The sequence below is a fragment of the Chlorocebus sabaeus genome, chromosome 28 (genome assembly GCF_047675955.1).
Source record: "Chlorocebus sabaeus isolate Y175 chromosome 28, mChlSab1.0.hap1, whole genome shotgun sequence".
In the NCBI taxonomy this organism is placed as follows: Eukaryota; Metazoa; Chordata; class Mammalia; order Primates; family Cercopithecidae; genus Chlorocebus; species Chlorocebus sabaeus.
Window position 1 is genome coordinate 8,695,810 of NC_132931.1, and position 139,415 is coordinate 8,835,224.

The following is a 139,415-nucleotide window of genomic DNA, read 5'->3' on the forward strand; positions in this document are numbered from 1 at the left end:
AACCTCTACTCCTGAGCTCAGGTTATCCACCCACCTTACGGGAGTGAGCCACCATGCTCAGCCTCATCAATAATAATTTAATTGTACATTTAAAAATAACTGAAAGTGCCAGGCACGGTGGCTCACATTTGTAATCCCAGCATTTTGGGGCAAGGCGGGTAAATCACTTGAGGTCAGGAGTTCGCGACCAGCCTGGCCAACATGGTGAAGCTCTGTCTCTTCTAAAGGCACAAAAATTAGCCGGGCGCAATGGTGGCGCCTGTAATCCCAGCTACTCAGGAGGCTGAGGCAGGAGAATTGCTTGAACCGGGAGGTGGAGGTTGCAGTGAGCCGAGATCGCACCACCGCAGGAGAATTGCTTGAACCGGGAGGTGGAGGTTGCAGTGAGCTGAGATCGCACCACCGCACTTCAGCCTGGGCTAACAGAGCAAGATTCCATCTCAAAAAAAAAAAAAGTCCAGGCGCCGTGGCTCACGCCTGTAATCCCAGCACTTTGGGAGACCGAGATGGGCGGATCACGAGGTCAGGAGATCGAGACCATCCTGGCCAACACAGTGAAACCCCGTCTCTACTAAAAATACAAAAAAATTAGTTGGGTGTGGTGGCGGGCACCTGTAGTCCCAGCTACTCAGGAGGTTGAGGCAGGAGAATGGCGTGGACCCAGGAGGCAGAGCTTGCAGTGAGCCGAGATTGCACCACTGCACTCCAGCCTGGAGACTCCGTCTCAACAACAACAAAAAGCTAAAGGCTAGAACTGGATTGTTTGTAACATAAAGGATAAATGCTTCAGGTGGGCCGGGCGCGGTGGCTCACGCCTGTAATCTCAGCACTTTGGGAGGCTGAGGCAGGCGGATCACCTGAGGTCAGGAGTTCAAGACCAGCCTGACTAACATGGTGAAACCCCATCTATACTAAAAATACAAAAAATTAGCCAGCGTGGTGGCAGGCGCCTGTAGTCCCAGCTACTTGGGAGGCTGAGGCAGGAGAATGGCGTGAACCTGGAAGGCAAAGCTTGCAGTGACCCGTGACTGTGCCATTGCACTCAAGCCTGGGGGACAGAGTGAGACTCCATCTCAACAAACAAACAAACAAACAAAATGCTTGAGGTGGATCTCTCATTTACTTTGATGTGATAATTACACATTGAAGCCTGTATCAAAATATCCTACATACCTCATAAATATATACACTTACTATGTACCCACAAAATGTAAAAATAAAACAAAATTGTTAATGTAAATGGTCTCAGTATGTCAATTAAAAGAGATTGGGGCCAAACGCCGTGGCTCACGCTTGTAATCCCAGCACTTTGGGAGGCCAAGGCAGGTGGATCACCTGAGGTCAGAAGTTTGAGACCAGCATGGCCAGCGTGGTGGAACTCTGTCTCTACTAAAAATACAAAAGCTAATTGGGCATGGTGGTGAGTGCCTGTAATCCCAGCTACTCAGGAGGTTGAGGCAGGAGAATCACTTGAACCCGGGAGGCGGAGGTTGCAGTGAGCCAGGATCACACCACTGCACTCGAACTTGGGTGACAGAGTGAGACCTTGTCTCCAGAAAATATAAATAAATAAATAAATAAATGAGTTTGGAAGAGTGTATTAAAAACAGGACCCAACTATATTCTGTCCACAAGAAATTCACTTCAAATGTAACAATATAGGTAGGTTAACTGGAAAAAGAAATAGTATGCAAACATTAATCCAAGGAAAGTGGGAGTAGCTATATTAGTATAAGATAAAGTAAGCTTTAGAGCAAAGAAAATTATCAGAAACAGAGAGGGACATAATGTAATGATTGCAAAGCCAATCTACCAAGAAAACATAGCAATCTTTGTGTGTTTACATCAAACAATAGAGCTGAAAATATGTGAAGCAAAAATTGACATAACTGAAAAGACACATAGAAAAAAAAAACAATTAGAGCTGGAGACTTCAATGCTCTTTTCTTTTTCTCTTGTTTTGTTTTTATTTTTGAGATGGAGTTTTGCTCTTGTCGCCCAGGCTGGAGTGCAACGGCCTGATCTTGGCTCACTGCAACCTCCGCCTCCCGGGTTCCAGCGATTCTCCTGCCTCAGCCTCCCAAGTAGCTGGGATTACAGGCACGTGCCACCACATCCAGCTAAGTTTGTAGTTTTAGTAGAGACAGGGTTGCACCATGTTGGTCAGGCTGGTCTCAAACTTCCGACCTCAGGTGATCCACCTGCCTCAGCCTCACAAAGTGCTGGGATTACAGGTGTCGGCCACCGCGCCCGGCCCAACACTTTTTTTTCAACAGTTGATAGAACAACTAGACAGAATAATGCAAAGGTATAGAACTCAATACCATCAACCAATAGGATCTAGTCGACCTTTATAGAACATTCCACCCAACAACAGCAGAATACACATTCTTTTCAAGAGCCCATGGAACATATACCAAGATAGACCACATCTTGGGCCAAAAAACAAATTTTAACAAATGTAAAATAATTGAAATCAGGCCGGGCGCGGTGGCTCAAGCCTGTAATCCCAGCACTTTGGGAGGTCGAGACGGGCGGATCACGAGGTCAGGAGATCGAGACCATCCTGGCTAACCCGGTGAAACCCCGTCTCTACTAAAAAATACAAACTAGCCAGGTGAGGTGGCAGGCGCCTGTAGTCCCAGCTACTCGGGAGGCTGAGGCAGGAGAATGGTGTAAACCCGGGAGGCGGAGCTCACAGTGAGCTGAGATCCGGCCACTGCACTCCAGCCTGGGCGACAGAGCGAGACTCTGTCTCAAAAAAAAAAAAGAATTGAAATCATATACAGTGTGTTCTGTCACATACTGGAATCAAACTAGAACTGAATAACAGAAAAATAACAGGAAGATCTGCAAACTCTTGTGAACCAAACAACATACTTCTAAATAATCCATGGTTTCCTCTTGTGTATTTTCAAAAAATACACTTAAGTAAATAAAAATTAAAATACAACATATCCAAATGGTGGCTCACACATAAAGCCATGCTGATAAGGAAATTTATAGCACTAAATGCATACATCAGAAAAGAGGGAAAGTCCCAAATCAATAATCTAATCTGTCACGTCAAGAACATAGAAAAAACGCCAGGTGTGGTGATGCATGCCTGTAGTCCCAGTTACTTGGGAGGCTGAGGCAGAAGTTCAAGGAAAAAGTTGCCTGAGCCCTTGGCCGGGCTCAATGACTCACGCCTATAATCCATTGCCAACATGATGAAACCCTCATCTCTACCAAAAATACAAAAAAATTAGCCGGGCATGGTGGCGCATGCCTGTAATCCCAGCTACTTAGGAGGCTGAGGCAGGAGAATCACTCAATCCTGGGAGGTGGAGGTTGCAGTGAGCCAAGATCACACCACTGTACTCCAGCCTGGGTAACAAGAGTAAAACTCTGTCAAGAAGAAGAAAAGGAGAAGGAGAAGCAGAAGGAGAAGGAGAAGAGGAGGGGAGGAGGGGAGGAGGAGGAGGAGGAAGAGGAAGAAGAAGTGGTTGCCTGAGCCCAGAAGTCCAAGGCTGTAATAAGCTATGATCACACCTTTGTACTCAAGCCTGGGTGAGAGACCAGGACAAGACTCTATAAAAAATCAAAATACAGAATAGAAGAACCTAGAAAAGAAGAGCCAAATAAATACAAAGCCAGTAGAAGGAAGGAAATATAAAGGTAAGAGCAAAACCTAGTGAAATTGAAAACAGAAATTTTTTAAATAGAAAAATATAAATGAAACAAAAAATAAATCTGAAAAAGTCAGCAAAATTGACAAACTCATAGCAAGACCAACAAAAAAAGAAGACACAATTTATCAATAGAACTAAAACACAGGGCCAGGTGTGGTGGCTCAAGCTTGTAATCCCAGCACTTTGGGAGGCTGAGGCAGGCGGATCACCTGAGGTCAGGAGTTCAAGACCAGCCTGACTAACATGGTGAAACCCCATCTATACTAAAAATACAAAAATTAGCCGGGCATAGTGGCAGGCACCTGTAATCCCAGCTACTTGGGAGGCTGAGGCAGGAGAATTGCTTGAACCTGGAAGGCAGAGGTTGCAGTGAGCTGAGATCATGCCATTGCACTCCAGCCTGGGTGACAGAGCAAAACTCGATCTCAAAAAAATAAAAATTAAAAAAAAAAAGAGTCTGAGCATGGTGGCTCACACCTGTAATCCCAGCACCTTGGGAGGCCAAGGAGGGTGGATCACAAGGTCAGGAGATTGAGACCATCCTGGCTAACATGGTGAAACCCTGTCTCTACTAAAAATACAAAAAATTAACCAGGAGTGGTGGGCACCTGTAGTCCCAGCTACTCGGGAGGCTGAGGCAGGAGAATGGTGTGAACCTGGGAACGGGAGCTTGCAGTGAGCCAAGATTGAGCCACTGCACTCCAGCCTGGGCAACAGAGCAAGACTCCATCTCAAAAAAATAAAAGAGAAATGAAACATGGACTATTACGACAGATCCTACAGACACATAAAGGCTAATAAGAGAACACTACGAACAACTCTATGAATCAGGGAACATATAAATTCAACAGCTTAGTTAAAATAGCCCAGTTCCCCCAAAAAACATAAACTACAACAACCCACCCATTATGAAATAGATAATTTGAATGGCCTTATATCTACTGAGGAAATTAAATTTGCAATTTTAAAACTCTCAGAAAAGAATCAACAGGCCAAATTTTCTTTGGAAAATGCTACCAAACGTTTAAAGAAGAATTAATACCATTTGATATAGTTAGGATGCTTGTCCCCACTCAAAACTCATGTTGAGATGTAATCCCCAATGTTGGAGGTGGGGCCTGGTGGGAGGTGTTTGGATCATGGAGATGGATTCCTCATGAATACCTTGGGTAATGAATGAGTTACTGCTCTGGGTTCACATCAGACCAGGTCATTTAAAAGTGTGTGGCAGCTGGGCACCGTGGCTCACACCTGTAATCCCAGCACTTTGGGAGGTCGAGGTGGGTGGATCACTTGAGGTCAGAAGTTCCAGACCAGCTTGGGCAACATGGAGAAACCCTGTCTCTACTTATAATACAAAAATTAGCTGGGTGTGGTGGTGCACATGCCTGTAATTCCAGCTACTCATGAGGTGAGGCAGGAGAATCGCTTGAACCCAGGAGGTAGAGGTTGCAGTGAGCTGATATCATGCCATCGAACTCCAGCCTGGGCAACAAGAGTGAAACTCAAAAAAAATAGTGTGTGACATTCTCCTGCACTCTCTCTCTTTTTCCTGCTTTTGCCATGGGACGTGCTTGCTCCCTCTTGTGCCTTTGCTGTGATTGGAAGCTTCCTGAGGCCTCCCCAAAAGTCAAGCAGATGTCGGCACTATGCTTCCTCTAAAGCCTGCTGAACCATGAGACGATTCAACCTCTTTTCTTATAAATTACCCAGTCTCAGGTATATCTTTATAGCAATGCAAGAATGGCCTAATACACCATTTCTATGCAGTCCCTTCCAGAACACAGAAGAAAGGAGAACATTTCCCAGTTCATTTTATTTAGTATTACCCTGATATCAAAATTAGACAAAGACCGTACAAAAAAAGAAAAAAAAACCTTCAGACTAATAGTCTCTCTCATGAATATAGACTCAGAAATCCTTAACAAAATGTTTTCAAAAAGAATTCAGCAATACACAAAAAGAAGTGCACACCATGACCAAGTGAGTTTACTCCAGGCACACAAGCCTGGCTCAATATCCAAAAGTCAATGTAATTAACAAGCTAAAGAAGAAAAATCACATCATTTCAATTGACATAGAAAAGCATTTGACAAATTTCAACCCCATTCGTTATTTTTCGTTTAATCCCTCCAAAACATAAGAGTAGAGGCCAGGCATGGTAGATTACGCCTATAATCCCAGCACTTTGGGAGGCTGAGACGGGTGGATCACTGGAGGCCAGGAGTTCAAGACCAGCCTGGCCGACATAGTGAAACCCTGTCTCTACTACAAATAGAAAAAATTAGCAGGGCGTGGTGGCACGTGCCTGTAATCCCAGCTACTCAGGAGGCTGAGGCATGAGAATCACTTGAACCTGGGAGGCGGATGTTGCAATGAGCCAAGATCACACCACTGCACTCCAGCCTGGGAAACAAGGGCAAGACTCTGTCTCAAAAAAAAAAAAAAAGCATAATCACCAACACCTAGCCCTGTTTGACAATTTCTTAAAAAGCTAAACATGCAACTGCCATCTAAATCAGAAATTACACTCCTGGACATTAATTACATAAAAATGAAGACTTGCGTTCACACAAGAACCTGCACATGAGGCCAAGCGTGGTGGCAGATGTCTGTAATCCCAGTACTTTGGGAGACCGAGGCGGGTGGATTGCCTGAGCTCAGGAGTTCGAGATCAGCCTGGGCAACACGGTGAAACCTCATCTCCACTAAAACACAAAAAATTATCCAGGCATGGTCACAGTCGCCCGTAGTCCCAGTTACTCGGGAGGCTGAGGCAGGAGAATCACTTGAATCCAGAAGGCGGAGGTTGCAGTGAGCCAAGATTGCACCATTGCACTCCAGCCCGGGCAACAGAAGGAGACCCTGTCTCCACCACCCCACCCCCCAAAAAAAGACAAACTATACACGAATGTTGATAGAATGTTGCTCCAAACTAGAGACAGGGTCCCAAATATCCTTCAACTAAAATGTAAACATCCATACCATGAAATACTGTTCAGCCATAAAAAGGAATGAACTTTTTCTTTCTAGGGACAGGGTCTCGCTCTGTTGTCCAGACTCGAGTGCAGTGGCGCCATCATAGATCACTGCAGCCTCAACTGCCTGGGCTCAAGTGATCTTCCTGCCTCAGCCTCCCAATTAGCTGGGATTATAGGCGTGAGCCACCATGCTGGCTCATTTTTTCTATTTTTAGTAGAGACGGGGTTTCACCATGTTGGCCAGGTTGGTCTCGAACTCCTAGGCTCAAGCAATCCTCCCTCCTCAGCCTCCCAGAGTGCTGGGATTACAGGCATGAGCCACCACGCCCATCTAAGGAATGAACTACTGATACCCCTAACAACCTGGATGAATCTCCTGAGAATTTACTGAGTGAACAAAGCCACTCCCAGAAAGTTAGATACTGTACGATTCCTGAAATGACAAGAGTATAGAAATGGAGAAAAGATTAGTGGCTGCGGGGGCAGGGAGGGGTTGAGTTAGGAGGGAAGTAGGTATGGCTGTAAAAGAGGAACAGGAGGGATCCTTATGGAGAAGGAAAATTCTATATCTTACTACTGTCAATATCCTGGCTGGTGATATCGTACTATAATTTTCCAAGATGTTATCATTGGGAAAAACTAGGTAAAGTTTACAGGATCTGTTTTTTTTTTTTTTTTTTTGAGACGGAGTCTCGGCTCTGTGCCCCAGGCTGGAGTGCAGTGGCGCTCTCTCGGCTCACTGCAAGCTCCGCCTCCCGGGTTCCCGCCATTCTCCTGCCTCAGCCTCCCGAGTAGCTGGGACTACAGGCGCCCGCCACCGCGCCCGGCTAGTTTTTTGTATTTTTTTTTTAGTAGAGATGGGGTTTCACCATGTTAGTCAGGATGGTCTCGATCTCCTGACCTCGTGATCCGCCTGTCTCGGCCTCCCAAAGTGCTGGGATTACAGGCTTGAGTCACCGCGCCCGGCCCAGGATCTGTTTTTTTTTTCTTTTTCTTTTTCTTTTTTTTTTTTTTAACAATTGCATGTGAATTTACAAATCTCTCAAAATTAAGAATTTAATGAAAACACAATAGAAAATAGGTGTGTTTTATCTCAGTCCAGAACTTTTTTTTTTTTTTTTTTTTAAAGCAAAAGAGACCAGGTGCAGTGGTTCATGCCTATAATCCCAACACTTTGGGAGGCAGGGTGGGCAGGAGTTCAAGACCAGCCTGGCCACCATGACGAAATCCCGTCTCTACTAGAAATACCAAAATTAGGCAGGTGTGGTGGTACGCGCCTGTAGTCCCAGCTACTCGGGAGGCTAAGGCAGGAGAATCTCTTGAACCCGGGAGGCAGAGGTTGCAGTGAGCCGAGATCATGCCACTACACTCCAGCCTGGGCGACAGAGACTCCATCTTAAAAAAAAAAAAAAAAAGTGAGAGAAAGGAAGGAAGGAAGAAGGAAGGAAGGAAGGAAGGAAGGAAGGAAGGAAGGAAGGAAGGAAGGAAGGAAGGAAGGAAGGAAGGAAGGAAGGAAGGAAGGAAAACAAAAGAAAAAAGAAAAAAAAAGAGAGAGAGAGAATAGGTGTGGAATGCCAGTAGTAAGTTAAGTATGCGTACCCCACCTAGAGGCATTCTATTTCAGATTTGAGAAAAACTTTGCACCGGCCAAACAAAATTATTTGCAGATAAAATTCTGCCCCTGGGCTGCAGTTTGCAACCTCTGGCCGAGACCTGAGAACATAGCTCAGCGCTGAGAGCAAATGAAACTGACAAGAAGGTTTAAAACATATATTTAGTTGTTGTTTTTGTTTTGTCTTGTTTGTTTTGTTTTGTTTTGTTTAGGGGGATCTCACTCCGTCACCTATCCTGGAGCACAGTGGCGAGATCTCAGTTCACTACAACCTCTGCCTCCCAGATTCAAGTGATCCTCCTGCCTTAGCCTTCCAAGTAGGTGGAACTACAGGTGTGAGCCACCACAGCTAGCTAATTTTTGTAGTTATAGTAGAGATGGGGTTTCACCATTTTGGCCAGGCTGGGCTCAAACTCTTGACCTCAGGTAATCTGCCCTCCTTGGCCTCCCAAAGTGCTGGAATTACAGGTGTGAGTCACCGAGCCCGGCCTAAAACATATTTGATGACATGCATTATCGTTACTGTTCATTTCTTATCCCTACACACCCAGACACACCACACACAAATACTGCACACCCACCGATACACACATAGGCACACAATCAGCCACAAATGTCATGCTCAGTTACCTGCATTTGGTCACATGCCACACACACATCTACAGTCATGCACACTCCTATGCACACACTGACACACATACAGCACCACCACACTGACACCCACACTCTGTGGCCAGATAAGGGGTGATGTTTCTTCAGTGTCTCAGTGACCACAGTACGCATGCACCAATTTCCAGTGCACACGCTCTCCGTGGGCTTTGCACAGTGAGTCCCCCAGCCAGAGCAATGGAGGATCCAAAGCCCCACAGACACTAGGCTCCTCTCCTCCATGGTTCTGCACACAATTTCATCTCTCTTTTTTCTCTCTCTTTTTTTTAGACGGAATTTCTCTCTTGTTGCCAGGCTGGAGTGCAGTGATGCAATCTCGGCTCACTGCAGCCTCCGCATTCTGGGTTCAAGCAATTCTCCTGCCTTAGCCTCCAGAGCAGCTGGGATTACAGGTGCCCGCCACCACACCCAGCTAAGTTTTTGTATTTTTAGTGGAGTCGGGGTTTCGCCATCTTGGTCAGGCTGGTCTTAAACTCCTGACCTCAGGGGATCCGCCCACCTCAGCCTCCCAAAGTGCTGGGATTACAGGTGTGAGCCACCGCGCCTGGGCAATCCTCATATCTTCTGATGCTAGAGATTGCAGGATCCTGACCCTCGTAGATATTGCCATCTAGGGAAAGGAGAGGGACAGGCTGGTACAGGAGGAAGAGAATGCGGTAGTTGCAGTAGGGGAGAGGCATGGTGCACTGGGGACTTTCCTGGGGGATGGACACCAGATGGGACAGAGAGAACAGGCTAATCTCCAAGCTGCGGGTGCTGTTCTCTCAATTCCTCTTTTTCTAGCCCTTTGCTCCTCGAAATCTCTCTTCCACACGCACATCCTTCTGTGCAAACACACCTCGTCACCTCCACCAGCTCCTGATCAGCCTCCTACAGGAAGCCCTCCTGGACCAAAGCAGATGCAGAGCTCCCCTTCCCTGTGGACACTCAGCACTTACTGCAGGGCTCCACTCCTGGAGCGGCTATCCCACTGCTGGGTCACGCTGTTGCTTCTGGACAGGAGGTTCAGGAGTGGAGGAGGGGCGTCCATTATGCCTGGAGACTCCAGGCCTCACTCCCGCTCCACTCCTTTATACCACTTCCCATTAAAAAGCAGCCGTGAACTGTGGCCCATGCCTGTAATCCCAGCACTTTGGGAAGCCAAGGCGGGCAGATCTTCTGAGGTCAGGAGTTCAAGACCAGCCTGGCCAACATGGTGAAACCTCGTCTCTGCTAAAAATACAAAAAATTAGCTGGGCGTGGTGGTGGCCGCCTGTAATCCCTGCTACTTGGGAGGCTGAGGCAGGAGAATCGCTTGAACCTGGGAGGCAAAGGTTGCAGTGAACTGACATGGCACCATTGCACTCCAGCCTGGGCAACAAGAGCGAAACTCCATCTCAAAAAAAAAAAAAGCACCTGCAGGCTGGGCATGGTGGCTCACACCTATAATCCCAGCACTTTGGGAGGCCAACCCTGGAGGATCTCTTGAGTCCAGGAGTTCAAGACCAGCCTGGGCAACATAGCAAGATCTCCATATCCACAAAATATAAAAATAATTAGCTAGGCATGGTGGCACTCACCTGGATTCCTAGCTATTCGAGAGGCTGAGGTGAGAGGATTGCCTGAGCCCAGGAGGTTGAACCTGCAGTGATGAGCTATGATCATGCCACTGTATTCCAGCCTGGGCAACAGAGCAAGACCATGTCTCAGGGGGAAAAAAAAAAAAAAGACGACGACGAGGAAGAGGAAGAGGAAGAAGAAATGAGGAGGAGGAGGAGGAGAGACACCTGCATTGTACTCTCTGGGCACCCAGACACTCAGGTGACACACTCAGACACACACTGCAGGCCTGAACACCACACTGGTTTTTATTTTAACAGATTTATTGAAATATCATTTCCATACCATACAACTCACTAATTCAAATGGTAATCCGTTTGAAAAGTGGGCCCATCAGGTGGTGTGGCTGGGCTTAGACTGGGGGCTGAGGCACAGAGTGACCCCCACTGCACTGCCAGTTGTGCCTGGATTGGGTACGCAAGCTCTACTCCTGCTGGCTTTGAGGCTGGTGAAAGTCACATCACCTCTCTTAGCCTCAGTTTCCTCCTTTATCAAATGAGGGAAATGGTGTCTGCACGACTCACTTCCAGGGTTATGGTGAGAATAGAGGAGATGGTTAAGTGTGCCATAAAGCAGAAAACAAGTTGGCAGGGTGTGCACAGTGGCTCCCGCCTGTAATTCCAGCACTTTGGGAGGCCCAGGCGGGTGGATCACTTGAGGTCAGGAGTTCGAGAGGAGCCTGACCAATATGGTGAAACCCCATCTCTACTAAAAATACAAAAATTAGCTCGGCGTGGTGGCGTGCTCCTATAGTCCCAGTTACTTGGGAGTCTGAGACAGGAGAATTGCTTGAACCCAGGAAGCAGAAGTTGCAGTGAGCAGAGGTCATGCCACTGCATTCCAGCCTGGGGGACAGAGCGAGACTCCATCTCAAAAAAAAAAAAAAAAAAAAAAAAAAAATTGTACAAGTCAATGATTTTTAGTATATTCACAGAGTTATACAAACATCATTACCACAATCAATTGTAAAACGTTTTCACCACCCCGAAAGAGAAACTCTGTCCCTATTTTCTCCCGACATCCTCACCCCAGCCCCTGACAACCACTGCTATACTCTTTGTCTCGGTAGATTTCCCTATTCGGGTTTTTTTTTTTTTTTTTTTTTTGACAGAATCCGTCTTCATTGCCAGGCTAGAGTGCAGTGGCGCGATGTCAGCTCACCGCAACTTCCACCTCCTGGGTTCAAGTGATTCTCCCACCTCAGCCTCCCGAGTAGCTGGGACTACAGGCAAATGCCACCACGCCTGGCTAATTTTTGTATTTTTAGTAGAGACAGGGTTTCACCATGTTGACCAGGATGCTTTCAATCTCTTGACCTCATGATCTGCCCGCCTCGGCCTCCCAAAGTGCTGGGATTACAGGCGTGAGCCACCACGCCTGACGGAATATTTTTTAATAAATGGAATCAGGGCCAGGCGTGGTGGCTCACGCCTGTAATCCCAGCAGTTTGAGAGACTGAGGTGGGTGGATTACCTGAGGTCAGGAGTTCGAGACCAGCCTGGCCAATATGGTGAAACCCCATCTCTACTAAAAATACAGAAATTAGCTGGGCATAGTGGCACATGTCTGTAATCCCAGCTACTCAGGAGGCTGAGGCAGGATAACTGCTTGAGTCCAGGAGGAGGAGGTTGCAGTGAGCCGAGATCATGCCACTGCACTCTAGCCTGGCCAACAGAGCAAGACTCTGTCTCAAAAAATTTAAAAATAAATAAATTAATAAGTAAATGCAATCATACAATAGATGGTCCTGCCTCTTTCACTTACTGTAATGTTTTCAAGGTTCATTCATGTTGCAACATGTATCCATACTTTATTCCTTTTTAATGACTGCATAATATTCTGTTGTGTGGATAGACCACATGTTATTTACCCATTCATCAGTTGATGAACATTTAGCATGTTTCCAATTTTTGGCTATTATGCATAATGTTGCTACAAATATTCAGGTACAAGTTTTTTTTGTCTGACCTGCTCATATGCTTTTGTATCTCTTGGGTACTTGGGTATTCCTAGAGGGAAACTGCTGAGTCTTATGGTAACACGAGTCCGCAATGTAATCTTTCAAGGGATCACCAGATTGTTTTTTACAGCAGTTGCCCCACTTACATTCCCACCAGCAATATATCAGGGTGTCAATTTCTCCACATCCTCACCAACATTTGTTATTGATTACTGCCTCCCTAGTGGGTGCAAAGTGGTATCTCTTTGCGGCTTTGATTTGCATTTCCCTAATGACTAACGATGTTGAGCATCTTTTCATGTATTTACTGGACTTTTTTTTTTTTTTTTTGACACAGTGTCACTGTCTTGCCCAGATTGGAGTGCGGTAACACAATGATAGCTCACTGCAGCCTCAAAACTCCTGGGCTCAAGCAATTCTCCCACCTCAGCCTGCCTCCCAAGCAGCTGGGACTACAGGTGTGCACCACCAACCCTGGCTAATTTTTTTTTTTTTTTTTTTTTAAGTAGAGACAAGTTATGTTGCTATGGGCTATGTTGCCCAGACTGGTCTTAAACTCCTGGCCTCAAGCGATCCTCCTGCCTCGGCCTCACAAAGTGCCGAGATCACAGCCGTGAGATACCGCCCCCGGTCACACTCATTGGCCATTTTTATATCTTCTGTCTCTATTCTAAATGTCCGCTCAGTTTCTTTGGCCATTTTTTAATTGGTTTATTTGTCTTTTTATTATTGAGTTGTAGGAATCATGGTAGATATTGAGCAAAAAGCTGATTGGAGCTGTGTTTGCCCAGAGGCAAAGTCTTATTTGCAAAGTCCCTGAAGTTTGGCCCCGGGCACAAAGCTCTGTCCTGCTGGCCTCATCTCAGTGCAGCCCTGCCCAGCAGGTCCACCTCCCCCAGGCTCAGGGACAAGCCCCAAACCCAAGCAACTCAGGACCACTCTCCTCTCACAGATGAGGAAACTGAGGCTCAAGGTGGTAAAAGGACTGGCTTAAGCTCTGGTGACCCAGGAGAGCAAAGCCAGACTCAAGTTCAGATCTATCCTTTCTCTGCACAATTTCTCTGCACGTGTACATGCACTGCCTGGCTGCTTTCTGCTTTTATAGCACACTTAACATCACCTCTATTCTCACCATAACCCTGGAAGTGAGTCATGCAGACACCATTTCCCTCATTTTATAGAGGAGGAAACTGAGGCTAAGAGAGGCGACATGACGTTCACCAGCCTCAAGGCCAGGAGGAGTAGGGGTCATGGTACCCAATCCAGGCACAACTGGCAGTGCAGTGGGGACCACTCTGGGCCTCAGCCCCAGGTCTAAGCCCAGTCACATCACCTGGAGGGTCCACTTTGCCTCTGGCCCAGAGCCACCCCCACTCACCAGGAAACCGTAGCAGCCAGTAGTCCACTGGAAGACCTGGGCTACATGAACTTCCTCTAGAACAGCTCCACCCAGCACCAGCTGGGCCCTCTGGACTGGCACTCCCAGATCTGCCCAGGCCCTGCCCAACAGGCCCAGCCCAAGACCTTTGCTCCTGAAAGAAGTAGGACCCTGGTTTCCATGAGCCCCTGATACTGTTTCTTACTCTTCTTCTTTTTTTTATTTTTTTGAGATGGAGCCTCACCCTGTCACCCAGGCTGGAGTGCAGTGGTGCGATCTCAGCTCACTGCAACCACCGCCTCCCAAGTTCAAGCGATTCTCCTGCCTCAGCCTCCAGAGTAGCTGGTACTACAGGCATGTACCACCACGCCCGACTAATTTCTGGTTTTTTTGGGGGGTTTTTTTGTTTTTTTTGTTTTTTTGAGACGGAGTCTCACTCTGGCACGCAGGCTGGAGTGCAGTGGCATGATCTCGGCTCACTGCAAGCTCCGCCTCCTGGGTTCACACCATTCTCCTGCCTCAGCCTCCCGAGTAGCTGGGAATACAGGCGCCCGCCACCATATCCGGCTAATTTTTTTTGTATTTTTAGTAGTGACGGGGTTTCACCATGTTGGCCAGGCTGGTCTTGAACTCCTGACCTCAGGTGATCCCCCCCACCTCGGCCTCCCAAAGTGCTGGGATTACAGACATGAGCCACCACACCCAGCCATGTTTCTTGCTCTTCTATCACTCCAAGGCTTGGACGTTTACAGAAGAGGGCACAGGCTGCACACCTGTGATTTGAGATATGGAGGCAACCCCGAAAAACCCCAAGGCCCAGCTCAGTGGGTCTCTCTTCTCTCTGGAAGAGCCCTTGACTCCTACAAGATGACCAAGCCCCCTTGGCTCAGCACAGTAGCACCCCTTTATCAGTCATTTATGCCAGTAGGAAAGCCTGGGTAGGTAACGTTGTAGGAACATGAGAAAGTCTTCCCTTCACTCAAGTCACTCAATCGACTCTCTCTTCAGTACCCAACGCCATTCTAGGCAATGGGAATGCAGCAGTGAATAAAACCAGCAAAATTCTTGCCTTTTCTGGGACACTATAGATGTCCCAATGGAGTTGACATACTGGAACAGAAAGAAACAATTTAAAAACAGGCTGGGCGCAGTGGTTCACACCTGTAATCCCAGCACTTTGGGAGGCCGAGGCAGGCAGATCATGAGGTCAGGAGTTCGAGACCACCTGGCCAATATGGTGAAACCTTGTCTCTTCTAAAAATACAAAAATTAGCTGGGCGTGGTGGCACATGCCCATAGTCTCAGCTACTCAGGAGGCTGAGGCAGAAGAATTGCTTGAACCCAGGAGGTGGAGGTTGCAGGGAGCTGAGATCGCACTCCAGCCTGCACTCCAGCCTGGTTGACAGAGCGAGATTCTGTCTAAAAAAAAAAAAAAAAAAAGGCTGGGTGTGGTGGCTCACACCTGTAATCCTAGCACTTCGGGATGCCAAGGTGGGGGGATCGCTTGAGACCAGGAGTTCAAGGCCCGCCTGGGCAACACAGTGAGACCCCATCTCTACAAAAAAATGAAACAATTAGGTGGGCTTGGTGGTGTGTGCCTGTAGTCCCAGATACTTGGGAGGCTAAAGCTGGAAGATTGCTTAAGCCCAAGAATTCAAGACTGCAGTGAGCTATGATAGAACCACTGTACCCCAGCCTAGGTGACAGAGCAAGACACTGTCTCTAAAATAAATATATGAATAAGTCATTGAACGTTCCCAACACAAAAAAATAAAAGTTTGAGATGACGAATATGCCAATTACCCTGATCTGATTACTATACATTCTATGTATTAAAACATCACTATGTGTGCCACATGTATGTACAATCATTGCCAATTTAAAATTTTTTTAAGTACAATGAAACGTAAATAAGAAAAATATAGAATATTGTCCGATAGTGTTAAATGCTAAGCAGAATATAAAGTATTAAAGGGGCTGGGCGCAGTGGCTCATGCCTGTAATCCCAGCACTTTGGGAGGCCGAGGTGGGCGGATCACAAGGTCAGGAGATCGAGACCACGGTGAAACCCCGTCTCTACTAAAAATACAAAAAATTAGCCGGGCGCGGTGGCGGGCGCCTGTAGTCCCAGCAAATTGGGAGGCTGAGGCAAGAGAATGGCCTGAACCCGGGAGGCGGAGCTTGCAGTGAGCCAAGATCCGCCACTGCACTCCAGCCTGGGTGACAGCACCAGACTCTGTCTCAAAAAAAAAAAAAAAGTATTAAAGGGAGACAGGCCATTGTGGGGTAAGAAACTGCTATTTATTTTATTTTATTTTATTTTATTTTATTATTTATTTTATTTATTTTATTTTATTTTATTTCAAGACAGAGTCTGGCTGTGTTGCCCAGGCAGAATGCAGGGGTGTGATCTCAGCTCACTGCAACCTCCACCTCCTGGGTTCAAGCGATTCTCTTGCCTCAGCCTCCCGAGTAGCTGGGATTACAGGCGTATACCACCACACCTGGCTAATTTTTGTATTTTTAGTAGAGACAGGGTTTCGCCATGTTGGCCAGGCTGGCCTCGAACTCCTGACCTCAAGTGATCCACCCGTCTCAGCCTCCCAAAGTGCTGGGATTACAGGCTTGAGCCACCGCGCCCCAATTTTAAATAGGGTGGTCAGGGAAAGACTCACTGAGAGCAAAACCTGAAGGCAGTTAGGAGTAAGCCATGTGGATGTCTGCAGGCATGTTCCATGTACAGGGGGCAGCAAGTGCAGGAACCCTGAGGCAGGGGCATGTGGTATGCAAGAGCTGCCCTGAGGGGAAGAGAGGGGATGGGGTTAGGAACAGCCCAGGCTGAATCTCCAAGGCCAAGTCTGAAGGGCTCTGAGCTTGGTGAAGAAGGGGGAACGATTGTCCAGGTGTGTGAGCCAGGGCTTTAAGGGTAGTGTTTCTGACTTCCCAACTTTTTTTTTTTTTTTTTTTTTTTTTTTTTTAAAGACAGGGTCTGCTCTGATGCCCAGGCTGGAGTGCGGTGGTGCGATCACAGCTCACTGCAGCCTCGAACTCCTGGGCTCAAGTAATCCTCCTGCCTGAGCCTCCGGAGTAGTAGCTGGGACTACAGGCACACGTCATCACACCTGGCTAGTTTTTAAATTTTTTGTAGAGACGGAGTGAGCCACCACTGTACTCTGTCCGGTCTGACTTCCCACTTTTGCCGAGATCGAATCTTTCACCACCATTTCATTAAGGTGTACCTCAGCCCTGACTAGGGCTCAAAGGGAGGGAGGACAAGGCTCGGAAAGGGGAGAGGATTCAATGGGAGGAGGGGGGACTCCTGGGAGGGGAGAGCAGCTTAGCTAAAGTCATGCAGGCTCACGGCCAGCGATGGGAACTGGAGGGAGAGCTGGAGAGGAATTTGAGCTTAGTTAGGCTTAAAGGCACCTTTTGGGTACCTTTGCAGGCAGTCCCTGGCTTCTGGGCCCAGCACCTCCTGGGCTGGACAACCCCACCGCCCGGACTCAGGCCGAGCCTGTGCGACGTGTGTGCCGGACGAGCAGAGCAGCAGGTGCGCGGCTCCTGCAAACAGCCGCGGCCACGCCCACCGTGGCCCTCCCCGCCCCGCTGTTCCGGGGTGATTGGCAGCGCCCCCATCCCCACGCGGCCAGTGCCAAAAGAGCCCAAAGTGGTGAGGAGGGAGAAGCCCTGTCAAATTCTTTGGGATTTGCACCCCAAGCCCCTGACGCATCTCATCCTCGTTTTTACCCTGGCGAATTCATTCCCGAGCAGAGAGGGACAAGGACCGAGGGCCGAGGGCCGGGGGCGGTGGCAGGTCCCGCCCTTCCTTGGCAACTCCCCTACCTCGGCGTTGTGGCCTGCGCGGGGCCAAGTCCTTCCTCCCAGGACGCTCGGTGAAGGTGGGAGGCAGGGGCCACGTCACTGTCCCCAGGCCCTGGAGAGCGCTGCTCCGCCCCTCCCGCCCCCAACGGAGCGCTGGGCACTTAGCTAAGACGCACCGGCCCCAGCCCAGGGCCAGCCCAGTCGCCGCCGCCCGCCCACAAAGCCACAGGCAGGTGCAGGCGCAGCCGCGGCGCTAGTGTGTGGAGCCCAGCCGTTAGCGCGCGCCGTCGGTGAGTCCGTCCGTCCGTCCGTCTGTCCGTCGGGGCGCCGCAGCTCCCGCCAGGCCCAGCGGCCCCGGCCCCTAGTCTCCCCGCACCCAGAGCCACCCAGTGAAGCAGGCTTTGCCGCGGCAGCCATGTCCATGGGCCTGGAGATCACGGGCACCGCGCTGGCCGTGCTGGGCTGGCTGGGCACCATCGTGTGCTGCGCGCTGCCCATGTGGCGCGTGACGGCCTTCATCGGCAGCAACATCATCACGTCGCAGACCATCTGGGAGGGCCTGTGGATGAACTGCGTGGTGCAGAGCACCGGCCAGATGCAGTGCAAGGTGTACGACTCGCTGTTGGCGCTGCCGCAGGACCTGCAGGCGGCCCGCGCCCTCATCATAGTGGCCATCCTGCTGGCCGCCTTCGGGCTGCTAGTGGCGTTGGTGGGCGCCCAGTGCACCAACTGCGTGCAGGACGACACGGCCAAGGCCAAGATCACTATCGTGGCGGGCGTGCTGTTCCTTCTGGCCGCCCTGCTCACCCTCGTGCCGGTGTCCTGGTCGGCCAACACCATTATCCGGGAATTCTACAACCCCGTGGTGCCTGAGGCGCAGAAGCGCGAGATGGGCACGAGCCTGTACGTGGGCTGGGCGGCCGCGGCGCTGCAGCTGCTGGGGGGCGCGCTGCTCTGTTGCTCGTGCCCCCCGCGCGAGAAGAAGTACATGCCCACCAAGGTCGTCTACTCCGCGCCGCGCTCCACCGGCCCGGGAGCCAGCATGGGCACAGCCTACGACCGCAAGGACTATGTCTAAGGGACAGACGCAGGGAGACCCCCCACCTTCACCACCGCGAGCTGGAGCGCGCACCAGGCCATCCAGCATGCAGCCTTGCCTCGGAGGCCAGCCCACTCCCAGATGCCAGGAAGCTCCCTCCCGCGCAGGACTGGGAGGGGGCGGCTCGAGAACTCTTCCCCAGCAGCCACCAATTTTCGGGCCAGGGAGTCGACTTCCGGGCCCAGGGACCAACCTGCATGGACTGTGAAACCTCACCATTCTGGAGCAGGGGGCCTGGGTGCCCGCCAATACTTGACCGCCCCGTCGAGCCCCATCGGGCCGCTGCCCCCATGCTCGCGCTGGGCAGGGACCGGCAGCCATGAAAGGGGGCACTTGATATTTTTCAATAAAAGCCTTTCGTTTTGCACTCGCTGGAGCCTCCTTGTTCCGAGCGCCCCCACCTCCCTGCAGAGCGCCCCCTCGGGGCGGCCTTGGCTGGATCTCGCTCTCCCAGACGGAGCTTAGAGGGAAGGTGGGGGGTTGTAAACTGAGCTCGGTGATCACGGAGTGGTCACTCGCCCGCTCCCGGGGGATTCGCAAGGCAGCCTGTGCGGCCAAAGCCAAGGTCCAATCTAGGAAGCAGGCATGCGCACTTCCCGCCCCTAGGTCTGTGCTGGGAGCCGACAATACCCCACTTATTCATGGCTCGGGATGGGAGGGGGAAGGTGGCAGAGATGTGCCCGTGGGTCTGTGCTGGGAGCCGACAATACCCCACACATTGGGAATCTCCCGTGCGCCTTGTGAAAGAGTGCATTCCGTACTGCCATTTCCTACTGGAAAAAAGAAAACAAAAAGACCTATTGTTTGGATAAAACACGCTACCAAAAGTAAAATCGGGCCAAATCTTCTCACCTGGGGGAGAGATGAGAAAGGGGCCCTATCTCCTTCCTAGGAACCTCAAGGGAGGGAAAGAGAGAGGACTTAGAAGGCGCATCTCAGAGGGGCTTGAGGCCGGTGCTCGCTGGCTCACTCCCAGAGGACGAGGTGGGAGGCTCGCTTGAGCCCAGGAGTTCGAGACCAACCTGGGCTGCATAGCAAGACCCCATCTCTACCAAAAAAAAAATATATATATACATATATATATATATATGTGTGTGTATATATATATGGCTGGGTATGATGGCATACACCTGTGGTCCCAGCTATTCAGGAGGCTGAAGCAGGAGGATGGTCGAGGCTACCTGAGCTATGATTGTGCCACTGCACTCCAGCTGGAGCCAACAGAGTGAAACCCTGTCTCAAAAACACAACGACAAAACACACACACACACACACACCCCAGAGGTGTGGTTGAGGTAAACAGTGTGGAGAGGCACTGGTGCCTTGGAGAAAACACAGGAGATTCAGGCAGCAAAAGGGGCCTAAGCCCAGGCAGGGCGACTTGGTGGGGGCGAGATTCAAATGACTGGATGGAACACAACCGGAGACAGGAAGTATCAATGAAGCCCAGGAGTCCAGCAGAGGCCAAGTCGTGGAGAGTCCTGTATGTGGGATTACGAACTTTGAAACGTACTCTGGGTGTAAGGAGTCATGAAAGGGGAAGTACCTGGTCACATACTTTTAACCTCTCCAGCAGCCCCTGCGGAACTGCGACTCAAGGAGAACGATAAAGGAGGGGAACCACCTAACAGGATATGCCGCCATCTTGGAGTGAAATGATGGTGGTCAGAAATTAGGCAGGGGCAGGGAGTGGGGACAGAACCTGAAGGGTGTTGTTAAAGTGGGCAGGACCCGGGAGCCATTTGGTTATGCAGGGTGAGAGAGGTGAGAATCTAGCAAAGAAGACTGGAATCTGGGAGTTTCCACCTTAGGTCACTGATCGGATAGTGGTACATTTACCAAAATAGAAGACCAAGTTTCTCAGGGAAGATGATGGGTTCCATTTTGAGTGTATAGAGTTTGGTGAGGCCGGGACGTGGTGGCTCAGGCCTGTAATCCCAGCACTTCGGGAGGCCAAGGCTGGAGGGTAACTGGAGCCTAGGAGTCTGAGACCAGCCTGGGTAGCATAGTGAGACCGCATTTCTACAAAAAATTTAAAAATTAGCTAGATGTGGTGGTGCATGCCTGTAATCCCAGCTACATGGGAGGTTGAGGTGAGAGGTTTACTTGAGACCAGGAGATTCAGGCTGCAGCGAGTCAAGACTGCACCACTGCAATCCAGCCTGGGCGACAGAGTGAGATCTTGTCTCAAAAAAAAATAAAAATAAAAATAAATAAATAAATAAATAAATAAAAATAAATGTAGAGTTTGGCAAGCCTGGAGAACGTCCTGGCAGAGACGTCCAGGAAGTAGGATGACGTCTAGAGATCTCGTAAACCTGGAAGTCGTTAGCATAGGGATGGCAACCGAAACCAGGGTAGGGGAAGAAGTCAGTCTAGAAACTCACAGAACAAAAAGAGTTTCAAGGAGGTGGGCGTGGGCAACAGTGTCTGAGGCTGCAGGAGTGGTCAGGCAAGATGAGACCTGAGGAATAGCCGCGGAATTCACAGTAGCCAGGTGGTCATTGGTGGCCTTAGCGAGAGGCATGGAAACGGAAACACTAGATGGAAAAGGGAGTGGGAGGCGAGAGTTGAAACGGGGAGCTGTAGACAATGTGTGCAAGAGATTTGCATAGAAAAGGAATTGTGGCTGGGAGCAGTGGCTCACGCTTGTAACCCCAGCACTTTGGGAGACCGAGGCTAGGCCACGTTCGGGGGTAGCTTGAGCCCAGGAGTTTAAGACAAGCCTGGCCAACATAGTGAAACCCCAGCTCTACTAAAAATACAAAAATTAACCAGGCGTGGTGGTGGGCACTGTAGTCCCAGCACTTTGGGAGGCTTACTTGAGGTCAGGAGTTCGAGACCAGCCTGGCCAACATGGTGAAACGCTGTCTCTACCAAAAAGATTAAAAATTAGCCAGATGTAGTGGCACATCCCTGTAATCCCAGCTACTTGGGAGGCTGAAGCAGGAAAATCACTTGAACCCAGGAGGAAGAGGTTGCAGTGAGCTGAGATCGCACCACTGCGCTCTAACCTGGGAAACAGAGAGAGACTCTGTCTAAAAAAAGAAAAGAAAAAAGAAAAAAGGCCGGGCACAATGGCTCATCCCTGTAATCCCATCACTTGGGAGGCTGAGGCGGGTGGATCACAAGGTTGAGATCAAGACCAACCTGGCCAACATGGTGAAACCCCATCTTTACTAAAAATACACAAAAATTAGCCGGGTGTGGTGGTGGACGCCTGTAGTCACAGCTACTCAGGAGGTTGAGGCAGGAGAATCACTTGAACCCAGGAGGTGGAGGTTGCAGTGAGCCGAGATTGTGTCACTGCACTCCAGGCTGGCGATAAAGCAAGACTCCCTCTCAAGAAAAAAAAAAAAAAAGTAGGGGGGAATTGTGGCCGGGGGCAGTGGTTCATGCTTGTAATCCCCGCACTTTGGGAGGCCGAGGCAGGAGGATCACCAGATGTCAGGAGTTCAAGACCAGGCTGTTCAACATGATGAACCAGTTGCAATGAGCTGAGAGCTCACCACTGCACTCTAGCCTGGGCAGCAGAGCGAAACTCTGTCTCAAAAAAAAAAAAAAAAAAAAAGATAAATAAATATTTTTAAAAACGTTTTTGGCTGCAGCAAAGCTAAAGCAAAAAGGGCAAAAGATCCCTGTGGCAGCTAGCTGGGACTACAGGCACACACCACCATGTCCAGCTAATTTTTTTTTTTTTTTTTTTTTTTTTTTTTAATGAGACAGTCTTGCTCTTGTCACCCAGGCTGGAGTACAATGGTGCCATCTTGATCTGGGCTCACTGCAACCTCCACCTCCTGGGTTCAAGCAATCCTCCTGCCTCAGCCTCCTGAGTAGCTGGGATTACATATGCCCACCACCATGCCCGGCTGATTTTATTATTTTTTGTATTTTTAGTAAAGGGGGTTTCACCATGTTGGCCAGGCTAGTCTCAAACTCCTGACCTCAGGTGATCTGCCTGCCTCAGCCTCCCAAAGTGCTGGGATTACAGTCATGAGCCACTGTGCCTGGCCAATTTTTGTATTTTTTATAGAAATGGGGTCTCACCATGTCGCCCAGGCCACTTTCAAATCCCTGGCCTCAAGTGATCCTCCTGTTTCGGCCTCTGAAAGTACTGGAATAACAGGCATGAGCCACCGCACACAGCCTAGATTTCATGACAGAACATTCCACTTAACTCCAGAAATTTCCCCTCCAAGTAAGAAACACCAATGTGTAGTCACCCCGATGATCCAAGGAAGAGGAAGTGGGTTACTATTAATAGCAAGTGAGGCTGGGTGTGGTGGCTCATGCCTGTAATCCCAATACTTTGAGATGTCAATGCAGGTGGATCACCTGAGGTCAGGAGTTCAAGACCAGCCTGGCCAACATGGTGAAATGCCGTCTCTACTAAAAATACAAAAAATTGGCCGGGCACAGTGGCTCACGCCTATAATCCCAGCACTTTGGGAGGCCAAAGCAGGCGGATCACGAGTTCAAGAGATCAAGACCATCCTAGCTAACACAGTGCAACCCCGTCTCCACTAAAAATAGAAAAAATTAGCCGGGTGTGGTGGCAGGCGCCTGTAGTCCCAGCTACTCAGGAGGCTGAGGCAGGAGAATGGCATGAACCCGGGAGGTGGAACTTGCAGTGAGCCAAGATCGCGCCACTGCACTCTAGCCTGGGCGACAGAGCGAGACTCCATCTCAAATAAATAAATAAATAAATAAATACAAAAAATTAGCCGGGTGTGGTGGCTGGCACCTACTCAGCTACTCCAGAAACTGAGGCAGGAGAATCACTTGAACCCAGGAGGCAGAGATGGCAGCCAGCACTTTGGGAGAGGCCAAGGTGGGCAGATCATGAGGTTGGGAGATTGAGACCATCCTGGCTAACATCGTGAAACGGCATCTCTACTAAAAATACAAGAACAAAAAATTAGCCAGGAGTGGTGGCGGGCACCTGTAGTCCCAGCTACTTGGGAGGCTGAGGCAGGTGAATGGTGTGAACCCGGCAGACGGAGTTTGCAGTGAGCTGAGATCACACCACTGCACCCCAGCCTGAGTGACAGAGTAAGACTCTGTTAAAAAAAAAAAAAAAAGTACCTTCACTTTATGATAGTAAGTGTAGCTTTGCTTGGTCGGTCTCTGTAAGATTCTAAGAAAGGACTGGGTGTTTGGATTACTCTCTCCTCAGCAGATTTCCCTTTGGGAACTGCTCTTCTAGTCTCTGGAGGGAGTCAGGGAGAGTGAAACTGATTATGCAGGCACCAGGAATGATTGATGGAGATGGGTCCTGGAGAGAGTTTGAGAAAGGGGATGAAGGCAGCCTGGGCAACATAGTAAGACCCCAACCCTATAAAAAAATTAAAAATTACCGGGGCATGGTGGTGCATGCTTGTAGTCCCAGCTACTAGGGAGGCTGAGCCTGGAGGATTGCTTGAGCCAAGGAGTTTGAGGCTGCAGTGAGCAATGATGGTACCACTGCACTTCAGCCTGGGTGACACAGCAAGACAAAGAAGGGAAAGGGGAGTGGAGGGGAGGGGTGGGAAGGGGAGGGGAGGGGAAGGCCGGGTATGTTGGCTCATGCCTGTAATCCCAGCACTTTGGGAGGCCGAGGCAGGCAGAATCACCTGAGGTCAGGAATTCGAGACCAGCCTGGCCAACATGGTGAAATCCCATCCTACTAAAAATATAAAACTTAACCGGGCGTGGTGGTGGGCGCCTGTAATCCCAGGTCCTTGGGAGGCTGAGGCAGGAGAATTGCTTGAACCTGGGAGGCGGAGGTTGCAGTGAGCCGAGACCACGCCATTGTACTCCAGCCTGGCAGCAAGAGCAAAATTCTGTCTCAAAAAAAAAAAAGAGAAAGAGAGAAGGATGGGAGAGAGAGAGAGGAGAGAGAAGGGGACAGGAGGGGGGGAAGTTGGGGGAGAGAGAAGAGAGTGAAAGTGAGAGAGAGGAAGGAAGGGAAAAAAGAGAAAAAGAAAGATGGGGAGGGAGAGAAAGAGAGAAAAAAGAGAGAAAGAGGAAGGGAGAAAGGGAGGGAGGGAGAAAGGAAGGGAGAAAGAGAGGGAGGGAGAAAGGAAAGGAGAAAGGAAGGGAGAAAGGGAGGGAGGAAGAAAGGAAGGGAGAAAAGGAGGGAGGGAGAAAGGAAGGGAGAAAGGGAGGGAGGGAGAAAGGAAGGGAGGAAGGGAGGGAGAAAGGAAGGGAGAAAGGGAGGGAGGAAAAGAGAGAGAAAGAAAGAAAGGAAAGAAAGAAAGGGAGGGAGGAAGAGACAAGAAAAAAGAGAAGGAAAAAATAAAGAAAGAGAGAGAGACAGAAAAAGAAAGAAAAAGAAAGAAAGAAAGAAAAGAAAAGAAAGAAAGAAAAAGAAAGAAAGAAAGAGAGAGAGAGAAAGAAGAGAGAAAGAGTAGAAGGGAGGGAAAGAGAAGGGGAAGAAAGAGAGGGAGGGAGGGAATGAGGGTGAAAGGATGAGGCTGGAAAAGGGGTAGGGTTAGGGGGCTTAAAGAGAAGGGGGCTTAGAGATGGGAGGGGGCTCAGTGAAGGGGCTGGGCTTAGTGAGAAGGAAGGATTCAAGAAGGAGGTCACCTTAGACAATGAAGGGGCTTAGGGATAGGAGATGAAGGGGAGGGAACCGAGAGGAGGTTTCTCTGGGCCTGTCTGGGATGGGATTTGCAGGCACGGGCAGAGGACCAAGGGGTTGCATCTGCCTGCACCCCCAGCAGTCCCTGACCAAGAGAGCCGGGAAGCCGCGGAGGCAGGGGCAGGGTTATTCATTTACCATCAGCTTCAAGAGGGCAGCCTGGACGCCATCCCTCCCAGCTGCACTATGAGGCCCAAGTATCAACTGCCTCCTTAGCCCACCCCAGCATCCCCAAGCCAGGGGAGCCCGCTGCCAGACCCTGGGGTGGTGCCACATGAGAGATGGCCACGTGTGGGAGATGGCTAGGTCGTGGGAAAGTCCCTAGGTTTCTTCAAACTGCACACCCCGGGGAGTCCCCTGCCAGGCCGTGGGGTGTGCCACACGAGAGACGGCTGAGAAGCTCCCTGGGTTTCTTCAAACTCACAGCCCTGGAGCCGTCTCACCCATCTCCCACAGAGGTGCCGCAGGCTGCCCGCTCTTGCCACACCTGTTCCAGCTCTTCCTCCTGCCAGACCAAAAGCCAACTGCTTTATCAAACAAACACAGCATTTATTGTGGCTCCCTCAAGGTCTATGGCTGGCCTGGAAGAACAGATAGTACCTTCCTTCCCCCTCCCATACCAGGATTGCCCGAAAGGTCACCCATGCTGAGACAAGAACACGCCGCAGAGCCAGGAGACAGCTACAGCACGGACGCCCAGTACCCACTGCGGGGCCTTGACCAAGTCACTTGCTGCCTCTAGCTCATAACTATAAAAGAAGGGGTATTGGCAGTGGCTCACGGTTGTAACCCTGGCACTTTGGGAGGATCACTTGAGGCCAGGAGTTCAAGACTAGACCGGGCAACAAAGCAACACCCTGTCTCTATAAAAAATGCAAAAATTAGCCAGGTGCGGTGGTGCACACCTGTAGTCCCAGCTACTCAGGAGGGTGAGGTAGGAGGATTGCTTGAGCCCAGGAGGTCAAGACCACAGTGAGCCATGATCGCGCCATTGCACCCCAGCTTGGGTGACAGAGCAAGACCCTATCTCCAAAATCAAAAAAAAAAAAAAAAAAAAAGGAGGTGGTGCTGGGCACGATGGCTCAGCCCTGTAATCCCAGCACTTTGGGAGGTCGAGATGGGCCTGAGGTCTGGAGTTCGAGACCAGCCTGACCAACATAGTGAAACTCTGTTTCTACTAAAAATACAAAAATTAGCCGGGCAAAAATTACACGCGCCTACAATTCCAGCTACTTGGGAGGTTGAGGCAGGAGGATCGCTTGAACCCGGCAGGCAGAGATTGCAGAGAGCCAAGCTGACGCCACTGCACTCCAGCCTGGGTAATAGAGCGAGACTCAGTCTCAAAAAGAAAAATAAATAAATAAAATAACCAGTCCCTAAACTGTCAACCTTCTCTTTATGTCAGGATGCATCCACCTCTCTTCTCCACTCGCACTGCCGCGACTCCAGCCAGGACACCACCCTCTTTCTGTAACCCCCTGGAGAGGGTCTCTGGGCTCCCTCCTTACACTTCCAACACAGCTATGCCCCTTTCCAAGACATCAGTCACAGCGCAATCCTGAGTCTGACCACGTCACCCCCCTACTTAAAATCCTTCAGGCCCTCTACCCCCAGATAGCCCTCCAGATCCCACTCAGACTTCATGCCATGCCTTAGGAGCCCCTGTGAGCACAGGCCATGCTCGCCTGTTCCCACCCGTGTTGCCCAAACTGCCCTTCCACATCCCAGCCACCAAGTCCAACCCCACTTGACATCCTTTCTCTCCTCAAAAACCCTGCACTCTCCCCCTGCACTCTCCCCCTGCACTCTCCCCCCTGCACTCTCCCCCCCTGCACTCTCCCCCCTGCACTCTCCCCCTGCACTCTGCCCCCTGCACTCTCCCCCTGCACTCTCCCCCCTGCACTCTCCCCCCTGCACTCTCCCCCTGCACTCTCCCCCCTGCACTCTCCCCCTGCACTCTCCCCCCTGCACTCTCCCCCCTGCACTCTCCCCCCTGCACTCTCCCCCTGCACTCTCTGGACCATAGGCTTCAGCACAAGTTCTCCCTTCTTTGTCTCTAGAAAAAAAATACAGTCTCGCACTGTCGCCCAGGCTCGAGTGCAGTGGCACAATCTCAGCTCACTGCAACCTCTGCCTCCCGGGTTCAAGCGATTTTCCAGCCTCAGCCTCCTGAGTAGCTGCGATTACAGGTGCATGCCACCACACCTGGCAAATTTTTGTATTTTTTTACTAGAGACGGGGGTTTCACCATGTTGGCCAGGCTGGACTCGAACTCCTGACCTCAGATGATCTGCCCACTTCAGCCTCCGAAAGTGCTGGGATTACAGGCGTGAGCCACCATGCCCGGCCCTCTCTTCTTTTTTTTGAGACAGAGTCTCGCTCTGTCCCCCAGGCTGGAGTGCAGTGGTGCAATCTCAGCTCACTGCAACCTCTGCCTCCCAGGTTCAAGCGATTCTCCAGCCTCAGCCTCCTGAGTAGCTGGGATTACAGGCACGTGCCACTGGGTCTGGCTAAATTTTGCATTTTTAGTAGAAGTGGGGTTTCACCATATTGGCCAAGCTGGTCTCAAACTCCTGATCTCAGGTGATCCTCCCGCCTCGGCCTCCCAAAGTGCTGGGATTACAGGCATAAACCATTGCGGCCGGCCACAAGTTCTCTCTTCTTGGCAGTTTATCCTACCTCACCCCACTCTACTTGCCAAGCTTAGAGATCACTTTATAGACTGGGCCTGGTGGTTCATGCCTGTAATACAAGCACTTTGTGGGGCCAAGGTGGGAGGATCACTTGAGACCAGCCGGGGCAACATAGCGAGACCCCCATCTCTACAAAAAATGTTAAAAATTAACTGAGCATGGTGGCAGGTGCCTATAGTCCTAGCTACTTGGGAGGGTGAGGTGAGAGGATCGCTTGAGCATATAAGGTCACGGCTGCAGTGAGCTATAATTGTGCCACTGCTCTCTAGCCAGGCCAGAGAGTGAGATTGCTAAAAAAAAAAAAAAAAAAAAAAAGAGGGTCATTCAGCCGGGTACGGTGGCTCACGCCTGTAATCCCAGCACTTTGGAAGGCCAAGGCAGGTGAATCACTTGAGGCCAGGAGTTCGAGACCAGCCTGTCCGACATGGTGAAACCCTATCTCTACTAAAAATACAAAATATTAGCCAGGCATAGTGGCATGAGCCTGTAATCTCAGCTACTCGGGAGGCTGAGGAGGAGAATCGCTTGAACCTGGGAGGCGGAGGTTGCAGTGAGCCGAGATTGCACCACTGCACTGCCTGAGTGACAGAGTGAGACTCGGTCTCAAAAAAGAAAAAAAAAAAAAAAGAGGTCATTTCACATCTCAGTTGAGAAAGGTTCCCTGACTCCTGTGCATGTCGCATCTAGGACCATACGATGCCATTTGTTACACTGGTCCAGAATCACCTCTTCGCTTATCTTTCCTCTACCCCCAGACCATCAGCTCTGTCAGGGAGAGGCCCCAAGCATCTTGTCATCCTCAGTATGCCCTGAGCCTAGCAGAATGCCCTGCTCAGAGCTGATGTTCTGTAAAGGGAAGACAAGGCCCACTCCCATCATGCAGTTTGGAAAAGAAACTAATTATGTCTTACATGCAATCAAGGAATAGCAGATTGGTTCCAGAAGAGTTCAAAGGTCATAGAGGGGTGTAACAGTCTAAAAAGACTTCATAGACTAAGCCTAGAGTAAGTAGGGATTTTTTATTTTGGTTTTGATTTTTTGGTTGTTTTTTGTTGTGGTTGTTTTTCTTTGAGATGGAGTCTCGCTCTCTGGCCCAGGCTAGAATGCAGTGGTGCAATCTTGACTCACTGCAACCTTCGCCTCCCGGGTTCAAGGAATTCTCCTGCCTCAGCCTCTCAAGTAGCTGGGATTACAGGCGCCCACTCCCATGCCCAGCTAATTTTGGAGTTTTTTCGTTTGTTTGTTTTTGTTTTTTTAAGACGGAGTTTACCTCTTGTCGCCCAGGCTGGAGTGCAATGGCACGATCTCGGTTCACTGCAACCTCCACCTCCCGGATTCAAGCAGTTCTGCTGCCTCAGCCTCCCAAGAAGCTAAGATTGCAGGCGTCCACCAGCATGCCTGACTAATTTTTGCAATTTTAGTAGAGACGGTGTTTTGCCATGTTGGCCAGGCCAGTCTCGGACTCCTGACCTCAGGTGATCCTCCCGCCTCGGCCTCCCAAAGTGCTGGGATTACAGGTGTGAGCCACCATCCCTAGCCAAATGTTTTGTATTTTCAGTAGAGACAGTGTATCATCATGTTGGCCCGTCTGCTCTCAAACTCCTATCCTCAAGGGATCTGCCCACCTCGGCCTCCCAAAGTGCTGGGATTACAGGCGTGAGCCACCACACCCGGCCGGTTTTTAGTTTGATCAGGCTTTTTTATTAACTTTTATTTTAGGTTTGGGGATACATATGAAGGTTTGTTACATAGGTAAACACGTGTCACAGGGGTTTCTTGAACAGATTATTTCATCACCCAAGTATTAAGCCCAGTACCCAATAGTTGTCTTTTCTGCTCCTCTCCCTCCTCCCACCCTCACCCTCAAGTAGACCCCGGTGTCTGTTGTTTCCCTCTTTGTGTTCTTAAGTTCTTATCATTTAGCTCCCACTTACAAGCAGGAACATATGCTATTTGGTTTTCTGTTCCTGTGTTACTTTGCTAAGGATAATAGCCTCAAGCTCCATCCACATTCCTGAAAAAGACATGATCTCATTCTTTTTTATGCATAAGCTGCATAGTACTCCATGGTGTATATGTACCACATTTTCTTTATTCAGTCTATCACCAGTGGGCATTTAAGTTGATTCCACACCTTTGCTATTGTGAATAGTGCTTCAGTGTTAGGGTTTTTTGTTTTGTTTTGTTTTGTTTTTTAATTAAGTTTATTTTTTTAAATAGAGACAGGGTTTTGTCATATTGCCCAGGCTGGTCTGGAACTCCTGGTCTCAAGTGATCCGCCCACCTCAGACTCCCAAAATGCTGGAATTGCAAGTGTGAGCCACCATGCCCAATCTATAAGTAAGTTTCTAAGTCTTAAGTAAGTTTGAGATGGGCAGAGCTGACAGGGGAAGTCTTCCCAGGCAGGATTCACTGATGGGCAAGAGCAAGGAGGTGGGCAGAAAAATGTTGTACGCAAGAGTGACCAGAGGCCAACCTGGTTGAAGCAGGAAATTCATATACAGAAACAGTAAGAGGCCAGGCGCGGTGGCTCACGCCTGTAATCCCAGAACTTTGAGAGGTCGAGGCGGGAGTATCACCTGATGTCAGGAGCGCAAGACCAGCCTGGTCAACATGGTAAAACACTGTCTCTACTAAAAATACAAAACTTAGCCAGGCATGGTGGCGCAAGCCTGTAATCCCAGCTACTCAGAAGGCTGAGGAACAATAATTGTTTGAACTTGGAAGGTAGAGGTTGCAGTGAGCTAAGATCGCGCCACTGCGCTCCAGCCTGGGTGACAGAGTGAGACTTTGTCTCAAAAAAAAAAAAACACCAAAGTTGGAGGACTCATACTTTCTGCTTTCAAAACTTACTACAAAGTTACAGTAATCAAAACAGTGGTACTGGCATGAAGACAGACATATAGACCAATGGAATAGAATTAAAAGCTCAGAAATAAACGCTCATGTATGAGGTCAAATAATTTTCAATAAGGATACCAAAACCATTCGGTGAGGAAAGGGCAATCTTTTCACAGATAATGCTGGGAAAACTGGATATTCACATGCAAAAAAAATGAAGTTGGCACTCTGGGAGGCCGAGGCGGGCGGATCACGAGGTCAGGATATCAAGACCATCCTGGGTAACACGGTGAAACCCTGTCTCTACTAAAAAATACAAAAAATTAGCCGGCGTGGTGGCAGGCACCTGTAGTCCCAGCTACTTAGGAGGCTGAGGCAGGAGAATGGTGTGAACCCGGGAGACGGAGCTTGCAGTGAGCAGAAATAGTGCCACTGCACTCCAGCCTGGGCAACAGAGCGAGACTCCGTCTCAAAAAAAAAAAACAAAAAAAACAATGAAGTTGGATCCTTACTTAACACCATATAAAACAATTTACTCAAAATGGATGAAAGACCTAAATATAAGATCTAAAACTATAAAACTTAGATGGCTAATAAACCAAGTTTATGGGATATTATAAATCCTTTGTTGTCATTTCAACAGTGTTCAACAGGATCTTCACCAGGAGTAGTTTCTGTCTCAAGAAACCACTTTCTGGCCAGGCGTGGTGGCTCACAGCTGTAATCCCAGCACTTTGGGAGGCCGAGGTGGGCGGATCACGAGGTCAGCAGTTCCAGACCAGCCTGGCCAACATGGTAAAACCCCGTCTCTACTAAAAATACAAAAATTAGTTGGGTCTGGTGGGGGGCTCCTGTAATCCCAGCTACTCAGGAAGCTGAGGCAGGAGAATCACTGGGCGACAGAGCGAGACTCCGTCTCAAAAAAAAAATCACTTTCTTTGCTCATCATAAGAAGCAACCCCTTGCCAGGCACAGTGGCTCACGCCTGTAATCCCAGCACTTTGGGAGTCCAAGGCAGGCGGATCACTTAAGACCAAGAGTTCGAAACCAGGCTGGCCAACAAGGCGAAGCCCCCTCTCTAAAAAATATACAAAAAGTAGCAGGGTGTGGTGGTACACGGCTGTGATCCCAGCTACTCAGGAGGCTGAGGCATGAGGATCTCTTGAACCCAGGAGGCGGAGGTTGCAGTGAGCCAAGATCGCACCACTGCACTCCAGCACGTGACAGAGCGAGACTCTGTTTCAAAAAAAACAAAACGTAACAAAGAATTTGTCATCTGTTGAAGTTTGATCATGAGATTTTAGCAATTCAGTCCCATCTTCACACTCTGCTTCTAATCCTAGTTCTTTTGTTATTTCCACCACATCTGCAATTCCTTCCTCCACTGAAGTCTTGAACCCCTCAAAGTTATCCATGACAGTGGAATTCACTCCTAAACTCCTGCTAATGTGGGTATTTTCACCTCCTCCCAAGAACCCTGAATGTTCTTAATGGCATCCAGAATGGCGAATTCTTTCCAGAAGGTTTTCAATTTACCTTGCCCAGATCCATCAGAGGAATCATTGTCTATGGTAGCTACAGCCTCACAAAATGCATTTCTTAAATAATAAGACTTAAAAGTCTAAATTACTCCTTGATCCATGAACAGCAGAATGGATGTTTTGTTAGCAGGCATGAAAACAACATCAATCTCTTTGTACATCTTCAGCAGAGCTCTTGGGTGACCAGGTACATTGTCAGTGAACAATAATATTTTGAACAGAATCTTTTTTTTTCTGAGCAGGAGGTGTCAACAGTGGGCTTCAAATATTCAGCAAACCATCTCGTAAACAGATGTGCAGTCATCTAAGCTCCTTTGTTTCATTTCTAGAGCACAGGCAGAGTAGATTTAATGTAATTCCTTTTTTTTTTTTTTGAGACAGTTTTGTTCTTGTTGCCCAGGCTGGAGTGCAATGGCGCGATCTCGGCTCACTGCAACCTCTGCCTCCCAGGTTCAAGCGATTCTCCTGTCTCAGCCTCTCAAGTAGCTAGGATTATAGGTGCCTGCCACCATACCTGGCTAATTTTTGTATTTTTAGTAGAGACGGGGTTTTTATCATATTGGTCTGGCTGGTCTGGAACTCCTGACCTTAGGTGATCTGCCCATCTCAGCCTCCCAAAGTGCTGTGATTACAGCTGTAAGCCACCACACCCGGCCAATTTAATGTACTTCTTAAGGGCCCTGGGATTTTCAGAATGGCAAAGGAGCACTGGCTTTAACTTCAAGTCACCAGCTGCATTACCCCAAGCAAGAGTCAGCCTGTCCTTTGAAACTGTGAAGCCAGGCATTAACTTCTCTCTAGCTATGAAAATCTTAGATAAACCAGACACAGTGTTGGCTCATGCCTATAATCCTAGTACTTTGTTTTCTTGTTTGTTTGTTCAAGACGAAGTTTCACTCTTGTTGCCCAGGCTGAAGTGCAGTGGCACAATCTTGGCTCACTGTAACCTCTGCCTCCCAGGCTCAAGCGATTCTCCTGCCTCAGCCTCCTGAGTAGCTGGGATTTCAGGTACCCCCCACCATGCCCAACTAAGTTTTGTATTTTTAGTAGAGACAGGGGTTCACCATGTTAGCCAGGCTGGTCTTGAACTCCTGATCTCAAGTGATTCACCGGCCTCAGCCTCCCAAAGTGCTGGGATTATAGGCATAAGCCAAGGTGCCTGTCAACCCTTCTGGTCTTAAAGCTTGAAACTTACATTTACTTTATCTGAGTTCCTTCTTCAGGAAATGACTGTCAGCCCTCTCAAAATGTATCAAATAACTGAAACTCACCAGATCATGGCATCTAGACAATGAAATGCTAGGCCCCTCATTCATCATGATTGCTTCCTTACCCCTCCTGAGTTCCTGTTTTCCTATACATGGCTACATTTGTTCCCTGCTATATAAGACCCTAACCTCAGTCGGTCAGGGAGATAGATTTGAAACCAATCCCCCATGTCAGCCACAGCACCGGATTCAAGCCTTCTTCCAAGGCAGTAATTGTCTCAGTGATTGGCTTTCTGTGCGGCAAGCAGCAGGACCTAGCCTGAACTCCTGGTGTTTTCGTAACAAGAACAGTGCTTGGCATTTATTAAGCATTCCATAAGTGGCAACTGTTCTAATATCTCAGGGGCACCTCAAACATATAGAGCACTGTGTAGGGAAAAGAAAAAGAGATGACTCAGACTGTTACTGTGGCTATGTAGAAAAGGAAGACATAAGAAACTCCATTTTGATCTGTACTAAGAAAATTGTTTTGCCTTGAGATGCTGTTAATCTGTAACTTTAGCCCCAACCCTGTGCTCACAGAAACATGTGCTGTGTGGAATCAAGGTTTAAGGGATCTAGGGCTGTGCAGGATGTGTGCCTTGTTAATAATATGTTTACAGGCAGTATGCTTGGTAGAAGTCATCACCATTCTCCATTCTCGATTAACCAGGGGCACAATAAACTGCAGAAAGCCGCAGGGACTTCTGCCTAAGAAAGCCTGGGTATTGTCCAAGGTTTTCCCCCACTGAGACAGCCTGAGATACGGCCTTGTGGGAAGGGAAAGACCTGACCAGCCCCCAGCCTGACACCCGTAAAGGGTCCGTGCTGAGGATTAGTAAAAGAGGAAGGCCTCCATCTCCTGCATGTCCCTGGAAACGGAATGTCTCTGTGTAAAATCTGATCGTACATTCATTCTATTCTGAGATAGGAGAAAACTACCCTGTGGCTGGAGGCAAGATACGCTGGTGGCAATGCTGCTCTGTTATTCTTTACTCCACTGAGATGTTTGGGTGGAGAGAAGCATAAATCTGGCCTAAGTACACATCCAGGCACAGGACCTTCCCTTGAACTTATTTGTGACACAGATTCCTTTGCTCACATGTTTTCCTGATGACCTTCTCCCCACTCTCACCCTGTTCTCCTGCCGCATTCGCCTTGCCGAGACAGTGGAAATAGTAATCAATAAATACTGATGGAACTCAGAGACCGGTGCCGGTGCGGGTCCTCCATATGCTGAGCGCTGGTCCCCTGGGCCCACTGTTCTTTCTCTATAGTTTGTCTCTGTGTCTTATTTCTTTTCTCAGTCTTTCGTCCTACCTGACAAGAAATACCCACAGGTGTGGAGGGGCTGGCCCCCTACAGCATTGGGGTGAAAGCTAAGATAAATTACAGAAAATAATTTCATTGCGGCCGGGCGTGGTGGCTCACGCCTGCAATCCCAGCACTTTGGGAGGCCGAGGCAGGCAGATCACAGGGTCAGGAGATCGAAACCATCCTGGCTAACGTGGTGAAAGCCCGCCTCTACTACAAATACAAAAAATTAGCTGGGCATGGTGGCGGGCGCTTATAGTCCCAGCTACTCGGGAGGCTAAGGCAGGAGAATGGCGTGAACCTGGGAGGCGGAACTTGCAGTGAGCCGAGATCGTGCCATTGCACTCCAGCCTGAGCGACAGAGCGAGACTCTGTCTCAAAAATAAATAAATAAATAATAACAATAATAATTTCATTGCGCATCTAAGTTTGTTACTGACATTCGGTAACTGCTAGAATGTCCCAAGTGGACACTCTAGAGTCTCCTTACTTGCACCCTATAGAGTGGAAAAAAACAAACAAAAACCCACCTTCCCTATCTCAGTAAATAGCACAACTACTCACCACCCACATGTTCAATCCAGAAGCCTGGGAGTTGTCCTTGGTTTCTTCCTCTCCCTCACCACTATCTTCCTCCCTACCCATCCTATTCCTCATCAAATCCTGTTGATTCTAACTCCAAAATACATCCCAAATCTATCTTTCCTTCCCTATTTCCACAGCCACCTTCCAGTCATGTGACCATCATGTCTCAGTTGAATGTCTGCAATAGCTTCCTAACTGATTTTGCCGCTTCTCCTCCACTTCCCCTCTAATCTGCCTCACAGCTTCTTTTTTTTTTTTTTTTTTTTTGAGACGGAGTCTCGCTCATCACCCAGGCTGGAGTGCAGTGGCGTGATCTCAGCTCACTGCAAGCTCCGCCTCCCAGGTTCATGCCATTCTCCTGCCTCAGCCTCCCGAGTAGCTGGGACTACAGGCACCCGTCACCACGCCCGGCTAATTTTTTGTATTTTTATACAGATGGGGTTTCACCGGCTTCATACCTTCTTCTACACAGCCAGACAGTCTTTTAAAAATGTAAATTGGGCCAGACATGGTGACTCATGCCAGTAATCCCAGCACTTTGGGAGTCCGAGGCATGCAGATCACATGAGATCAGGAGTTCAAGACCAGCCTGGCCAAGATGGTGAAACCCCGTCTCTACTAAAAATACAAAAATTAGCCAGGCGCCTGTAATCCCAGCTACTCGGGAGACTGAGGCAGAGAACTGCCTGAACCCGGGAGGCGGAGGTTGCAGTGAGCTGAGATGGCGCCACTGTACTCCAGCCTGGGAGACAGAGCAAGGCTCCGTCTAAAAAAAAAAAAAAAAAAAAAAAAAAATGTAAATCGGCTGGGCATGGTGGCTCACACCTATTATCCCAGCACTTTGAGAGGCAGAGGTGGGTGGATCACTTGAGGTCAGGAGTTTGAGACCAGCCTGGCCAACATGGTGAAATCTCGTCTCTACAAAAAATTAGCCAGGCGTGGTGGCTCACACCTGTAGTCCCGGGAGACTGAGGCAGGAGAATCATTTGAACCCAGGAGGTGGCGGTTGAGTGGGTTGAAATTGCACCATGGCACTCCAGCCTGGGTGACAAGAGCAAAACTCCATCTCAAAAATAAAAATAAATAAAAATGTAAATCACAGTGGTGCACACCTGTAGTCCCATCTAGTCCAGAGGCTGAGGAGGGAAGATCGCTTGAGCCCAGGAGTTGAAGGCCAGACTGGGCAACATAGTGAGACCCCCATCTCTAAAACTAAAATAAATGTGTAAAATTAGCCAATGTGGTGGTACACACCCGTAGTCCCAGCTACTCAGGAGGCTAAGGCAGGAGAATCACTCGAGCCAGGAAGTTTAAGGCTATAATGAGCTATGATTGTTTCCCTGTGCTTCACACTCCAGCCTGGATATGACAGTGTAAAACTCTGTCTCTTAAAAAAGAAAAAAAAAAAAAGAGGCTGAGTTCAGTGGCTCACACCTGTAAACACTTTGGGAGGTTGAGGTGGGAGGATCACTTGAGCTCAGAAGTTTGAGATCAACCTGGGTAATGTGGTGAAACCCCGTCTCTACCACAAATACAAAAATTAGGCTGGGGGTGGCAGCACACACCTGTAATCCCAGCTATTTGGGAGGCTGAGGCAGGAGAATTACTTGAGCTCAGGAGGCGGAGACTGCAGTGAGTCGAGATCGCACCACTGCATTCCAGCCTGGGTGACAGAGCAAGACTCCTGTATTGCTGCCTCCTCTTGGACTTGTCCATTTTGGCCCCCTCCAGACATTTCCCTTCCTGGTCATCAGCATGATCTTTTAACAACATAAAATATGCTTCTATGTTAATCTATTTGTTCTTTTGTACATTTTCCTGTTTTTCTGGGCTCTGTGTTCTGGGGTCTCAAACAAGCAAACAAAAAAAACTAGCCAGGTGTGGTGGATGCGCCTGTGGGTCCAGCTACTTGGGAGGCTGAGGTGGGAGGATCTCTTGGGTCCAGGAGGCAGAGGCTGCAGTGAGCCGAGATCCTGCCACTGCACTCCAGCCTGGGCAACAGAGCCAGACCCTGTCTCAAAAAAAAAAAAAAAAAAAAGAAAAGGTAAGTCAGTTGGTTGTGGACCAATATGTATGGCATTCTAGCAGTTACCGAATGTCAATAACAAACTTAAACGTGCAATGACATTATTTTCTGTAATTCATCTTAGAGTCCATCCTCAATGTCTATTCTGCAGAGGCAGCTGGAAACAATTTTTTTTTTTTTTTTGAGATGGAGTCTCGCTCCATCACCAAGGCTAGAGTGCAGTGACTCAATCTCGGCTCGCTGCAACCTCCACCGCTCAGGTTCAAGCAATTCTCCTGCCTTAGCCTCCCAAGTAGCTGGGATTATAGGTGTGTGCCACCACGCTGGCTAATTTTTGTATTTTTAGTAGAGACAGGGTTTCCTCATGTTGGGCAGGCTGGTCTCAAACTCCTGACCTCAAGTGATCCACCTGCCTCAGGCTCCCAAAATGGGATTTCTCAGCCTCCCAAAGCTGAGATTACAAACGTGACCATCACACTCGGCCTGGAAACAAATTTAACCTCAGTCCTCCTGAGACTGGGCCACAATTCCCGGATACTCAACAGGGCCAGATTTGCTTAGAGAGGAGGGAGGCTGCAGGGAGTTGTATAGCATCCAGCCCTCAAGCAACAATGACAAGACATCTATCATCCTGTGTCAGCGGCCCCTTCAGTCCTGCAGGCTGCACTGTGTCTGCTCTGAACCCGGGCAACACGGGAATATTTTGCAGGCTGCTGATGGTCCTGCCTGCCTGGCAGGCTCATGAGCCATTCTTTTCTGGGGACCCTGCCAAGAAGCAGGTGGCAGACCTTCCTTCCATTCTTGGCCAAGATACTGTCTCTGCTAAGGCATTCCCTTCCCTTAAGGGCTTCAGCTTTTGAAACACATAAACCAGCTTTTCCACTCTTAGGTCCAGTCTTATGCATCCCCTGAGGCAATGAGCCCAGAACACAGAAAAATAGGAAAATGTACAAAAGAAGAAAATAGATGAACATAGAAGCATATTTTATGTTGTTAAAAGATCATGCTGATGACCAGGGAGGGAACTGTCTGGAGAAGCCAAAATGGACAAGTCCAGGAGGAGGCAGCAAGGCAGAGGAGAGAGGGGGTCCTAGAGATGGAGGGTGCTGGATGGAAATCAGAGCTTGGCCAGGCCCGGTGGCTCAGGACTGTAATCCTAGCACTTTGGGAGGCTGAGGCTGGAGGATCACTTGAGCCCAGGAGTTTGAGACCAGCCTAGGATACATGGCGAAACCCCATCTCTACCAAAAATACAAAAATTAGTCGGGCAAGGTGGCACAAGGTAGCAAGGTCCCAGCTATCGGGGAGACTGTGGTGGAAGGATCACCTGCGCCCAGGAAGTTGAGGTTGCAGTGGCTAATACTGCACCGCTGCACTCCAGCCTCGACAACAGAGTGAGATTCTGTCTCAAAAAATAATAACACAATAAAAATGGGCAACAGAGTGAGACCCTGTCTCAAAAAGTAGTAATAAAATTAAAATAAAATTAAAAATTAGGCCGGGTGTGGTGGCTCACGCCTGTAATCCCAGCACTTTGGGAAGCAGAGGCAAGCAGATTACCTGAGGTCAGGAGTTCGAGACCAGCCTGGCCAACACGGTGAAACCCCAGCTCTACTAAAAATACTAAAATTAGCCGGGTGTGGTGGCACACGCCTGTAACCCCAGTTACTTGGGAGGCTGAGGCATGAGAGAATCACTTGAACCCGGGAGGTAGAGGTTGCTGTGAGCCGCGATTTTGCCACTGCACTCCAGCCTGGACAATAGAGTGAGATTCTGTCTCTAAATAAATAAATAAATAAATAAATAAATAAATTTTAAAAAGCAATCACAGCTATTTAGGGGATCAAAATAAACAGAACCAGTGGGGCGCAGTGGCTCACACCTGTAATCCCAGCACTTTGGGAGGCTGAGGTGGGTGGATCATGTGGTCAAGAGATGGAGACCATCCTGGCCAACATAGTGAAACCCCATCTCTACTAAAAATACAAAAAAATTAGCTGGGTGTGGTGGCACATGCCTGTGGTCCCAGCTACTCAGGAGGCTGAGACAGGAGAATCACCTGAACCTGGGAGGCAGAGGTTGCAGTGAGCTGAGATCACGCCACTGCACTCCAGCCTGGCAATAGAGCAAGCCTATGTCTCAAAAAAAAAAAAAAAAAAAAAAAAAAAAATCAACAGAACCAGATAAAGGATTAGATGCGGAAATGTCCATCAATTATAGACTGGCTTAAGAAAATGTGGCACATACACACCATGGACTACTATGCAGCCATAAAAAAGGATGAGTTCATGTCCTTTGTGGGGACATGGATGAAGCTGGAAACCATCATTCTGAGCAAACTATCACAAGGACAGAAAACCAAACACCGCATGTTCTCACTCATAGGTGGGAATTGAACAGTGAGATCACTTGGACACAGGAAGGGGAACATCACACACTGGGCCCATGGGGTGGGGGAGGGGGGAGGGATAGCATTAGGAGACATCCTAATGTAAATGACGAGTTAATGGGTGCAGCACACCAACAAGGCACATGTATACATATGTAACAAACCTGTACGTTGTGCACATGTACCCTAGAACTTAAAGTATAAGAAAACAAAAAAAGGATTAGATTGGTGAAACAGAAGACAGAAGAGAGGAAGCCTCAAGAACTACTCCTGGCCGGGCGCGGTGGCTCAAGCCTGTAATCCTAGCACTTTGGGAGGCCGAGACGGGCGGATCACGAGGTCAGGAGATCGAGACCATCCTGGCTAACATGGTGAAACCCCGTCTCTACTAAAAAATACAAAAAACTAGCCGGGCGCGGTGGCGGGCGCCTGTAGTCCCAGCTACTCGGGAGGCTGAGGCAGGAGAATGGCATAAACCCGGGAGGCGGAGCTTGCAGTGAGCTGAGATCGGCCACTGCACTCCAGCCTGGGCGACAGAGCGAGACTCCGTCTCAAAAAAAAAAAAAAAAAAAAAAAGAACTACTCCTAGCCAAATGTGGTGGTACATGTCTGTAGTCCCAGCTACTCAGGAGGCTGAGGTGAGAGGATTGCTTGAGCCCAGGAATTGGAGGCTGCAGTGAGCTACAATCGTGCCACTACTCCAGCCTGGGCAAAAGAGCAAGATTCCATCTCTAAAATGAAAAAAAAAAAAAAAAAAAAAAGTGGTGGCCAGGTGCGGTGGCTCATGCCTGTAATCCCAACATTTTGGGAGGCTGAGGCGGGCAGATCACTTGAGGTCAGGAGTTCGAGACCGGCCTGACCAACATAGAGAAACCCCATCTCTACTAAAAATAAAAAATTAGCCAGGCGTGGTGGCACACACCTGCAATCCCAGTACTTTGAGAGACTGCGGCTGAAGGACTGCGTGGGCCCAGGAGTTTGAGACCAGCCTGGGCAACAAAGCAAGACTCTGTCTCTAGAAAAAAAGATTTAAAAATAGCCAAATGTAGTGGCACACACCTCTACAGAAAAAAAAAAAAAAAAATTAGCAGGGCATGGTGGCGCACACTAATAATCCTAGCAACTCGGGAGGCTGAGGTGGGAGGCTCGCTTGAGCCCAGAAGTTAGAGGCTACAGTGAACTCTGATTGTGCCACTGCACTCCAGCCTGGGTGACAGAGAGAGACTGTAAAAATTACATTAAAAATTAAATTAGGCTGGTGTAGTGGCTCACACCTGTAATCCCAACACTTTGGGAGACTGAAGCAGGTGGATCATCTGAGGTCAGGAGTTTGAGACCAGCCTGGCCAACATGGTGAAACCCCGCTGTCTCTACTAAAAATACACAAATTAGCTGGGTGTGTTGGTGCGCGCCTGTAATCCCAGCTACTCGGAAGGCTGAGGCAGAAAAATCACTTGAACTTGAGAGGCAGAGATTGCAGTGAGCTGAGATTGTGCCACTGCATTCCAGCCGGGGCAACAAAGTGAGATTCCGTCTCAAAAAAATAAAGACACCAGGCCCAGGCGCGGTGGCTTACTCCTGTAATCCCAGCACTTTGGAAGGCCAAGGCAGTCGGATCACGAGGTCAGGAGTTCCAGACCAGGCTGGCCAACATAGTGAAATTCCATCTCTACGAAAAATACAAAAATTAGCCAGCCATGGTGGCGCATGCCTGTAGTCCCAGCTACTTGGGAGGCTGAGGCAGGGGAATTGCTTGAACCCAGGAGGCAGAAGTTGCAGTGAGCTGAGATTGTGCCATTGCACTGCAGCTTGGGCGACAGAGTGAGACTTTGTCTCAAAATAAAGAAAGAAAGGCTGGGTGCAGTGGCTCACACCTGTAATCCCAGCACTTCGGGAGACCAAGGTGGGTGGATCACAAGGTCAGCAGATAGAAACCATCCTGGCCAACATGGTGAAACCCCATCTGTACTAAAAATAAAAAAAAAATTAGCCGGGCGTGGTGGCGGGCACCTGTACTCCCAGCTACTCTGGAGGCTGAGGTGGGAGAATGGTGTGAACCCAGGAGGCGGAGCTTGCAGTGAGCCGAGATCACGCCACTGCATTCCAGGCTGGGGGACAGAGCGAGACTCTGTCTCATAAAATAATAAATAAATAAATAAATAAATAAATACACCAAAATGCAGACAGAGGACACTAAGCTGTATCCTGCAGGCAAGTGGGGTAGAGGTTGCTGGGTGTCAAAATACACAGACTTTCTTACCATCCTCCATTATATTCCAAATGGGAAGGTGTCCTCACCCTGCCACTTTAAGAATCACGCCTGTAGGCCAGGTGTGGTGCCTCACGCCTGTAATCCCAGCACTTTGGGAGGCCAAGGCGCATGGATCACAAGGTCAGGAGATCAAGACCATCCTGGCTAACACAGTGAAACCCCGTCTCTACTAAACAAAATACAAAAAATTAGCCAAGAGTGGTGGCGAGCGTCTGTAGTCCCAGCTACTCGGGAGGCTGAGGCAGGAGAATGGCGTGAACCCAGGAGGCGGAGCTTGCAGTGAGCCAAGATCGTGCCACTGCACTCCAGCCTGGGCAACAGAGCGAGACTCCGTCTCAAAAAAAAAAAAAAAAAAGAATCACGCCTGTAATCCCAGCACTTAGGGAGGCCAAGGCGGGAGGATCATTTGAGCCCAGGAATTTGAGACCAGCCTGGGCAACAATAGCCAGACCCTGTCTCAATAAAAAAGAAAAAAAGAATCTGTTCCTGGGAGACACTGGGTCTTCCGCAGAGTCAGGAGGCAGAAAAAAATAGTTGACAATCAGCAAGGCACGATGGCTCATGCCTGTAATCCCAACACTTTGGAAGGACGAGGTGGACAGGTCATTTGAGGTCAGGAGTTTGACACCAGTCTGGCCAACATGGTGAAACCCTGTCTCTACTAAAAATACAAAAATTAGCCGGGCGTGGTGGTGTGTGCCGGTAATCCTAGCTACTCTGAAGGCTAAGGCAGGAGAATCGCTTGAACCCGGGAGGTGGAGGTTGCAGTGAGCCAGGATAGCGCCATTGCACTCCAGCCTGGGTGACAGAGCGAGACTCCATCTCAAAAAAAAAACACAAAAACTGCCAACTGTTACTGTCAGCAGGGCCTGTTGGAGGTTAGGGAGCAGAAGGAGGAGTGACTGGAAGTATGAGAATCTGTGGGGCTGGTGGGAATCTATGCACAATCTGTGGGAAGGCTTAGTGGGGAGCAGGTGCGGGTGAGGCAGGGAGGTAGCAGAGAGAGCTCGTGGAGATGTTCTGGACACCAGAGCCCTGGCCTGATCCTGTGCCATCCCCACCTTCTCTGGATGGCTGGGGCCAACCTAACCTGCTCCGAAAAAAATAAATACTCAGACACAATCCTTTGTTGTGAGATTGATTAATTTGTTGTTTTGTTCACAGCTGTCTACGAAGGTGCTTGGTGCGCAGTGAGAGGCTCTGATGGATCTGGGCTTGTCGAAGCAAGGCAGGAAGGAGCCAGTGTTCTCAAAGTGTTGGGTGAGTCGTAGGGGAGGCGCACCCGGCAACAGACCCGCAGGGATTACCATTCCCACGTGGGAAAGATTGCTGTGCAGATTAAACAAGATAATGTATATGAAAATCCCGGCTGCTTAATACATCGACTCAGGTTCAAAATCTGGGAGGAGAGAAGCTGGGCTGATGTGGGGGTTGAGACGGGAGGAGGTTTTGAGGGGAGTCACATAGGGGCCCACTGGGTACAGCCCCACGGGAAAGCTCCAGGGGTCTTCCGGGAAACCCCAACTGGTGCCAGCACAGCTGACACTCCTGCCCCACCTGGCCCGGCCAGCAGGAATTTGCCCCATGACCTCCTCTGGCACGCTGCTGTCACCATGGCGACCGGCCACAAAACAAGCAGCCCGATTGTCCCTGCTCAGCGGGGCAGGTGAAACCCTGGCCACGTGACCGATACTGGGCCAGGTGCGGTTAAGGGACACCCGCCACCTCCCCTCCTTAACCCATTCAATGCCACCGCCACCTAGGCGCAGTGTCCCGGCCGCCTCAGGCCGCGCCCCTTCGGCCCTTGGTCCCCACAGCCTGAAGGGTGGTGACGAAATACACGGAGCACTGCGTTAAGAGTCAGTGAAGGAGGCCGGGCGCGGTGGCTCAAGCCTGTAATCCCAGCACTTTGGGAGGCCGAGACGGGTGGATCACGAGGTCAGGAGATCGAGACCATCCTGGCTAATACGGCAAAACCCCGTCTCTACTAAAAATACAAAAAAACTAGCTGGGTGAGTTGGCGGGCGCCTGTAATCCCAGCTACTCGGGAGGCTGAGGCAGGAGAATGGCGTGAACCCAGGAGGCGGAGCTTGCAGTGAGCTGAGATCTGGCCACTGCACTCCAGCCTGGGCGACAGAGCGAGACTCCGTCTCAAAAAAAAAAAAAAAAAAAAAAAAAAGAGTCAGTGAAGGAAAGAATCCGGGCCGTGCCCTGGCTGAGTGACTTGGAGCTGGGTTACTTCGCCATCCAAACCTCTCTTTCCTCATCAGCAAAATAAGGACGGCACCCTCCCACTTCACAGGAAGGCTGGGAACACGGATGGGGCGGTGTAGACTCGACCTCCAAAGAGCGATAGTCCATTTCACCTCCCACCTTCACCTCCGCAGGTCAGGGGCTCCGGAAGGCCTCCCCTCTGGCCTCCCCCAGAAGGAGGCCTTCGCCAACCGACAGCAAGCTTCTTGGCCAGGTAGCAACGACGCCTGCCCTGAGCCCACCTCTTTCTCTGGAACGTTCAAGTGGAAACATCAAACCAACTGGTTTTTCTGCTTGCCTTCACCAGCCACCTGATCAGGGCTGGGGCCCTGGACTCTGAGTAAATATCTCAAGGCTGCTTCAGCCCCTAGATATGGGGTTCTTGCGCCAGGCTGAGATGACCTTGTGGATTGTGGGGTGTGTGGCAGGGAGCAGTTTGCAAGCACCTTTGAGGCCAGGCACAGTGGCTCACTCCTGTAATCCCACACTTTGGGAGGTCGAGGCGGGAGGATCACCTGAGGTCAGGAGTTCAAGACCAGCCTGCCCAACACAGTGAAACCCAGTCTCTGCTAAAAATACAAAAATTAGCTGCGCATGGTGGCGCACACATGCAATCCCAGCTACTTGGGAGGCTGAGAAAGAGAATCACTTGAACCCGGGAGGTGGAGGTTGCAGTGCGCTGAGATTGTCCCACTACACTCCAGCCTGGGCAACAGAGAGAGACTCTGTCTCAAAACAAACAAACAAACAAAAAGCACCTTTGAAATACTATTGTTCTGAATCTTCAACTCTCATGCCCTTCATCCACCAGCTCTAGACAAACACCCTCCAAGGACCCCTCCTAGGCCTGGGACCAGCCCCCATCCAGGGCTCAGATGTCCTCATCACTCCCCTAATTACTATGTGAGAAACAAATGATCGCACCACCTGGTATGCTTAGAGTCCCTGGTGACCTCAGCCCTCCTCAGATTAGAACCAAACACCTAAGAGTCCCATTAGGCAGGAGATGGAGCTTTACAGAGTTAGGACACATCCTCAGCTCAGCCAACATGGTGAAACCCCATCTCTACCAAAACCAGTAAAAATCAGCCGGGTGTGGTGGTGCACGCCTGTAGTCCCAGCTACTCAGGAGGCTGAGGCATGAGAATTGCTTGAACCCAGAAGGCGGAGGTTGCAGTGAGCCGGGTTCCAGCCTGGGCGACAGAGCCAGACCCTGTCTCAAAGAAAAAAAAAAAAAAAAAGTAATGGCCGGGCGCAGTGGCTCATGCCTGTAATCTCAGCACTTTGGGAGGCTGAGGTGGGTGGATCACCTGAGGTCGGGAGTTTGAGACCAGCCTGACCAACGTGGAGAAACCCAGTCTCTACTAAAAATACAAAATTAGCCAGGCATAGTGGCGCATGCCTGTAATCCTAGCTACTTGTAATCCTGAGGCAGGAGAATCACTTGAACCCAGGAGGTGGAGGTTGCAGTGAGCCGAGATCACACCACCGCACTCCAGCCTGGGCAACAAGAGCGAACCTCCGTCTCAAATAATAATAATTATTATTAATTAATTAATTAATTATGTAAAAAAGAGTTAGGACTCATCCTGTGGGTCCTGGACCGCCCTAAGGAGGTGGGGGAGGGGCCAGTATAAGACTAGCTGGCCCAGGTGTCATCTCCAGGAGAGCCACTAACCCAGCCACCTGCGAACTTTCACATAAGCATTTCCCAGCGCCCTGAAACTCTTGATGACTATTACCACTTTGCACCACATGAACAAGACATGGCTCCTGCTGTGGACGCACACAGGGAGGCCGCCTCTATAATACTACACAGTAGCCTCCGAGAAATGCTTCGAGAACGTTCGATCAAAGAGATTAGTTTTAACTCAGAAAATCTGGGAAGGCTTGAGGAGGCAGCAGTTATACAAGGCCTTAAAAGGCCTATAGCTGGCCAGGTGCAGTGGCTCAAGCCTGTAATCCCAGCACTTTGGGAGGCCGAGACGGGCGGATCACGAGGTCAGAGATCGAGACCATCCTGGCTAACACCGTCTCTACTAAAAATACAAAAAAATTAGCTGGGCGTGGTGGCGGGCGCCTGTAGTCCCAGCTACTCAGGAGGCTGAGGCAGGAGAATGGCCTGAACGTGGGAGGCAGAGCTTGCAGTGAGCCGAGATCCAACCACTGCACTCCAGCCTGGGCGACAGAGTGAGACTCCATCTCAAAAAAAAAAAAAAACAACAAAAAAAAAACATAAAAGCTTATAGCCGAGGCCAGGCATGGTGGCGCACACCTGTAGTTCCATCTGCTCAGGGGGCTGAGGCAGGCGGATCACTTGAGTCTAGGAGTTCCAGACCAGCCTGAAACTGTCCCCTTGCTATGCCTAGAACATAGCAAGACCCTATCTCTACAAAACAGAAAAAAATTAGCCAGACATGATGCTGCACATCTGTGGTCCCAGATATTCAGGAGGCTGAGGCAGGAAGATTGCTTGGGCCCGGGAGGAAGAGGTTGCAGTGAGCCATGATTGTGCCACTGTACTCCAGCCTGGGGTGACGTAGTGAAACCCTGTCTCAGAAAAAATAAAATAAAAGCCATATACCTGAGATGGGAGGGTTGCTTGAGGCTAGGAGCTGGAGACCAGCTTGAGCAAGATAGCAAGACCCTTCTTTAAAAAAAATTTTGTTGGGCCAGGTATGGTGGCTCATGCCTGTAATCTCAGCACTTTGAGCTCAGGAGTTTGAGACCAGCCTGGGCAACATAACAAGACCCTGGTTCTATTTAAAAAAAATTTTTTTTTTTTTTTTTTTTTTTGAGATAGAGTCTCGCTCTGTTACTGAGCCTGGAATGCAGTGGCAAGATCTTGGCTCACTGCAACCTCCATCTCCCAAGTTCACACGATTCTCCTGCCTTAGCCTCCCAAGTAGCTGGGACTTACAGGGCCCTGCCACCAGGCCCGGCAATTTTTTTTTTTTTGAAACGGAGTCTGTCTCCATTCCCAAGGCTGGTGTGCAGTGGCGCAATTTTGGCCCACTGCAACCTCCGCCTCCTGAGTTCAAGCGATTTTCCTGCCTTAGCCTCCCAAGTAGCTGAGATTACAGGCACCTGCCACCATGTCCAGCTAATTTTTGTATTTTTACTAGAGACGGGGTTTCGCCATGTTGGCTAGGGTGGTCTTGAAGTCCTGGCCTCAGGTGATCCACCTGCCTCAGCCTCCCAAAGCGCTGGGATTACAGGCGTGAGCCACCACGCCCGGCCTAAAAAAAATTTTTTAACCATGATTCTGAAAGAAAGAAAGAAAAAAAAAGTTAAAATTAGTCTGCGCCTGTAATCCCAGATTCTCGGGAGGAAAAGGCCGGAGGATCGTTTGAGCCCAGGAGGTCGAGGCTGCAGTGAGCTACGGTCGCGTCAGTGCACTCCGGCCTGGGCGAGGGTAAGACCCCCCACCAAAAAAAAAAGTATAGGACGCGGGCAACTGGCTATCTGGAAGACAGACAGCACCCCAGCAGGAGGAGGTGGGGTGTGGAGAAGACCTTGAAAGGCAGGGTGCCTGATAGGGGAGTATGAGAACGGAGAGTACGGGCGGAAAAGCAGGCGGGATCAGACTGAGAGGCTCCCCCAAATGTAAAGGGGACAGAGGGGCTTGGGGGAGAGCTCTAGAGTGCCCCCGAGCTCCTTCTAGATCGACGACTCCAGGTTGGATGGGTGCCTGTGCTCCGCCCAGCCTGCCCGGGCCCCCAGCAGTGGAGCACGGCGCCACCACACTGGCGCTCCGCCGCCCAGAGCCACACTGGCGCCGCTCGCCCCCGCCGGCGGCACAGAAACGATGGCAGCCACCCAGGCCAGTGAGCGACGACAGGTGCGGGGCGGGAACCGAGGCCCAAGCTGCAGCACAGAACCGAGCACGCGCAGAGCGGCGCAGACCGAATTCCCAGACCTTAGGGCGGGAGGGTTCCGACTCCCCGCGCGGATTCTATGCTGGGCGGGGCTTCGCGAGGGGCGGGGCAAGCACTTTGGGTGGCCCCGCCCAGGGCGTGGCCAGGTGCGGCGCTCAGGGCGATCGGCGCAAGGCCTGCGGGGATTACGTAATGGCGTAAGGGGCGGGGATGGAGGCGGGGCCGGACCGTTCTCGGGGATTACGTAAGGAAACGTGACCGAGGGCGGAGAATCCGCGATGGGGGCGGGGAGAGGGCGTGGCTCAAGTCGGAACTGGGCGGGGCTCAAGACGGAACTGGGCGGGGCTCCGAGCGAGAGCGGAAGAAGGAGCGTGGGTAGGCCGTAGCTTGCGAGGTGCGAGCCGGACAACGGCTTGCAAGCATGCTCCGCTGTACCCGAGCCTGGAGGCTCCCCCTTGAGGGGCTCGGCCTGCACAGTCGTAGCTTCGCGAGGGTGCCTGTCGCACCCAGCAGCAGCGGCGGCCGAGGGGAGGCCGAGCCGAGGTCAGTCAGGGGCACCGGGCGGGAGGCGCCCTGTCCTCCTTTTCCTGCCGGGCCCCGACGGCCCCATATCCTCCCCTTGGGCCCGTCGCCTCCCAGGCCTCTCCCCCAAAGCCCTTTCCCCTACCCCTTTCCCCGCCTCCGCCGGTTCAGACCCTGACCCGGATCCTTCCCCTGCCAGGCCGCTTCCGCTTTCCTACAGCCTTCTGGACGGGGAGGCAGCCCTCCCGGCCGTCATTTTTCTGCACGGGCTCTTCGGCTGCAAAACTAACTTCAACTCCATCGCCAAGGCCTTCTCCCAGCAGACAGGACGTAGGGTGCGCTTCCGAGTGGGCGGGGCCTGGGAGGAGGCGGGGCTGGGGCGTCCCGCTTCTCGGGGTCCCGCTCCTCACGCTGAGCATGGACCCTGAACGGCAACCCTGTTTGTTCCCTTACGTTGCCATCTTCATTAATTCATGTTGTAGATCTCCATCGGCGCTGGCCAATGACTAGGCGCCTGCACCCTTTCCATGAAGGGGCCTGCTTGTTTCCTAGGGATGACCTGGAGCTCACCACCTCTTATGGCAGCCCGTTCTTCTGTGCTCCTACTGTTGGAAATTCCTGGAGTCTCGTTCCTGGCATTCTCCGGGATTACCCCCCAGCCTGGCCAGCCCTTCAGAGACGTGGTCACAACCCTGGGGCCTGCTCTTCTCTGGCAGAGTGGCCCCAGGTTCTTCATCTGGGCCTTCTAGGTCTGGAAACTGGGCCCTCCCACCATCTGGGCCCATCCCCTCTGCAGGGTGTATCCCCAGGCTCTCCACACCCTTGACCTGCTGTCCCTACAAGGCCTTTGGCTGTCTACCCTAGAATGGGGATACCAGCGCAGCTCTGTCTCAACCCACTCCCCAGGTGCTGACGGTGGATGCTCGTAACCACGGTAACAGCCCCCACAGCCCAGACATGAGCTACGAGATCATGAGCCAGGACCTGCAGGACCTCCTGCCCCAGCTGGGCCTGGTTCCCTGTGTCGTCGTTGGTCACAGCATGGGAGGGAGGACAGCCATGCTGCTGGCACTACAGAGGGTGAGCCGCTCCTGTCTGGGACCTCCTCCCATTCAGTATATACCCTGAGTGCTCCGCAGGCAACCTGGGACTCAAATGATCCTTGGATGACCACATTCAGGCTCCAGGAGCCGTACCTGAGACTCACTGTGTCTGCCTAAGACTGGTCCCAATTCGGTTCTCTCCCACAGCCAGAGCTGGTGGAACGTCTGATTGCTGTAGATATCAGCCCAGTGGAAGGCACAGGTTCCTCCCACTTTCCTGCCTATGTGGCAGCCATGAGGACCGTCAATATCCCAGATGGGCTGCCCCGCTCCCGTGCCCGGAAACTGGCAGATGAACAGCTCAGTTCTGTTGTCCAGGTGATACACCCAAGCCCCCCGGATGCTGTTGTAGACCGGGACCTGTCAAGGGACGAGTGGTACCCCCAGTCCGCACAAGGAACCCCCCCAACTGCTGCACCTCCACAGAACCTGGCCGTACGGCAGTACCTGCTCACCAACCTGGTAGAGGTAGACGGGCGCCTGGCGTGGAGGTTGAACTTGGATGCCCTGGCCCAGCACCTAGACAAGCTCTTGACTTTCCCACAGAGGCAGGAGTCCTACCTCGGACCAACACTCTTTCTCCTCGGTGGAAACTCCCAATTTGTGCAGTAAGCCAGCTTGGGTAGTGGGAGGGGCATGCTTTACTCGCCCAGGCCCTAGCCTGGGGACCCTACCAGGGAAGGCCTTGGGTGTGGAAGGGGGGTGGCTGAGAGGCCAGAAATACCACTGGGCATGTGGACTTATGCAGCTCTCTCCGTTTCTCCCCACTCTGCTTACACTTGTCTCTTTCACTCCTCCTTATCCCACTTTCACCCATTTTCGATGGCCGTCACTGCGATGCACAGTCCCAGCCACCACCCTGAGATTATGCGGCTCTTCCCTCGGGCCCAGATACAGACGGTGCCGAACGCTGGCCACTGGATCCACGCTGAACGCCCACAGGACTTCATAGATGCCATCCGAGGCTTCCTGGTCTAAGAGTTGCTGGCAAGAAGGGGGCTGGGCGCAGTGGCTCATGCCTGTAATTCCAGCACTTTGGGAGGCTGAGGTGGGAGGATCACTTGACACCAGGAGTTCGAGAGTAGCCTGGCCAACATGGTGAAACCCCATCTCTACTAAAAGTACAAAAATTAGCCTGACGTGGTGTTGCACGCCTGTAATCCCACCTACTCAGGAGGCTGAGGCAGGAGAATCACTTGAACCCAGGAGGCGGAGGTTGTAGTGAGCCGAGATCACACCACTGCACTCCAGCCTGGGCAACAGAGCAAGACTACATCTCAAAAAAGACAAAACAAAACAAACAAGAGGCACAAAACCCCAGGCTTCTAGTCCCTGCAGCCTGCTCCACATTTGGGCACAGGAGGACTCAGACGGGCACTGAGTGGGCATGAGGTTTTACAGGGGTGGTCAGACCTCAGGCTTTAATGAATAAAGACATTACTCTCCAAGTCCTGGGCTGAGGTCTGTGTCACCACCAACGTCCCCGACCCAGGGAGAATTTGGACCGGGGGGTCCTGGCAGCTCCAGGGTCCATGTGGTGTCCCCGAGTACCCTCAGTCTCTCTCTGCAGCTGATGCTGGACCTGCTGCCATACCAGCTGCTGCACGTCCTCCTGTGGACAGGAGAGCAGGTTCAAGGCTGAGTCTGTGCCCTCTTCCCCACACCTCCCAGGCCCTGACGGCATTCCGCCTACCTCCCAGGCCTCCAGCTCCCGCCTCAGCCTCAGTTTCTCCTCCAGGACCTCCAGCAGCTGGGCCTCCATGGTGCGTAGCCTGGCTTCGCACCTCTGCAGCTCTGCCTCCACTGCCTGCTTCCTGTGGGTAGCAAAGAGAGTAGCTGAGGCTCGGACCCTGTGGGTCTGGTTATGGGGTCCTGGGGGTGGATGAGTGTGGCCACAGCCCTGGCCTCAGTGACAGGGCAGCTGCTTGTGTGGCTTTCTTTCCAGAATGCCTGACTAGCCCCCCGCTCCTCCATTAGCAGGACAAGGCCCTGCAGGGGAGCCCCCAGCTCCCCTCCTGGCCCCCAAAAGCAGCTTCCCCTTACTTGGCAATGGCTTCATCCCGCTCCTGGAGGACTTGGTCCAGGGAAGGTTCTGTCCTGGTGTCCCCCAGTGCTCCAGCCGCTTGGTACTCTGGGCTGTGTTGCAGGGTGACAGAGGAGGAGGCGGCGACCAAGGCTTGTCTGGAAGAGGTGTCCCACTCTGGGCCCTCCCGCCTTGGCCTCGGCTCTGATGCTGCTGTCAGGTGGGGAGGGGGCTGAGGTGCGGTGTACCTGCCCCTGCTTCTGCCCCAGTCTCATGGACCTATGGAAAGGAAAAGGAGGTGGCTGCTGTGGCCACTGCCTGCCTCAGTGCAAGCAGTGTGGGCAGGGTATTTGGACCCCCAAGGAGTAAAGAAATCTCACCCAGTCATCGGGGAAGGACAAAGCAGCTGTGTTCAGAAGAACACTTACCTTCAAGGGCCAGGACTCAGGGTGGCCTGGTGACTGGGACTCTTGGCAGTCGGGTAGGGCAAGCAAAAGACACAGCCCTTTGCCCTCCCTTCCCAGCAAGGCACTCCCTGGCAGGCCCCACCCCCGTCAGGCCAAGGAGGAGGCCCTGCTGCACCCTAGAAACCTCCATCCGACCCAGAGCACACTCAGCCCCCTTCCTCCCTTCACCGCAAGAGGGTGCTCTACCCACATCTTGCGAAAGGAGGGGTGGAGCCAGGCAAGGTGGCTCATGCCTGGCATCCCAGCACTCAGGGAGGCCAAGGCAGGAGGATCTATTGAGCCCAGTTCAAGGCCACAGTGAGCCATAGGATCACACCACTGCACTCCAGCCTAGGCAACAGAGCAAGACCTTGTCTCATACAGAGAGAGGGAAGGAGAGGAGGGAAGAAGGCATGGTGTCTCCAGTGCTGAGAGACATAAGGTACCCCAGCCCCCGTCCTGAAGGGTTAGCTTCGTACCTTGAATGTCGTCATCCACACATACAAATATAACCTTATCCCTGCAGAAAAACAGAAGGAAAAAAGTGTATTCCTGGCAAATTCCTCCTCACATTTTATTTATTTATTTATTTATTGACCTTTTGAGACAAGAGTCTTGCTCTGTCACCCAGGCTGGAGTGCAGTGGTGCCATCTCAGCTCACTGCAAGCTCCGCCTCCCGGGATCACGCCATTCTGCCTCAGCTACAGGTGCCTGCCACCACGCCCGGCTAATTTTTTGTACTTTTAGTAGAGACAGGGTTTCACTGTGTAAACCAGGATGGTCTGGATCTCCTGACCTCATGATCTGCCTGCCTCGGCCTCCCAAAGTGCTGGGATTACGAGCGTGAGCCACCATGCCTGGCCATTTATTTTATTTATGTATTTTTTTGAGACAAAGTCTCACTCTATTGCCAGGCTGGAGTGCAGTGGCTGCAGTGGTGCAGTCTTGGCTTACTGCAACCTCTGCTTCCCGGGTTCAAGCGATTCCCCTGCCTCAGCCTCCTGAGTGGCTGAGATTACAGGCGCCCACCACTACGCCCTGCTAATTTTTATTTTTTATTTATTTATTTTTTTTTTAGAGACGAGATTTCACCATGTTGGCCAGGGTTGTCTAGAACTCTTGACCTCAAGTGATCCGCCCGCCTCAGCCTTCCAAAGTGCTTGGATTACAGGCGTGAGCCACCACACCCAGCTCAAAATTTTTTGTTTGTTTGTTTGTTTTGTTTTGTTTTTGAGATGGAGTCTCGCTCTGTCGCCCAGGCTGGAGTGCAGTGGTGCGATCTCAGCTCACTGCAAACTCCGCCTCGTGGGTTCACGCCATTCTCCTGCCTCAGCTTCCCGAGTAGCTGGGACTACAAGCGCCCGCCACCACGCCCGGCTAATTTTTTGTATTTTTAGTAGAGACCAGATTTCACCATGTGTTAGCCAGGATAGTCTCAATCTCCTGACCTCGTGATCCGCCCACCTCAGCCTCCCAAAGTGCTGGGATTACAGGCATGAGCCACCTCGCCCAGCCACATTTTTTTTTTTTTTTTGAGAGGGACTCTCACTGTGTCACCTAGGCTGGAGTACGGTGGTGAAATCTCAGCTCGTTGTAACCTCCACCTCCCAGTTCAAACGATTCTTCTGCCTCAGTCTCCCAAGTAGCTGGGACTACAGGTGCCTGCCACCACACCCAGATAATTTTGATTTTTTTTTTAGGAGAGATGGGGTTTCACCATGTTGGCCAGGCTGGTCTCAAACTCCTGACCTCAAGTGATCTGCCTGCCTCAAACTCCCAAAGTGCTAGGATTACAAGTGTGACCCACATGCCCAGTCTGCATTTTTTGTTCTTAGACTCAGTGTGTCGCCCAGGCAGGAGTGCGGTGGCACAGTCATAGCTCACTGCAGCCTCAAACTCCTGGGCTCAACGGATCCTCCCTCCTCAGTCTTCCGAGTAGCTGGTACTATAGGCATTCACCACCATGCCCACCAATTGTTTTTAAAATGTTTTGTAGACATGGGGTCTCGCTATGGTGCCCAGGCTGGTCTTGAACTCCTGACTTCCAGTGTCAGCCTCCCAACGCACCCGGCCCTCCTAACATCTTGAGTACTACCTCTAATATTCCCAGCATTCTGATCCGAGAGCATGGGTAGGTCTGCTGTGCCCTCAGGGGTCTCAGTACCCCCCACCAACCTTGAGGTGACCACCACCTCCACAAGTACCCGGAGTATACCAACAACATATTAATAAATGTGTGAAAAGAAATCTCCATTTCAGCAAAGGACTTTTCAGCAAAGTTACATATTAGGGATTAGTTCCTCAACCCAGCTCCAAACAGTAAATGTCATCAGGTGCGGTGGCTGTAGTCCCAGCTACTCGGGAGGCTGAGGCAGGAGGATCGCTGGAGCCCAGGAGTTCCAGGTTGTAGTGCAGTATGCCCGTATTGCAGGTAACTGTACTTGCACTAAGTTCACCACCAATTTGGTGACCTCCCAGGAGCAGGGGACTACTAGCAAGTTGCCTAAAGAGAGGTGCACCAGGCCGGGCGCGGTGGCTCAAGCCTGTAATCCCAGCACTTCAGGAGGCTGAGGCGGGTGGATCACTTGAGGCCAGGAGTTCGAGACCAGCCTGGCCAACACGATAAAACCCCATCTCTACTACACATTTTAAAAAAGTAGCCAGGCATAGTGGCACGCGACTGTAATCCCAGCTACTCGGGTGCCTGAGGCAGGAGAATCGCTTGAACCCGAGAGGCGGAGATTGCAGTGAGCCGAGATGGCACCACCACTGCACTCAAGGCTGGGCAATAGAGTGAGATTCTGTCTCAAAAAAAAAAAAAAAAAAAAAAAAAAAACTACAAAAAATTAGTTGGGCATGGTGGCAGGCGCCTGTAATCCCAGCTACTCAAGAGGCCGAGGCAGGAGAATCGCTTGAACCCAGGAGGTGGAGGTTGCAATGAGCCGAGATTGCGCCACTGCACTCCAGCCTGGGCGACAAACTGAGACTCCAGCTCAAAAAAACAAAACAAAACAAACCAAAAAAGCAAGACCAAACCATGCCTTTTTTTTTTTTTTTTTTCCTTTTTTTGAGACAGGGTCTCACTCTGTCACCCAGGCTGGAGTGTAGTGGTGCAATCATAGCTCACAGCAGCCTCGACCTCCCAGGCTCAAGCGATCCTCCCTTCTCAGCATCCCAAGTAGCTGGGACTACAGTCATGAGCCACCATGACTGGCTTTTTCCTGTCATTTATTTTGATGCTCAGATTGTCCCAGATTTGATCAGTGGATGCCCCTTGCTGACCTCTTGTCATCTTGACAAACCCCGTCATTCTTTAATCACTTCGTTTCTTCCTGGCTCAACAAGATATTTCAGGCTCATCTTGTTTCTCCCTGTCCTGGCCCTGAATTTGCCATTTCTTCAAGAATACTTGGTTTCTTTTTTTTTTTTTTTTTTTTTTTTGAGACGGAGTCTCGGTCTGTCGCCCAGGCTGGAGTGCAGTGGCGCAATCTCAGCTCATTGCAAGCTCCGCCTCCCGGGTTCACACCATGCTCCTGCTTCAGCCTCCCGTGTAGCTGGGACTACAGGCGCCCGCCACTTCGCCCGGCTAGTTTTTTGTATTTTTTAGTAGAGACGGGATTTCACCGTGTTAGCCAGGATAGTCTCGATCTTCTGACTTCGTGATCCGCCCGTCTCGGCCTCCCAAAGTGCTGGGATTACAGGCTTGAGCCACCGCGCCCAGCCTTTGGTTTCTTTTTAAGGAGGAATAGTATTTAGAAACCAGGATCTCCGTGGTAGGCACATTCAATGCAATTAGGGTCATTCTAAGCCAGGGTCCACTCTGTGGGCCCACACTTATACACACACATAAACATACATATTTATGTCTGTTTATTTCTTTATCTGTCTACATAAACTGGGGGAAAATAGTTTATTTTAAATTCCACTTTAAAAGCACGAGTTTCATCCTTGCCTTTTTTTAACCTTTCCATATACATACTACACACACACACACACACACACACACACACACACACATATATATATATATATATATTTTAAACAGGGTCTCACTCTATTTCCCAGGCTGGAGTGCAGTGGTGTAATCATGGCTAACTGCAGCCTCAATCTCCTGGACTCAAGCCATCCTCCCACCTCAGCCTCCTGAGTAGCTGGGACTACAGGCACTCGCCACCATACCCAGTTAATTTTCTTTTCTTTTTTTTTTTTTTGAGACAGAATCTTACTCTGTCGCCCAGGCTGGGGTTCAGTGGTGTAGGGTCCAGCCCTACGGGGCTTAGCAGGTGTTCTCCCCATGTGCAGAGACGAGAGATTGCAAGAAATAAAGACACAAGACAAAGAGAAAAAGAGAAAACAGCTGGGCCCGGGGGACCACTACCATGAAAACGCGGAGACCGGTAGTGGCCCCGAACGGCTGGGAGCGCTGATATTTACTGCATACAAGACAAGGGGGGCAGGGTAAGGAGGGTGAATCTTCTAAGTGATTGACAAGGTGAGGCAAGTCACGTGATCACAGGACAGGGGGCCCTTCCCTCTTAGGTAGCCGAAGCAGAGAGAGAGAAGACAGCATACGTCAGCGTTTTCTTCTATGCACTTATAAGAAAGATCAAAGACTTTTAAGACTTTCACTATTCCTTCTACCGATATCTACTACGGACTTCAAAGAGGAACCAGGAGTACAGGAGGAACATGGAAGAGGTCAAGGAACGTGTCCATTGAAGCACAGTGCCACAGGGAGGGATTTAGGCCACCGGATGCCTACGGGCAGGCCTGGATAATATCCAGCCTCCCACAAGAAGCTGGTGGAGCAGAGTGTTCCCTGACTCCTCCAAGGAAAGGAGACTCCCTTTCATGGTCTGCTAAGTAACGGGTATCTTCCCAGACACTGGCACTACCGCTTGACCAAGGAACCCTCAAGTGACCCTTATGCGGGTGTGACAGAAGCCTCACCTCTTGCCTTCTAGGGCACTTCTCACAATGTCCCTTCAGCACCTGACCCTATACCCGCCGTTTATCCCTAGGTTATATTAGTAATTCAATAAAGAGTAATATTAAAAGCTAATGATTAATGATGTTTATAATAATGATTGATAATTGTCCATGATCATCTCTATATCTAATTTGTATTATGACTATTCTTTTTTTTTTTTTTTTTTTTTTTTTTTTTGAGACAGAGTCTCGCTCTGTCGCCCAGGCTGGAGTGCAGTGGCCGGATCTCAGCTCACTGCAAGCTCCGCCTCCCGGGTTCACGCCATTCTCCTGCCTCAGCCTCCCGAGTAGCTGGGACTACAGGCGCCCGCCACCTCGCCCGGCTAGTTTTTTGTATTTTTTAGTAGAGACGGGGTTTCACCGGGTTAGCCAGGATGGTCTCGATCTCCTGACCTCGTGATCTGCCCGTCTCGGCCTCCCAAAGTGCTGGGATTACAGGCTTGAGCCACCGTGCCCGGCCTATTATGACTATTCTTATTCTAACTATTTTCTTTATTATACTGAAACAGTTTGTGCCTTCAGCCTTCTGCCTCGGCACCTAGGTAATCCTCCGCCCACAAGGGGCAAGATCTCAGCTCACTGCTACCTCCGCCTCCAGGTTAAAGCGATACTCATGCCTTGGCCTCCTGAGTAACTGAGATAACAGGCACGGACCACCACACCTGGCTAATTTTTGTATTTTTAGTAGAGATGGGGTTTTGCCATGTAGGCCAGGCTGTTTTTGAACTCTCAACCTCAGGTGATCTGCCCACCTCGGCCTCCAAAAGTGTTTTAAAATTACAGGCATGAGCCACCATGCCTGCCCTAATTTTTTTTATTATTATTATTTTTTTAGAGTCAGGGTCTTGCTATATTGCCCAGGCTGGTCTCAAACTCCTGGGCTCAAGTGATTATCCTGCCTTAGCCTCCCAAAGTGCTGGGATTACAGGTGAAAGCCACCGCACCTGGGTCTCTCTCCTTATTTTATTTTATTTTATTTATCTTTTTTTTTTTTTTTTTTTTTTTGAGACAGGGTCTCACTCTGTTGCCCAGGCAGGAGTACAATGACACAATCTCGGCTCACTGCAACCTCCACCTCCCAGGTTCAAGCGATTCTAGTGCCTCAGCCTCCCGAGTAGCTGGGATTACAGGTGGGCACCACCACGCCCAGCTAATTTTTGTATTTTTAGTAGAGGCAGGGTTTCACCATATTGCCCAGGTTGGTCACGAACTCCTGAGCTCAGGCGATCTGCTGCCTTGGCCTCCCAAAGTGTTGGGATGACAGGCGTGCACCATGGCTCCCAGTCAGATTAGCCCGTGTTTCTAAGAGCTTTACAGTCATTCATTCAGCCCACAAATATTTACTGAGTACCTACTGTGTTCAAAGTATGTTTCCAAGTGACAGACGTAAATCAAGACAAAGTTCCTTGAGCTCATGGAGTTCACATTCCAATGAGGGGAAATAGACCATAAACAGATTAACAAGTATATCAGATGGCAAGAACTACAGTACTGTGGAGAAGAATTAAGCAGGGAGAGGAAATAAGGAGGGAACAGGCGATTGCTATTTTTGTTTTGTTTTGTTTTGTTTTATTTCTGAGACTGAATCTTACTGTGTTTCCCAGGCTGGTGTGTGGTGGTTTGATCTCGGCTCACTGCAACCTCCACCTCCCGGGTTCAAGGGATTCTCCCGCCTCAGCCTCCGAAGTAACTGGGACTACAGGCGCCCACCACCACACCTGGCTAATTTTTTGTATTTTTGGTAGAGACACAGTTTCACCACGTTGACCAGGCTGGTCTTGAACTCCTGACCTCAAGTGATCCACCTGCCTTGGCCTCCCAAAGTTCTGGGATTACAGGTGTGAGCCACTGCAGCCAGCCAGTTGCTATTTTACATAATTCTGTGGTTACTGTAAGGAGATCACAAATAATCACCTACCATTTAGATTAAAAACAACCAACCTAATCACTCTCATGACTCAGAGTGATATTTTCAGTGACAGCATCATTAATAGGCTCAGAAAGTGCTGTGTTCTACAAGTATGAGTTAGCAAAACATTAAAAACAGAAAAATAGGCCGGGCGCGGTGGCTCACGCCTGTCATCCCAGCACTTTGGGAGGCCGAGGCGGGCGGATCACGAGGTCAGGAGATGGAGACCATCCTGGCTAACACGGTGAAACCCTGCCTCTACTAAAAATACAAAAACTTAGCCAGGCGTAGTGGCGGATGCCTGTAATCCCAGCTGCTGGGGTGACTGAGGCAGGAGAATGGTGGGAACCCGGGAGGCGGAGCTTGCAGTGAGCCGAGATTGCGCCACTGCACCCCAGCCTGGGCCACAGAGCGAGATTCCGTCTCGGAAAAAAATAAAAATATAAAAGAAAAATAAAAAAGTGCTGTGTTTCCAAGCAAAAGCGAAGATGATGTGTTTGAGGAAACTAGGGAACTTGAAAGAGGCACTAGGGGATGACACATAACAATGACAATGACCATGGGAGGCAGAAATGCGAATAAAGAGTTTGCATAAACTTTCAGAAACCACAAGAGTGGAAAAGCAATGTTTCTAAATAAAATTATTCTTTAAAATATAAGATTTTAGGCCAGGTGAGGTGGCTCATGCTTGTAATCCCAGCACTTCGGGAGGCCGAGGTGGGCAGATCACTTGAGGTCAGGAGTTTGAGATCTGCCTGACCAACATGATGAAACTCTGTCTCTACTAAAAATACAAAAAATTAGCCGGGCACAGCAGTGCACAGCTGTCATACCAGGTACTCTGGAGGCTGAGGTGAGAGGGTCACTTGAACCTGGGAGGCAGAGGTTGCAGTGAGCCAAGATTGTGCCACTGCACTCCAGCCTGGGAGACAGAGCAAGACTCCATGTCAAAAAAAAAAAAAAATTAAAATAGCGTTGGGCACAGTGGCTCACGCCTGTAATCCCAGCACTTTGGGAGGCCAAGGCAGGCAGATCACCGGAGGTCGGGAGTTCGAGACCAGCCTGACCAACATGGAGAAACCCCGTCTCTACTAAAAAAATACAAAATTAGGTGTGGTGGCGCATGCCTGTACTCTCACTCAGGAGACTGAGGCAGGAGAATCGCTTGAACCCTGGAGGCGGAAGTTGCAGTGAGCCGAGATTGTGCCATTGCACTCCAGCCTGGGTGACAAGAGCGAGACTCCATCTCAAAATAAATAAATAAATAAATAAATAAATAAATAAATAAATAAATAAATAAAATATGGGATTTTAAGTCTAAATTTTAACTATTTAACTAAATATTATAAGGGAGTTGATTATTCATCTCTATCTCTAAAAGTTTAAATTAGAATTTGAAACAAAATTTTTAAATCTCATTGAGAGAAAGAAGAAAGGAATTTACATTCAGGCATATAGTAAATTTCATCCCAAAGCACTATGCAAATGTCACACGCTAAGCACCAGGACTCCTTCCCTGGCCGCCCACATCCTGCTCCCACATGATGGCTGAGCCCAGGCCTGGGGTTGAGCCAGGAGATGGTTCCCAGCTAATGGTGAACTGGGATGGGGAGAGAGAGCTACCGGGGGCTGGGGGGCTGGGCATGGTGATCAAAACACCAGGGATTGGCAGGGCCTGGCAATTTAAGCACTGCCACCCAAGCCTTATGACTTTGTATGCCTCAATGTTCTCATCTGTGAAATGGAGCTAGTAGAGGGCCTCCCTAACAGAGTCATAGTAAGGGTTAAAGGAGGCAGGCGCCTCACACCATGGCCAGTGCTTTGTATAAAGCACAGGTTAGGGCACCAAACGCCCTTTGAGAGGCTGAGGCGGGGGGATGACTTGAGCCCAGGAGTTCGAGACAAGCCTGGGCAACATAGCAAGACTCTGTACTTTTATTTTCCTTCCTTCCTTCCTTCCTTCCTTCCTTCCTTCCTTCCTTCCTTCCTTCTCTCTCTCTCTTTCTTTCTTTCTTTTCACCCTGCAATTTTTAAAAATTAAATTACAAAAAGAAAAACAAAATGGACCAGGGCCAGCTTCCCAGGAGAGGAGAAAAGGGGAATAAGCCTGCCAGACCCAATAAAGCAACAAGAAGAGAATCTCAACTACACACACACACACACACACACACACACACACACACACACAGACACACAAAACAGACACACACACAGACACGCAAACAGAACACACACACAGACACACACACAGACATACACAGATACACACACACAGACATACACACACAGATACACACACAGATACACACACAGATACACACACACACAGATACACACACACACACACACACACACACACACACAGCCATGCAGCCTGGGTCAGCTGCCCTTCCCATTCCCCAGCCCCCACAACATGCTCCAGGAACAAGTCTGTTTCTGAATCCTACAAAAGCTTCCTCCTCTTCCTCCTCCGGACCCCAGCAGCCCCTGGGCCTCCTCATCGTTGTCCTGTCACTGTCACTGTGCCTCTCCTACCAGCCCCGGAGCTTCTGGAGGACAGGTGGTGACTGTCTTCATGCCAACCACCCCACACAGGTACAAGGCAAGGCAAGGCAATACCGGCCCTGCCCAGCAGGTGGCAGCAGCGCTCAACGTCAGGATTGCAGTGGACCCGGGCTCATCCCAACCCTTCCAGCCTATGGGATGGAAACACCAAGCTGTGCCCAGGATTTCTGGGAGTTCCCAAATGTCCAGCCTTTGCCCTGTGCATGCTTTGTTTGTTTGTTTGTTTGTTTTGAGACGGAGTCTTGCTGTGTTGCCCAGGCTGGAGTGCAGTGGCGTGATTTTTGACTCAGTGCAACCTCCACCTCCTGGGTTCAAGCGATTCTCCTACTCAGCCTTCCGAGTAGCTAGGATTACAGACACACGCCACCACGCCTGGCTAGTTTTTGTATTTTTAGTAGAGACGGGGTTTTACCATGTTGCCGGTCTGGAACTCGAACTCCTGTCCATCCACCAAGGCCTCCCAAAGTGCTGGGATTACAGGTGTGAGTCACTGTGACTGGCCTCGCCTCACTTCCTTCGAGCGCATTCTCTTCCCTCCTCTACTCCAGGCCTCCTCGCCTCCTTGCTGTTTCTCATTCACACCAGGCCGGCTCCCTCCTCATGGTTGTTGCACTTGCTGTTCCCTCCGCCCAGAAGTCTCTTCCCCAGATACCTACATGACTCACTCTCTCACGTCCTTCAGAGATTTACTCAAATACCACCTTCTCAGGAAGGACCTCCCTGACCAAATCATCTAGAATTGGAGCTGGGCGCAGCGGCGCTCGCCTGGAGTCTCAACTACTCAGGGGGCTGAGGCAGGTGGATCACTTGAGCCCAGGCATTCAAGACCAACCTGGGAACATATGAAGACCCCATCTCTGCAAAAAATACAAAAATTAACCAGGTGTGGTAGTGTACACCTGTAATCCCAGCTACTTGGGAGGCTGAGGCAAGAGGACCACTTGACCCTAGGAGTTCCAGGCTGCAGTGAGCCATGATCATGCCACTGCACTCCAGACTGGGCAACACAGCAAGACCCTGTCTTTAAAAAAAAGAAGACGAAAAAACTTGAACTGTACCAAAACTGGAATTCCTCCCTCAAACTCAGTAAGTAGTTCCTACCCTGTCTTTCCTTGATCTTCCTTGTAGCGTATCATCACCATTATATATGTTATTTATTTGTGTGTTTGGCATCTTTACTAGACCACAGACTCCATGGCGGCAAGGGCTTGTCCATCTTGTTTTCTGCCATATTCCCAACATCTAGAATAGTGGGCACATGGTAGATGCTCAATAAATACTTTTTATTTTTATATATTTTTGGACAGGGCCTCACTCTCTTGTTCAGGCTGGTGTAGAGCAGCACAATCATGGCTCACTGAAGGCTCAAACTCCTGGGCTCAAGCAATCCTCCCACCTCAGCCTCCTAAGTAGCTGAGAGTAGAGGTGTGCACCACCATGCTCAGCTAATTTTCAGAAAAAGATTTTTCTCTAGAGACGGGGGTCTCCCTGTGTTGCCCAGGTTGATCTTGAACTTCCTACCTCAAGCAATCCTCCTGCCTCAGCCTCCCAAAGTGCTGGGATTACTGGCATGAGCCACCACCACACTGAGCCTAATAAATACTTTTTAAATAGAGGAATGAAGGCTGGGCATGGTAGCTCATGCCTATAATCCCAGCACTTTGGGAGACTGAGGTGGGTGGATCACCTGAGGTTAGGAGTTCGAGACCAGCCTGGCCAACACAGAGAAACCCCATCTCTACTAAAAATACAAAAAAATTAGCCGGATGTGGTGGCTCATGCCTGTAATCCCAGCTATCTGGGAGGCTGAGGCAGGAGAATTCCTTGAACCCGGGAGGTGGAAGTTGCCGTGGCCCAAGATTGTGCCATGTTACTCCAGCCTGGGCGACAAGTGTGAAACTCAGTCTGTAAATAAATAAATAAAGGAATGATAATCTGGCCCTCAATGGGCTTCCCTTGTCTGCACAATAGTTTAGTATCCAAGGCCTCCTCCCTCCTTGGGCTCATCCCCCACCTATGTCTACCCATTCCCACCAGAGTGCCACAGCAGGTTCCTGAGGGGCTCCCAGTAGAGTGCTCCATTTTGAGAGCTCCCACCCCCACCCCTGCCCCAGTGTCCTTCCTTTGTCCACTCCCTGCTGCAATCCCGCTGCAAGAACCTGTTGGAATGTCACCACCTCTGGGAAGCCACTCTGATTCCTTAACCTGCTAAAACCATGTCTGTCTCCCCAACTGCAGTGGGAACGTCTTGAGTGCAGAACAGTGGCCCCAGAGCACGGTTTCCCATTTAATGTTTGATGAATGAATGAATGATTAAATGAGAAAAATACTTAGCAGAAAAGCAGAGTTTAAAGTGAAGGGCAAGGCCGGGTGCAGTGTCTTATGCCTGTAATCCCAGCACATTGGGAAGCCGGTAGATCACTTGAGTCCAGGAGTTCGAGACCAGCCTGGGCAACATGACGAAACCCCATCTCTACCAAAATACAGAAATTAGCCAGGAGTGGTGGCTCATGCCTGTAGTCCCAGCTACTCAGGAGGCTGAGGAGGGAGGTTCGCTTGAACACGGGAGGCGGAGGTTGCAGCGAGCTGAGATTGTGCCATGGACTCCAGCCTGGACAACAGAGTGAGACTCCATCTCAAAAATAAAAATAAAACAAAAAAAAGCCGGGCACAGTGGCTCACACCTGTAATCCCAGCACTTTGGGAGGCCAAGGCAGGTGGATCATTTGAGGTCAGGAGTTCAAGACCGGCCTGACCAACATGGTGAAGCCCATCTCTACTACAAATACAAAAATTAGCCGGGAGTGATGGTGGGTGCCTGTAATCCCAGCTGCTCAAGAAGCTGAGGCAGGAAAATCAGTTGAACATGGGAAGTGGAGGTTGCAGTGGGCCTAGATTGCACCACTGCACTGCAGCCTGGGTGAGAGAATGAGACTCAGCATGAAAACAAACAAACAAACAAACTAAAAAAGAGAGTGAAGCGAAAGGCACACATTCTTTTTTTTTTTTTTTTTTTTTAGAAATGAAGTCTCCCTATGTTGCCCAGGCTGGTCTTAAACTCCTGGCCTCAAGCAATCCTCCATCCTTGGCCTCCCGAACTGCTGGATTATGGGTATGAGCCACTGTGCCTGGCCACATTTATTTCTTTATTCATTTTTCATGCTACTATTTAATATGTGTCTCAATGAGTGATGCTTGGTGTGACACCAGGGCTCTCAGAGGGCAGGAGCTGAGCCTCCCTTTCCTGCCCTCTCCCCACGGGGCCAGACACTGGGCTCCGGGGGCATACGTGTGACCCACCCCACTGACTCACCCTCCAGGCTAGACCAGGAGTCAGGCAGCCTCCCCTGTCACTTGTCATCTCTGGGCAAGTTCCTCTAGCACTTACATCCTTGCTTTTCCTATGTCAAATGGGACCCCATCAATGCCCATTCTGTGGGGCACCCAAAGTTGAAGCCGGGACAACTGGAAGGGGGTGTGGCTGTCCCCCCTGCCAGGCCACATCGGACCGTCTTGGGCCAGATTTTCCAGGGAAGAAGGGAAAGCTGGAACAGTGTCCCTAGCTTGCCTGGCAGCCAGCTAACCTGTGCCCATAGTCTGGGAGAGGTGCCAGGCCCAGACACACTGGGCAGCAGGGGGCTGGATTGGCTCCAGAGCTCCCATGCTTTGGCAGTCCTGGGTAAGTGAAGGGGTGTGCTTGGCTTAGGGTCAAGAGGGTGTGGGCCACAGAAGCGACAGCTGGGGGTGGTGGAGGGCACCGCGGGCTTATGGGGGTGTGTGCGAGACCACTGTTGCAACAAGATGCTGGCAGGGACCTTCCAAAGAACATCTGCTGTTGACTGCCCCCCCACTCCCACTCCTCCACAGGTTTTCCCATGAGTCCTAGAGGAAGCCAGGCCCCAGGCTTCTAGACAGAAAATAGAACCTACCTTGGCCAAGCACAATCTCAGTGCTTTGGAAGGCCAAGCCAGGAGGATCGCTTGAGGCCAGGACTTTGAGACCAGCCTGGGCAACACGAGGAGAACCCGTCTCTCCAAAAAGGAAAAAAGAGAAAATAGAACCTCAGGCCTAGAGCCAGAGCTCAGGACTGGGGATGCAGGGAAAGGAGAAGGAGAGGGGGCTAAAATTCACATCTCTTTCCCAAAGATAGAGGAGTTCCTGACTGAGTACAGTGGCTCACACCTGTAATCCCAGCACTCTGGGAGGCTGAGGCGGGCAGATCGAGGTCAGGAGCTTGAAACCAGCCTGGCCCACATGGTGAAATCCCGTCTCTACCAAAAATACAAAAAAATTAGTCAGGTGTGGTGGCGGGTGCCTGTAATCTCAGTTACTCGGGAGGCTGAGGCAGGAGAATTGCTTGAACCCGGGAGGCGGAGGTTGCAGTGAGCCAAGATCGTGCCACTGCACTCCAGCCTGGGCAACAGAGAGAGACTCCATCTCAAAAAAAAAAAAAAAAAAAAAAAAAAAAAAATTAGGCTGGGTGTGGTGGCTCACGCCTGTAATCCCAGCACTTTGGAAGGCCGAGGCAGGTGGATCACAAGGTCAGGAGTTCGAGACCAGCCTACCCAACATGGCGAAACTCCATCTCTACTAAAAATACAAAAAATTAGCCAGGCGTGGTGGCAGGCATCTGTAATCCCAGCTACTTGGGAGGCCGAAGCAGGAGAATCACTTGAACTCAGGAGGCGGAGGTTGCAGTGAGCCGAGATCGCGCCACTGCACTCCAGCCTGGGCAACAAGAGCAAAACTCCATCTCATAAATAAATAAGTAAATAAGTAAATAAATAAATAAATAAATAAATAAATAAATAAAAATAGAGGAGTTCCTGCATCCTGCAGGAAAAAGGGGTGGGTCACACAGCATCAGAGCTTCGAACTGAGAAATCCTAGAGAAAGAAGGAGCCAGTGCCTGAGTCCCAACTGGATGATGGGAGCAAGGGGGAAGGGTGGAGGCTCCCAGGCTGGAACTCTCCGGGAGGTTTTTGGCTGGGGAACAGAAGGGAGTGCAGGAGGTCCCAAGGGAATGAAATGAAGGAGGGAGTTACAGCCTCCAGCAAATTCTGGGGAAGTGAAGGGATCTGGGGATGAGGACCAGATTCTGGGACAGGAATGTTGAGCAGCTAAGTAGGGAAGAGGCTGGAAGCCGGGCACGGTGGCTCACGCCTATAATCTCAGAGCTTTGAGAGGAGGGAGGATCACTTGAGGCCAGAAGTTCGAGACCAGCCTGGGTAACACAGCAAGACTCTGTCTCTACAAAATATTTGAAAATTATTCAGGAGTAGTGGCGAGCAACTGTAGTCCCAACCACCCAGGAGGCTGAGGCGGGAGGACTGCCTGAGCCCAGGAGCTCAAGGCTGCAGTGAGCTACGGTTGCACCACTGCACTCCAGCCTGGGCGACAGAGCGAGACCCTGTCTCAAAAAATAATAAAAAATGAGACGGAGCTGGGGCAGAGGAGGCAGCAGGGTCTCTGGGGACCCATGCCCGGGAGCGATCACCCGTGCGGAACGTCCAGGAGGAGACCCCAGGGCTTCGACCCCCACGGGGCTGCTCTTGTGGGGTGGGGCGGGGTCGGGGCGGGGTATGGGCGGGGCCCGGGCGGGGTGGGGCGGAGCCGGGGTCCCGGGGGCCGGGGCGGGGCCGGGGCGGGGCCGGGCTGGTGCTGCGCAGCCGCGGGGCGGCCGTCGCGCATGCGGGGCTCACACGGCTGCAGCCGGCGCCGCTGCCACTCCCGGGAGCATGAAGGACCGAACCCAGGAGCTCCGCACGGTGAGTCCGGCCCCCGTGTGCGGCCGCCCGGCGCCCGCGCCAACGCGCCGAATACTCCCAGCCCGGCTCCCGCGGCCAGGAGGGCGGCCACTCCTGCGCCCCCAGCCGCGGCTGGAGGGAGCGGGGCGAGCCGGGGACCCTGACCCCCCTCCGGGTTCCGCCCCTCGGACCCACTCGGGGTCACGGGCTCGCGTGAGCTCGGCCGCGCTGACAAGTGGACGGTCGGCTGGAGTCCGGGGTCCTGGATAAACTTTTCGGGGCCCCCTTGATTTGGGGGGTTCAGAGGGTATGATGGGGTTTCGGTGGCGGGACCTCTTCCCCCTCCCGCAGAGCAGGCCCTGTCTCTGGCCCCCCCACTGTCCCTCATCTCTGACCTCTCGTCCCCTCTCGGTGTAGACAGACGAGGGGACAGCGGTGGGAACCCCCTTAGTGTAGATAGACGAGGGGACCGCGGTGGGCCGGGGCCGGACCCCTGAGCGAGGCCCCCTCTGCGGGGCGTGCTGCGGAAACCTCGCCTTCGGGTGGGGGCGGCCTCCTCATGCCGCCCTGGTCACCTGTGGCTCCCATCACCTGTGGCTCCCCCTCTGCTAGGTCGCGGTAGGGATCCACTGCCCTCCCCAGGTCTGGGGATGGGGGGCGGTCACACCCACCCCCGGTCCACCTGTCCACCTTCGGGCTTCCGGGCAGCCCTGGCTGGCGTTTCAGACCCTTCAGGGTTCCTTGAGACTTGAATCTATTTTTCCACCTGTATCTCAGAAACCCCTGGGGTGTGGCTCCTGGGGCGGGGTTTGAGGGAAGTAGGAGGATGCACAAATGTTCTGAGTCAGAGCCCACCCTCTCCCAGCCCAGAGACCCCTGCAGCCTGCGTGGGTCCCCTTCCCCTGGCCTCTGCCCTTAGGAATGAGGAGCCCAGGAGAATGGTGACCGGGAGTGGAGGACAGTGACGGAAATGAAGCCTTCCTGGGTGTGTCCCGTGGGGCGGGGGGGATCAAGGCTCAAGACTAGATTGAGTCTCATCTGGTCATCTGGTCCCCTGGCTGGCCACCTGGCTGGCAGCCCTGCCTGCTGATCCCCGGGAGCCTCCCCAACCCCACCCCAAACCTGCGCCCTCAGCTAGGAACTAGAACCCTGAGGTCCCCTCCCGTGGAAAATGTCAAGTGTCCTTTGGGTGTTTGACCCCACGGCTTGTCTCCTCGACCCAGAGGCTCCCTGAGTTGGAGCCTGTCTGCCCCATTATGTCATGGTTGCCTCCTGGGCATCCTGGAACCGGGACCTGGGCTCTCCTGCTTTCATCTCCCTGACTTGCTCTGGCACCACAGCCTACACTTTGCCTCCAGACCTGCTATTCCTGGCCCAGCGCCCGGACCCTGAGGTAAACCCCATGAGGTTTCAAAGGAAGAAGATGGTCCCTCAAGTCGCATATGGACTCTAAACACTTCCCCCGCGGCCCCTGTGGTTGCCCTCAAGTTTCCTGAGCTCCGTTGAGTCAGAATGAGTGTTTTCCTGGTGATGGATGACTGTGTGGTGTAATTTGCTGATGTTTGGGCGCCTGGTAGGTTACGCGAGGGTATGTGTGGGAACCAAGTGGTCAGGGGAACCATGGGCCCTTACATAGGATAACAGCCTCTGGCATGTCAGCCTTCATCGCCCTAGCTGAAGGGGAAACTGAGGCACAAAAGAGACGCGGCTTGCCTGCTAGAGGGAGGGGTGGTAGAAAAGGGCTTTGCCTCATCCCTGAAGATAGACTCAGGCCTGGCTGGCACTGGGGAAAAGCCAGTGGAGCTGGGGTTGTGAAGTGTTTGAACCCAGATCTTTTTGCTCTGATGTCTGTCTCTGTTACTATCTCCTCGCCCCCTGATTAGATGGTGAAGCCAGGCTTTGGTTTGAATGGTCTGAGGCTTCCGCTCCAGACGCCCCCACCCTCCCCACACAAGGCATTCAGAGCCCGGGGAGGCTGTACCCATTGCTGGGTGGCCCTGCCCAGGGAGAGCTTTCTAGCAGACGGGAGGACGGCTGGCAGGAGCCCACACGGGGTGGGATGAGACAGTCGGTCTTGGTGGGGCGGCCATTCCCACAGGGCTGCTTTCCCTCTGGACCTGAGGTTCCCATCTGTGAAGTGGGGATGGGAAAGCCTAGAATTTAGTTTCTCCGGGCAAGAGGCGGGACCACAGGTCTCCTGACTCCAGCTCCGCATTTGTAGGAGATCTGAAACCCCAGGAGTCAGAATGTTCAGCCCAGAATCCCCAGGAAGGAAGAGGCCAGCACTGGCTGAGCTGGACTGGACTAGACTGGGCTAGACTGGGCTAGACTGGGCTGGACTGGGGCCGGCTGGGCTGGGCTGAACAGAGATGGTGCTGGGGACAGCGGCTATGCACTGCTCCCAGCCCTCCCTCCCTCCCTCTTCCTCCTCCTCCTCCCTCTTTCTCCTTCTCCCCCACCCAACGCCACCACATTTGGAAGGAGGCGAAGGGAGCTTATTTATAAAAGTCACACTTGGGGAAGGAGCTGGCGCGTTTCCTCACTCTGCAGGCCCGGCCCAGCCCTCCAGCCTTCTCCAGCCTTCTCTAGCCTTCTCCAGCCTTCTCCGGCCTTCTCCAGCTCCCACCTCTCCCTCTGCAGACGGGGAGTGAAGGGGGTCACTGGGGACTAGCCAGGAGGCCTCAATGCTGTTGCAGGTCCTCAGAGATCAGAAAGGTCATTTGCAGGTTACAGGTGGCAAAGAGAGACTGAAGACAGGGCCAGGATCACACAGCCAGGGAGAGACTTTTGGGTTAGGGCATCCCCAGGGAGCCCTACTTGGGCTGTAGCTGCCTCCTCCCCTCAACTCAGAGGCTCCCTGATTTTCTTCCTGGGGACTTTGCAGAGCTGACCTGTCCCTCCCTGGGCCCAGAACGGTGTTTGTCTATGTGCCAGGTCATGTGGGACAGACACATGGGACCTGTTGCAGGAGGCTGAGGACGTAGCAAGGAGTGAGAGTTGGAGCAGCACAATCCTGGAAGGCTTCCTGGAAGAAGAGACCCTGGGATAGCCCAGGAGCAGGAGCTGGATTTGAACAGGAGGAGAGATGGTGATCCAAAGGAGGGGACAGCTTAGTGAAGGCAGAGAGTTTGGAATACCCAACCAGGAAAGAATAGCAGGTGGTCCTGACAGCTGGTGTCTGGGGCCCCCTGAGTTGCCTTGAGGTCTAGACCGGGGCCCAACTCACTGGAGCAGCCCGTGAGGGCCCAACTCACCAGGCAGACCTGGATGGGCAGGCCCAGGGCCCTGCTTTGCCCACCAGTTCCCCTTCTCTCTCTCGTTGCTGGGAAGAGTCTGGTGGTTGGGAGGCAACACCAGGCAGGTTCATCCTTAATCTGCCTCAGCTCACTTCCTCATCTGCAGAATGGAGCCAGTGTTACCTGCCTTGCAGAGTGGCAGGCATGAGGGTGTAAGAACAGGAGTCAGACAGGGCTCCCCCAATCCTTCCTCCATTACCTCCCAGGGGTTTCCCAGCATGAACGATGCATTTGGGTACATTTTCATCTGGGGTGCAGATGGAACGGCTTCCTGGGACCATGTAGTTCAACCTCCTATCTTACAGGTCAGAAAACAGGTCCAGAAAGGGCCAGGTGTTTATCTGAGGCCACGAAGCCTGTGGGGGCAGAGCCTGGCCCCTTCCATGGCCTGAAGCTGCCTCCCTGAGCCGCTCTGGGGCCCTGTGAAGGGGCAGACTCTGCAGGGCGGGGAGCTGGTGTACACAGACCTGGAGGCTGGGGACAGGGTGAGGAGACTCAGATTGCACAGCCGTCTTTCCTGGAGACCCAGCTTGGCCTCTCGCACACCCCTGACTCAGCTCCGGGCCTCTCTGCACTAGTGATATTGACTTTGATTAGTCATTTAAAAGCAGAAGGGAAAAAAATAGCGCTTGAGGCAGACAACAGCCACCGTGCTCAGCAGTGATGAATCAACCTCACCGGCCTGATGCCTCCCCTGGGATAGGCCTGGAGGCTGCCTGGCCTGTGCGCCTCTTGGAGGAGTCAGACTGTTGCATCCAGGAGGGTGTCCTGGAATCCTGGAGTCTCTGCTAGGAGAGACCACCAGGGCTGCCCCGCCTCTGCCAGGGGAAGCTCAGGGCATCCAACCCCCCGTGGTTCCAGCAAGTTCCGGTCTTCCTAGCAGTCTCCATGGTAGGGAGGTAAGGAAGCACTCCCTCCCAGCCTTTCTGGTTGGAGGTGGTGATTTTTTTGTTGCTGTTTTTTTGTTTGTTTGTTTGAGACGGAGTCTCACACTGTTGCCAGGCTGGAGTGCAGTAGCACGATCTCAGCTCACTGCAGCCTCCACCTCCCAGGTTCAAGTGATTCTCCTGCCTCAGCCTCCTGAGTAGCTGAGACTACAGGTGTGGCATGCCCGGCTAATTTTTGTATTTTTAGTAGAGACGGGGTTTCGCCATGTTGGCCAGGATGGCCTTGATCTCTTGACCTCCTGATCTGCCCGCCTCGGCCTCCCAAAGTGCTGGGATTACAGGTAAGCCACTGCACCTGGCCAATTTTTTTGTTGTTGTTGTTGAGACGGAGTCTCGCTCTGTCGCCCAAGCTGGAGTGCAGTGGCACGATCTCGGCTCACTGCAACCTCCACCTCCCAGGTTCAAGTGATTCTCCTGCCTCACCCTCCCGAGTAACTGGGACTACAGGCATATACCACCACACCCGGCTAATTTTGGTATTTTTAGTAGAGATGGGGTTTTGCCATGTTGACCAGGCTGGTCTTGAACTCCTGACCTCAGGTGATCCACCCACCTTGGCCTTCCAGAATGCTGGGATTACAGGCATGAGCCACTGCACCCAGCTACCCCTCTAAATTTTGATTCAGTCTCTTTGGGATAGATCCCTGGAAGCTGTTTTTTGTTTGTTTGTTTTTGTTTTTTCTTTTTTTTTAATCCCCCCAAAGGATTCTGGTGCTCACCCAGCTTTGAGAACTGCTGAATGCAGAATTAAAAAAACACCAGGATGTTAGCTGGGCTTGGGGGCTCACACCTGTAGTACCAACTACTTGGGAGGCTGAGGCGGGAAGATGGCTTGAGCTCAGGAGTTCGAGACCAGCCTTGAGCAACATAGTGAGACAACCATCTCTACAAAAATTTAAAATTAGCCAGGTGTGGTAGCAGACACCTGTAGTCCCAACTACTCTGGAGGCTGAGGCTGGAGGATTGCTTGAGCCTGGGAGATCAAGGCTGCAGTGGGCTATGATCTTTCCACTACAGTCCAGTCTGGACAACAAAGCGAGATCCTGTCTCAAAAAAAAAATAAGGGCTGGGCGCAGTGGCTCATGCCTGTAATCCTAGCACTTTGGGAGGCCAAGGGAGGCGGATCACCTGAGGTTAGGAATTCAAGACCAGCCTGGCCAACATAGTGAAACCCCATCTCTACTAAAAATACAAAAACTAGCTGGGTGTGGTGCGGGCGCCTGTAATCCCAGCTACTTGGGAGGCTGAGGCAGGAGAATCCCTTGAACCTGGGAGGCGGAGGTTGCAGTGAGCCTAGATTGCGCTACTGCACTCTAGCCTGGGCAACAGAGTGAGATTCTGCCTCAAAAAAAATAAGAAGAAGAAAAAAAAAAAAAAGTGCCAGGATAAATTGGATGTTGGTTGGATGGGAGAAGAGGAGGAAGATGGCAGATGTCCTAGGTTTCCGGCTTGGGGGCCCTGGAGCACCTTGGGGTTCTGCGCTAGGCAGTTCAGAGGAGGCGACTCTGGCAAAACAGGTGGAGCCTGGTCTTGGCCAGGAGGCAGGCAAGGTGCCCGTATGATATCTGGGCACATCCGTCCGTAAGACACTTGGGCCTTTGCGTTTGTGCCCCACGGTTCCAGCTGCCACCTGCACAGCGGAGGGTTCCAAGTCCCCAACTCCAGTCCAGCCCCCTCTCCAGAGCTGTAACTGATGCTCAGAACGCATTGGTAGATCCCCAAGGGAGCTGGGCCCTAATTATTCCACAGAAATCTGGGTGTCTGCTTTTTTTTTTTTTAAGACAGGGTCTTGCTCTGTCACCTAGGCCGGAGTGCAATGGCACAATCATAGCTCACCTCCAGGGCTCAAGCAGTCCTCCCACCTCAGCCTCCTGAGTAGTTGTGATTACAGATGCATGGCACCACGCCCAGCTACTTTTTGTATTTTTTGGTAGAGATGGGGTCTCGCTATGTTGCCCTGGCTGGTCTCAAACTCCTGGACTCAAGTAATCCTTCCACCTCGGCCTCCCAAACTGCTGAGATTACCGGTGTGAGCCATCATGCCTGGCCGCTTTATGTATCCAGTGGTCACCCTGGCCAGCCCAAGACACCAGGAAGACGGCATGCCAGGATAGCCACATCACCTAGTTACATTTTGGTCAAGAGTGTGTCTGGGCTGGGAAACAGAGGAGGTGAGGATGGCAATGGGGCTCTGCCATCCCGCATCCTTATCAGTTTATTCCATGTCCAATGAGAACCGATTACATGCCAGAGTTAATTTGGAGGACATCTCTAGAATGTTGCCACCAGGCTCTGGCTTGGATGTGGATGAGGATGCAGGGGGCAACAGGGTCAGGAGCCATCAGAATCCCACAAACTGAAATAAGCATCGGAACAAATGAAGAAACAGAACCCTTTACTCAAACCCCAAATCCACTCCACAGACAGTGGTTGGGAAGGGCCTGGGGCTTTTCTTGACAGGAAATGCTACGTGATCACTTATCTGATCACTGGCTATATTAATAGAGGTAGATCATATAGAAAGAGGGAGGGGATGGGCCAGATCTTTAGCATTGCCCAGACCACAGTCAGCAGCAGATTCAGTTTGTGTGCTGTACGACAGGAGACAGAGGCACAGTGGAACAAGTCTTGGGCAGGGGCTGTAATGTGGGGTCCCTGGAAAGGATCTGAAAGGGAAGGAATACTTGAGAAGAAAAATCTAGGGAGGATGTGGATGCCACCTTCAGATCTATAGCAGGGGCACCCCAGGGAGAGCACCCACAGGTTCTTTATGGCCTGGAACCAAACCACAGGAAAGAGAAGGACTCTAACAGTTGGGGCTGCCCGAGATGGGTAGAGCTGTTTGGGGAAGCTAGTGAGCTCACCGTCACAGGAGGTATGCAAGCTGAGGCTGGAAGCTGAAGCCAGGGGGACTTTTCAGGTCCCTTAGGGCCTGAGAGTCTTCACTCATGGCTCCAATAGGAATGTGAATGGTGTGTGGAAGACCAAGATGCGAGATACTGATCTGGGGGGACAGGGAGGCTTGTGGAAGGAGGTGGCATCGAGGAAGAGGGGAATGTCACCTTCATGGAATCAGCATCCCGGGCAGAGGGATGTGCCTGGGGGAAGCCTGGGGGCAGAGGGTGGATCGTAGGGCCAGGAACCGGTTGTAGGTGTGGTGGAGTGGGGTCTGATCCCAGGTGAGGGCAGCGGGATAAAGAGCAGAGCTGGGGGTGAAAATTCCCAAGAATGAAGTAGGAGGATGTGGGGAGGAAAGGCCCCCTCGGCCCATCCCCTCTAGTTTTGCTCCGAGCCGTGGCTGGTTTGACCATGCCTCAGAGGTCAGGCCCTCAGCCCTCCGACTGGCTTTGGGGCTAATCTCAATGCCACCTGCAGGGTAGACTTGACCGGGGTGCCCCCCTCAGAGCCTGGCCCTGGTCTCCCTTTCCCCAGCCCCACCCTCATAGACGGAGGGTCCAGAGGAGGATGTGGGCATCTCCCTTGCCAGCCCTTCTGTTAGAGAAGCTTCCTGGTCCAGCCTTCAGCCTTTGGGGAAGATAGCAGGTCAGAGCTGGCCGGATGCCTGGAGACAATCTGCCCCTATTACACAGATGGGCAAGCTGAGGTCAAGAAAGGCACCAGACAGGGGCCAGGGGTCTCTGAGGGCAGGACGGGTTCAGTGGGGCTGGTAGTGACACTTGTCTCTGGCCATGGGAAGGGAGCTGGATCATTCTCCATCCACCCTTTGTCATCTACCCTGATCCTCTGAGCACCAGGGCCGAGAGGGCAGGACGCTGGATGGCAGAAGCTCCTGGGGCCACTTCCCAACCTGGCAGCCTGCCCAGGAAGAGGAACTGAGCTCCTCCTGGCAGCGCTCTGCCTCAGTTTCCCTAGGGAGGGCTCCTCTGACTCAACTCCTAGGCCTGTCACGGTCTAGAAGCGTGAAAACAGCTGGATTTTCTGTGTCTGTAGGGAGCTTGGTAGGGGAGGGGGTACCACCTGGTGACAGCTGAGGCACTCGGTGGGGAGTGGGAACGAGGATTTATTTTAGCTGCTGGGGAGGTAGTGTGATATCTTAAAGAGAGGAGGCCCCTCTGAGCCGCCTCTGTCAAAGCTCCTAACTACCCCCTCTCCCGATGAGTCCCCACTTTGATGGGGTCATGGGAGCTGTCAGCCCCAGGGGCACAGCCCCTCACGGAACATGCCCAGGCCGGGCGCGGTGGCTCACACCTGTACTTCCAGCACTTTGGGAGGCCTAGGTGGGAAGATCACTTGAGCCCAAGAGTTCGAGACCAGACTGGGCAACATAGTTGGACCCTGTCTCTACAAAAAAAAAAAATCAAAAACTTAGCTGGGTGTGGTGGCATGCATCTGCAGTCCCAGCAGCTTGGGAGGCTGAGGTGAAAGGATGTCTTGAGCCCAGGAGGTCGAAGCTGCAGTGAGTTATGTTTAAGCCACTGCACTCCAGCCTGGGTGACAGAGAGAGACCCTGTCTCGATCAATCAATCAATCAATCCATTCATCAGTCAAACAAACATACATGCCCTGCTTCCCTACTCTTTCTCAGCCCTGCCTCCATGCAGCCAGGTGTCACTGTCCCCATTTCACAGAAGAGTAAACAGAGCCAGAGGGGTCAAGGCCCAGCCTGATGAGTCCCCTCAGCTCTCTCAGCCCCTCAACCTCCGCCTGCCTCCATCCTGATGAGAGAGCACCAAGGTGGGCCGAGCCAGGCAGTGGCCGCTCCCATGAGGCACTCAGAAATGAGGTGGGAACAAGACCAGATGCGGTGGCTCGTGCCTGTAATCCCAGCACTTTGGGAGGCCAAGGTGGGTGGATCACCTGAGGTCAGGAGTTCGAGACCAGCCTGGCCAACATAGTGAAACCCCGTTCTCTACTAAAAATACAAAAATTAGCTGGGCATGGTGGCATGCACCTGTAATCCTAGCTACTTGGGAGGCTGAGGCAGGAGAATTGCTTGAACCCAGGAGGTGGAGGTTGCAGTGAGCCAAGATCGTGACACTGCACTCCAGCCTGGGTGACAGAGCAAGACTATCAAAAAAAAAAAAAGAGGTGGGAACAAGCCCTGAACCCCAGGCTGAGAGACCTCAGTCCCTGCCCCAGCGTGACCATCCCGGATATCCTTGCCTTGGCTGCGGAGAGAGACCTGGCCTTGCCAGCAGGGTGGGCTGACCCTGGCCGACTCATGGTGTGAGGCAGACAGTAATGATTGTGCCCGGCATGCCGAGAAGTCAGAAGTAGAATTACCCCTACTCCGTGATGGGGGCGGCTTTTGTACAGCTGCTACTGGGGCAGTGGGGTGGGGCCTGCACCTGTGGCTGAGGCCTAAGGCAGGACCCGAGCCAAGTGGCAACATGACTGCCTCCCGTGCCTGCTGGGCCTAGGTCTGGGACTGGAAGGAGGCAGGCCAAGGTCCAATGTCAAGACCGACAGGGAGGCCAAGAGCAGTGGCTCACACCTACAATCCCAGTGCTTTGGAAGGCTGAAGCAGGAGGATTGCTTGAGGCCAGGAGTTCAAGACCAGCCTGGGCAACACAGTGAGACCCTGTCTCTTCAAAAATAAAAATTAAATGTAAAGAACTATTTTTAAAAAAAGACTGACAGGAGCTGGGCGTGGTGGTTCACGCCTGTAATCCCAGCACTTTGGGAGGCTGAGGCAGGCAGATCAAGAGGTCAGCAGATCAAGACTATCCTGGCTAACACGGTGAAACGTCTTCTCTACTAAAAATACAAAAAATTAGCCGGGCATGGTGGCGGGTGCCTGTAGTCCCAGCTACTCGGGAGGCTGAGGCAGGAGAATGGCGTGAACCTGGGAGACGGAGCTTACAGTGAGCCGAGGTGGCACCACTGCACTCCAGCCTGGGCGACAGAGCAAGACTCTGTCTCAAAAAAAAAAAAAGAAAAGAAAAAGAAAAAAAAGACTGACAGGAGATTCTTAAGAGATATGATCCATCCCTCTTCGGGGCTGGGGTTTAGTGGTGCCCAGGCCTGGGACAGAGTGGGCAGGTCTACCCTTGCAGGGCCCACTCTGGAAAGGGAGCTTGGGACCTCTGGGCTCCACCTGAATTAAAACCACTGGGGCCAGGCGTGGTTGTACACACCTATAATTCCAGCTACTCGGGAGGCTGAGGTGGGAGGATTGCTTGAGCCCAGGTGTTCAAGGCTGCAGTGAACTGTGATTGCACCACTGCACTCTAGCCTAGGTGACACAGCAAGACCTCAACTCTAAAAATGTGTGTATGTTTGTGTGTGTGTGTGTAAACCACAGGGCCAAAAGAGTAGAGAATGCACTTTCCAGGCAGCTGTTCCAGGGGCCTAGGAGACCCAGAGGGCCCAGACAGAGCGGCTGGCCCCAGGCTCGCTTGCCTCCCCAGCTGCAGGGAAGGGGCAGGCGGATAGGCAAGGGAGGAAGTCCCTGGCCTGGAGGCTGAGACTTGGCCTTGACACCAGTGTGCCAGGCAAGGTCCCTGTCTCTGTGCCAGGTCCCCAGCAGTCCGCCAGATCTTACTGTGGCTGGGAGCGGAGGGCACAGCCAGGCCTGTTCTTGTCCCTGCCCAGAGGCCGCGAGGGGGAGGGGTGGGACCCTGGCGCTGCACCCTGGGCACCTGTGTGTGTAGAGGCAGGTCCTGTACATACGTCCGTTCATGTGTGCACAACCCCACACAGGCCAAGGACAGCGATGATGATGATGATGTCACTGTCACTGTGGACCGAGACCGCTTCATGGATGAGTTCTTTGAACAGGTGGGAGCCAGCACACCCCACCCTTCCCGCACACTGGCAGACTTTGGGGGGCCACTCTCACCTCTGAGCCAGGTTCAGGGATCTTTCACACCTGCACCTGGCTCAGCAGCTCCAGGGTGCCAACGAAGGAACTGTTTTGTGGGTGATAAATGGAAGCTCAGAGCGGAGCTAAATGTGAGATCACACTCCTCCCCATCCGGGTCGGAAGGACACACCCCCACTGCACCCCAGCACCCGGAGCCTGGCCCGTCCTCCTCCTGAGCCCTGACCGCAGCCCTACTCTGGGCCATGCCTGGGCCCCAGAAGCCTTCTCCCCCGATTTCCTCCTCCTGATCACCCGGCCTTGGTCCGCAGGTGGAGGAGATTCGAGGCTTCATTGACAAGATCGCAGAGAACGTGGAGGAGGTGAAGCGGAAGCACAGTGCCATCCTGGCCTCCCCCAACCCCGATGAGAGTGAGTATATGGGGTGGGGGACAGGTTTCAGGCCCCACAGGCCTCCGGGAGGGGCTGCTGCCGAGGAGGCCTCACAGGACCTCAACAGCCTTCATGGCTGGTGGGCGTAGGAGTGCCTGGATAGGCCAGGGTCAGGAGAATATCAGGAGAAGCCTTAGGAAATGCAGCTGTCCCCAGCCTGGAATTGGGGAGTCAGAACCCAGCATCCCAGGCCGGCCAGACCAGGTCTCCCCGAAGACCTGGGTGATGGGAGAGGCGATCGGCCCCACCCGTCTCAGGTGAACTGGCTTTTTTTTTTTTTTGAGACGGAGTCTTACTCTGTCACCAGGCTGGAGTGCAGTGGCATGATCTCAGCTCACTGCAACCTCTGCCTCCTGGGTTCAAGCGATTCCCCTGCCTCAGCCTCCCGAGTAGCTGGGACTACAGGCGCCCACCACCACACCCGGCTAATTTTTGTGTTTTAGTAGAGACGGGGTTTCACCATGTTGGCCAAGACGGTCTTGATCTCCTGACCTCGTGATCCGCCTGCTTCGGCCTCCCAAAGTGCTGGGATTACAGGCATGGGCCACTGCGTCTGGCCGAACTGGCTTTTTTCTAAGGCAACTCAGCCCTGGGCTTTTGAGAGCAAGGGAAGGAAGGAGGGAAGGAGGGAGCTGTCTGTGATCAATAGGAAGGCCTCTCAGTCCAGCCCCGCCCCGCCCCTCGCCTCCCAGGGGAGCAGATGGCAGCTCTGAGGCGTCAGCGCTGTGGGAGGGCAAGCTGGCCAAGCAAGCAGAGCTTCCGGAAGGAGCTGGCAGCCCTGGCAGCTGGCCACGTGGCACCCCGGGGCGGGCATTCTCAGGGCTCTAGGAAGTCAGCCCTCTCCCTCCGCACTGGGAGCCTGTGTGTCAGGCTTGCGCTCCGGCCCCAGACAGGTCCCCCCAACCCGGTCCTCACGTTCCTGTTGAGATGTTGGTTACTACACTGAGAGGCGCCAGGCTGATGGCATAGGTGCCCTCCCCTGGAGGGGGGCTCACCCTGAGTCCCAGGGATGCAGCCGTCAGGTGTTTGAGGGAGGCAGGCCCTGGCCACGCAGGTGCCCGAGGTCAGATTTTCTTCTCGCCTCCAGCACGGCCTCCCGGTCTGTGACCCCTGACCCCCAAGCCCACGGGCACCTTCAAGAACCCAGCGCAGATCTTTCCACAGCCCCAGATTGTGCATGAACCCAGGTCAATGCCGCACCAACTAAGCCAGTGCCCCGCCCTCAGAAGGCAAGATGGGTCAGGTGGGAGCAGGGTGGACTGCCTCAGGAAGGGCAGGAGGGAGAGAGGGACGCCCAGGGCTCACCACGCTGCGCTCCTCGCCCGAGAGATTTGTTGGATGGCAGCATGAGACGGATGTCTGTGCGCCCAGAGGTATCTGGGTCACCGTGTGTCCCTGTGTGGGCTGTTGCTGCTCAGGGTCAGGAGGTGGCTGACTGTGGGGTGGAACGGAGGGCTCTGAAGAGCAGGGGAGTGGGCCTCTCGCTGCTGGCAGGTGGGGCGGGCATGGGGCAGCAGAGCTGTCTGCTCCACACCTAGGGTCCTGCAGGCCACCTCCTGCACCGTCTCCCGCTGCGGTGTCATGCACAGTCATAGGGACCAGTTCTGAGTCACCACCCGTGAGCTGAGCAGTCCCAGGCTCTCGCTAAGGGGAGGGGGCTCATGTTGGGGGTTCTAGGGCACAGGCGGTACAGAGTTAAGGAGAAGTCTCGAGGAAAGGAGGCAGTGAGTGGGGGGCTCTCCCGGGTAAGGCGGGCTCTGCCTCCTCTGGGGGCTGCCATCCGGCCTGGGCTATTTTGGGTCTGAGCAAAAGAGGCTGAGACGTCAGAGCAGCTGGTAACCGACTTTTCCTTTGTTCCTACGGATGAGGCGCCCTCCTCCGCGCCTCGGAACCCCCACTTCCCCGCTCCACCCCACCGCATTCCACTTGGGAGGTGACCCCATCTGGGGCCTTTCTGATAGCCACTCTCGATCCCCTCACTATAGCCACCCTCACTATCCCCTCTAGGACAAACCCCAGCCCCAGAGGCAAGCAGAGGGGCGGGTGGGAAGGTGACAGCCGGAGCTCAGCCCCAGCTTCTCCCAGGGTGGAGTCCTGGGGGTGTCCTGAGACTGGGGTGTTGCCAGGAGCACCCCCAGGGGAGGCAGCTGTCTTGCCCCACTTTTCCAGCCAGCTCCTCTCCGGCAGGGGGGCAAGCTGGGCACCCCCATGACCTCTGCCAGCTTTAGGGAGATGGTTCTAGTTGGAACAAGGGTCACAAAACACTATGCCACCACCCTCCTCCAATTTCACCAGGGCCCCAGCTACCTGCCACGGCCAGGGCCGACTATGCCCACCTCTTTGGACCTCAGGGCCCACATCAGTGCCCACCCAGGCCATCCACCCCTTGCCCCCTTCCACCCACCGGGCACTTAGCACCCCGGGAGGCGCAGCTTTGTGGGAACAGCAAGGTCTGCCCCACCTAGAGTGTTTGAGCCTGCGACTCGGAGTGCAGGATGGTCCCCTGTCAGCCCCCTGGCTGGCTGCCTACCCTCCTGAGCCACCAGGTAACACCAGGTGAGCCCGCACCGCCCCCCCCCACCTTCAACTCCAGCAAGCATCAAGTCACTGTTCCTGGTGCCAACTCCAGCATCGCCAGCTGCTCCACAATTATTTCTGCCTTAAATTTAGACCCATCTGTTATCTCCAGGGGGTGGGGGCGCCGGCAAAGGAGGAAGGGAGGCTCCTCCGAAGACAGCACAAGAGGGGGTGAGGCTGCAGCTGGTGCATCCCTGGCCCAGAATTAGGGAGGGGGCAGGCAGAGCCTTAGCCAGGGGAGCAGGGGAGAACCGGGATCTACCCAGAGCCCCCATTGGGCCCCCTGTGCTGGAGGCTGAGTCTGCACATCAGTCCCCGGCAGAGCCTAGGGGGCCGCCCCCACCCTTTCTACCTCCCCAGAGACGAAGGAGGAGCTGGAAGAACTCATGTCCGACATAAAGAAGACAGCAAACAAAGTTCGTTCCAAGTTAAAGAGTGAGTCAGGCTTGTCTGGGGGTGGGTGGGGGGCATTCTAGGCCTGCTTCCTCTGGGGAGCCCATGGGGTTTTGCTCACCCTGAGGGGGTGCGCCGGATCTTGCTTTCCTTTCTGAGGGTGGCGTCATGTGCCCATTCACTCAACAGCTACTTGGCAAGGCCCGCTGGTGCCAGGCTCTGGGTTGGGCCCGGGGACACACCTGCCCGAGGCTTTGTCGAGGGAGGGCTCCACTCTGGACGGGCACTGCCCCTCACCTCTGCTAAAGAGGGTTAAAGGAGTGGCCAGCACTTCCTGGTCTCACGCAGAAGCCCCGTATGCAGGGGGAACAGACACGTACACCCCGTGAGTGCCAAGGCCTCGGGGCCACATGCCCTGCAGCAGGGGCCCCCTGGCTCTCCCCGCTGTGGGCACGGCCCCTCGTACACAGCCTCTCTGAGCAGAAAGGGAGCGGTACCCAGGCACAGAGTGGCCGGAGCTGCCAGACCTCACACACACTCAGAGCTTGGAGTGGGTGTGCATTTACACACGTGCACACACCACACAGCGTCACAGCTGGAAGGGCCTCTGTAGGCCCCTCCTCCATCAGTGCCTGGCACTGACCCCACCAGCCACTGGCCACACACATACCCTAGGAGATGTGGGGAGGCGGATAGATGCCGGGTGTGCGGGTCGGGGGCAGGGGTAAAGGGGGCTGGTTTTGACTCAGCACCCACCTGTGCCCCCAGGCATCGAGCAGTCCATCGAGCAAGAGGAAGGCCTGAACCGCTCCTCTGCTGACCTGAGGATCCGGAAGACACAGGTGCGGTCGGGAGTCTAGGGCGGGCGGGCACCTGAGACTCTGGGTCGGTCCCCGCGGGGCCTGATCCCTGCACCTGCATCTCGGGCCCCCAGCACTCCACGCTGTCCAGAAAGTTTGTGGAGGTCATGTCGGAGTACAACGCCACGCAGTCCGACTACCGCGAGCGCTGCAAGGGCCGTATCCAGAGGCAGCTGGAGATCAGTGAGCTGGGGGCGGGGCCTGGGGCTGCCTCGGTGAGCTGGGGGCGGGACCTGGAGTGGGCGAGGCGTGGAGGGGCGGGGCCCGAGGCAGCCGCTGAGTTAGGGGCTGGAGAGGCGGGGGCCTGAGGCTCCTGCTGTGTTAAGGGCCGAAGGGGCGGGGCCTGAGGCTGCTGCTGATCTCGGGGCTGGGGGGGAGCCCGGGCCTGGGACTGGAGGGGGCGGGGCCCGATGCTGCTGCTGAACTCCCCGGAGAGGGCTGGGCTCAGTGTGACCCCACTCGCTTGCAGCCGGCAGGACCACGACCAGTGAGGAGCTGGAAGACATGCTGGAGAGTGGGAACCCCGCCATCTTTGCCTCTGGGGTGAGTGTGGGCCCCACCCCTCCTGCCATGATCCCCTCACCATGTTCCCCACGTTCATGACCCCTAGTGCAGGGTCTGGACAGTATGTGGACACAGACCCCTTGTAAGGCAGGTTTTAAGGAAGGAGGAGTCCCAGAGAGGGGAAAACACCAGGCTGAGGTCACATAAATGTCTGTGGCAAAGGTGGACTCAAGACCCCTGTCTCCTGATGCCTCCCAATTGGACCCACTTCCTTTCGCCGGCCGCCAGGGGCTTCTCCTCTTATCCGTGGGCCCTTTTCCCCTCCTGGAGGACATTTGGCCATCTCCGTGTTCACGTGAAGCCGGGCAGGGGTGCTCCCTGAAGGAGGTGGCACACAGGTGTTCGAGGCAGGCTTGGGGTTGTGAGTTCTGGGGGGGGGGTGGGGAGCAGTCACATTCAGTGTGGGGGGAAGGGACGAGAGAAAGGCGGTTCCAGGCCTGGGTCCACGGGGCAGTCAACTTAGGCTCTGCAAAACGCTGATGGTAAGGACTGTCACTGAGCACTCGCTCTGTGGCCAGCACAGGTGGAGAGTGTCACTAGCCGCAGGTTACAGGTAGGAGATTGGGTCGTAGAGAAATTACATAACAGCTAGCAGGTGGCAGCCAGGTAGCAAGGCGGGCAGGGCTGTGGCTGGGGAGGAAGCCTTGGGTGCCCTTCCAGAGCAGCTCTGCCCACCCCAAATGCCCTCCCCCTCGGCCCTCTGCCCTGCCCCTCAGCAAGCCTCTGGGTCCCAGCCCCCTGCTCCCACCCCCAGATCATCATGGACTCCAGCATCTCGAAGCAGGCTCTGAGTGAAATTGAGACGCGGCACAGCGAGATCATCAAGCTGGAGAACAGCATCCGTGAGCTGCACGACATGTTCATGGACATGGCCATGCTTGTGGAGAGCCAGGTGAGCGCCAGGCCCCCTTGCCCTCCACTCCAGCCCACACCGGCACCCAGGGCTGCACTAACCTCACCCTTTCTGCCCAACACGCTGCCCTGCCGGGGAGACACCAAGTTCTCAGGTAACCAATCACCCGCTGTTGAAACTGCCGCCAGGACCCTGCCCACCTGAAGGTCCCTGTCCTCTGCATGGCTCTGCTTGACCTTCAAGGACCCCAGGCCCTGCATGGCCCCACCCCCTACACCCCGCCATCTCTCATTCCCGTTTCCTCATGGGGCCACTGTGGGCCATGCATTTCCCCAGTGACCAGGACAGCTGAGGGACCTGCTTCCTGGAGTGAACAGCTTTTGGGCAAAAGGGCTGCCAAAGAACAAATGGAAGGTTCTTCAGTGGGGCTCAAACTTGAATGAGTCACCTGGAGGACTTACAAGTTTCCAGGTCCCTGTCCCAGAGTCTGGCAGGTGAGGGAAGGCCGGGAAGATACCTGTCTGACAAGCTCAAGGGTGGTGCCGTAGCCACTATGGTTCCAAAGTTACACTCGGAGTAACACTGTGCCCACGACGGGGCGGCTGCCTTTGTTGGGGTGAGTGGTCAAGGAAGGCCTCTCAGGAAGGGGCATTTGAACTGATGCCAGAAAACGGTGAAAAGGAGCCAGCTGTGAAGACTTTACAGGGGAAGATGAAGAGCTGGCCCCAGCAACACTAAGGTCCCAAGCCCAGCAAGACCCAGACTTACTTCACGAACAGAAAAAGGAGGTCCATGGTGCTGGGGCACAAGGAGTGGTCGGAACTGAGATGAAGCTGGAGACGAGGTGGACGGGGCCTTGGCAGGCAGTGTGCTGAGGAATTTGCAGTCTCTTCTAGATTGGAGGGGGTTTGGGTTGTTTGTTTTTGTTTTAGCAAAAGATGGGATCTTGCTGTGTTGCCCAGGCTGGTCTCAGAACTCCTGGGCTCAAGTGATCCTCCCACCTCAGCCTCCCAAAGTGCTGGGATCATAGATGTGAGCCACAGCACCCAGCCAGGTTGGAATGTTTTAAGTATGGGAGTGACGTGACCTTGGTTAGGAAGCAGGGAGGCCGTCAGGAGGCTGCTGCTGCCGCCATCTGGTGAGAAACAGACCACAGTGACGTGGATGCCAGTGAAGGCAATGGATGGACTTGGAGAGGGAGACACGCCCTAGGAGTCTTGTGGGGCAGTGTCATGGTCAGATTGGCCTCTGGGGTATCATGGGACCAGATCACAGGGCTCAAGAGGGCTGTGGGGCTGGGCAGGGTTTTTTTTGTTTTGTTTTGTTTTGTTTTTTGTTTTTGAGACGGAGTCTCGCTCTGTCGCCAGGCTGGAGTGCAGTGGTGGGATTTCGGTTCACTGCAACCTCTGCCTCCCGGGTTCAACTGATTCTCCTGCCTCAGCCTCCCGAGTAGCTGAAACTACGGACGCGTACCACCATGCCCAGCTAATTTTTGTATTTTTAGTAGAGTCAGGGTTTCACCATGTTGGCCAGGATGGTCTCAAACTCCTTGATGTTTGATGGTCTCAAACTCAAGTTCTTAAAGACTGAAGACCCCAGACAGCAGACAGAGCTGGATGGAGCCGTCATGCCTGAGGATGTGGGTGTGGGGAGGCCCACCCATGGCCACCTCAGGAGCTATGGCCAGGGCAGGCCCAGACTCTAGCACACCCACTCCTGCTCCCACCTCCCTCTGCCTGACATTGCCACCTCTCTGACAGTGTTCTCTGCATGGTCCCCAACCCTCAGCTGAGACTGCATGGCCAGCTCCACCCCCAGGATTGCTGCTTTGCGGGGAGACGTGGGAGCTGCCTTGGGGAGCCTGCCTGGCCCTCTTAACAGCCCATCCAGGGTGCCTGGGCCAGATGAGAAGCTGTACCCCATCCTCCTCATGCCCCCTTTTTCTCTCTGGCCTCAGGGTGTTTTCCTGAAGTCCTGCCCCGAGCCCCAACCCAACCCTGAGGAGGGGGCCCTCTGGAGCTCGGGTGCCCCTGGCCCCACAGGGGGAGATGATTGACAGGATCGAGTACAACGTGGAACACGCGGTAGACTACGTGGAAAGGGCTGTGTCTGACACCAAGAAAGCCGTCAAGTACCAGAGCAAGGCGCGCCGGGTCAGTAGCCCAGCCCTGCCCAAGCCCATGCCCCAGCACCCATTAGGGACCCCCAACCATCCTACATCCCTCCCCATCCCACCTCCCTCCCTGCTCTCGGGAGCTCCCCATGACAGCTCCCTCGAGGCCGTCACCTTCCCCTGCTTGGATCCCTGGCGACTGTCCAGCCCTCAGCCTTCACCGTAGTCCCACCCCACCTGACACCACCACTGTCTGAGGCCTCTCCTGCCCGCTCCCCACACAGAAGAAAATCATGATCATCATCTGCTGTGTGATCCTGGGCATCGTCATCGCCTCCACTGTCGGGGGCATCTTCGCCTAGAAGCCACCCAAACTGCCACTCCACTCCGGGTGGGCCACTCTGAGGAGGCCCTGGCTGCTGCTACTTGGCTGGGCTGCCCTCCCAACCCCCGCCTCTGGCTCAGAGCACCCTCCCTCCTGGCCCCCATGCTCCCTTCTCTGCCATGGGCCCTCCGTCCCCGCCCCGTGTTGTGTGCATGATCTTTGTGTGCGTCTGTATGGAAGAGGCAGAGGGAGGCAGCCAGCGGGGCGGGACGAAGTGTGCGCAGCGAGGGGCAGACCCAGGCAGGGCCGCCAGGGTGACACAGGCCATCCTTGCCTTCAGTAACTCGGTGGGCCTGGGTTCTCCTCTTCCCTGGGGACCCTAACCTTGCCTCCAACTGACCTGCCCTGTGTCCTCTGGCCTCTCCAGCTGTCCCCACAAGCAGAGCCCTGAGGGGTGGGGACCAGCTGGCCACATGGTGCTGCTTTTCAGGTTAGGGGAGAGGTGGCCATGAGGGACAGCCCAGCTCTGAGCCTCAATCGCTGATCACTGCCAGGGAGACTCAGGCTGCCATGGCTCCAGGCTCCCTCCCCTGCCTAGGGGCAAAGTCCATCGGGTCCTGGGCCTCAGCTTCCCTTCTGACATTCCTCCAGCCCCAGGAGCAACCCCTTAGGCTGGGCCTGACCCCAGGTGTCCCTCTGGAAGGGGCTGGTTGGTGCCCCATCTCCAGCCACCCCAGCAGCCAGGGAGGCAGAGCAGGCTGCTGTCAGGCCCTCGAGCCAGCGTTGCATGTTTGGGATGGTGGCCCCTGCTGTCTTGCGCTCTGGGAAGTCAGATGTCATTTCAGGCCTGCAGTCTCATCCTGCCCTTGCCATCCCCCATCAACGTGCCACGTGGGTGTCAGGTGTCCCGGATGCACTATTCGGCAGCCAGCCAGGGAGGGCTACCTCGTCCTCCTCACCACCTTGGGGCTTCTCATGGGAAATGTGCCCCCGCCCCAGCACCCCCTCCCTCGTGGACAGGCAGGGAGATGCATGCGAGTGCATGCAGCAGGGGATGGGGCCGTGTCCGTGTGCCCCACCCTCCCTCGGCTTTACTCCTGCCCAGTGACTGTGACCGTCCGTGTTGCCTTCTTGAACAGCGATTCCCCCTAACCCCTTCACCAAAGGTCTTGGTACAACCAGCTGCCCATTTTGTGAAATTTTTATGTAGAATAAACATTTGTATCTGTACCAGGCCTCTGTTCTAGGTTTCTTCCCCAGGTCTCCTGGGGGAAAACCTTAGGAGGGTCCTCGCTGTTGCCCAAGCTGGCCTCCCACCTCAGCCTCCCACGGAGCTGGGACCACAGGTTGTGCCTGGCCTGGCTGCTCTAGACTTCTTGCCATCTGCAGTGTCGCAGTCTTAGAACTTGAGGATGAATGGATGTGGCACTAAGAGGAAGGGCTCAGAGGCGAGGATCCCAACTCAGCCTCAACCCCACCCTGGACGTTCAACTTCCTCAGAGCTGTCTCCCGCCATACAGTGGAGAACATCCAGGCCTTACTCCCTGATAACAGGCCCAGAGGCCACACTCGAGGCCTGGAATCTGACACCTGCAGGAGACCCCACTGCAGGGCTTGGATCCTCAGGCCCCAAGCCTCACCCCTCTCCCAGACACCTGGCCCCTCGGGCCCCTGCACCAATTGCCTAATGTCTTAAGCTGCTGAACACCCGATCCAGCTCTGTAGTGCAATGCCCAAGATCTTGCCTCGTCCCACATGCACAAGGCTCAGGCAAACCATTCCACCTCCTCTCCTATCACAGCCTGCAGGGCAGCCCCACACCGCCCCAGAGCAGGACCCGCCCTTTCCCACCACCAGTGACGGCCAAGAGATCAGCCCAAGACATCTGAGTGCTGGGCTGGTCGGCAGCTGACCGTGCAGCAGCTCAGTGCCACCGTTCAGGCCGGGGCCACTGGACTGGCAAGGCCTTCACAGGAAGGGAAGCCAGAGACTGGCCAGCGGGCACCACAAACACATTTCATCCGGGCCCTCTTCCCAACTTCGCTTGCTGTGATTATGATATAGTTATGTATGAGCCCCAAATTAAAGGACTCTGTTCCTTGCAAATGGAAAGAATGCTTTCATGCACGTTAAGGTTTTTTAAACCTGATTCCTGCCTGGGGAGTTAAGCAGCAGCCCACCAGGAGGACCCAGAGTTTGGTGAGAATCACAGAGCTGGGAGATGCCAGAGCTCCACAAAAGGAATTTTTATTTCTTGCTTTTAAACAAAATAAGATGCTCTCAGAGCTTTTTTTTTCCCCCCCTAGAAACGAAGTCTCATTATGTTGCCCAGGCACGTCTTAAACTCCTGGCCTCAAATGATCCTCCCGCCTCAGCCTCCCAAGGTGCTGGGATTACAGGTGTGAGCCACCACGCCCGGCCCAGAGTACTTTTTTTTTTTTTTTTTACTGCAGAAAACATTTTCAGAACTTTAGAACTTTTCTAAAATACTACTTTGTCAGCTGAACAATATAGAAAAGTACAGAGGCAAGTGCCTGTCCAGAACTGTGGGGTGACTTAGAAGCGGGGCTTGCGCTTGCGGCCAGTGTACTGGGTGTCAGGTCTGACTTCCCTGTGCAAAAAAGGAAAACAGTCTCAGAAAAAAAGATCAAAGCAGCCCTGGACCCTTCAAATGCAGGGGAGTTGGAGCTCTTAGTGGCAACAGGCATCCACCCCCCCACCCACCCTGCCAGCTCCCAGGCTGGCACTCACCTGCCCTGGCGCCTGTGCCGCTCCTTCTTCTCCAGCACCCATGCCCGGCTCTTCCTCACCATTCCCCGCCGCGACATCCTGAATGGGACCCTGTGGTGGACACAGCGATGAGCTGATGGATGGCTGATGGATGGCTCATGGATGGGGCTGCCCAGCTGGCCCCCACTTGAATCCATGGCAAGCTTACCTCTGAGTCTGGTGGCCTCAGATGCCCCTTCCCTCAGATGCTCCACCTTCCCTACAACACAAGTCCTCACTCTGGACATCCTCCTTCCCAATCACATCCACCTGGGCCACAGAGGTTGTTGGGTGGGGAGAGGAGAGGGCTGGGCCAGGTATGGAGATCTCAACGCCAGCAAGCAGTCTGTTCCCTCTTTGGGAAGCAGCTAAGCAGCAGTAAGCAGGCCGCTTTCTACCAATGCAGTGACACATCATCACCTGAACTTCAAAAGCACAGTGGACAGTTCACGGCAGGAGCTTAGGGTCCACAGCTCGGGGGCAGGAAGACAGGGATGGAAAGGAGGGGCTGAAAAGGAAGGACTGAGGGGCGTGAAGGAAGAAGGAAAGAGGGCTGGGGTAACCCCGAACACCCCTGTGACCATCCGTAGAAACGAGAGGGCAAGCCAAGGTGCTGCCATTTGGGTGCCTGAGCCTGAGGGGCCAGCACAAAGCAGGAGCAGTTGCAGAGCAGGACTGGGGACACAGGAGTCATCATCTCAAGGTTCTACAAGGAGTACAAAGCCAGGGCAGGGTGGCAAAGAGGGGCCAACAGGTGGGCCATGGGAGAAGCAGCAAGGGGGAAAGTCATCAAGGGAGCTAAAGGGAGGAGGTGAAGACAGGGAGTGCCCCAAAGCACAGGTCCCAAGAGAAGTGGGGGTCCAGCCCTGTAGGAGGCACATGAGAGGCGTGGGAGGGAGGAAGCCAGGAGGAAAGAAGGAACAGGCCAAAAAGAGAGCCTGGAGACTGATTAGGTAAAGGCTTAAAAGACTTAATTCATCTATTTATTTAAAATAAACAGGTGTCCTGAATGTGGTTAGACTGAGGTGACAGTAACAGAAGCCCTTCCCTGCTCTCTACCTCATCTGAGGAACTGAAAGTGTGAGCCTACAGAACGAGGGATGGCAAGGTATGTGCTGGGCACCCTGAACACACTGCCAAGATGGGTGGCACTACCCCCACTTTTCAGATAGCTGAGGAATGGATGCTCACGTCATTCAGCTTACCTGTGTTTACTTTTAGGACATGTCGTCTGAAGACCCCAGTGTGAGGACAAAAGGGATCCTAAGATGCATGGAGTAGATGAGGCAATGTGTACCTCCCCTGTGAGGAAGGAGATGGGAGTGCACCCTGGGAGCACAAGATGGACCCCTGAGAGAAGAGGTCATCCAGAAGGGCCCCAGCTGCCCATGGGGAATGAACTAGGGAAGCTAAGGGAAATGAGCAAAGACCCAAGGGGTCAGGCAGCATAAACCTATGGTGGACGCAAGGAACATGCCTGGCTGCGCCCAGCTGTGGGCCTTCCCCACACGTGCATTTGGGGCTCATTTTTCCTCTTAAATGTCTTAAAGGTCTTAAGACCTTTCCCTCATGTCAACTGGAACTCAGAAATAACCTCCCTCTTCACTACCTTATCATCAACTATTCATTCAGAAAAATACTGAGCACGTTTTACTAACAAGACACTATTGTCAACGTCAGGGATACAATACCAGTCCTCAGCAAGTTTTCATTCTAGCTGGAGATACAAATAGTAACCAAGTCAACTGCTATGTATGACTTAGAGCAGCGAAGGGTGTTAAGAAAAATCAACCCAAGCGGGGAGCGGAACTGCAAGGAAGACAGTGAAAGAGTAATGTCAAGATACAACTTACATTTTAGAAAAAAGAGAAAAAGACCAGTTTTGCTGCTATGCAGAAAATAATCTGCAAGAAGCAAAGACTGCAAAGGCAGGGAGACAAGGTAGACAGCTGTTTCAGCAATCCAGGCTAGGCGTAGTGCTGGATTAGGCTCTGCTGGATTAGACTGTTGGAAGCAGGGAGGGCCAGCACGGCGATACACACTGAGGGACGGACAGCAGGGCTCAATGACAGGCTGACGGGATGTGAAATGTAGGGAGACAGGAATGATCAAGAATGGCAAAGAATGGAGGATGAGGCTGGGCACAGTAGTTCACGCCTGTAATCCCAGCACTTTGGGAGGCCAAGGCAGGCAGATCACGAGGTCAGGAGTTCGAGACCAGCGTGGCCAACATGGCGAAACCCCCCCCCCTACCAAAAACACAAAAATTAGCTGGGTGTAATGGCGGGCGCCTGCAATCCCAGCTACTTGGGAGGCTGAGGCAGGAGAATGGCTTGAACCCGGGAGGCGGAGGCTGCAGTGAGTTGAGATTGAGCCACTGCACTCCAGCCCAGATGACAGAGTGAGACTCCATCTCACACAAAAAAATGGAGGATGGCTAGGCATGGTGGCTCACACCAATCATCCCAGAACTTTGGGAGGCTGAGACAAGGGAACTCCTTGAGGCCAGGAGTTCAAGACCAGCCTGCACAACATGGCAAGACCCCATCTCCACCAAAAACTCTAAAAATTAACCAGGCATGGTGGCATGCAGTTGTAGTCTCAGCTACTTGGGAGGCTGAGGCAGGAGGATCATTTGAGCCCAGGAGTTTGAGGCTGCAGTGAGCTAAGATTCCACCACTGCACCCTAGCCTGGGTAAGAGAGCAAGACCCTGTCTCAAAAAAAAAAAAAGAAAAAAAAAAAGAGAGAGAGAGAACGCTTAGGGGATGAAAACCAAGAGCTGTTCTGTTTGAGGTACCCATGTAAAGTCCAGGTATGGACACCGAGGAGGCACTGGGAAACGCCAGGTGGCAGAGAATGAAGATACACATTTGGGAGGCAGGAGCTTCTGGCTGGCATTTACACACCACGGATAGAGAAGGGATCCAATCCAGGCTGGGCCCGGGACTCGAGGAGGAAGCAGCAGTGGACTGAGGAGCAGCCAGGAAGGCTGAGGAAACCACAACGGTGGGTGGAAGGCCAAGTGAAGGAAGTGTCAAGGAGGGAGTGCGCTGCTGCCTCCGACCCTACTGAGCAGGCAGGACAAGAAAAAAGGTCAGAAGTGACCAGACGTGGCTTGACAGAAACTGGTGGTGGCCTCGACAAGAACGAGTTTTGGTAAGACAGAATTGTCAGCCTGAGAAGTGGAGTGAGAGAATGGCAGGAGGGAAGAAGAAAGAGGCAGGTCTGAGTTCTGCTATGAAGGCAAGCAGATCAATTGGGCGGTTAGCAGTTGTTATGGGGTTAATTAAGGGAGGAACTTTTCTAGAAAAGGAGAACTTGTGCAGCATGCCTGTGTGCCGACCGGAGTCACCCAGGACAGTCAAGATGAGCATGCAGGAGGGAAGGGGGAACCACGGCACCCGAGGGAGAGGGTCCCGGATGCAGGTGGAGGGCAGCATCAGGAAGGAGATGGCCTGCCAGGCGTGGCAAGAGGAAGGGGTACGTGCGGGCTCACAAAGGGAGCTCCAAGCTGCATGGCTGCCCGCAGACATCCAGGACCCCAAACTCCTAGCCCCAAACAGGCACAGTCCAAACGGGGCCTGATGTTTCTGCCACCACCTTGGTGTCCCTGCTGCATGTGACCTGAGAGGCTTGGGGGAGGGCAGAGGGAAAGTCCACATCTAACAAATGTGGCAGCCCCCGCTGCAGCCGGGGCAGGGTTCAGCAGTTGCTTTACCTCTCATTGGTGAACACAGACTCCCTGGGTTCATCTTCATCCTGATTTTCACTCAGCCCCTGCAGGAACCAAAGTGCACTTAGGTCACCCTGAAGAGTTCTCAACCCACGTTTCCCACTCCAGAAGCCCGGGCACCCAGGCCTGAGCCCTTCCAACAGGGACAAGGTCCAGTCCCATGAGAAGGAACCGACATGCCTTTGTGGGACCTGAAGAGCAGAGGTCTCTGCCTCCGGATTCCAGAGGACGTGAGCACTCCAGGCTCTGCACTCTGGGGCTGGGCCCTACTTCCCCACCAGTGTTCTCCCAGCAGGCTCTGCAGACTGAGCCCCACTGCCTGGAAGTCAAGACACAGGCCTGCTGGCAAACCCAGTGTCCCTCACCTCTGGTATAAAGGTCGAAGGCCCAGAAAACAAGCAGAGGTAGAATCTGAAAGGAGAAAGTGCAACGTGAGGACTGGGTGGAGAAACCCCATAGGGAGACAAGTTCTCGCCACCCCGTCTCCCCACCCCGCCTGCCTGGACCCTGGTGACCCACACCCCAGCACTCCTCTGCACCACTGAGTGGCCTGAAAGGGCTATGCCAGTACCCTCCCTCCTGCAGCCCAGGCAGCACACCAGCCCCCAGCGCTCACTTCTTTGCTTTGGCACTGTTAGGGTAGTCCACCACCATGCCACCGGAGAAGCCCGCCTTTGTGGCCTGGGTTGTGATCAGCTCCAACTGAAGAAAGAAAGGCAGTGGGTCAGGCAGCGGAGGTGAGAGGAGCAGACAGCTTTACCTCCCTCCCCTCCTTCAGAAACCAGTCTGCCCCAGGACGAATCCTGCCTGGGAGAACTTAAGGTCGCTGTAAGCCACGTAGAGAAAAGTGCAGGCATGGCCCACACCTCGCTCAGGAGAATTACACAACAAAGCAACTCCTCTCATTCTCACTTTCCAGCGCAGGGACCCAGCTCTCCACTCAAGTTTAGGAAGGAGATGGCCACAACTGGAAGCCAGACTCATTCATGTTATTAGTCAGGAACAGCTCTTCACTTATCTTTCAACATCTACATCCTGCTCCGCCATTCCTTAATTATACATCACACAACAGACAACTGTCGCTGCCCTCTCCCCCTTCCTAAATGGCATTCACTTATTTGGTTATGGAAATTAGTCGTATTACCTTATCTATAATACCATGTCATCTGCCAAGGGAAGACATCCCACCCCACCTCTGCAAATGCCGCCCCCCCCTCAGGATATCAGGTCATCAAATGTGCCATCAGGGGCCACACTAGGGTGCATGTTTTCTCCTTTTCCCGTCAATCTGCATAAGGTTCTTTGTCGCTTCCCCAGGACAGCTTACCTGATGAGTCCCCCCGCTCCCCTGCACACCCAGTAGGCAAGGGACTCACCTGCTCTGAGTTCTCAGGGTATAGCTGCAGGACAGCTCGGGATCCCCGGACCTGAAAGAAACAGGAACATCACTGTCTTACAAATGACCGCATCAGCTTAGGGCCTGGACACCCTCCCTCCCTTCATTCACCGAGTATTTCCTGAGTTTCCATTATGGATGAGGCACTGCTGTTAGGGCTGGGGATAGTCATGAACAAGAGATCAACCTGAACTTTGGAGCTCACATTTTAGTAGGGGAGGCAACTCATTTACAGTAGCAATTTTTCCTTTGTTGCAAAAAGAGGAATTGGACAAAGTGACAGTTTCCTTTCAGTTCAGTTTACTTTCGGTTCCAAAAGGTCTGTTTCAGATGGACACTTGAGCAGAGATTTGAATGGAGTGAGGAGCTGGCTGTTTAAACGTAGAGGGGAAGAGCCTTCCAGCAGGGAGAAGAGGAAACATAAAGGCCCTCGGAACTACAATATTAAGCCAGTACGCCAGGAGGAAAACTCATGTGACACACAAGACCAGTGGCCAGATTGGCAGGGGCAGTCCAACCCAGAAAAAACCAGTGGCCAAATCAGCAGGAGCAGTCCACCCCACGAAAGACCAGCGGCCAGATCGGCAGGAGGAGTCCACTCCATGAAAGACCAGCGGCTAGCTGTCGGCAAGAGCAGTTCACCCCAGGAAAACTAGGGGTGGGCTGGACCAGGCTAAGGAGGCAAAAACCACTCAGATCCTTCAAAACGGACTCATTTTTAAGCTGGCACAGTGGCTTACACCTAAAATTCCATCACTTTGGGAGGCTGATGCAGGAGGATTGCTTGAAGCCAGGAGTTTAACACCAGCCTGGGCAACATAGCTAGACACCATCTCTAAAAAAAAAGTAAGTAAAAAATTAGCCTGGCATGGTGGTGTGTGCCTGTAGCCCAAGCTACTTGAGAAGCTGAGACCAAGATTTCGAGGGCACAGTGAGCTACCATCACACCACTGCACTCCATCCCAGGCAACAGAGCAAAAGTCTGTCTCAAAAAACAAGTAAGATTTAAAAAGAACTCATTTTTAGGACTTAAAATCTCAGACTATCATCTAATCTTAGTGAACAACTGAAATTAACATCATTAGTTAAAAAAGCAAGATAAAGCTAATATAGGCTCTCTCTGCGGTAAATAACTATCCTGTTCCCCATCCGAGGAAAAGGATCAGCATTAGGTGGAGGGAGAAGTGAGGAGTCAGAAGCATGTGGGCACTTTGGAAGGTACCCCTCTGGATGGTCTCAACACGACATCTCTTGTCCTCACTCTGCTCAGTCCATGCCCCCAAACCAACTTCTGGCCCCCAAACCAACTTCTGATTAAAACTCAGAGTAACAGACATAGGAATACCAATCAACAGAAGTAGGCCCTATTACAAGTTACTAAATTGGTCTCCGATTTTGCCATCAGTGACTTCTGGGTTTGATGAGCGTATACCAGTCCACTGAGCTTGAACTTCTTTAGGCTGAGAACCTGGACAGAAGCAACCACAGTAAGGTCCTGCGGTCCCATATGAGTAGCGTTCCCATCATGGGACACCTCAATTTCCTCACTCTACCTGCAGGGCTACGGAGGGACAGGCAGCTAACCCAGATGGGGAGAAGATCTTATACTCACGAGAACAGAAAAAAGAGAAGCAAAAAAGCAGTACAGGCGCTTGGCAGGGTTTTCAGACTTCTTGTTAGCATTACACAGCCACTGCACAGCAGAAATGCTAAAAAGGAACGGACCTAGTCAGGCAAGGGAGCAATCCACATTGCTCCCCTCACCGCTTCAAGCTTCTCAACATCATCCGTCTTGGATCTCCAAGAGAAACCCCTCCTCCCACAGCTTCCCTTCTTAGAAAGTGCAGGTTCAGGCCACGTACAGTGGCTCATGCCCTGTAATCCCAGCATTTTCTGAGGCCAAGACAAAATTGCCTGAGGCCAGGAGTTCAAAACTAGCCTGGACAACATAGCAAGACCCCATCTCTACTCAAAAGTATTTTAAAGTTTAAAAATTTAAAGACAAAGAAAAAAGTGCAAGTCCACTGCAGGTCATGATTCTACAACACTGGGAAAATAGGACATACAGAAGGACAGCATTCATGTCCCTCAGTCAGCCCCAGAAACCTTTCCTCAACCTTGTTTCCATCTGCATCTCAACTTGAGAATTCCTCCGTGTCAAGACTGTCTGCCCACACACCCCTCCTTGTTCCCTTCCTCCAATCCAAGGAAACAGGCTTTAGACTATTCACACACACACAGCCACCCATCACCCTTCCTCTTAAATCACTCCCTTCCACTCTACCTGTTAAGTGTTTTCACAACCCCCAGATTTAAAACCTCAAGCGGCCAAGCACGGTGACTCACACTCGTAATCCCAGTATTTTGGGAGACTGAGGCAGGTGGATCACCTGAAGTCAGGAGTTTGCGGCCAGCCAGACCAATACGGTGAAACCCGGTTGCTACTAAAAATACAAAAATTAGCTCGGCGTGGTGGCATGTGCCTGTAATCCCAGCTACTCAGGAGGCTGAGGCAGAAGAATCACTTGAACCCAGGAGGCGGAGTTTGCAATAAGCTGAGACTGCACCACTGCACTCCAGCCTGGGCAACAGAGCAAGCCTCCATCTCAAAAAATAAACTAAAAAAACCGTCAAGCAGTCACTATGTCTTCCTTCCTGCCCTTCCCCTCCCTCTGCTGTACACACACATGCAGAGCCCTACCTCCACTCCCACAGCCTCTCCCAACTTTCACGTCCCCCCACCAATGCTCAGCGCTACCAACTCAAATGTTTCCACCTAACTCCCTCTTCTCTTCCATCTGAAAATCACCTTCCTTAAACACACATCTGATCCCGTCACCTGCCAACCCCCCATCATCCATCAAGCCCAAACTTCTTAGGACATACTTAGGTGCCTTCTAGGAACCAACCACACACAACGCCATCTTCTGTGGAATCTCTCATTCATCACTCTCATCTCAGACCCTTTCCCACTAGCGTCAGTGCCTCTGCCCACTGTTCCCTCACTCGGAAACCCTCTCCTTGACTATCCAAATTCCTCCCAGCCTTCAAGGCGCAGCCCCTTCACCCAAGGCTTTCCTGTGCTCTGGCAGCTCCACGACTCTCTAGGGCACACACCACTCATGGCCTTATATTCAGTTGCCTGGTCCAAGTCCTAAAGCACCTAATAAACCGTGGAGAGTCTTAAACACAGAGACTGTTTCATTTCCCCGTACTCCACAGTAACTTGTATGTCTCACATGTAGCAAATGTTTACAAAAGAAAGTCTGGGCCGTGTGCGGTGGCTCACACCTGTAATCCCAGCACTTTGGGAGGCTGAGGCAGGGGGATCACAAAGTCAGGAGTTCAGTACCAGCCTGGCCAACATGGTGAAACCCCGTCTCCACGAAAATACAAAATCAGCCGAGCATAGTGGTGAGCGCCTGTAATCCCAGCTACTCAGGAGGCTGAGGCAGGAGAATTGCTTGAACCCGGGAGGTGGAGGTTGCAGTGAGCTGAGATCGTGCCATTGCACTCCAGCCTGGGCAACAGAGTGAGACTCCATCTCCAAAAAAAAAAAAGTGTGCTATACCACCTCACCTCTCCCCCAAAACAGACAAAACTGACCACCCCCCTTCCGAAACATACAGACCATACTGCTGGCCTTCGGCTTTTCACAGCTTAGAACACCTCACCTGACCATTACCAAAAAGCATCTGCTACCCTTGAAATTATTCCCCAACCCCTCTGGGTCTTGTTCCAAGATGTAAAAGGAAAATCTTCTAATCCAAATTTTTACCTCTCACCTGGCTCCCCACTTCACATCCCCACCACTCAACCTAGGATAACCAAAGGAGGTCTCCCCTATTTTCTTACCTTCACTCTCACATTGCACCAAAAACTAAACAGAACTGATTGCAGCAGCCTAAGGAAAACGTAATCAATTTTAACGCTCTAAGATCTGTTATCAAAGTGCTATGCCGATGTTTAATCCAACCCTGATTACAGAGAAAGGACTCTGGAGCACTGAAGAGATTAGAGCAAGCCCCGCCGCTCTCCACCAGAGTTATTTGTTGGCAAATAAAGATTGCTGTTGGGGCCCACAAGATGTCTGCTAAATGGCCGCTAGAGGCTAAAAGACCACCTCCCCTCCCCCACCAGACACACAAAGCCAACATAGAATCTGTACCAGTGGTGCCTGAACCTGGCAATGCAAAATAATCACAATAGTAGACAAGTTTTACTTTTGAGATGAAGTCTCGCTCTATCACCCAGGCTGGAAGTGCAGTGGTGTGGTCTTGACTCATTGCAACCTCTGCCTCCCAGGTTCAAGCAATTCTCCTGCCTCAGCCTCCTTAGTAGCTAGCTGGGACTACAGGTGCCCACCACCGTGCCTGGCTTTTTAGTAGAGACTGGGTTTCACTGTGTTGGCCAGACTGAAAAGTTTTAGAATCCAAAAAAATACACTCTTAGGCCTTATTCTAACCTTGTAAATCTGAAAATCCCATGGGATGTGTATTTGTAAATATCTGCGTGACTGCTGCACAGCCAGGTTTGGGAAGCACTGGCCTACAGGACTAAAAGCAGGAAGTGGCCGGGGTGGCTCACACCTGTAATTTCCAGCATTTTGGGAGGCCCAAGTGGGTGGATCACCTGGGCAACATGGCATCTCTACAACAAATACAAAAAAAAAGTAAGCTGATCGCGGTGGCTCACACCTGTAATCCCAGCACTTTGAGAGGCCAAGGCGGGTGGATCACGAGGTCAGGAGATTGAAACCATCCCAGCCAACATGGTGAAACTCTGTCTCCATTAAAAATACGAAAATTAGCTGGGTGTGGTGGCACGCTCCTGTAATCCCAGCTACTTGGGAGGCTGAGACAGGAGAATCACTTGAGCCTGGGAGGCAGAGGTTGCAGTGAGCCCAGATCACACCACTGCACTCCAGCCTGGTGACAGAGCAAGACTCCGTCTCAACAGAAAAAAAAAAAATTAGCTACGTATGGTGGCATGGGCCTGTAGTCCCAGCTACTCAGGAGGCTGAGGTGGGCAGATCACCTGAACCCAGGAGGTGGAGGCTGCAGTGTGAGCCGTAATCACAGACACTGCACTAGAGCCTAAATGACAGAGTGAGACCCCGTCTCTAAATAAATAAAAGCAGGAAGTGAAGACCCTCACCTGATGCAACCGTCAAATGTGCCCGGCTTGAATGGGATGCCCTGGCCCATATCGCCCAGCAGTAGGTCTCCCTCTATCTCTCGGTCCACGGCCTCATCTACGTTAGAGAAAAGACAATCAGAGAAAGAGACAATACCTGTGGCTTCTCCACACCCATCAGAGTAATCCACCCTGGTGCCAGACAGGACATACTTACCCAGCATGGCAGGGCTGATATCCAGGCCCACCCAATAGTGCCCTTCATCTGAGAGATAACTTCCACTCAGCCCAGTGCCACAGCTGGAAGACACGATCATAGACTCACGGTCAGTTTGCAAAGGTACTTCACCACCTTAGACAATCTGAACCAGGCCCCAGAATCTCACCCAATATCCAGCAGGTAACAGGGCTTATTCTCTGGCAGATAAAGAAGCTCCAGTGCTCGCCCAGCCATCCTGGTCTGGATATCAATCATCCGTGAGCTGGGAAGGCAGAAACACAAGTGGACATGGTAAAGGAGTTCTGGGTGAATACCTCCCCCAGACCAAATAAAAAAAAAAAAAGCCAAGTTTAAAAAAAAAAAGGATCAATCATCCCAAGGTACTCTTTTCTGACCCCTTCTAAGTTGGGATCAACAAATTCAACTATTTAAAAGTGACCCCCAAATTCCATGTAATTCAGGACCATGTTATTTTGTGGTAACAAATTATCACTGTACCAGCTGCCAAGCAGATGTGTAAAAAGCAAATCACTTTCCTAATAATAAACAACCATTGGGATCTGCAACTCTATTAGGCTGGGCTGCTCTAGCATTTGTTGAAAACATTTTCTTTTTTTTTTTTTTTTTTTTTTTGAGGCGGAGTCTCGCTCTGCCGCCCAGGCTGGAGTGCAGTGGCCAGATCTCAGCTCACTACAAGCTCCGCCTCCCGGGTTCCCACCATTCTCCTGCCTCAGCCTCCCGAGTAGCTGGGACTACAGGCGCCCGCCACCTCGCCCGGCTAGTTTTTTGTATTTTTTAGTAGAGACGGGGTTTCACCGTTTTAGCCAGGATGGTCTCGATCTCCTGACCTCGTGATCCACCCGTCTCGGCCTCCCAAAGTGCTGGGATTACAGGCTTGAGCCACCGCGCCCGGCGAAAACATTTTCTGCAAGAATTATCCTCCATAGTTTCTCTCATCTAGAAGGATCAATAATGCACAAAAACCTACAGAAGCACAGTCCATGAGAAACACAACACGAGCCACGTATGGCCTCCCAATAGCCAGTCAAAAAGAAACTTAAACAGGTGAAAGAAACTAGAGTCATTATTTTTAACCCCATACGTTTGATAACGTATTTTCTTTAACCCAATATGTTCAAAGTACCACTTCAACATATAATCGACATAAAAAGTCAGCAGTAAGGACCGGGCCTGGTGGCTCACGCCTATAATCCCAGTACTTTGGCAGGTCAAGGCAGACAGATCCCGTGAGCAACTTACCAGATCCTTGGGCAACGCAGCAAAACCCCCTCTACACAAAAAAATTACACAAACTAGCCGGGCGTGAAGTGGTGCGCCTGTAGTTCCCAACTACCCGGGAGGTGAGGTTGCAGCCACTGCAGCACTTCAGCCTGGGCGACAGAATGAGACCCTGTCTCACACACACACAAAAATATCAAGCTATTTCAGCCAGCGTGGTGGCAAGTGCCTCTAGTTCCGGCTACTGGGGAGGATGGCTTGAGGCTGCAATCGGCAGTCGGCAGGGATCATGCCATGGTACTCCTGCCTGGGCAACAGACAGACCCTGTCCGTAAAAAAAGAAACAGTATCCAATAGCTATTTATTGATTGACTGAGTCAGGGTCTCACTCTGTTGCCAAGGCTGGAGTATAGTGGTGCGATTGCAGCTCACTGCAACCTCTGCCTCTCAGGTTCAAGAGATTCTCCTGCCTCAGCCTCCCATAGGCTGGCTAATTTTTGTATTTTCAGTAGAGACGGGATTTCACCACGTTGGCCAGGTTGGTCTCCTTCCCTACCTCAGGTCATCCATCCGCCTCGGCCTCCCAAAGGGCTGGGATTACTGGCGTGAGACCCCGTGCCCAGACAATAGCCATTTACTTAAATACGGCTAGTCTCTCAGTGAGAAAGCATGGAAAAACCACAAAATACCTTTTTTTTTTTTTTGAGACAAAGTCTTTCTCTGTCGCCCAGGCTGGAGTGCAGTGCCGTGATGTCGGCTCACTGCAACCTCCCCGTCCCGGGTTCGAGCGAATTCTCCTGCCTCAGCCTTCCGACTAGCTGGGATTACAGAAGTCCACCATCGCGCCCGACTAATTTTGTGTTTTCAGTAGAGCTGGGGTTTCGCCATATTGGCCATGCTGGTCTCGAACTCCTGACCTCAAGTGATCCGCCCGCCTCGGCCTCCCAAAGTGTTGGGATTGCAGGCGTGAGCCACCGCGCCTGCCTCCGCCCCCACCTCTTTTTTTTTTTCTTTTTTTTTTTTTTTTTTTAAAGACGAGGTGCGGTGGCTCACGCCTGCAATCCTAACAGTTCAGGAGACAAAGGCGGGAGGATCACTTGAGCCCTGGGATTAGACCACGTTGGGCAACACGGCGAGACCCCGTCGCTACAAAAAATTAAAAAAATACGCCACCCGCGGTGGCGCGCGCCTGTGGTCGCAGCTACTGGAGAGGCCGAGGGGAGCCACCACGCCCGCCTAATTTTTTTATTTCTGGGGGGAGACGGGGGCTCGCGACGTTGCCTAGGCTGGTCTCGAACTCTCAAGCTCAACCGATCCTCCCACCTCAGCCTCCCAAAGCGCTGGGACTGCTGAGATTACAGGCGCGAGCCATCCCCACCTGGCCACAACTCTGTAGTTCGTACAAACCACCCTCTATGAAATTCAGACAATAACACACCAACGGCTGTCGCGAACATTTATTGGCAAACAAGGCGCCACGATAAGCATCCTACGGACACCAATTACTTCCTTCCCCCCACCAAGACTGACCCCTCGCCCATACCCACCGCCCAGCGCCTCTTTTACCACATGCTTACAAGTTGTCACACTCGACTTTAAAAACCACCCACGGAAAAGCAAGCGCGATCACCCCTACCTCAATGCTGAGATACCGAGGCCCAGAGAGATCGGCAAAGTTGATTTACCAGAGACAGAAAAGGCACCCACCCGGGTCCTTCCCTCCCCGCACCCCCAAATTCTACGAGCTTTCCAGGCAACGCCAGCAACCGGGACAACTTGCCGCTTCCCGACCCCCGGACACCGCGCAGTACTCGGGCTCCCCTCACTTGCGAACGTATTTCCGGGCTTCTTTCTCATCATAAAACTGCAAAAAAAAAAAAGAAAAAGAAATGGCAGGTAGTGGAGGAATTCAGACGCGGCGGCCGTAGAAGTGGGAAGAGGGGTGTCCGCGGGCCCGGGAACTTACCAGCTCCGGTGGTCCACCATGCTCCGGACGCCGGCCGCGAGACGCCATACTCACGCCTCAGCAGCACGCCTGCGACTGGCGTTTTCCGGAACCCGGCTTTTATGTCATCAGCCCGGCGACCGCTTGGTAATACGCATGCTCCACCCCTCCTTGCCCGCCCCCCTTACGTGACTGGCTACAGGGCGACCAACCGGCGCCTCTCATTGGCCAGTTTCTCTTGCACCGCCCGCCTAATCAATTCAAGATGGCAGCCATGCGCAGGGGATGGTGGTCGCGGCTGTTACCGTGGAGGTTGCTGCAAGCCCGTGCTTTTCCACTAAATTCTACACCCGGCCTGGGCCTGGGAGCGAGGACTTATTCTCAGGGCGACTGCTCGTACTCGCGCACGGCGCTCTATGATCTGCTCGGCGTCCCCTCCACAGCCACGCAGGCCCAAATCAAGGCGGCTTACTACCGTCAGTGCTTTCTCTACCACCCGGACCGCAACTCTGGGAGCTCGGAGGCTGCCGAGCGCTTCACGCGCATCTCCCAGGCCTACGTGGTGCTGGGCAGTGCCACCCTCCGTCGTAAGTATGATCGCGGCCTCCTCAGCGACGAGGACCTGCGCGGACCCGGCGTCCGGCCCTCCAGGACGCCCGCACCCGACCCCGGCTCGCCGCGTCCCCCGCCGCCTACTTCTCGGACCTACTACGGTTCTCGGGCCGCCCCCGGCGCCAACCGCACGATGTTCAACTTTGACGCCTTCTACCAGGCCCACTACGGGGAACAACTGGAGCGGGAACGGCGCCTGAGGGCCCGGCGGGAGGCCCTTCGCAAAAGGCAGGAGAATGCGTCCCTGAAAGGCCTCCGCTGGGAGGAGACCCGAGACGTGGCTGCCATTTTCCTCGTCTTCTCAATCTTCATCATCATCGGCTTTTATATTTAATCGGAGAGAGGAAGGAAGGGGAGTGTCCCCAGCCAACCCCCAAAAAACGGCCTTTTTTCCTGCCTCTGAACCCTTGGCCATTGATAGTCTAACCTCTGCTGAGATCCTAAGGAACTGTACTCCCCCTGCCCTCCCCGACCCGCCCAGCTTAGCCGATGACCTACACATCCCTCCACTATGGTCCAGAAAAGGAGGTCTCTCGACGTCTAAGAAAAAGGCCCCACGCTGAAGAGTCCCGAAAGCCCAGGAGTTAAGGGGTTCCTGGAGTCTCTAGGGTACTTCTTCCAGAGTTTGTCTTCCTGCTTCCAGATGTAGTCAACTTCTGGAACACGCGCTGTAGCTTTATTGTAAAGCCCCGAGCAAGATTTATCTGCTCCTGCCCCGCGTGTATACGGTGGGCCTCCTCTGTAACCTTGAAATGTGCAATGTGACCAATTGTTGGCTGCCAAAAGAAAAAGTCCGGGGTTATACGAAACTTGTCTTTCTGTGAGTTCCCCAAGCCGCAGGTGAGACCTGGTCCAGGGTAAGAATGGGATCAGTGGAGAGCCTGCCATTCCTTCAGCTAAGGTCAGGCCCCTGGGGCACTCCCCCTTCTCTTGATAGCATGTGGGAGTGAGAAAACAAAGTCATTGAGCATAAGGAATGAGTGTTCCTGTGCCCGTATTTAATGTGTGACCTTGGAGAAGTTACTCTGTGGGCATGACAGCAGAGGAGAAAATCATTTGGCATCTTAAGGTCTGTCATGCTTTATTATCCATAGTTTTTGGGGTTTTTTTTGTTTTATTTTGTTTTGTTTCTGAGGTGGAGTCTTGCGCTCTGTTGCCTAGGCTAGAGTGAAGTGGTGTAATCTTAGCTCACTGCAACCTCCACCTCCCAGGTTCAAGCGATTGTCCTGCCTCAGTCTCCTGACTGTGTAGCTGGGATTACAGGCTCCCGCCACCACACCTGGTTAGTTTTTTGTTATTTTTAGTAGATACGGGTTTCACCATCTTGGCCAGACTGGTCTTGAACTGCTGACCTCAGGCTATCTGCCCGCCCGGCCTCCCAAAGTGCTGGGATTGCAGGCATGAGCCACCACGCCCAGCCTATTAGTCATAGTTCTAATCCATAGCAGGGCCAGGTTCACCCTTGGGACAGTGTGGCTGTCACCTGTTCCTCCCTTTACCAGCCAGCCCCATTGCACACTGTGCAGCCCCTCCCCTCCCAGAAACAGAGTGACAGACTCCGCGCTTGAGTCCCCTGTTCCTGTTTAACCTGCAATGCTCATCACAGGCCCTTTCTTAATTTTTTAGACGAGGCTGCTTGAGGCTGCGGTAAACTGGGGCTTTGGGAGTACACAGGACTACTGAGGGACGGGGGTTTGGTGTTTAAGGTGGAGACTTGGTTCTTAATGCAGAGCTGGCTAAAGGTGTGTTGTTTTTTCCGCTCTGTTTCTAATTCATGTTAAGTAGTTGGTCATCACTTTGGTCAGAGCTGCTGCTGTAGCTCTCTTAACTGTGAGTCACTGGATGTCGGCAGTGAGTTGGCTGTGAGATTGTAGGTGCTCAAGTGTTTATGCACCGGACTGAGTGTAAATCTGTAAAAGGGGAAAATCCTCGCAAGAGGTCTATGAGAAGGATGAGGGCCCAAGTCTAGGGTCTAAACAAAGCTAGGAGTGGTTTGGTATATTACTGAGTGCAATAATTGCATGCAATTCCTGCACTCAATATATTGTGTAAAATCCTCAGGTAGAATGGGATAAACCCACAGCTGGTCCTACTTGGCCTCTTGAAAACCATTCCATCGTTGTGCCAATCTCTATCTGGAAAAGGAAAAAAAAAAAAAAAAGGAAAACCATTCGATTATCTCTTGCCTTGGAGGTTGGGGTATGCTCCTAGTCAGGGCTTTGCAGCGACCATATGATGCAATAGTGAAGATCTGGGGCCTGGCACAACACTTTGGGAGGCTGAGGCGGGTGGATCGCTTGACCTCAGGAGTTGGAGACCAGCCTGGGCAACACAGCAAAACCCCACCTCTACAAAAATCACGAAAATTAGCCGGGTGTGGCAAGTGCCTGTAGTCCTAGGTGCTCAGGAGGCTAAAGTGGGAGGGTGGCTTGAGCCTGGGAGGCTGTGGTTGCAGTGAGCTGCGATCCTGCCACTGCATTCCAGCCTGGGCGACAAAGCCAGACCCTATCTCAAAAAAAAAAAAAAAAAAAAGATTTGAGCCCAATCTGGTTCAGACCTGTTTGGCTCAGTGAGCCTGGACTTGGGGGGAGGGGATATGTACTTTTTCAAAGAACATTTATTGTTACTATGTTTCATATTTGGAAAACAGGACAGAGACTTTTTTCTGGAAAAACAAACTGCACCAAGTGGAGTTTAGCAAAATGTTCTGAAACTAGTGCTTCTCAACCAATAAAGCAGGCACAATGGAAACAGTAGGGCAAGGGCTTTTTCTTCTAGCGAAACAGGTGGCCTTGTTTTGATGTGGGTTTGTAAAGCACTAGTGGTCTAATAGCATGGGCTCCTTGAGCTCCACCTCTGAAGTTTGTTTTCTCAGTCAGGATCCCAGCCAAGAACGTTCCCTGTGAGCCCCAGAACCTAGGGTACATAGAAAGGTCCAGAAGGTTCAGACTGGGGGGTGGGTCCAGACTAAGGTAGACTTCTGGGACATTCCGTGAAACTCTAAGCAAAGTATTGTATAAAAACCATCATCCAACCCTAAGCCTCTCCCCTGGTCCAGAACAAGGCCCAGTCCATAATGCCCATCCCTTTACGCCTCAGGGTTTTGTAGGCCAGAGCTAACCTCTGAGGAGCCCCACTCCCTGCCTGCCCTGAAGCAGCCTGTGCTCTTTGGAAAGGGGAATGTGTGGGAGGCTTTTTGAAGGACCCCCAAAAGGTTTCCATGGTCACATTTCTCCCCCACCCACTCGAATTGGCTTCAGTCTTTCTCTGCTGCTACCTGGCAAGTGGAGGCTGAAATTGGCCATGACCTTAGCCCCTGCCTTCTAGGGGCTATTCCGTAATTCCTGGTTGTGGAGGATGGCTCAGTCATGGCCAGCCTTAGTCCTTTTTCTTTGTTTTTCACAAACAAGCAAAACTCCCTAGAAGTTTGGACCTAGGATGCGAGAGTAGGGTAAAGGGGCCCAGCCTGGCCCAGGCTGTGCTCAGTGCGGTGGGGAGGGGGTACAAGTATAGCACGAGGCCGAGTGAGCAGTAGGCGTGGTTCCTAAATGGGGAGGCAGGCCACAAGACAGGAACCAAAGGCGCACATGTCTAGGCAATTGTGGTGTCGTCTTTAGGCTTGACTGGGACTTTATTTCTTTTGAGCCAAACTGCTCTTTCTCCTCTGTTGCCCTTTATTTATTGCTGGGTGAGATGGGCCTTTACAGATCCCAGTGTCGAGGAAGTAGGGTTTTTCCTTCTTCCTTCTGAGGTTCCAGCATTTCATTCATTGAGTGCACTTCTCTATGAGCCAAGTTGATTGGGAGTAGCTTACCTTAGGCCACAGAGCTGTCCTACTGGATCACGATTGACTCGAAGTGGCCACCAGCACTCGCTTTTTTGGAAATGGAAGAGGTCTGTGTTTCAAACTGTTGGGCTTCCTGGAAGGTCGCCAGACCCCGTGCAAACAGGCCGAGAGAGGGATGGCTGGTAAGTGGTGGTGCTACCTCAGTTCACACTCGAATTCACTGCACTAGAAAAGCTGGCCCTGTCCTGGCCTTTGCCTCCTCTCAGTTCCTCAGCACCATGATGAAGTCACACACTGCCACCTGCCCATGGGGAAGATCATGAGGGAAAGCCAGGCACAATGGTGTGCACCTGTGGTCCCAGTTACTTGGGACTGGGCTGAGGCAGGAGGATCGCTTGAGTCCAGGAGTCCAAGACTGTAGTGTATAAAGATCTCGTCTATGAATAGCTACTGCACTCCAGCCTGGGCGACACAGCAAGACCCCATCTCTAAAAAGAAAAACAGGCCAGGTTCAGTGGCTGATCTCTGTAATCCCAGCACTTTGGGAGGCCGAGGCAGGCAGATCACCTGAGGTCAGGAGTTCGAGACCAGCCTGACGAACAAGGAGAAACCCCCGTCTCTACTTTAAAAAAATACAAAATTACCCGGGCATGGTGGCGCATGCCTGTAATCCCAGCAACTCGGGAGTCTGAAGCAGGAGAATCACTTGAACCTGGGAAGCAGAAGTTGCGGCGAGCCAAGATCGCGCCATTTTACTCCAGCCTGGGCAACAAGAGCAAAACTCCGCCTCAAAAAAAAAAAAATGAAAAAATCATGGGAGAACACCCACCTTGCCTTCCCTCAGTAGCTCAGCTCTCAGGTCCAGCTTGCAGCCGTCGTGGTTTTGTGCAAAGCAGCTGAGTGTCCCTCTGTTAATGTGTGCAAACCATGGTGAGAACTGAGCCTGGATCTCAAGACCTTGCGTATGCTAGACATGCTCAATGCCTGCAGAGAGCTCATCTCTCACCATCTGTCCTGAGGTCACAGCCGCGCTACGGATCTAGCCACCTCACCAGTGCCTCTTAAGGCTAGGGTCCTGTCAGTAGTCTTGTGGTGGGTTGACTCTCGCATCCTGCCTTTGTCCCTTCAACATTCACATCCTTAGCCCTGAGAGGGGACAGCCACTTTAGACAAAAGAAGGTATTTCAGGGTCTGGCACAGTGGCTCTTGCCTGTAATCCCAGCAGGTTGGGAGGCCAAGACAGGCAGATCACTTGAGATCAGGAGTTCAAGACCAGCTTGGCCAACATGGTGAAACCCTGTCTCTACTATAAACACACAAAAAAATGGCTGAGCGCGGTGGATCACGCCTGTAATCCCAGCAGTTTAGGAGGCCGAGACCGGCGGATCACTTGAGGTCAGGAGTTCAAGACCCATGTGGCCAATATGGTGAAACCCCGTCTCTACTAAAAAATACAAAAAAACTAGCCGGGCGAGGTGGCGGGCGCCTGTAGTCCCAGCTACTCTGGAGGCTGAGGCGGGAGAATGGCGTGAACCCAAGAGGCGGAGCTTGCAGTGAGCTGAGATCCGGCCACTGCACTTCAGCCTGGGCGACAGAGCTAGACTCCGTCTCAAAAAATATATATATAAAAATTAGCCAAGCATGGTGGCGGGTGCCTGTAATCCCAGCTACTTGGGAGGCTGAGGCGGGAGAATCGCTTGAACCTGAGAGGAGGAGGTCATAGTGAGCTGAGATAGCACCACTGCACTCCAGCCTGGGCAACAGAGCAAGATTCCATCTCAAACAAAAATTTAAAACATTGGCTGGACGCAGTGGCTCACGCCAGTAATCCCAGCACTTTGGGAGGCCAAGGTGGGTGGATCACGAAGTCAAGAGATCAAGACCATCCTGGCCAACATGGTGAAACCCCATCTCTACTAAAAATACAAAAAATTAGCTGGGCATGGTGGTGCGTACCTGTAGTCCCAGCTACTCAGGAGGCGGAGGCAGGAGAATCTTTTGAACCCGGGAAATGGAGGTTGCAGTGAGCGAAGATTGCACCACCGCACTCCAGCCTGGTGACAGAGTGAGACTCCATCTCAAAAAAAAAAAAAAAAATTAGCCAGGCATGGTGGCACACACCCGTAATCCTAGCTACTCAGGAGGCCAAGGTGGGAGGATAGCTTGAACCCAGGAGGCGGAGGTTGCAGTGAGCCAAGATCATGACACTGCACTCCAGCCTGGGTGACAGAGTGAGACTCCATCTCAGAAAAAAAAATGGCAGGAAGGGCCTGTTAGAGGAGTACGAAGAGCAGACTGGGATTTGGGGTTCACAGGCCACAGCCACTTTGCAGACAGTATTTGGCTGGCACAGTGTCCTAAAACAACTTTACCCAACATTCAAAACTTGGGCATAAGAACAGATTTCTTTTTTTTTTTTTTTTTTTGAGGTGGAGTCTCACTCTGTCACCCAGGCTGGAGTGCAGTGGTGCAATCTCAGCTCACTGCAACCTCCACCTCCTGGGTTCAAATGATTCTCCTGCCTCAACCTCCCAAGTAGCTGGGACTACAGGCACGTGCCACTACGCCTGGTTAATTTTTGTATTTTTAGTAGACGGTTTCGCCGTGTTGGCCAGGTTGGTCTCAAACTCCTGACCTCAAGTGATCCACCGTCCTCGGCCTCCGAAACTGCTGGGATTATAGGCATGAGCCACCGCCCCCATAAAAACAGATTTCTAATCTCTCAAAAAATGAGAAAGTCTGCCACCATTCAGTTCACATACCTGCATTAGCACTGTGGGAGAAGCTCAGTAGCATTTCCCCTTTTAGGCCAGGCACAGTGGCTCACGCCTGTAATCCCAGCACTTTGGGAGGCCAAGGTGGGCGGATCCCTTGGGCCCAGGAGTTCGGGACCAGCCCGGGCAGCATGGCAAAACCCCATCTCTACAAAAAATACAAAAATTAGCCAGGCATGGTGGCGCTCACCTGTAGTCCCAGCTACTTGGGAAGCTGAGGTGGGAGGATGGCTTGAGCCTGGGAGGTCGAGATTGCAAGTAAGTTATGATCACATCACTGCACTCCAGCCTAGGTGACAGAGTAAGACCCTGTCTCAAAAGAAAGACAACAGGCCGGGCGCGGTGGCTCAAGCCTGTAATCCCAGCACTTTGGGAGGCCGAGACGGGCGGATCACGAGGTCAGGAGATCGAGACCATCCTGGCGAACACGGTGAAACCCCGTCTCTACTAAAAAATACAAAAAACTAGCCGGGCGAGGCGGCGGGCGCCTGTAGTCCCAGCTACTCGGGAGGCTGAGGCAGGAGAATGGCGTAAACCCGGGAGGCGGAGCTTGCAGTGAGCTGCGATCCGGCCACTGCACTCCAGCCTGGGCGACAGAGCGAGACTCCGTCTCAAAAAAAAAAAAAAAAAAAAAAAAGAAAGACAACAAATTTTGTCCATTTAGATGAGATACCACGCCCCAGTTTGCTGCACTTCCACCAATAGGGGTAAAGTGTAAAAGGCCTTTTATCTACACACTTGCACCGTTTTTCCCATAGCAGAAAAACATTTCTATACCCCGCGTCCATCAAGAGGGAAAGCAAAAAAGTAAAGAGGGACCATACATTTTTCAGAAGAATAGGGACAGGAGTGTTTCTTCCTGGAAAGGGACTGCTTTGCGCCTCTGTGTTACCTTCCTGGCCCCTGTAGGCATTTGAGTTTGCAAATTCCTGTATCATATGTTGCCGCAAAGAGCCTGCACTGTATGCAGGGAGGTTGAGTGAAATCTTATTTTCATTGCGGGACAAGGAGAATCTCTGGAGAGGTCTACAGCAATGATAAGCTTAGACACGACCAGAGGCCCTTTGGTACAGTAACACCAGTTCCCTCCGTTTTTTGTGTAAAATCCTTGTATACACTGAGATAAACGTGCAGCACGTCCAGCTGGGTCTCTTAGAAACCATCCGATTCTCTAGCCTTGGAGGTCAGGGGCAAGCTCTTAGCCATGGCTCTGCAGGGACTACATGATTCAGTGGTGAAGGTTTGAGCCCACACTGGTTGGAGCCTGCTTAGCTCAGTGAGCCTTGATTGGTTAGGAAAAAGGAAAAGCACATTTAATGTTACTATGTTTCATATTTGGAAACCAAGAGGGGGAAGGTTAGAAAAATGCAGAAGCTAGTGATTCCCAAACAAGGAGGTATACATAATACTTTCCTGAGGAACGGGGAGCTCTGTTTTTATTAAAAGGGGTGGGAGTTTTATTTGGAGACGTCTTTGTTTTTGTTTTGTAAAAGCAAGATGGTATCTAATAGGTAGGACCTTTCTCATGAGCCCCCTGATGCAGACCCTCAAGTTTGTTCTCTCTCACAGAAGATCACAGCCAGGGACATTCCTGGGACCCCCAGAATCTGGAAGCAGCAAGTTCCAGAAGGTTTTAGGCAAAAGGAAGGGCCCAGAGTGCTACACCTTCCAGAACCTTCCAGAACATTCCATGTGCCTTCAAGCAAAAGAGATTGATGATTTTTCAAACCATCCAACTGGAAGCCTTTCCACAGCCCACCCAGAACTGGGCCCACTCCACTCTGGTAGCATCCATCCTCACCTGCCTGTGATCGTTTTCAGGCTGAAGCTGAACACAGAGGGGTCTCACTGCCGGCCCCTCTAAAGCAGAATCAGCTCTGTGCAAGATGAGGTGTGTGGGAGGCCTTCTGAAGGACCCCATCTGGTTCCCATGGTAACACTTCTTCCTAGTCCCTCTCTTGTCCATGTCTCAACTTTCTCTGCTTCTTACCTGCCCTGGGGATGGGAGGCTCAACCTGGAGCTGCTGCCTCCTAAAGGCTGCTCCCCAATTCACGATAGTGGAGAAAGGCTCAGACCTGCCCAGCCTTTGCCCCTTTTTCCCTTTCAGTTGCAAACTCTACCCCACGTCCATCATGAAGGAGAGCCAAAAAAAAAAAAAGGCCGGGCACGGTGGCTCACGCCTGTAATCCCAGCACTTTGGGAGGCCAAGGCAGGCTGATCACCTGAGGTCAGGAGTTCAAGACCAGCCTGACCAACATGGAGAAACCCCATCTCTACTAAAAACACAAAATTAGCCGGGCTTGGTGGCACATGCCTGTAATCCCAGCTCCTCGGGAGGCTGAGGCAGGAGAATGGCTTGAATCTGGGAGGTGGAGGTTGCAGTGAGCTGAGATCACTCCATTGCCCTCCAGCCTGGGCAACAAGAGCAAAACCCCATCTCAAAAACAAAAACAAAAATGAAGAAATAGCAGAGGCCCGTGCATTTTCAGAAAAATGGGGCAAAAGTACTTTTTCGTGGGAATAGACTGCTTTGCACCCTGGAAGCTTGCACCAGGAACGGGAAGCCAGGGCAAAAGGGGCCCAGCCTGCCCCAGACTGTGCTGAGAAGGAGAGCACGGGGGAGAGGTCTTCCAAGGCTGCTCTGTCTTCGGTCATCTCAGCAGGAACTCAGCAGTTCTGGTGTCCCTTGGCCTCCAGCAGCGGAAGTGCCAGCAGTGAAGAGAGTAGAACCAAGACCAAGGTGGGATGGAGGTTCTGAAGTGGGTACTCTCAGTGTTTGAACTGTGCCCATACTAGCGGGCCACTGTGTCTAGGCCTGAGGTTCTAAAGCCCCCACAGCCCAATCCCTCTAGCGACAGCCGATATCTCTAAAAGGCCCATCAAGCAGTTGCTGCCCCCATGTCATCAGGGATGAGGACCATCCATCTCACAGAGCACCCCTCACTTTTTTTCTTGGCGGGGGATGAAGTTTCACTTTCATCGCCCAGGCTAGAGTGCAGTGGCGTGATCTCAACCCACTGCAACCTCTGCCTCCCAGGTTCAAGCAATTCTCCTGCCTCAGCCTCCTGAGTAGCTGGGATTACAAGTCCCTACCACCATGCCTGGCTAATTTTTCTATTTTTCGTAGAGATGAGTTTTCGCCATGTTGGCCAGGCTGGTCTTGAACTATTGACTTCAGGTGATCCACTCGCCTTGGCCTCCCAAAGTGCTGGGATTACAGGCTTGAGCCACCGTACCTGGCCTCATCCCTAATTTAAGAGCCTCCGGCTGGGCGCGGTGGCTCACGCCTGCAATCCCAGCACTTTGGGAGGCCGAGGCGGGCGATTACAAGGTCTTGGCTTTGACCTCTGGTTCTAGGTGACCCAACCCTTTAGAGATTCAAAGGCTCAACATCACACACACACACACACACATTTCAAACAGATCCCTCAACTGTACCTCACTGACTGTTCTTTCTCATCCTTATTTCTCCAAAGGTGCCTTTTGGGGCGGGTGCGGGGAGGGGCTCCTCTTCCAGTAAAAAACTTAAGTGAAAAGTAAAGCGACCCCAACACCTCCCTCTTTCCAGATAGTTATGTCCTTATTAACATGGACCAAGACTATATTAGCTTTGTAGGCTTCACACAACACTGTGACTGTCCCCTTTTGTTTGCAAGAACTTCCACGCCTGCCTGCCAAACTGCATCTCATTGGACTTGACCTAAGCTGACTCGGGGTATATCCCATCTCCTTGTCCCACACTCATCAGTCAAACTGGCACCTAGCGTTCCCCCTGGCTGAGGACAGATGCTATCAGTCCTGCAAAATGCCCTCCATCACTCCGTGGGGACTGTCATTTGGCAGGCCAGACAAGACCAGGTACCATCCCGATCGGGTTTACGGGCAACCCGGGAAAAGAAGGTGCATACAAGAGAGGCAATTGGAGAACCAAGATGGAGCAGTGAGCGCTTCTGACCGGAAGTGCTGGGAAGTTAAGATTTAGGAAAGGCTCTCACGGGTTGGTCATCAGAGAAGGCTTCATGGAAGAGGCAGCGGCGGTGTTGGACCTGGACAGCTGGGCTTTGCATGGGCAGAAAGGAGGGGAGAGCATCTCAAAAGTAGGAAGTGGAAGCACAGGAGCTGTGGAGGCTGCAACAGCAGAGAGGAGTCTGGCAGCATCGTCATCCTCATCATCACATTTATTGACGGCCCCTAAGAGGCGGGGCTGGGGACAGAACGTACAAAGACAAGGACCTGCCCTCAAAAAGCTTCCATTCTAAGGAGACAGGGACAGAAAAATACAGAATGGTCTTTCCTGGGGATGGCCCACTCTCGCCTGCGCAGGTCAGAAGCCCCTGGCCTACCTTGCCCCAGGGTCTGGAGCATGTGTGGACACGTAGTAGCCCCAGGGCCACAGTGTCCCTGTCCCCACAGCCAAGACCTGACCACTTGGCTTCTAGGCCGTGGGCCCCAGAATTTGGGGGAAAGGTAGGCTCAGGACATGATGTAAAACACTCCTGGCGGCCTTGGCGTTGTGCGAGCCCAGTGGAGTGGTGGGGTGCGACAGGTCCCCTTGGCAAGGCCCCTGGGGGACCCAGGCATCTTCCCAGGCCCCCCGTAGGTGAGTCAAGTTCTTTCATGGGGCTGGTCCATCACCTTGGAGGCCCCGGGGCAGGGAAACAAAAAAGGCAGGGTGTCTTCAGCGCCAGAGGCATACGGCCCTGCCCACCCACCCCCAGCCCCGTCTCTGGCCTCTTCCAGGGGCCCTCCTCCCCAGCTCAGCCTCCAGGGCCAGGGCCTGCCTGAGGCCAGGGGGAGGGGCCTGCCCCTCCCCCCACCCAGGCAGTGGGGGAGGAGGAGGAGCCACGCATCAAGTTTGTCTAGGCCCCCCCACTGGGGGGCCACACCCTGGATCCTACCGGTGGGGGGGCTCTGGCTGCGAGGGCCGAGGGCTCAGCAGAGGGGCCGGGCCGAGGGGGCACCCGGGGGAGCCCTTCAATGGGGGTACTGGGCGGGAGTCCAAGGGGGGCAGGCTCCGGGGTACTGCTGGTGGCCCCCGGGCGGCCCCAGTGGGCAGGACAGCTGCAGCCGGGAAGGATTTGGGGGGATCAGCAGCCGAGGTGGGGGCCGGCTGGGCAGAGCGCTCCCGACGCCGCAGCAGCTCCTGCAGCTTCTCCGCCTGTGTCCGCCTCAGGTGGGCCAGGGCGCGGCCACGCTGGAAGGCAGGCAGGAAGGCCTCCAGGCTTTGCTCCCCCAGCAGCAGCTGCTCCATCTGCTCCTGGGCCGGGAGGGAAGGGAGGGCTTGGGAAGGGCACGACCACAGACTGGAGACTGGTCCTCACTCCTTCCCACTCTGAGGCCCTCCCCATGGAGATCACCCCTGAGCTGGGGGACAGGGCACCTGCCTTCTAGCCTGGGCCTGCCTCTGACCACTTGCTGAGTGAACTGCAGACCAATGTCCTCCTAACTACTTTTTTTTTTCTCTGAGACAGTCTCACTGTGGCCCAGGCTGGAGTGCAGTGGCGTGATCAAGGCTCACTGCAACCTCCGCCTCTCGGGTTCAAGCAATTCTCCTGCCTCAGCCTCCCAAGTAGCTGAGATGACAGGCATGCACCACCACGCCCGGCGAATTTTTTTTGTATTTTTAGTAGAGACGGGGTTTTGCCATGTTGCTCAGGCTGGTCTCGAACTCCTGATCTTAGGTGATCCGCCTACCTCAGTCTCCCAAAGTGCTGGGATTACAGGCGTGAGCCACCTCGCTCAGCCCTAACTTCAAAAATAAGGATGCCATCACCAAACCTGGGTCAGCAATGAGGCAGGAGCAGAGGCAGGGACACATGTGAAGTATAGACTTAACATGTCCTTCGGGGGCCCGCCACCTTCAGCTCACTGAGCGGTACACTCCCAACCCAGCACAAAGTCTGCCCCAGCTCCTCTGCAGCCCCAGATCCACGCTGCCCTGGCCCAGTCACAGGGGAGCCCGAAAAATAATTCACAGGTAGGAAAGTGAGCCCTGCTGGCTATCCAGTGCTGGCGGACAGCAATGCTAGGCTCTCCTATGGGCCAGGCATTCAGGGGGGGCTTCCCAGAGGAGGGGCTCCCCAGCCTGAGGTGTAAGAATGAGCCGGGGGGTGGCAGAGAATGGATCTCCCTCTTGGCCCCCAGCCCCAGCCACCCCTCCCCTCACCTCTGCCTCCTGCTCCGCCTCTTCTAGCTCAGCCTGCAGCCAGCCCAGCGCGCAGTGGGGACTCCAGCGATGCATGCTCTCCTCTGAGGGCCACAGAGGGACAAAGTGACAGGCCAGGGCCCCGAGCTTGCACTCTCCCGTTGACCCCATGTGATTCTACATTCCCCTTTCCTCTGGTCTGAGCCTTAAGTTTCCTCATCTGTACCATGCCCATGTGACTGCTTTGTGGATACGGCCCCTACCAACGTTCTGCCCCTCATCCTAGTGCAAAAGAGACAGGGGAGGCTTTGTCCCCCACAGCACCTCAGGGGGACCCTGGGTATTGGGTCCCCTCTCTCCCACCCAACCCTCCCCATTTCTTCTCACTTCAACTCTATTGCCCAGGAGGCCAGGAGCAGGTCCGCCCAAGTCCCATCCATCAGAGCCTGGCACTTCCCAAGGCCAACCCACCGGATGGCCAGCTGCCCCCACCAGCCCCAGGTGGTTCTCCCAGACATGCCCTCACCCAGTCGTTGCAGCTTGTCGGCACAGTTCTCGGCCACCTCGCGAAGCTCCTGGTATTTGATGGCCAGGGCAGCTCGGCCCATCTCCAGGCGGGGCCGCAAGGCCAGGTTCTCCTTGGCCAGTGCATAGTTGGAGGCCAGGCAGGCCTCACGCTCCAGCTGCAGGCCCTGGAACTGCGGGCAGAGAGGAGCTAAGAGGCCCGCTCCAGGGATCTGCCCCGTCCACCCTACTGGGTGACCGTGCCTGCGGGCCAGGCCAAAGGCACCTGTCAGGCCCCAGCCTACAGGGTGGCGAACCCAACAGGTGAAGGGACGGCGACAGGCCAGGAGCAGAACCGGCTCTGCCCTGAGCTCCCTCTCTGGCCTCAGTTTCCTCTTTTACAAATCGAGTTAAAAACATCCACCTTAAGGGTTGTTGCGAGACTTAAGTGAGGAAAACTATAAAGGCCTCTACAAATGTTAGTTAATTTTTAATTTTTCAATTAATATGTCTGCTCAGGTCCCGGAGGAGTGCCCCTCCCTCCTCTGCCCCATTTTCCATGCATGGACAGCTTCCCTCTCACTCCAGGCCTTTGTCTGCTTCCTCCTCAGGTGTTTGCACCGAAAACACTCCCACCCCCTGCTCATCCTCTCCAGAGGGGTGTCTGCACCCCGTCCCCTCACAGCACCCCCTCGGGTCACCCTCTCTTCCCTTCCCACCCCATCCTCTGCCTCCAGTGGAATTCTCACACCCCAAGGAATACACACCCCCTTTTCCTCCCTGCACCGGGCTTACAGCAGCCCCTGGCCCTGGAGAAGGCTTTTTCCTTGTCTCTAGCAGGGCCCAGCCTCCCCTCCCTGCCCCTGGAGAACGCACTCCCCTCCATCTGTCCCCTGTGGGATGCACAAGCCCCTCTTCGCCCGCCTGCTTTCAACACACACTTTCCCTTTCTGCCCCCACAGACAACCAGCCCGGGCCTATCTCCCGTGAAATATACAACTTTCTCTTACGGTGGCCTATGCAATACACACGGCAGCTTCCACCACCCCTCCCCAGCGCCAGGCACAAAGCCCCCTCTTGCGCCCCCAGAATGCGTAGACCCCCCAGCAGCCCCTCCAGGTATCAAACAGGCCCCGAGTTCTCCCAGTGGAAGGCGCCTCCTCTTTCTGGCCCTTACAGAACGTGGGTGTGCGAGCCAGGGCCCCCCAGAACACAGCCCCCCGGAACACACCTCCCCGGAGCATCCGCTGTAGGACACGCCTCGCGGCCATCCCGGGGGTGCACAGGTGCCCCCCCCGGTCCCCGGCGCCCCACCCGCCCCAGGCCAGCTCCAAACGCCCCCTCCCCCGGGGGGGGGCTTCGCGGGGCCCACTCGTACGTGCCAAGCTCCGCGCCCACGGGCGGCCCCGCGGCCCGGCAGGCGCGGCCCTTCGCTCGGGCGGCAGGTCCCGCAGGCCGCTGCCCGTCCCCCGCGCCCCCCGCCCGCGCCCCCCGCGCTACCTTCCTGCTGAGCCGCACGATCCGGTCCAGCTTGGGCTCATCCTGAAGCAGGTCCCGGAGCTGCCCGGTGCTGAGGATCCCAAAGCGCCCCGGGCTGCCGGGCTCCGGCCCCGCCCGCGCCGCCCGGGCCCGGTACATGCCGCCCGCCCGCGCCCCCAGCTCGGCTGCTGGCTCGGCCCGCTCGGCCCGCTCCGCCCCGGCTCCGCTCCGCTCCGCTCCGGCTCCGGGATCCGCTCCGGCTCCGGTCGCACGCGCCGCTCCGCCGCCAGGGGGCGCCCCGCCCGCTCTTAAAGGAGCCGCGGCGCCGGGGCTGGGGGTGGGGCAGGGAGGGGGCGGGCCGCACCCCTCCCCGCCCCGGCCGCGCCACGCCGGGCCGCGCTTCCCGCACCCCAGGATCTCCCCGCAGCCGGATCTCCCCGCCCCTCCCTGAATCTGAGCCGCCCTACTCTGCGCCCCAGCACCTGGCCCTGGCTCACCACGCCCCCAGGCACGGACTCTCCCACCCCGGACGGATACAATTTGCAGATCCCGTGCACATTTTCCCCTCCGATGGCAACAACAATTTTCTGACTTTGGCCGGGCGCCAGGAGCTCCTGCCTTGCAGCCCTCCCCAAGCCTCAGTTTTCTCTTCTGTAAAGTGGGATTTTTGATGGTGAGCGCTGAGTGCTGGCTGGGCGCGGTGGCTCTCTCCTGTAATTCCAGCGATTTGGGAGACCGAGAAGGGAGGATCGCTTGAGGCCAGGAGTTTGAGACCAGCCTGGGCAACATAACAAGATCCCCGTCTCTATTAAAAAAAAAATTTTTTTTTTAATTGTCAAAAGAGTGAAAAGAACAGTTTTAAAAAGTATTAAAATGTTTTTAACAAGTATCCGGACATGGTGGCATGGGTCTGTAGTCCTAGCTACTCGGGAGGCAGAGGTGGGAGATTGCTTGAGCTCAGTTTTGAGACCAGCCTGGGCAACACAACAAGGCCCCATCTCTATAAAAATAAAATTAAAATGCTGAGGGATAGTGATATGGCTAGCAATGTTATAATGAATACACGTAGTAGGTCAATATCCACTATGCGTTATTTTAGAGATACAGAAACATCATAGATTACAGCTCACGCCTGTAATCCCAGCACTTTAGGAGTCCGAGGCGGGTGGATCATTTGAGGTCAGAAGTTTGAGACCAGCCTGACCAACAAAAATTAGCCAGGCATGGTGGGGCGCCTGTAATTCCAGCTACTCGGATGGCTGAGGCAGGAGAATCACTTGAACGTGGGAGGCGGAGGTTGCAGTAAGCTGAGATCACACCACTGCACTCCAGCCTGGGCAACCGAGTGAGACTCCATGCTCCGTCTCAAAGAAAAAAAAGAAAAAAAGAGATGATGTCGTCTCCCCAAAGTCACATTACAGGTAAATGATACAGTCCCATTTCTTCTCATTTGTACACTGTCCACAGAGCATACGATGCTGCTCTGCGCTGAACACTGGGCTAGGCCCTGTGGGGACATTGTCCCTGCCCTCAGGGAGTTCATGGATTAAGGCAGAGTCCCATTCCCACTCAGATAACTCTAGTATAAGACAAATGGCAGGTGTCACCCCGTGATAGCTTTGTGATTCCCATGTGATCCCCGGTATGTCCTGTACCTTGTCTTTACAAATAGGCTTAGCCATTGTCCCCATTTCAGGAAATAGACACTCAGAAATTAAGTCAGACAATGAGTGACCCAGTCTGGGCAACATAGTAAGACCTCCGTCTCTGCCAAAAAATAAAAAATAAATTAGCTGGCCGTGGTGGCTCATGCCTGTAGCCCCAGCTCCTCAGGAGGCTGAGGCTGGAAGACCACTTGAGCCCAGGAGGTTGGGGCTGCAGTGACCTATGATTTTGCCACTGCACTCCAGCCTGGGAAACAGAGTGAGACCCGTCTCAAAAAACAAAAACGACAACTGAGCTTGTTCAACCTTAATACACTGCTACAGAAGTACAAAGGGCGATTAGGAAGGCTTACCAGAGGAGGTGGCATTTGAGCTGGGTTTCAGAGGTTGAAGAGGAGTTCTGAAGTTGAAGGAGAAAATAATGAAAGCAAACAGAAATCCATACGCCAAGGCATAGGGGCGGGAAGAGCTGAGCAAGGACCGTCTCCATCTAGCCATAGCACGGTGGGCAGGCATGGTGCCAATGTCTGGGAGAAACAGCAGGACAGGCTTGTTGACAGACCATAAAAGTCTACATTTTTTAAAAACATTTCTACATTTTTATGATCACTAAAATTGGTTTTCCCCTTCAAGACTCATCTGGAATATCACCACTTCCAGGAAACCGTCTCTACCTTCCCAGGCTAGGGGGTTATTTCTTTTCCTCTGGACTCACACAGTCCCTTCACTGTTTCTTTTTAGACAGTCTCCCTCTGTCACCCAGGCTGGAGTCAGTGGCGTGATCTCAGCTCACTGCAACTTCTGCCGCCCAGGTTCAAACAATTCTCCTGTCTAAGCCTCCGGAGTAGCTGGGATCACAGGCATGCACCACCATGCCCAGGTAATTTTTTTTTTTTTTTTTTTTTTTTTGAGATAGAGTCTCACTCTGTCACCCAGGCTGGAGTGCAGTGGCACGATCTCAGCTCACTACAAGCTCTGCCTCCCAGGTTCACGCCATTCTCCTGCCTCAGCCTCCCGAGTAGCTGGGACTACAGGCATCTGCCACCATGCCCGGCTAAGTTTTCGTATTTTTAGTAGAGACAGGGTTTCACCATGTTAGCCAGGGTGGTCTCGATCTCCTGACCTCGTGATCCACCCACCTCGGCCTCCCAAAGTGCTGGGATTATAGGCGTGAGCCACCGCACGCGGCCTTTTTGTGTGTGTTTTTAGTAGAGACGGGGTTTTCACCATGATGGCCAGGTTGGTCTTGAACTCCTGACCTCAAGTGATCCACCCACCTCGGCGTCCCAAAGTGTTGGAATTACAGGCGTGAGCAACCGTGCCTGGCCCCCTTCACCATTTCTTTCAGCCCTTACCTTGCCTGTGGACTTCTCTTTGGTTCCATTATTTTCTTCTTCAATTTCAGAACTCCTATTGAACCTTTGAAGCCCAGCTCAAAAGTCACGTCCTCTGGTAAGCCTTTCTGAGCTCCCCGATTTGCTCTGCCTCCTCAGGGCCCATTGTGTTCACTAAGTGTTCAGGGGTACCCTAGATACTCCCTCTATCCAGCCCTCCCTCGGCCCCTCCCACTTTGTGTTACAAGCCTTCTTCAACCTAAAAGGCAGTGGTCAGCTCCAATGGGAGGCTCCTACCTCTTTCTTGCTTGCCCCCTCTTTCTCGCTGATCTCCCCTTGTTCAGCCTCAATACCCCACAGCAATTCCCCCTGTAAACCTTCCCTATACTCCTCAGACACCCAAGCTCCCTCCTGCCCCTCAGCAGATAACTCTCCTGCCAGTTCCTGTCGCCATATCTTTGCCTTTTTTTTTTTTTTTTTTTTTTTTTGAGACATAGTCTCATTGTGTTGTCCAGGCAAGAATGCAGTGGCTCGTTCATAGCTCAGTGTAGCCTCGAACTCCTGGGCTCAAAGGATCCTCCCACCTCAGCCTCCCCAGTAGCTGGAACTACGGGCCTGCGCCACTGTGCCCAGCTAATATTTTTTTTGTAGCAATATGAACTTGCTATATTATCCAGGCTGGTCTTGAACTCCTGGACTCAAGTGATCCTCGCACCATGGTCTCCCAAAGTGCTGGGATTACAGGTATGAGCCACCACGCCTGGCTGCATGTTCTTTGTCTCTGTCCAGAGCCCTTCCTTCCCTACTGCCTCCAAGAAGGGCAACCTGTCTTCATACCAAAGCCAACCCAGGTACCCTTGCTGTGGGTGTCACTTTCACCTGTCTCCTTCACTCCTTTAAGATGCCTTGGGAGGGGCACCGTGGCTCACGCCTATAATTTCAGCACTTTGGGAGGCCAAAGGGAGGTGAATCACCTGAGGTCAGGAGTTCAAGACCAGCCTGGCCAAGATGGTGAAACCCTGTCTCTACTAAAACTACAAAAATTAGCCGGGCGTGGTGGCTCACACCTGTAGTCCCAGCTACTTGGGAGGCTGAGGCAGGAGAATTGCTTGAACTCAGCAGGTGGAGGCTGCAGTGAGCCAAGATTGTGCCACCACATTTCAGCCTGGATGACAGAGCAAGAGTCCATCTTAAAAAACAAACCAAAAAAATGCTTTGTTCCACTACACTAGTAATGAATGTCTGTCTGTCTGTCTCTCTCTCTCACTCTCTCTCTCTGTCTCTTTTACCAGTAATTTCTGCCTTTAGACTTCCCTTTCTCTCCCCACCCAACATTTTGAAAGTACCCTCTACACCCTGCACTTCCTCTGTCCATTTTTCTCACCACTCCCCCTTGATCTGTGGCTCAGTCTAATTTCACTCCCTCCCACCATTTCAAGTGCATCCCTCTAGCCAAGGTTACCCACCACCTTCTTACTGCTAGGGCTCTGCTTTTTCACGTTCAATACCATGGGCCACCCTTCTCTTTTTGATCACATAGAATTCAGAGCTCAGACATTTAATAGCTGTTAGGTTGGCACAAATTAAAAAGTCCAGTAACAGGCCGGGCGCGGTGGCTCAAGCCTGTAATCCCAGCACTTTGGGAGGCCGAGACGGGCAGATCACGAGGTCAGGAGATCAAGACCATCCTGGCTAACCCGGTGAAACCCCGTCTCTACTAAAAAATACAAAAATCTAGCCGGGCGAGGTGGTGGGCGCCTGTAGTCCCAGCTACTCGGGAGTCTCGAGGCAGGAGAATGGCGTGAACCCAGGAGGCGGAGCTTGCAGTGAGCTGAGATCCGGCCACTGCACTCCAGCCTGGGCGACAGAGCAAAACTCCGCCTCAAAAAAAAAAAAAAAAAAAAAAAAAAAAAGAGTCCAGTAACATCAAGTGTTGGTGAGGAAAGGGAGAACCAGGAACTCTTATGTAATGTTAGTGGAAGACAGAATCAGTTCCGTTTGGAGAACACTTTAACCACCTGGGTAATTCAAAGATGCTCATGTCACACCTACTCATTTGTTTCCCTCTGTGGTAGATCCAGTAATTCCCCCTTGTCCCAGAAGACATCCCCATGGTAACCCTGGAACCTGTAAATATGTTACCTTACATGGCAACAGGGACTCTACAAATGCAGTTGAGTTAAGAATCTTGGCCAGGCATGGTGACTCACATCTATAATCCCAGCACTTTGGGAGGCCGAAGCAGGCGGATCACCTGAGGTTGGGAGTTTGAGACCAGCCTGACCAACATGGAGAAACCTCGTCTCTACTAAAAATACAAAATTACCCAGGCGTGGTGGTGCATGCCTGTAATCCCAGCTACTTGGGAGGCTGAGGCAGGAGGCTCGCTTGAACCTGGGAGGCGGAGGTTGCAGCGAGCCGAGATCATGCCATTGCACTCCAGCTTGGGCAACAAAAGCGAAACTCCATCTCAAGAAAAAAAAAAAAAGGAGGGGGGGAGAAGAAAAGAAAAAAAGAATTTTGAGATGGTTGGGAGGCTGAGGCAGGAGAATTGCTTGAACCTGGGAGGCAGAGCTTCAGTGAGCCGAGATGGCACCACTCACTCCAGCCTGGGCAACAGAGCAAGTCTCCATTTCTAAAATTAAAAAAAAAAAAAAATGCTGGTCACGGTGGCTCATGCCTGTAATCCCAGCACTTTGGGAGGCCAAGGCAGGCGGATCACGAGGTCAGGAGATCGAGACCATCCTGGCTAACATGGTGAAACCCCATCTCTACTAAAAATACAAAAAAAAAAAAAATAGCTGGGCATGGTGGCAGGCGCCTGTAGTCCCAGCTACTCAGGAGGCTGAGGCAGGAGAATGGCATGAACCCAAGGGGGGAGCTTGCAGTGAGCCGAGATCGCGCCACTGCACTCCAGCCTGGGTGACAGAGCAAGACTCCGTCTCAAAAAAAAAAAAAAAAAGAATCTTGAGGTGGGCCAGGGTTGGTGGCTCACGTGTGTAATCCCAGCACTTTGGGAGGCTAAGGCAGAAGGATCACTTGACCCCAAGAGTTCAAGACCAGCCTGGACAACATAGTGAGACCCCCATCTCTACAAACAAAATTTTTTGTAAGTAGCCAGATATGGTGGTGCATGCCTGTAGTCCCAGCTACTCAGGAGGCTGAGGCAGAAGGATCACTTGGTTTCAGGAGTTAGATGCTACCGTGAGCTCTGATAGTGCCACTGCACTCCAGCCTGGGCAACAGAGCAAGACCCTGACTCAAAAAAAAAAACAAGATTCTTGAGATGCAGTGAGCATCCTAGATCACCAAGTTGGACCCAATGTAATCACAAGGGTTCTTATAAGAGGGAGGAAGGAGGGTCAGAATCCGAGAAGGAAATCTGATAGTGGAAGCAGAGGGTCAGAGTCAGAGAGAAACTGGAAGACACTACCTTGGTGGCTTTGAAGATGAAGAAAGAAGCCATAAGCCAAGGAATGCAGGCAACCTCTGGAAGCAGAAAAAGGCAAGGGAATGGACTCGGCCCTTGGGGACTCCAGGAGGACACCTTGATTTTAGCTGAATAAAGCCCATTTGGGGCAGGGCATGGTGGTTCACATCTGTAATCCCAGCATTTTGGGAGGCGGAGGCAGGCAGATCACTTGAGCTTAGGAGTTTGAGACCAGCGTGGCCAACATGGTGAGACTCCATCTCTACTAAAAATACAAAAATTAGCTGGGTGTGGTGGTGCACACCCATAATCCCAGCTACTCGAAAGGCTGAGGCACAAGAATGGCTTGAACCCGGGAGGTGGAGGTTGCAGTGAGCCGAGATTGTGCCACTGCACTCCAGCCTGGGTGGCAGAGTTAGACTCTGTCTCAAAACAAACAAACAACCATTTTGGGCTCCTGACATCCAGAACTATAAGATGACACATTTGAATTGTCTAAAGCCGCTGATTTTGTGTGAATTTGCTACAGTGGCTATAGGAAATTAATATGAACTTCCACAAAATCTTTCCCTCTTGGACTAGGAGGCAGGGACAGGAAGAATTATTATTATTATCATTATTATTATTATTTGTCTTTTATTTTTGAGACAGAGTTTTGCTCTGTCACCCAGGCTGAGTGTGTGGTGGCACGATCTTGGCTCATTACAACCTCCACCTCCCGGGTTCAAGCGATTCTCGTGCCTCAGCCTTCTAAGTAGCTGGGATTACAGGCACCCGCCACCATGCCCAGCTAATTTTTGTATTTTTAGTAGAGACAGGGTTTCCCCATGTTGGCCAGGCTGGTCTCCAACTCCTGACCTCAGGGGATCCGCTCACCTCAGCCTCCCACAGTGCTGGAATTACAGGTGTGAGCCAGCGCGCCCTGCCTGTGTTATTTGTAGTAACCACAAAACCTGGAAACAATCCAAATGTCCAACCATAGGAGAATGGCAAAGGCACCAGCGTGTCTTCTTCATACAGTGGAGTACTTCATACTACACAGCAACAAAAATGAGAAAACACATCCACGCATGTGAATTTGAATGACTCTCAGACAACACTGAGTGAAAAAGGGAAGCAGCAGAAAAATATATTCATTATACTACTGTTTATATAAAGCTTAGGAACAGGCAAAATTGGCCAGGTGTGGTGGCTCACGCCTGTAATCACAATACTTTGGGAGGCCGAGGCAGGCAGATCACGAGGTCAAGAGTTCAAGACCAGCCTGACTAACAAGGTGAAACCCCGTTTCTACTAAAAATACAAAACATTAGCCAGGTGTGGTGGCACGCGCCCGTCGTCCAAGACCAGCCTGACTAACAAGGTGAAACCCTGTTTCTACTAAAAATACAAAACATTAGCCAGGTGTGGTGGCACGCACCCGTCGTCCCAGCTACTTGGGAGGCTGAGGCAGGAGAATTGCTTGAACCCGGGGGGCGGAGGTTGCAGTGAGCCGAGATTGCATCACTGCACTCCAGCCTGAGTGACAGAGTGTCAGACTCCATCCAAGAAGGAAAGAGAGAGAGAGAGGAGGAAAGGGAGAGAGAGAGAGAGAGGGAGGGAGGGAGGGAGAGAGAGAGAGAAAGAGAGAAAGAAAGAAAGAGAAAGAGAGAGGGAGGGAGGGAGAGAGAGAGGGAGAAAGAGAGAAGGGAGGGAGGGGAGGGGAGGAAGAGAGAGAGGGAGAAAGAAAGAAAAAAGAAAGAAAGAGAGAGATAAAAAGAGAGAAAGAAAAAGAGACGGGAGGGAGGGAGGAAAGGAGGGAGGGAGGGAGGAAAGGAGGGAGGGAGGGAGGAAAGAAGGAAGGAAGGAAGGAAGGAAGGAAGGAGGGAGGGAGGGAGGGAGGGAGGGAGGGAAGGAAGGAAGGAAGGAAGAGAAAGAAAGGAAGAAAGAAGGAGAAAGCAAGCAAGTCAAACTGCCCAGTCTACTGGCTCACATCTGTAATCTCAACACTTGAGAGGCTGAGGCAGGAGGATTGCTTGAGCTAGAGACATCGAGGGTGCAGTGAGCTGTGATCCCGCCACTATAGTCCAGCCTGGGTGACCGAGCGAAACCCTGTCTAGAAAAGAAAAGAAACAGGCAAAACTATATTTTATGTTGCTTGGAGATACATACAGAGTGAAAGTTTGGAAACAATAAACATGAAATTCAGGAAGTGTAGCTGTCTGATGGAAGGGCTTTGGAGTTAGCAGAGAGACTCTGGGAACTTTAATGGCATTGATGGTTTGATTTTTTTCTTCTTAGAGACAGGGTCTCACTGTGTTGGCCAGGCTGGTCTCGAACTCCTGGGCTCAAGCAATCCTCCCCTCTCAGCCTCCCAAAGTGCTAGGATTACAGGCATGAGCCATGGTGCCCTGTTGGCACAATCAATCGTAGAACATTCTCATCTCCCCCAAAAGAAACCTCGTACCCTGGCAGCTCACAGCTGTAATCTCAGCGCTTTAGGAGGCCAAGACGAATGGATCACGTGAGGTCAGGAGTTTGAGACCAGCCTGGCCAACATGGTAAAACCCCATCTCTACTAAAAATGCAAAAATTAGCCAGGCATTAGCTGGGCACAGTGGCTCACGCCTGTAATCCCAACACTTTGGGAGGCCGAGGTGGGCGGATCACAAGGTCAGGAGATCGAGACCATCCTGGCTAACACGGTGAAACCCCCCTCTACTAAAAATACAAAAAAAATTAGCCGGGTGTGGTGGCTTGCGCCTGTAGTCTCAGCTGCTGGGGAGGCTGAGGCAGGAGAATGGCGTAAACCCTGGAGGCGGAGCTTGCAGTGAGCTGAGATCCGGCCACTGCATTCCAGCCTGGGTGACAGAGCAAGACTCAGTCTCAAAAAAAAAAAAAAAAAATTAGCTGGGCCTGGTGGTGGGCACGTGTAATCCCAGCTACTGGTGAAGCTGAGGCAGGAGAATCGCTTGAACCTGGGAGGTGGAGGTTGCAGTGAGCTCTTTTTTTTTTTTTTTTTTTTTTTTTGAGATAGAGTCTCGCTCTGTCGCCCAGGCTGGAGTGCAGTGGCGCGATCTCGCCTCACTGCAAGCTCCGCCTCCCGGGTTCCCGCCATTCTCCTGCCTCAGCCTCCCAAGTAGCTGGGACTACAGGTGCCCGCCACCTCGCCCAGCTAATTTTTTTGTATTTTTTTAGTAGAGACGGGGTTTCACCGTGTTAGCCAGGATGGTCTCGATCTCCTGACCTCGTGATCCACCCGTCTCGGCCTCCCAAAGTGCTGGGATTACAGGCTTGAGCCACCGTGCCCGGCTGAGCTGAGATCTTTTTTTTTTTTTTTTTTTTTGAGACGGAGTCTGGCTCTGTCGCCCAGGCTGGAGTGCAGTGGCCAGATCTCAGCTCACTGCAAGCTCCGCCTCCCGGGTTTACGCCATTCTCCTGCCTCAGCCTCCTGAGTAGCTGGGACTACAGGCGCCCGCCACCTCGCCCGGCTAGTTTTTTGTATTTTTAGTAGAGACGGGGTTTCACCGTGTTAGCCAGGATGGTCTCGATCTCCTGACCTCGTGATCCGCCCGTCTCGGCCTCCCAAAGTGCTGGGATTACAGGCTTGAGCCACCGCGCCCGGCCGAGCTGAGATCTTAACAGTGACTCTGCATTTGCCCCCAAGCCTGCCCCACCTAGCCCTGGCAACCACAAATCTACTTTCTTTCTCTATAGATTGGCCTATCCTGCACATTTCCTATAAATGGAATCATATATGGTCTTTTGTGACTGGCCTTTTTTTTTTTTTTTTTTTGAGACAGAGTCTTGCTCTTGTCACCCAGGCTGGAGTGCAATGGCGCAATCTTGGCTCACTGCAACCTCTACCTCCTGGGTTCAAACAATTCTCCTGCCTCAGCCTCCCAAGTAGCTGGGATTACAGGCGCCCGCCACTATACCCGGCTACTTTTTGTATTTTCAGTAGAGACGAGATTTCTCCATGTTGGCCAGGCTGGTCTCGAACTCCTGACCCCATGATTCTCCAGCCTCGGTCCCCCAAAGTGCTGAGATTACAGGTGTGAGCCACGGTGCCCTGCCAGTGGCTGGCTGCTTTTATTCAGCATAATGTTTTCAAGATTCATTCACATTGCAGCATTATCCGTACCTAATTCCTTTTGATTTTTTTTATTGTGGTAAAATATATGTAACATAAAATGTATCATTTAAACCACTTAAATGAATAGTGCAGTAGCATTAAGTATATTCACATTGTTGTGCAACCGTCACCATCATCCACCTTCCAGAATTTTCCTCACCTTCCCAAACTGAAACTCCATGCCCATGAGATGCTCACTCCTCATTCCTCTTCCCCACAGCCCCTGGCACGCACCATTCTACTTTCTGTCTCTAAGAATTTCATTACTCCAGGTACTGCATATAAATGGACTCATATTGTATTTTTTCTTTTGTGACTGGATTATTTCATTCAGTATAATGTTTTTTCTTTTGAGATGGAGTCTCGCTGTGTCGTCCAGACTGGAGTCCAGCATCAAGATCACAGCTCACTGCAGCTTCAATCTCCTGGGCTCAAGCAATTCTCCTGCCTCAGCTTCCCCAGTCACTGGGACCACAGACATGCTACCATGCCTGGCTAATTTTTTTTTTTTTTTTTTGAGATGAAGTCTTGCTCTGTCACCCAGGCTGGAATGCAGTGGTGTGATCTTGGCTCGTTGCAACCTCTTCCTCCCGGGTTCAAGCGATTCTCCTGCCTCAGCCTTCTGAGTAGCTGGGATTACAGCCGGGTGCCACCAACCTGGCCAAGTTTTTTTTTTTTTTTTTTTTTTTTTTTATTTTTTTTTTATTTTTAGTAGAAACAGGGTTTCACCAGTTGGACAGGCTGGTCTCGACCTCCTGACCACGTGATTCTCCCTCCTCGGCCTCCCAAAGTGCTGGGGTTACAGGCATGAACCATCGTGTCCGGCCCCTGGCTAATTTTTAATTTAATTTAATTTAATTTAATTTAATTTAATTTAATTTATTTTGAGACAGTATTGTTTTGTTGCCCAGGCTGGAGTTCAGTGGCATGATCTCGGCTCACTGCAACCTCCTCCTCCCTGGTTCAAGCGATTCTCCTGCCTCAGCCTCCCGAGTAGCTGGGATTACAGGCGGGCACCACCACGCCCAGCTAATTTTTGTATTTTTAGTAGAGATGGGGTTTCAAGATGTTGGTCAGGCTGGTCTCGAACTCCTGACCTCAAGTGATCCTCCTGCCTTAGCCTCCCAAAGTGCTGAGATTACAGGACTGAACCATTGTACCTGGCCAACTTCATTCCTTTTTTTTTTTTTTTTTTTTTTTTTGAGACGGAGTCTGGCTCTGTCGCCCAGGCTGGAGTGCAGTGGCCGGATCTCAGCTCACTGCAAGCTCCGCCTCCCGGGTTTACGCCATTCTCCTGCCTCAGCCTCTGGAGTAGCTGGGACTACAGGTGCCCGCCACCTCGCCCGGCTAGTTTTTTTTTGTATTTTTAGTAGAGACGGGGTTTCACCGTGTTCGCCAGGATGGTCTCGATCTCCTGACCTCGTGATCCGCCCGTCTCGGCCTCCCAAAGTGCTGGGATTACAGGCTTGAGCCACCGCGCCCGGCCATTCCTTTTTAAGGCTAAATAATATTTTGTGTATGTCTGTTGTGCTTTTTATGGCTGAATAATATTCTATTATAATGAATGTACCATAAGTTGTTTACCCACTCATCAGTTGGTGAACATTGGGGTTTTTCCACTTTGGGGCTATTATGCATAATGCTATGAACATTCGCATATAAATCTTTGTGTGACATATGTTTTCGTTTCTCTTGGGTATATACTGAGGAGTGAATATATGATAACTCTATGTTTAGCTTTTTGAGGAAAGGCCAGACTGCTTTCCAAAGCAGCTGTACCACTTTACATTTACACTAGCAATGCACAAGGGTTCCAATTTCTTTATTTTATTTTATTTTATTTTATTTTAATTTTATTTTATTTTATTTTTGAGACAGGGTCTCTCTCTGTCCCCCAGGCTGGGGTGTAGTGGTGTGATCATGGCTCACTGCAGCCTCAACCTTCTGGGCTCAAGTGATCCTCCCGCCTTAGCCTTCTGAGTAGCTGGGACTGCAGGTGCGCACCACCATGCCTAATTTTTTACTTTTTTTTTTTTGTAGAAATGGGGTCTTGCTATGTTGCCCAGGCTAGTCTCAAACTCCTGGCCTCAAGTGATCCTCCCACATCAGCCTCCCAAAAGGCTGGGATTACAGGTTGAGCCACCACGCCCAGCCAAGGGTTCCAATTTCTTTGCCAACACTTGCTTCCTGTCGTTTTTAATTATAGCCACCCTAGTGGGTGTGAAGTGGCATCTCATAATTTGATTTGTGTTTCTCTGATGACTAATGGTATCAAGCATCTTTTCTTGTATGGTACTTATTGGCCATTTGTAGATCTTCTCTGTAAAAATGTGTATTAAGACTCTGCCTCAGCTGGCCACGGTGACTCACACCTGTAATCCCAGCACTTTGCACTTTGGGAGGCTGAGGCGGGCGGATCACGAGGCCAGGAGATCGAGACCATCCTGGCTAACACGGTGAAACCCTGTCTCTACTAAATATACAAAAAATTAGCCGGGTGTGGTGGCGGGCGCCTGTAGTCCCAGCTACTCAGGAGGCTGAGGCAGGAGAATGGCATGAACCCAAGGGGGGAGCTTGCAGTGAGCCGAGATCGCGCCACTGCACTCCAGCCTGGGCGACAGAGCGAGACTCCGTCTCAAAAAAAAAAAAAAAGACTCTTTGTCTCTGTTTTTATTTTTCCTTTTTCACCTTTTTTTCTTTTTTTTTGAGACAGAGTCTAACTCTGTTACCCAGGCTGGAGTGCAGTGGCACCATCTTGGCTCACTGCAACGTCCACCTCATGGGTTCAAGCAATTCTCCTGCCTCAGCCTCCTGAGTAGCTGGGATTACAGGTGTCTGCCATCACACCCAGTTAATTTTTGTATTTTTACTAGAGACAGGGTTTCACCATATTGTGGTCAGGCTGGTCTTGAACTCCTGACCTCAAGTGATCCACCCACCTTGGCCTCCCAAAGTGCTGGGATTACAGGCATGAGCCACTGCGCTCGGCCTCAACTTTTCTTTTCTTTTTTTTTTTTTTTTTTTTGAGACAGAGTCTCACTCTGTCTGTCACCAGGCTGGAGTGCAGTAGCACGATCTCGGCTCACTGCAACCTCTGCCTCCCTGGTTCAAGCAATTCTCCTGCCTCAGCCTCCAGAGTAGCTGGGACTACAGGTGCACACCGCCACACCCAGCTAATTGTTTTTTTTTTTTTTTTTGAGATGGAGTCTCGCTTTGTTGCCCAGGTTGGAGTGCAGTGGTGCCATCTCGGCTCACTGCAAGCTCCGCCTCCTGAGTTCATGCCATTCTCCTACCTCAGCCTCCAGAGTAGCTGGGACTACAGGCGCCTGCCACCACGCCCGGCTAATTTTTTGTATTTTTAGTAGAGACAGGGTCTCACTGTGTTAGCCAGGATGGTCTTGATCTCGTGACCTCGTGATCCACCCACCTTGGCCTCCCAAAGTGCTGGGATTACAGGCGTGAGCCACCATGCCCGGCCTACCTAATTTTTTTTTTTTTTTTTTGTATTTTTAGTAGAGATGCGGTTTCACCATGTTTGTCAAGCTGGTCTCAAACTCCTGACCTTGAGTGATCCACCCACCCAAAAGTGCTGGGATTACAGGTGTGAGCCACCACACCCGGCCTCAACTTTTCTTTTAGAATCAGAAGGTACATGTGCAGATTTGTTACAAGGTATATTGCATGGTGCTGAGGTTTGAAGTATGACTGAACTCAGATACTGAGCACAGTGTCCAACAGGTAGTTTTCCTGCCCTTGTTTCCCTCTCTCTCCTCTCTATAGTCCCCAGTGTCTACTGTTACCATCTGATATGTTTTGGCTGTGTCCTCACCCAAATCTCATCTTGAATTGCCACCTGTTGTGGGAGGGACCTAGTGGGAGGTAATTGAATCATGGGGGCAGGTCTTTCTCCTGCTGTTTTTGTGATAGTGAATAAGTCCCAGGAGATCCAATGTTTAAAAATAGCAGTTTCCCTGAAAAGCTCTCTTTGCCTGCTGCCATCCACGTAAGACGTGACTTGCTTCTCCTTGCCTCCTGCCATGATTGTGAGGCCTCCCTAGCTACATGGAACTGTAAGTCCATTAAACCCTTTTTCCTGTATAAATTACCCAGTCTTGGGTATGTCTTTATCAGCAGTGTGAAAATGGACTAATACACCATCTTTGTGTTCATATATACCCAATGTTTAGCTCCCACTTACAAGTGAGAACATGCAGTATTTTATTTTCTCTTTCTGTGTCAGTTTGCTTAGGATAATGGCCTCCAACTGCATTCATGTTGCTGCAAAGGACATGATTTTTCTTCCTTTTTATGGCTGTGTAGTATTCTGTGGTGTATCCATACCACATTTTCTTTATCCAAAGCACCATTGATGGGCACCTGGGTTGATTACATGTTTTTGTTATTGTGAATAGCATTGCAATGATCATACAATTTGCCCATGTTTTCATTGGGCTATCTTTATATCATAAGAGTTCTTTATATATCTGGGAAACTAGTCCTTTATCAGATATATGATTTGCAATTTTGTTTCCCTCTGTAGGTTGTCTTTATTCTCTTCATGATGTCTTTTGAAGCACAAAAGTTTTTTTATTCTATTTTGGTGAAGTCCTTTTCTTTGAAATGGAGTCTCGCACTGTTGCCCAGGCTGGAGTGCAGTGGCACAATCTCAGCTCACTGCAAGCTCCGCCTTCTGGGTTCACACCATTCTCCTGCCTCAGCCTCCCGAGTAGCTGGGACTACAAGTGCCCACCACCACGCCTGGCTAATTTTTTGTATTTTTTTAGTAGAGACCAGATTTCACCGTGTTAGCCAGGATGGTCTCGATCTCCTGACCGCGTGATCCACCTGCCTCGGCCTCCCAAAGTGCTGGGATTACAGGTGTGAGCCACCATGCCCGGCCAGGGAAGTCCATTTTATCTATTTTTTCTTCTCTTGCTTGTGCTTTAGTGTCCTATCTAAAAACCCATTTTCTCAATCAAGGTCACAAAGATTTACTTTTTTTTTCTTTGAGGCAGAGTCTTGCTCTGTCGCCCAGGCTGGAATGTAGTGGTGTGATCATGGCTCACTGCAACCTCCACCTCCCAAGTTCGAGTCATTCTCCTGCCTCAGCCTCTTGAGTAGCTGGGATTACAGGTGCCTGCCACCACGCCTGACTAATTTTTGTATTTTTAGTAGAGACAGGGCCAGGCTGGTCTTGAACTGATCTCAGGTGATCCACCCACCTCAGCCTCAAAAATGCTGGGATTACAGGTATAAACCACTGCACCTGGCCCACAAAGATTCACTTTTTTTTTTTCAAGACAGTCTCGCTCTGTCACCCAGGCTGGAGTGCAGTGGTGGGATCTTGACTCACTACAACCTCCTCCTCCAGGGTTCAAGCGATCCTCATGCCTCACCCTCCCAAGCAGCTGACACCACAGGTGTGCGCCACAATGCCTGACTAATTTTTTTTGTATTTTTAGTGGAGATGGGGTCTTTTTATGTTGCCCAGGCTGCTCTCAAACTCCTGACCTCGGCCGGGCGCGGTAGCTCAAGCCTGTAATCCCAGCACTTTGGGAGGCCGAGACGGGCGGATCACGAGGTCAGGAGATTGAGACCATCCTGGCTAACACGGTGAAACCCCATCTCTACTATAAAAAAATACAAAAAACTAGCTGGGCGAGGTGGCGGGTGCCTGTAGTCCCAGCTACTTGGGAGGCTGAGGCAGGAGAATGGCGAGAACCCGGGAGGCGGAGCTTGCAGTGAGCTGAGATCCGGCCACTGCACTCCAGCCTGGGCGACAGAGCCAGACTCCGTCTCAAAAAAAAAACACTTTTGGCCTCCCAAAGTGCTGGGATTACAATAATTTCTAATCTGCTTTGTGTCACTACAGGTTACCCTACATTTTCTTGAATTTTATGTAAATGAATCATATAGTATATACTTTCTGGGGGGCTTTTAAACTCATAATTATTATTATTATTAATTATTATTATTATTATTTCAAGACAGGGTCTCACTCTGTCACCAAGGCAGGAATGCAGTGGCACGATCACGACTCACTGCAGCCTCGACCTCCTGGGCTCAAGCAATCCTCCCGCCTAAGCCTTCCAAGTAGCTGGGACTACTGCCATGCACCACCATGCCTGGCTAATTTATTTATTTTTATTCTTTATGGAGGTATAATCCCACTACGTTGCCCAGGCTGGTCTTGAACTCCTCGGTTCAAGCTATGCTCCCATGACAGCCTACCAAAGTGCCAGGATTACACGTGTGAGCCACTGTGGTTGGCCCATTCCCCAATCATATGCTGCATTTCCACACCTCTTCTGCCTTAGCTCAAGACGTAGCTTCCCCCAGAACACTCTTCCTCCCAGTTGGGCGGGAGAGAACCAGGAGTTTGAGACCAGCCAACATGGTGAAACTCTGTCTCTACTAAAAATACTGAAATTAGCTGGGTGGTGGTACACGCCTATAATCCCAGCTACTCAGGAGGCGGAGGCAGGAGAATCCCTTGAAGCTGGGAGGTGGAGATTGCAGTGAGCCGAGATTGCGCCACCGCACTCCGGCCTGGGTGACAGAGCAATACTCCATCTCAAAAAAAAAAAAAAAAAAAAAAAAAAAAAGAAGGGAATGCTATTTCTCCCAATGTCTGATCCTAAAGCTGAAGGTTGTTGAAGAACTGACTCATCCTTCTCATCCTAGCCTCTACTTCCTCTCACGTACAGACCAAATCAGTCCTTCTTTCGTGGCACACTCCCTCACAGCTCTGATGCCAGCCTGCCCTGTACTGGAGTTCTTAGGGACTAACCCGTCCCCACTGTTAGACCAGAGGTCCTCTGAGGGCAAGGACAGCATTTATGTCATTTCTTCAGTTCCAGCTTCCAGCTCAGGATCTTCACACGGCAGGTACAGAGAGCCAGGACACCGGGGCTCAAATTCCAGCTCTGTCACTTACCGACGGTAGGAACCTCAGACAAATGACCCAACCTCTCTGTGCCTCTGTCTCTTTATCTGTAAAATGGGGGGAACACACTCACTTCATCTGGTTGCGGAAGGGATTAAATTATTAACCCCCATAACGGCTTAGTAGGTATGGGCAGGACCCTGGCAAGTAGTGAGTGTTTGGTAAACGTTAGTTGGAAGTGATGCTGGGGGGCCGGGCACGGTGGCTCACGCCTGTAATCCCAGCACTTTGGGAGGCCAGGGCAGGCAGATCGTGAGGTCAGGAGATTGAGACCATCCTGGCTAACAAGCTGAAACCCCACCTCTACTAAAAATATAAAAAATTAGCCGGCCGTGGTGGCGGTGCCTGTAGTCTCAGCTACTTAGGAGGCTGAGGCAGGAGAATTGCTTGAACCCAGGAGGCAGAGCTTGCAGTGAGCCAAGATGGCGCCACTGCACTCCAGCCTGGGCAACAGAGCAAGACTCTGTCTCAAAAAAAAAAAAAAAAAAAAAGAAGAAGAAGTGATACTGAGGTCAGGCGCAGTGGCTCATGCCTGTAATCCCAACACTTTGGGAGGCCGAGGCACACGGATCATCTGAGGTCAGGAGTTCAAGACCAGCATGGTCAACGTGGAGAAACCCCGTCTCTACTAAGAATACAAAAATTAGCCAGGCGTGGTGGTGGGCGCCTGTAATCCCAGCTACTTAGGAGGCTGAGGCAGGAGAATCGCTTAAACCCGGGAGGCAGAGGTTGCAGTGAGCCAAGATCGCTGCACTCCAGCCTGGGCAACAAGAGCAAAACTCTGTCTCAAAAAAAAAAAAAAAAAAAAAGAGGCCGGGCGCGGTGGCTCAAGCCTGTAATCCCAGCACTTTGGGAGGCCGAGACGGGCGGATCACGAGGTCAGGAGATTGAGACCATCCTGGCTAACACAGTGAAACCCCATCTCTACTAAAAAATACAAAAAAAAAAATAGCCGGGCGAGGTGGCAGGCGCCTGTAGTCCCAGCTACTCGGGAGGCTGAGGCAGGAGAATGGCGAAAACCTGGGAGGCAGAGCTTGCAGTGAGCTGAGATCCGGCCACTGCACTCCAGCCTGGGCGACAGAGCAAGACTCCGTCTCAAAAAAAAAAAAAAAAAAAAAAAAAAAAAAAAAAAGAAAAAAGTGATAGTAACTTGTTGGGTTGAAGAGGGGCTCTGCCCTAGGTATAGAGACTCTTCACATGAAGGGGAAGATACTTTATATTGATCTTCACAGCCAGGCACAGTGGCTCACACCTGTAATCCCAGCACTTTGGGAGGCCAAGTCAGGAGGGTTGCTTGAACCCAGGAGTTCAAGGCCAGCCTGGGCAACATGGTGAGACCCTGTCTCTACAAAAACAAACAAAAGTTTGCTGGGTGTGTTGGAGCCTGTTAGTGATCCCAGCTACTCAAGAGGCTAAAGCAGAACGATCACTTTAGCCCAGGAGTTCAAGGTTGCAGTGAGCCATGATGGACCCACTGCGTTCTAGCCCAGGCTAAGAAGTGAAACTCTCTCTCTCAAAAAAGAAAGAGGAGACCCTCCATGCCTCTCCACTTCCATTAAGGGGAGGGAGCACTCCACCAGAGGCCCCCTAATCCACTTCCCTTCCTTTCCAGCATCAAAGTAACCATAAAAATCTTCCTCCTTCAGAAAGCCCTCCAGGATTGCACTGCCTCTAGGAACTTCTTCCTTCTGCCTCTTCTCTTTGATGCCCTGTGACCACAGCGGAATCCTGCACCCTACTTCCCATCTTCCCCCTGCTCTCCTCTTCCTCTGCAAGGGATACAAATACCCCTGGACCACTTTCAGGTAGACCTGAAAGGTCCAGGGTGTAGCTGGAGCAAAGAGTGTTCATGAGAGAAAACACATTTTTTAGGCCGGGCGCGGTGGCTCAAGCCTGTAATCCCAGCACTTTGGGAGGCCGAGACGGGCGGATCACGAGGTCAGGAGATGGAGACCATCCTGGCTAACACGGTGAAACCCCGTCTCTACTAAAAAAATGCAAAAAACTAGCCGGGCGAGGTGGCGGGCGCCTGTAGTCCCAGCTACTTGGGAGGCTGAGGCAGGAGAATGGCGTAAACTCGGGAGGCGGAGCTTGCAGTGAGCTGTGATCCGGTCACTGCACTCCAGCCTGGGCGACAAAAAAAAAAAGAGAAAACACATTTTTTATTTTTATTTTTTAGAGACAGGGTCTCACTATACTGTTGCCTAGGCTGGTCTCGAACTCCTGGCCTGAAGCGATCCTCCCATCTCAGCATCACAAAGCGCTGGGGTTAAAGGCATGAACCACCATGCCCAGTTGGAGAACATCTTACTCATACCTCCCTGTCTCTCCTGTTTTACATATGGGTAGGGTCAACCCAGGATGCCCAGTTAAATTTGAGTTTTAGATAAGCATCATGAATAATCTGTTAGTATAAGTGTGCCACAAATATGGCATGAGACATACTTATACTAAAAAAAGCCACTGTGTATCTGAAATTCAAATTTAATGGGGCATCCTGGATTTGTATTTGCTAAATCCATCAACCCTATGTATGGGTAAACTGAGGCCCTGGGAGATGGAACATCAGTATTATGTTCAGTTGCAGAGCCAGTCAGTGTGGTGGTGGCTCAAGCCCCACTCCCCTTACACACACATATACACACACACACGCTGACTCTGGGTCCTGGCGCTGGCCGTGAACAGGTGTCTGTCCAACGTAGCAGACTGAAGTCCACTAGTAGGAGACCACGTGACATGAGACTCATGCAAGACAGGAAACAGTGGGCAGAGATGGCCAAATTGGCCCACCAGGACGTGTGAGGCGGGTGGAAGAAGCAGGAGGTGTCTTCATCTGCTTCCTTCTCAAGATGCATCACCCACCACCACCACTGCCCACCCCCAAGCAGAATGAATTCCAAATGGGGTGTGGGGCCGGCACAGTGGCTCACGCCTGTAATCCCAACACTTTGGGAGACTGAGGCAGGCAGATCACTTGAGGCCAGGAGTTTGAGACCAGCCTGGCCAACATGGCAAAACCCCATCTTTACTAAAAGTACAAAAAAAATGGCTGGGCGTGGTGGCACGCACCTGTAGTCTCAACTACTTGGGAGGCTAAGGCAGGAGAATCTCTTGAACCCAGGAGGTGGAGGTTGCAGTGAACCAAGATCGCACCATCGCACTCCAGCCTGGGTAACAGAGCAGGACCTTGTCCCAAAACAAACAAATGGTCTGTGGGCAGAATCTGATCGACACAGGGTCTCTTCTGGGCTCAGCCTCATCCTCCGGCATATCCCCGGCCTT

General features: G+C 52.2%; 6 protein-coding genes and 1 long non-coding RNA gene across 11 annotated transcripts; 4 read left to right on the plus strand and 3 right to left on the minus strand.

Moving 5' to 3' along the window:
• Positions 1-17,668: 17,668 nt before the first annotated feature.
• Positions 17,669-19,161, plus strand: CLDN3 (claudin 3). The gene has a single exon (XM_008018333.3). It carries the CDS (start codon positions 18,111-18,113, stop codon positions 18,771-18,773), a length of 663 nt encoding a protein of 220 aa, XP_008016524.1. The 5' UTR covers positions 17,669-18,110; the 3' UTR covers positions 18,774-19,161.
• A 29,628-nt stretch (positions 19,162-48,789) lies between these two features.
• On the plus strand, positions 48,790-51,528 carry ABHD11 (abhydrolase domain containing 11). 4 transcript variants are annotated; one of them, XM_008018335.3, is made up of 6 exons: positions 48,792-48,998; positions 49,177-49,312; positions 49,884-50,057; positions 50,228-50,398; positions 50,507-50,688; positions 50,926-51,528. In XM_008018335.3, exons 1-6 carry the CDS (start codon positions 48,877-48,879, stop codon positions 51,056-51,058), a joined length of 918 nt encoding a protein of 305 aa, XP_008016526.2. In that variant the 5' UTR covers positions 48,792-48,876; the 3' UTR covers positions 51,059-51,528. The 4 variants fall into 4 exon arrangements, with proteins under 4 accessions (XP_008016525.2, XP_008016527.2, XP_008016526.2 ...); XM_008018334.3 differs by having other exon boundaries at positions 48,790-48,998; positions 50,228-50,688; XM_008018336.3 differs by lacking the exon at positions 50,228-50,398 and having other exon boundaries at positions 48,790-48,998; positions 50,399-50,688.
• An 84-nt stretch (positions 51,529-51,612) lies between these two features.
• On the minus strand, positions 51,613-52,382 carry LOC119621378 (uncharacterized). Its single transcript, XR_005237922.2, has 3 exons — positions 52,124-52,382; positions 51,774-51,894; positions 51,613-51,692 (listed from the first exon to the last, which is right to left on the minus strand). It is a non-coding gene; the product is annotated as an uncharacterized lncRNA (long non-coding RNA).
• A 15,297-nt stretch (positions 52,383-67,679) lies between these two features.
• On the plus strand, positions 67,680-88,134 carry STX1A (syntaxin 1A). 2 transcript variants are annotated; one of them, XM_008018340.3, is made up of 10 exons: positions 67,680-67,781; positions 78,667-78,744; positions 79,099-79,198; positions 82,157-82,231; positions 82,958-83,031; positions 83,124-83,232; positions 83,519-83,592; positions 84,368-84,505; positions 86,509-86,619; positions 86,864-88,134. In XM_008018340.3, exons 1-10 carry the CDS (start codon positions 67,752-67,754, stop codon positions 86,939-86,941), a joined length of 867 nt encoding a protein of 288 aa, XP_008016531.1. In that variant the 5' UTR covers positions 67,680-67,751; the 3' UTR covers positions 86,942-88,134. The 2 variants fall into 2 exon arrangements, with proteins under 2 accessions (XP_008016531.1, XP_072868786.1); XM_073012685.1 differs by lacking the exon at positions 86,864-88,134 and having other exon boundaries at positions 86,424-86,619.
• Positions 88,135-89,135: 1,001 nt separating this feature from the next.
• On the minus strand, positions 89,136-103,478 carry BUD23 (BUD23 rRNA methyltransferase and ribosome maturation factor). Its single transcript, XM_008018342.3, has 12 exons — positions 103,365-103,478; positions 103,225-103,262; positions 100,326-100,421; positions 100,157-100,239; positions 99,961-100,057; positions 96,416-96,512; positions 94,784-94,834; positions 94,024-94,109; positions 93,773-93,818; positions 93,393-93,451; positions 89,656-89,745; positions 89,136-89,515 (listed from the first exon to the last, which is right to left on the minus strand). The coding sequence occupies exons 1-12, from the start codon at positions 103,410-103,412 to the stop codon at positions 89,461-89,463; spliced, it is 846 nt and encodes a 281-aa protein (XP_008016533.1). The 5' UTR covers positions 103,413-103,478; the 3' UTR covers positions 89,136-89,460.
• Positions 103,479-103,578: 100 nt separating this feature from the next.
• On the plus strand, positions 103,579-104,764 carry DNAJC30 (DnaJ heat shock protein family (Hsp40) member C30). The gene has a single exon (XM_008018343.3). The coding sequence runs from the start codon at positions 103,609-103,611 to the stop codon at positions 104,287-104,289; it is 681 nt and encodes a 226-aa protein (XP_008016534.2). The 5' UTR covers positions 103,579-103,608; the 3' UTR covers positions 104,290-104,764.
• A 9,920-nt stretch (positions 104,765-114,684) lies between these two features.
• Positions 114,685-118,898, minus strand: VPS37D (VPS37D subunit of ESCRT-I). Its single transcript, XM_008018344.3, has 4 exons — positions 118,667-118,898; positions 117,189-117,360; positions 116,684-116,766; positions 114,685-115,774 (listed from the first exon to the last, which is right to left on the minus strand). Exons 1-4 carry the CDS (start codon positions 118,802-118,804, stop codon positions 115,412-115,414), a joined length of 756 nt encoding a protein of 251 aa, XP_008016535.1. The 5' UTR covers positions 118,805-118,898; the 3' UTR covers positions 114,685-115,411.
• Positions 118,899-139,415: the final 20,517 nt, after the last annotated feature.

Coding starts and splice junctions, on each gene's coding strand:
- CLDN3 (XM_008018333.3), top strand. CDS start 18,111: ATGTCCATGGGCCTGGAGATCACGGGCACCGCGCTGGCCGTGCTGGGC.
- ABHD11 (XM_008018334.3), top strand. CDS start 48,877: ATGCTCCGCTGTACCCGAGCCTGGAGGCTCCCCCTTGAGGGGCTCGGC. Junction 49,313..49,883: donor CCCAGCAGACAGGACGTAGG/GTGCGCTTCCGA, acceptor CCCACTCCCCAG/GTGCTGACGGTGGATGCTCG. Junction 50,689..50,925: donor GGAAACTCCCAATTTGTGCA/GTAAGCCAGCTT, acceptor TGCGATGCACAG/TCCCAGCCACCACCCTGAGA.
- STX1A (XM_008018340.3), top strand. CDS start 67,752: ATGAAGGACCGAACCCAGGAGCTCCGCACG. Junction 82,232..82,957: donor AGTTCGTTCCAAGTTAAAGA/GTGAGTCAGGCT, acceptor CTGTGCCCCCAG/GCATCGAGCAGTCCATCGAG. Junction 84,506..86,508: donor CCATGCTTGTGGAGAGCCAG/GTGAGCGCCAGG, acceptor CTGGCCCCACAG/GGGGAGATGATTGACAGGAT.
- BUD23 (XM_008018342.3), bottom strand. CDS start 103,412: ATGGCGTCTCGCGGCCGGCGTCCGGAGCATGGTGGACCACCGGAGCTG. Junction 100,058..100,156: donor TATCAGCCCTGCCATGCTGG/GTAAGTATGTCC, acceptor TCTCTAACGTAG/ATGAGGCCGTGGACCGAGAG. Junction 94,835..96,415: donor CTTCTCTTTTTTCTGTTCTC/GTGAGTATAAGA, acceptor TGTTTCTTTCAG/GTCCGGGGATCCCGAGCTGT.
- DNAJC30 (XM_008018343.3), top strand. CDS start 103,609: ATGGCAGCCATGCGCAGGGGATGGTGGTCGCGGCTGTTACCGTGGAGG.
- VPS37D (XM_008018344.3), bottom strand. CDS start 118,804: ATGTACCGGGCCCGGGCGGCGCGGGCGGGGCCGGAGCCCGGCAGCCCG. Junction 116,767..117,188: donor CGACAAGCTGCAACGACTGG/GTGAGGGCATGT, acceptor TGTGGCCCTCAG/AGGAGAGCATGCATCGCTGG. Junction 115,775..116,683: donor AGGCGGAGCAGGAGGCAGAG/GTGAGGGGAGGG, acceptor CTCCCGGCCCAG/GAGCAGATGGAGCAGCTGCT.